The following is a 144179-nucleotide window of genomic DNA, read 5'->3' as shown; positions in this document are numbered from 1 at the left end:
CAAAGGTGGACTCTGCAGAAATTCACCTAGCAGCAATTTCACTATGTATGTCATTTATCTGCAAGTTGAAAAACTTCAATTAGAATTAAGTAAAAAAAAATGCACCACCAATAATATCTTCGCTGACTCAGAGGTCAATCCTTGACTTTTTGTTTTATTCTTACAAGTGGAATTCGTTGCGAAATCGTTTCGAAAACACAAATAAGAAACACGAGAGTCAGCGGTGAGAGCACACCTCACGCAAGAACAGTTTCAACCGCGACCATGAACGAGCATACATCCCGGCAGCTCCGGCAGCGAAACACGTGAAATGGATATGGAAAGCTCGTTCTCTAGCGAAATAACACACGCGCAAAGAGTATGTCACACAAATAAGGCACATACCAAACGTGTTGAATAAATAGTGGCGTACTTACACGGAGAAACTCTCTGCCGGGGAGGTTTCCTTTTTGCATGTGGCCGTGACTTCAAATGCGCGAACACCGATGGCACGGCGTTCGGTTTGAGCTTACGTTTCCCGTCCGCTCGATGAGCTTCGTACGCGTCTGACGTAAAATGATCCTGTCGGTTAAAGGGGTATTCTGTATTATTACAACCAAGACAGATGGAAGCTGGCGTCGTTGCTTACCTCGCAGAGTCGTGCTTGGGTCGACGGCGCGAAGTTTTTACGGTTTATTTTACGCAACCATTCGTTTCTTCGAGCAGCGTCCTGCTTGTTTTGCTTGCCAGATGGTAGCCTAAACAGAAGTTTGCCGTCTTCGTATCGGCCGCTACACCCGACCGCGCAGCACGTTGGCATCGTGCCAACCGCGTTGCGAAACACACCGTCTTCCGTGCAGCCGTCTCGCGCGAATGTACCAAGATGGCAGCCGAGACAGCCCGCGGATGGCCCGCGGTACCTCCGCGAGACGATTTATACCACGTGATGTCCCTTGACCAATCAGATGGCGGCGTTGTCGGCGCTCTGCCACATCAAAGAATGGCGCTACTGTCCCCCGATCCAGTGACTTTACTGGCACCGAAAGCAGCAAGGCGGATTTGGGACGCAAGGTCGCTCCTTGCATTTCATGTAGTCTTCGTTAATAGAGGGAGGCAAAGTGTGCCTCTCGAAGGTCAAAACAATCTGTTGGATGGTTCGTTCCTCACCATCTCATCGGATCGTGCGGCGATTTGCAGCTACAACTTCTTGGGATTTTTTTTCTCGGTACTGCCTATTAAATTATCTTCCGAGATCCCGCCACGGATGATGTTCAATGTTCGATGAGCAGACACTGCCAACTTGAGGTCATGGATCGTTTGGAGATTCATCAAAGCCGTAGCTTGGTATTTCCCGTAAAGCTCCACAAGAAGGCCGCCTGAGAAGAGATTTTTGGCTTCATACTTCGCTTCTAACGTGAATTGAAGCACTTTGGCGACTAGAAACGGAGAAAGTTTTGAGAGTAGTTTTGATACATCGTAAAAGTGGAAAACACAAAATCTTGTAAAATTGTCGTTTGCATTTTGCGGAGAGAAATGTGATTGCACTTAGATGCGGGAGCTTTTAAGGGCCCGATCATGTGTTTTAGTTTTGGAACCCATACATATGAGAAAAACGTCAGTGCCCGGGTGCACCGCCCACCACGGAGCCCAACAAGGGTGTAGAAAATGACTCTTAGCAAGAAAGGCTTGGCTGGCACAATAAATATACCAGTGCTACTCGGTCACTATACCCAAGTGTGGTTGCAGGGACAGGACCTGTTTCCACCCAAGGTTGGTCCTTGCCGCCTAAGAAGAAGAAAAAGGAAGGAAAAGAGTATAGCATAAATAAGAATGATGTTGAATAAAAAATGAAAGAAGCAAGACGAGAGTAGAAGAGGCGATTGACTGAATCATTCTTGTCTGGCCAAGCCAGGAAACCCGTATACGAGAAGCGGCGTCACTACGAACTCCGAGTCATGGTGGTTTCGCCCACCCACGCCTGGCTGAGTGTGACTTAAACCGTGTCCGGTGATCCTCAAATGGTCCAAAGGTACCCCGAGCTCAGCTCAACCACCAGTCTCCCCTTTTTTCGCGGCCATGGCTTAAGTCACGCTCAGCCAGGCGTGGGTGGTCGAAACCAGCATGGCTCGGTGTTCGTAGTGACGCTACTCACCACGCACCTACTAAAGCAAGTGCTCCCTACGTGCGGGTATAGCCCACGTGGCTGTGGTCTGCGGTGAGGCTAGTCCCCAAGCACCTGCTTTTACATATGCCCCCTGCGGGTACGATTGCTGACCAAAATAATAAAATGTTTTGTAGATTAATGAACGTCTTGAGCAAGCCCATAAAAATTGGGCAATTGAAGTGCACAAAAATAGCAAAAAAAAAAATCCTGTGTACATTTTCATATAAAATACTGTCAGAAAGGCATTCCAGATAGATAGTCAGCTTGATATATCTACAGGCACCGAAATTAAGAACAGATACGACATTCTGACGAGCGTGTTTTGAATTCACTCTCAAATAGAATACTCTGCGTAAAAAGAGTTCACCCCACGTAAAACGGCCTTCCCAACGCAGACCAGTGTCTGCTCTGTTTCGTGGGTGCCGGCACGTTTGTTTTTGCCCATGCAATGACAAAGCAGGGGGCTGCGGTTTTGGAAGACTCCGTTTCATTAGAAACCTTCACACATATCGTAGTTCAAGAACGTCAGAACAAGCATAGTCACGAAGCTTCAAGAAAAACATCGATGCAGATAGTGCTGTAACAATCAGAAATGTTGTGGAATGCGTGGCCCCTTCTTTATAAGAGCCTGCGTTTAAGATTATTATACCCATATATTTGTAGTTGGGGGGAAGGATTTCAGACACTGGTCTATACAGGCCGAGTAGTAAATTAGTACTAACGTTTAGCAAGCATAAAATTACTCACTCAGGCTTGAAATTACAATCCTAAGTGATTTGGTATAATAGTAAGCCGATCTGCTATGATGAATATATACAACATTCAGCAAATATTTTAAATATTAGCAATACGTGCCGTATAGGGAGATGCCCAAGGAGTCCAAGTTGGGCGTTCCCATGCTTTGCCCCATTGAAGCTCACATCTCTGCTAACCTTGCCCCCTATAATCGAGGTAGGACGCAGGGGGAATTTCATGGGCACGCCAAGTTGCGCATGCTCCCGTAGAGCTCACTTTTGAAATATCTCTGCCCTCCCCCCCCCCCCCCCCCCCCTTTCGTAGCTGAAGTGGAACCCACGGGTGTCATTGCATTGGCAGTGCAGATAGAACAGGCGCAATCTGCACTGCCAATGGGCATGCCCAAGCGGTGCCCCCCTGAAGCCCGCCTCTGAGCTAAATCTGCCCCTGCATTTTCGATGTGGGACCCATGTGGGCATTTTATGGGCAGCCCAAGTTGAGTATGTCCATGGTGTTCCTTTAGAAGCCCCCGTTTCTGCTAACTCTGCCTCCGCATAACAGAGGTGGGACCCACGGTGGTATTGCACGGGCGGTTCAAGTTGGGCATATGCCCACGCTTTGCCACAGTGGAGCCCACATCATTGCTAACTTGGCCCCTGAACAGCCGTGGTGGGACCGACGGGGGTTTTACTTAGGCCGTCCAAGTTGGGCATGCTACACTTTGCCCCCATAGAGCCCGCACCATTGCTAACGTGGGCTATGCACGGTCCACGTGCGACCCACCGAGTTTTAGCATTGGTAGCCCAAGCAAGTCGGATATGCCCAAGCTTTGCCACTATGGAGCCCCCCCCCCCCCCCCCCCCCATTGCTAACATGGCCTGCGCAGAGACTTTTGTGGGACACACGCGGCTTTTAGTTATGCAGCTCAAGTCGATAATACCCATATACTTTGCCATGTGGAGCCCGCACCATTTCTAACATGATCCACGCACAGTCTAGGTAGGAACCACGACGGTTTTACTTGGGGAGCCCTAGTCGGGGGCACGCCAACGCTTTGCCGCCCTGAAGCCCACACTGTCGCTAATTTGGCGGCCGCAGTGCCGAGGTGGGACCCACAGGGATTTTACAGGCTAGCCCAACTTGGGAACGCCCAAGCTTAGCAGCCATGAGCACACATCATTGCATCATGACCCCGCTTAGCCGAGTTGTGTCCCACGGGGTTTTTATATGGACACTCTAATTTCGGCATGCCCACGCTTCCCCGCCGTGAATCACACTGCATTACTAATTTAGGATCGTAAAGCCGAGGATTGACGCACGGGGGTTTCTGATGTGTAGCCCAAGTCGGGAACGCCCACGTTTTGCCGCCGTTGAGCCAGCATTGTCGCAACTTCGCCCCCACGGAGGCGAGGTGAGGCCTACGGGGTTTTTAAAAGGATAGCCTAAGTAGTGCATGTCCCTCGCTTTGCTGCAATGGAGCCCCCATCGTCGTACATTTGGGCCCTGCAGAGCCGAGGTGTGACCCATTGTGGTTTTAACTGGGTAGCCCAACTGGTCACGTCCGCGCTTCGCCGCTGTGGAGTCCTACTATTGCCTTTAAAAGTTCACTAGCTGGCCTGCACATCTTTGTTACTTCTACCAGGTCACGTGATGCTACGGTATTACGAAGACAACGAATTGATGTCCGAACTTCGCGAAACGTGACGGCGTTGAGTGATGTCAGGTCACATGTCCATGTCGCGTGACGTAAGGTCACGTGACGTAAAGGCGTCTCGTGACCACATCACGTGACGCGAAGGCATTTCACTATATGGTATCACATGACAGACCGACCTGACTACATAATGTTACGTGACGTTTACTGCCTTCTAAACAAATTTAATCGATCGCTCCGATAAGTGCTGCATCCCGCGAATTATGATTTTTAAGATAAGCGTTTCTGAACATTTTACTTTAATCAATTTGCGAATGGTTTTTCCAAGGAGCGTTCGGAATAACCCAGCAGGGAAAGGAAATATCACTTCAGTGACCAGAGATGTCATCTGAAAACTACGAAAAAAAAATCTTGCTAAAAACAAAACAGAAAGGTTATTTCATTGCATTTTGAGCACGAGTATAGCAGGAGCAAAGACAGTTTTCATTATAAATTTAACCGGTGACTGCGCCAGACGAAGAAAATTCAGTTGACAGTGGTAGAAAAAGTAACTGTAGAGGCAACTTCCACCAGCTCCCCTGCTCACTCACCGTATTTTCATTACCAGTTTTCATCGAGAGCCATCCCGCATATTTGCACGAAGCATGTAAGATCATAAATGTAGGCAAATAAACTGTACACAGGCGCAAACATTTTTTCTTATATTCTTTATTAACTCGAAGGTAGATGCCTTCAGCATGTCTTATGGTTCTGTAGACATGTTGTAGAGCTGATAGAAGGTAGATCCCTTCGGGAAGTATACTGGTTCTACAGACACGTTGTAGAACTGTAAGAACCTCGTTACACAATCTTTACGGGCACTGTCCGTAGCACACGTGGCATTCTTGCCATTGTTCCTTTCAGCTTGCATAAATTTCGAAATAAGCGAGTCCACGAAGTGCGAGACCTTCACAAAGAGCGTAGGTCTCTCCGGGTAAAGGCAGTCATCTGGCCCGTCAGAAACCACACCAATAAGAGTCCACCCACCGTTATCTTCGTACATCAAGGGTCCTCCGCTGTCTCCCTGAAAATAAACCATAAGAAATTATTAGACTGAATTTGATGTTTTATACTAAACAGAAAGATTCGAAATATGTGTTTATGACAAGAAAACGTGTTTATGATAAGAAAACGTCAAAGCCTTTCGGGAGAGAAGGAGAATCAATGCTGAATCATTTCCTTCGTAAAGTTCGAGAAAAAATGAATTGGTGTAAAGGTCTCGTGACACATATTTCCGTCCTAAATTTAGCGGGGAAACAAATATTTCCCTGTTAAATTTAGCGGGAAATCTAATTTACCGCAAAGACCGCCTGACAAGTCACGTGATGTAATTTTCTTCTTTAACAAATGCAATATCTTTAAATCGGATTTTAAATCACGGGACATCAATTTTGTTTCCATATTTAACTAAAACATTAAATTGGTGCTCAGGTAACGTGATTCCGATATTCCTGCTCAATTTAGCGCAGGAACCAATTTTTTAACGTGAGAGGACAGGCAAAGTCGATTTCCTCGCTGAACAGCGGTGAAATGATGACACGGACGGACGAACGATCGGCTGGACAAATATTTAGGACTAAAGGATTACACTAAAATGAACTGCAGGCTTTATGAACTTAGATGCAAGAAGAAATAAGATTTATTATATGATATTTGAGTGTTATAGGAAGCACAGTTTAAGGGTTTTCTGTACTCACACGACATGATCCTCCATTTGTGCAAATGATGTAGCCAGGAACTTCGCTTTTCATTTGGGCAGAGCATTGCTCCTGAACCACGAGATCCATTTTTCGTTCCATCAGTGTGTTTGCGCCTCGAAAGAAACCGATTCCTCCTTGTTCCGTTTGTGATTCGACGCTAGTTACTTCACTTGATGTTTTGTTTATGGGTTTCTGAATCTCGTGGTCGTCTATTTCGTCTTCGACTTCAAAATAACCTTCATATTCATCTAGACTGTGATACTCTGGGAGTAAAACAAATATTTATTTGAAATATTAATAAAGGCCATACGAATGATTGTACATTCCGGGTGCTTATTGGTAGGCCAGCATGTGTGAAACACCAACCACAGTCTGATCAACGCATAAGCTATATGTCACAAAACGCAAAATAATTGCTTTTTAATTACCAGTTCAATTTATAAATTACGAAATCCTTCAAGGTTGCGGAGTTGCATTTTATTATGAATCGCGTCTCTAGTAAATATTAAATCAGGCCATTTACCATATATTTGTCCCCAGCCAGCAACATAGGATGCACTGCTTGCAGGGGGATCGGCACAGTTTTCCGGAAGGCAGATTGGCTGAATATATTCAGTATAGTTGACTTTTGTTTTTAATTTTACAACAGCAATGTCTTTCTGCGAAAGTAATAAATAAAAAAGCATGATGCAACACATTTAAAGGTGTTAGGACCGTTGCAATTTACGTACCATGAAAAGGTGACAGTTGTCTTGAATAGGGGTGCAGAAGCTTTCAACTTCAACACAGATCACCTGGATTTCAGCATCCTCATTGTATTCTTCATCTAATTTTGGAGATACTTTCGCAATTCTGGTTTTCTTTTCTTGTATATTAGAATCTTGTGGAGTGTTACATTGAGAAACATTGGTTCTGAGTGTGGTTCCAAGACGAACTGAAAACTCATGAGCCTCTTGGTTTCTTTAATCATAAAGAAAAAGCAGAGACAGTTACTGTTACCGAATTCAGTAAGTTTTATTTATCTATTTATTTATTGATTTTGTTCATACTGCGGACCTTTCGAGGTCCAAGCAGGGTGGGCGGTAAACATAAATACCGCTAGAGAAAACAATGGTTGCACATAACCATTTTTTAGTTTTATATTTAGAAATAATATACCAATTTCATTAATAGACTTGATATAGAACCTGCGTTCTACCCTTTTGACAGGTACGATATCGTTTATTGGCCTCAAGTTAGAAATTCATATTGGAGTTTAAAGGCCAATTTTCTCACCACGTGTAAACGGAATGCCTGACACACGATAATTGTTTAAACTTTAAAGAAAATTTGATTATCGGGTGTCTTGTCTAATTATGTGCCGCCATCAAATGCGAATTTCAGGCTGCAAAAAGCAGAAACGCGTGTGTTGCTTCATGCCTCAAACCGCACTGCACATGGAGTGGCTAAATAACCCATCAAACTAACGAAGAACGGACTGGGAATATGCGAGACAGCAATTAAGTATTATATGAAAAAAAAATAAAAATACATATTTACATTAAATTTGAAAACAAAAATCACTTACCGAAAACAATGTGGTGCCGTTACTACATGTTCCTCGCCAATTAAGACCCCTCCGCATGCAAAGGTATCGTTTGAGTTATAGAATGCGACCATCCAGGGCCAGTGTTCCGGGAGAGCCTCGGTACCGTTGATGATTCTTGCAGAAATATCTTTTACTTTTTGGCGCTTTCCGCACTTATACTGCGTATCACTTTCGTCTGTGCGTGCTAGACTTGCAGATCCTGTAACCATCCAGTTAGCGAGTGCACATTCAAACAAACAATTTGCGTTGGAAATCGTGATTGCAAAAAAGTGAATGTATGCACGACTTTAATATTCGATTTTGGAATGCACAATTTTCTTTTGTACACATAGGCAACATCATTGCAGAGTGTACCCTACCTGAGATATAGCAGGGATGGTTTTGGGTTTACGGCCGTAAAGTGCCAGAATAAAGAAGCAGGGAATCGTTTTCTGTAATGGATTTAAACTCATCGCGAAACAGGGACTGTTCTAGTTTGCGTACCGAAAGAATTCTAACTCTACAGTCTAACGAAAATCTAGTTGTAGCTGCATCTATGGCCATTGCTGCTTTTCCACTAGCTGCTTCACCTCAAATATTCCACGGGCATTAAATTATATGGCCATACAAGTTGAGCAAATCGGGAAAGTGATCATTAGAGAGTTTTAGTAGATCGTTCCGATGACTCCGACAGCAATAACCGATACACCGTCGCCGTTTTTCCCCAAGCATCTTATCGTTATCAGGGGTATTGGAGGTATGAGATCGATCATCGAAAGCTCTCTATTACGACTTTATGTGCCTAGCAGTCAATTCTAGGGACCGTTCCAGCGACATTTTTCGAATAAAGTGGTTTACAGCGCGTGTTCCCGGGTTTGAGAGTACGTCTGTGTTGGCCGACTGCGCTGGGCTGTGAGTTCTTCAAAAAGGAGTAGCAGCCTGCGTAAACGAAACTCCGGACACTGGTTGTGGCTAAATTTATCCGTTTTATTTCATCGTTTGTGTCTTGTGGCGAATACAATCTCTCCATGCTTCAAAAAAAAAAAGCAATGTATAAGTTCTTAAAAAAACAAAACAAATGAAAGCTATTTTTGGTGGCCCTGTACGCGACAGAGCAAAATCAAAAACAGGTGGAATATTTGTAGTATTTTATGCAGATTTTCAAGATGCCCTACACTCAGCCGTGTTAACCTGTAAGGATATCAACTGCCGAAAATATTTTCCACTCAAGAAAACCGAAAGTCATCGGTATTCCTCGGTCACAACATGCCATCCAACAAGTCTCATCAATCGAACAATATGTTGCACGTACCATACGGTGCTGCGTGACCCGCAAAAAGGTTTATTCAAGAAAGATATCAGATAACACGCGGCATATCCAATATATAGTGTTGACGAACGGTCCATTGACGACATTGGGACGGAATGCGGTTTATTTTAAGGAATTTTATGAAAAGTGTTTTTTTTTACATTAAAAAAAAACGGATTTATTTGTTCCGCCATTTACCCTGGACCCAACAGCTATGTTTTGCGACGAAAGCAAACATAGGTGGGAAAACATTTCGAAGATTATCTCTACTGAACCAATCATCAAAGAACATCGAATGGCCCGCGTCGCGAACTGTTTGATGCTCGCTTTCTTCGTCGGCATGCTGCGAAGGCCGAGCCGTCGACGAGAGCTGGTATTCTCTGGTTCTCACAAGGGAAGATAATACCGAAAAGGGCACGCGTCCTGAACAGACAAATAAACCAAAACTTTCAACAACGTCCGGCAAACTCCCAAAGAACAATACAGGTGGGGAGTCGCGCTGACCGGGTTTCAACAGCTTAGAAGGTTCACAGGACTTTCTGGCTGACAGTGGTCGTCCGGGTCGCAAAATGGGGCGGCCGCAGAGCTCTTCCTTGGAAGTGCGTAGTTCCGCGAGCTGCTTGAACGCCGATCGAAGCCGCGCACGAGAACTTTTCACTTCTAATACGCCATGAAAATGATAGGCTATACTCGGGGACGTCTCTCTGTGGCAATGAGAGAAAGCTATCAGGGGGGCGGGGGCAGAACTGACATTTGTTTAACCGCGCCAAGTTGGACCAGACTTCCTTGGTTTTGGTTTCAGTTTGGGTTTTGGCGTGACTGACACGCATCTGCTACTGTTCCTCACTTCGTATGAGAATGGCGGTTGATGTAGCTGAGTTTCGATCGCCAATCGAGTATGCAAGCATAGTGGCGTCTGTTTCCCAATGTTTCATTCGTTTTTAATTTAAAGCCAACGCTTTGACTGACGTGCTCGGACAGTATGACAAGGTAATTTAGACCGTGTTAGATCACGTCGAATTTTATTTGTATTGCTACCGACACAGATATGCGACAATTTAAGTAATGCCTTAAATTTTACCAGGGCTGCACTGCTTTGAGGTCATGACTGGGCAAACTCTTCTGTTGCTGAAAAATCACAGCGCGGGGCGAAATACAAAAATAGGAGCACGCGCAGTCTACGGCGCGAAGTCAAACTCTATTTGGATAGCGTTGAGTTTCCGCTAGGCGCACGAGGGAGGGGGGGGGGGGTGTTAGCGCACCTCAGCTCAGAATACGCATAGCGAAAGCTCTATCAGCAGAACCCAGGGATCGCGGGCGTAATATCCACTCCTTCTCATTTAGGCCGGTGGCCTCGCTGCCGGTATCCGGATGTAATGAAGGGTTTCTCTCTGGCTCACTTACGCGTACACGTTGCCCATCAATTTCTTGGTTTGCTGTGACGACTTTTGGTGGCCACACATTGTGAAAATCCTACGGGCGAACAAAGGAAGAGCTCACAGAAGGCACCGACGATACACAATACAAATGGCACCTAACGACGAACACGAAAAAGACATCGTGTTTGTTTTGCATGGAACTAGAAGACCTCCGGTGAACTTAAATTAAGAAAACCCGAAAGAGCTAAAAAAATAAATGCTATACGTTCGGCTCATCTTGAATAATGTTATTGTTGGATTTTCAAATTTGTGCAAAAATGACAATGATATATACTTTTTGATTTTGTTAGGTTACGCCCAACAAATTATTTACTTAGAACTATATTTAGTCGTGTGGTGAAACGGCGTGCCGCCGCTCTGTAGCTGTTGATTCATTGCTACATTAAGTTGTCCATACAGAAAGGCGGCAACAGGGCTCTCAAGTTCAGAGGATGTGGGGATTCCTCTGGTCTCCCTTCCCCGATGGCTGTGATAACGGCCGCGGGTCGGAACGCTCGGCCTTCTTCGCCGTGAGCTCCGACCTGTTCGTGAGGCGGAGGGCCGCCTGGCTTGGGGGGCTCTCCTCTCACTCTCTCCCGGGGGGACCTCTTTCCGTCCCCCCGCTCGGATGCGAATCACTGCCGACAGGCGAGGAGGTTTCGCCTCTTGTTTTCCCGCTTTCGGGAAAGGGACTCGTCCGGGTGACCGCGAAAGAGATAGGACGTGCTTCGGCGACTTCTCCGACGCTTCCCCGGTCTCGGCTCTCCGGAACCCCGCGTCTGGCCAGGTAAGGACCTTTTCTTACCTTGCCGGCGCGGGGGGCATTTTGGATGGGCACATGTAGTTCATTTTAAGAGTGTTCCAATAAATGCTCTTGGACTCTGTCCTTACTCTGGTACGTGTGTCTTCTCTTCCGCTATATTCGAGAGAGTGAGACAAGGTAGACGATCATTGGCACCGACGGAGGTAATTAATCGAACCGACCCGCGGTAATGTAGCCCTAAACGTTCGTCTACATTTCCGCGGAGATGTGGGGACCGCGGGCTACCAGGTTTGACGTCTCCTTTGAGATATCGCCGCTGTTGAGACAACCCTTTGGTTACTCTATCGGTACCTGTGTTAGTTGGTAGCTAGCAACATCCCACATAAAATGGCGCCCAACGTGGGGCCACGACTTCCTTTATCGTGGTCGTGGCTCCTGGCCTCCGCCCCTTTTGTCCGGCCTTTGCCAGCAATTCCTTGCCTTTGATCGCCCCGTACTACGAGCGTCCTGATCTCGCCACTTATGGTTGAGCGATTAATGCCGAGTCGGCAACCCGCAGTGCCACTCCTTTGAGCGAGCGCAGTGTGATTCGAACGCGCGTTCCTGTTTTGAATTAGCGTGCGTCAAGCAACATTCGTTGTTGCGGGAGACCCTTTGTTCTCCATGCTTGAGGCGAACCTTTCACCTGTGTGTATTTCGGTTCCTTGCGCGCCACCAACAACTTGCCCTGAAGGGAAAATGTATATAGAAGTTTTGATGACGTTTTTGAGTACCGGGTGGACTTTTATGTCCGGCGGGGAGCGAGGCTTGGCAGGAAAGAGTAGCGAAGGATCAGCAGTGCAATCTGGGAATGTAAATATTCGCGTTTTCTTTGACTCGGAGTAGTCGCGGACACTCATTTAGAGTCGGACGGTACGCCTGCCAATAACGTCGATAAGTAGCTGGTACTGCTACTGACGGGCTCCGGGAGCCGGGCCGCGTAACCGTCGGCGTCGAGAAGCAGTTTGCACACTGTTGACGCGCGCGCTGTATTCACTGCTGGTATTGCAGTGGGCGCGGAGGGTTTTCTTCGGGAAAGATTTGTATCTGCCTGATGCCAACGTACTTCTGCAGCCTGTTGTTGTTTTCCAAGAACGACACTAGTTTTGCGTTCATGGTGGTGGCGCTACGCGGTCTGATGCGCACTGTGACAGTATCTGGGTGGACGAGTGACTCTAAGACTTTCGGAGGTTATGTTGCTCTGAAACCCGGGCGCCATGTAGCCAGAGCGCCCTTTGGCGATATCTGTCAGACTCGCGTGATCCAGGTGGAAGAGTGACTCTAAGACTCTTAGCAGTTACGTTGCTCTGAAACCTGGCCTTGCCTCAAAAGAAGGGTCCACACCGTTGTGAGCCCTTGATCAAGCCGTATCGAGTGCAAGACACGTTTTTCTAGCCTCGGTAAGCTAGCTAGCTCAAATAGTTGGCGAAACTAGCAGGTTTGAGCGTGTGATCTGCGGCCCCTTTTGTCTTCCTCCCTGGGGAGCAAGATGGCGGCTATTTTGCGCGGGAACTTGCGTCTTCCCCGCTCGCAGGCGCGCATGCATGGCGGTTTGTTTATATCGCCCCTTCGAAGTCCCCGTATCCGTTTACCTCGACTTCAGAAGACGGGCCAGCTGCAGACTGTTATCTGTTTTTGGCCACTTATAGTCAACGGACTCTTCCGGCAACTATAAAACCGGGTATTGTAGGCAGCCTCTGTGTTAGCTGCCTGCGCAAAGGATTGAGAACTCGGCGTTTTTCCTAGAAGCTCTCTCCCCGGTGCCCACATTAAGCGAACTCAATTAGTTTGCTTGGTATGTGGACGCGTTTCGAACGGAGGGGCCCCCTTTTTATGGCTGCTTCTTCCGGTGTCGAATCGGGTCACTCTGGCATGTTCCTGTCACCGTTGACAAACTGGCCACCTTTTTTTGTGGTTTTGGTTGTCGTTTGCTCCTGCCCGTTTCTGCTGCCTTTGCGGCCCGGCAGGCGAGCGACGGTTGCGCGCGCCCCCTCGTTTGGAGGCAGCGGCGCCCTTTCTTCCCTTTGGGGAGGTCTACGGCCGGCTTTGGGTGTGTTGGCTGCTGGCGCATTACGACTTCGCAGGTCTGCTCCGAGGTCGTCCACCCCCCCTTCACCAGCCCACTGCGGCCGAGATGGCGCCGAACCCCCCGGGCAGCGTGTCTGGGACTTCCCCAGCTGGTCTCCGCTGGTGGGCGGCGGTCGTCGGTCTTTTTTTTTGGTGCTGCCGCCTTCACGACGGCCTGGCTGCCCCCACTGCAGGCCAGCTCGTACCGCGACACCTGGGTCCAGCGGCGTCAGCGCGGTGCCTGTGATGCTCTGCCGTGCTGTGGCGGCGGCTGTCAAGTGCTTGGAACTGGGTCTTCGGTCCTGCGGGCCAGCTGTTGACGGCGGACACTGTGGGGACGCGCGCTGGGTGTCGCGTGTATATGTTTGGGGGTGCACAGAGAGATATATTATTTTATGAGAGCAGGTGGGCCTCCTTTATTCTTTCTTGAGACCCACCTACCGTTTTAAGGAGGGGGGGATGTGGGGATTCCTCTGGTCTCCCTTCCCCGATGGCTGTGATAACGGCCGCGGGTCGGAACGCTCGGCCTTCTTCGCCGTGAGCTCCGACCTGTTCGTGAGGCGGAGGGCCGCCTGGCTTGGGGGGCTCTCCTCTCACTCTCTCCCGGGGGGACCTCTTTCCGTCCCCCCGCTCGGATGCGAATCACTGCCGACAGGCGAGGAGGTTTCGCCTCTTGTTTTCCCGCTTTCGGGAAAGGGACTCGTCCGGGTGACCGCGAAAGAGATCGGACGTGTGTCGGCGACTTCTCCGATGCTTTCCCGGTCTTGGCTCTCCGGAACCCCGCGTCTGGCCAGGTAAGGACCTTTTCTTACCTTGCCGGCGCGGGGGGCATTTTGGATGGGCACATGTAGTTCATTTTAAGAGTGTTCCAATAAATGCTCTTGGACTCTGTCCTTACTCTGGTACGTGTGTCTTCTCTTCCGCTATATTCGAGAGAGTGAGACAAGGTAGACGATCATTGGCACCGACGGAGGTAATTAATCGAACCGACCCGCGGTAATGTAGCCCTAAACGTTCGTCTACATTTCCGCGGAGATGTGGGGACCGCGGGCTACCAGGTTTGACGTCTCCTTTGAGATATCGCCGCTGTTGAGACAACCCTTTGGTTACTCTATCGGTACCTGTGTTAGTTGGTAGCTAGCAACATCCCACAAGGATCAGGTAGTTACATTGGCCATCGCAAATTATTACAGCGGCAGTGTTATATTTACTAAGATATGTATCCCTAGTACCATTCAAAATCAACGTCGCAAAAAGAAAACTTTAGTTTAAAAAATAGTTTTTTTTTTTTTAAATTATTGATTGCTGCGGTTATCACTGAGGTAAATCTGCTTTCAAAAAGGAGGGTATAAAAGTAAAAAAAAAAAAAAATCTACCGAGAGAGGCAGTGATTTGTGTAGCGGGCATTCATGTACATATTTTTGTGAGCTCGGTTTGTGCATGTCATCCCTGTATGTGGATGTTTACGTAATTCGTTAGAAGTAACTAAATTACATCTATTTCATTATATTTATACGTAAGTCTGTAAGGCAATATTTACATATTTTACAGAGGAATTGTAAAGCAATCGCATTAGATATTTAGGTAAGCGAATGGTTTAATCCGTCACATTTCTGTTTTTATTCACGTAAGAAAAAAGTGGGAATATCAACACCAAACAAATTCGTTCATTTTATTTTGTAAGATGAGCATTACCTAAATCACATTATCACTTGCACTTATAAAGCGCAGGGCCTGGCACTGTTCAGAGGCTCAAACCCTTTCTTCAGGTTGCCTAACACCTAGATTCATTTTTTGTTTTGCTATTTTGTTTGCTAGCTGCAGCTTGCTCGCCCACAAGAAAAGAGGAAAGAGAAGTTATATAAAACCTTCGCTCTGGGTTCCAACAATACTCCAAAATCTCCCAATATCGAAAAATTGCCTTCTAAGAAAAAAAAAAAAAAAAAACAGATAAAGAACTGTTTCAGTTTTGGCGAGTTTGTATAGAAGGTCTCTGCGCGTCTGTTATATTATTCACCTCACTCTTTCTTTGCTTTGGAACATAGAGAGAGGAGGATATGTAACGATTGCGCGCCTTCCAAAAGCTCGAGACAATTAACAATGACCTCTTCGCGTATAGTAACTACGAGAGTTAGTATAATGTCACAACAAGAGTGGAAGTGCCGTATTTCGCTAAAATACAGTTCAACACCGAAATTGACTGAAAACGGCCGTAACTGGCAGGCTGCTCAAAATGATGAAAGAGCAGCTTTCATATTTTGGAATTACAAAGGTTTATTTCATTTTGTTCTATTTTCTTACCTATTCTTCTAGAAGCTTCAGGTTGCCCACATTCCTGTCACCCTTTCCGTGCATCCGCTGTTTGTGTCCCAGTCGTTGGTTCACGCAATGGAGGGACGCTGCGGTGCCGTTTCCTCACCAGACATCTAGCTGAAGAACCCTGCGCTGTGGGACGGCCGATCCGTGCTACACTTGTTTTGGACTTCGCGCTGATATTCTATTTTTATTCACCCTACGACGTAAAGTTAAAGTTACTCTGCGAGACTAACCGATTACTCCTTGAAGTAATGGTCACTTACTTCTTCGTAAGAGTAATTATAAGAGCAGTTAGTTACAAATTACAATTTTGCGTTGGGCAAATGTATATGTATTTGCTGACATTTTCTTAGTGGCGTGTACAAGTCTGCATGCGTGTGATGCGTCCAGCCGATTGATCATGTGTGAAGTATTTGTGCAATATAAAGTGGAGGAGATATGGAGCTAACTGCGCGAGCAATGCAAATATATTTGTGTCCTTTGAATTGGGTAATACCTTGCACCACCTAGATTCTTAAGCTAAGTGGCAGCTATATATTTTACACGAGTTCCATTTTGATTCTAAACCAATGTAGTGGTTTCTACTTGGACTTATGGTTGAGACTATTTGCCTTCAGTAAGTTCCTAGGTTAGTGACTGTTATGCCCGCGTCCCACTAGAGCGACAGACAGAGACAAAAGTCAGCGACAAGCCTCAAACCCATGCAGCATGCTCGTGATGGTACCTTTGGCAGGCGTTTAGTCGTTCGGCGCTCGTGAAGTAAGCACGAGCGATTGCAAGCCTGCCAAAGATACCCTCGTGTGCATGATGCTCGTGTTTGAGCATAGCCTCCGTTACTCTGTAAAGCGTCTCAAATCGCGAAAGACTCTGGTTTGAGGCTTGTCTTTGTCTTTTGTTTCTGTATGTCGCTCTAGCGGGACACGGGTATTAAGGAAACACCTGTTACTTGGTGTGGCTAAAGGTCAGTAACATATGTGACAAGCAGTTACGAACAGATAGTTAGTAAGCACTGCGACCTTATTTCTAAGAGTACCTTTTAATTACGCTGGCCGAAAGGATAACGAAAACAGAACCAGCGTTTTTTGCTGACGCAGGCAATTAAGCAGCACGAATGTTTGTCAAGCTGGAACCCCGGATGAAACCTGTGACAATTAAGTGATTGTCATGAGAACATCGCAGTTTTACGACCAACAAAGAGCAAATAATTCGTGCGGTGTCTCGTTTTATAAGTTTGACGCATGCAAAAGATGATGCTTTAATTTACTGAAATCAGTATGAAGGGCCTTTATAAGGGACAACGGCGGAAACTTAAGAACAACTCTAAAGCCAGAGTAATACTGCTCATGCATTATTAAAAAAAAATAGTTTGGAAACACGAGTTACTGCAACGTCCTTGTTTCGAATGCCGCGTGCCAAATGTTTTCTTGAACGCATTGCCATGTGAAATTTGAAGCACGAATCTCGCGGTGACTCGCGTTAGAATATGAATGCAGGCTGCGTTTTGTATCATGTATTAGCAGTGTGAGTGCGGCTTCACGGTACAAACCACGCCGACAGTTGAATCGTATAATTGTCGCGTCTCCTTCAACGAACTTTCACCACGCTCGGTGGAGATGTGTACAGACAGAGATGAGGCAACAGAAAGCCATGCACTTCACTGTTTAGCAAACCTTATTCTCAACGGGAGCGCTGAAAGTGGTGCTCCGAGAAAACTACAGAAGGGCTTTTTAAACCTGGACGTGAACACAAAAAAAATCTTAAGGATTAACGAAATGTTTGTCATTAGTTAACATAGGAACCAACCTTATAAAGCCAGCATTTTGAGCCGTAAACTAAGAGTCTGCTAAAACGAGATCTACTGCGCAGGCGAGCGGTTATACGATCATGGTGAAAAAAACCTTGAGACAAGAAACGAAAGAAGGGAATAACAACACCGTCCCTAAATTACAGACACTCTTGTGGTTGTCCCTAGTTTTCGTTATTTGTCTCCAGGTTTATTCACAATGACGAGTCTGCTATTTCGAATGAAACCTGATTTTAGGATTAACACAAAAATTTCTTTTAAACTTGTATTAAAAATTTTTATGATCTACATACCGTGAAAAGAGCGAAAAAGTATATCACGCCGAAGTAAAGGTATGTGCTAAATTAACTTTAAATAAAACAGATACAACGTTTCTGACGTTCTATAAAACAAAATTTTCTTTCAATGCTGAGTAATTTCAGAAGGTGGCAAAACACAACTGTATATCCATAGAAACGTCAACCTTTATTGGAGCCTCTGATGGGGATTGTTTGATTTGTAAAAAGAGTGGAAAGTTTATTATCATTTTAATCACTGACTGTCCTCTTCAAAATGCAGTTCCCTTGGAGAAGTTGTCTCTCACATGCTTATTACCTTGTAGCGCTTTGTTTTTATACGATCGTTTTCTCAACATACAATGTTGTCAAGATCAACATAAGTCTGTAATGTGCAAGACAGGTATTGGCGGAACAGCCCCTCAAAGTAGAAATATATATTTGATCTGATTTGAGTCTCGATTTGGTTTTGGAACGAGTTAAAGTCAATACAGATCTCTCGAGAAGCAACGGATGCATTATCGTGAGAAAGAATAATGTTAGTTGTGACTGAGTAACTTAGATTATGTTATCAAATGACATGAGACATATGCGCGATCTCTACACGCATGTTGGGTGAGACTCAGCGCAAAGGTAACCACGGAGTCAAAAATTCATGTGTTGTTAATGTTTTTCGCTAAATTTGTTAATTATTATCACTTCGCTAATATTTATGATTTTCTTACTCAACAAGTAGTATATATGAAGTCGTATCTAGGATAATAAACCGTAAATATATTGTTCTTAATATCGGCAGGTTCCTTGCAGGCTGCTCTATTTCAGGTTGAGAAAAATGACCATTCTTACGTAAACATTTCTAAAACTCAAAACGGGAGCTACAAAGAGGAGACAAACACAAGACGTCTCAAGTTGAGCCGTCTTGAGAGAAGACGTCTCAATCAAGACGTCTCGTGTTTGTCCCCTCTTTGTAGCCTCCGTCTTGGGTTTTAGAAATGTTTAAATTTAATCAGCTCGCCTGCCTTATTACGCTATCTTCATGTGCTACGTGTCCGCGTTAAATGAGCTTATGTTGATGTGAGCGGCATAGGATCTGCCTTCTTTCATCCGCAGATACAAACCGCACGTATAATGACATTTGAACAATTAAGTGGTTTTGCCGCTGTGCAGAGGCGTTTTTAGAAGACTTGTTCCCGTTACTTGAAAGGTATAATGGATTACAATTACAAATTACCGAGCCTCCAATCTAATTTATTAGCGTAACAAATTACTTTTACGAAAAAGTAACCAATTACTTTACTCGTTACTTCACAAATTACTTTCCCGTCACTTTTCACGTAAACCTATCAAGAAAACATTAGAAACAATTTTGATGTTTTCAAGAACGTTCCGTAACACTACTTTCCATTTCTCAAACGCCCGCATTATGGTAGTCCTTGTAAAAAATAAAATACTTTATTCAGGAGAAAGAATACGCGGGTCGGATCCATAACGCGGAGGGCGCCCCACTTGCCCACGACTGGCCGCGGCCTTCGCAGCGACCCCCGCGGCGGCGGCCCGTCACCAGCAGGCCCGCCCCTACTGGCGCAAAAATAAGCGCGTGTAAAGATATCGCCTTGCGACGCTCACCAAACGCTTCGTGTTATTTGCTTGCTTATTTTCTGGCCCTGAAGGCTGCGAAAAACACCTAACCCGGTCCCTTATAAGGGACCGGGTTAGGTGTTAAGTATACCAGAAATCTCCCACCTTTATAGCTATAGCTATAAAGGTGGGAGACTTCTGGTATACCTTGAAAGGCATACCAGGGGTCTCCCAAGTCCTGAGTCTTTGAGGAACTTTACTGGGGTTTCGACATCCGCATGGCTACGTCACTTCTACATTAGAGAGATTGAGCGTCATGATTTAAAAGACATCATTTATATATATATTGTGATAATTCAAGGGGCAGTACAGTGTAACTCGGCTCTCCCCCGTGATGATAAGCCACAACTCTTTTCACGCTGGTATTTATCTAACAGCTTGATAGCGACCATCTACGTCGACAATGCCTGGACGTCTGCTTGTCTGCTCTACTTCACCTGCAGGTGTAGGCGAAAATAGAAACTCGTGTTTCATACTCTATGTATAAAGTGTGACGTTCTCAGCCCTAGTGGCGCACTCTCTCTTGAGGTTGAGCTGCATTTGCGAAGCGGCGGCGGATGCTGTTTGCCAGCGAACTGCCTTTTCTGTTATCGCTCCAAATATGTTTGGACTTTCATTGTTTTGGTTTCAGTCTGGGTATGGGCTTTAAGCACACGGCTATGCTACAGTTCATTTTTTCGTATGAGGATCACGGTTGAGGTTTCTGAGTTGTGATTGCCAAGCACGCAAGCGTATTGGCGTCTCTTTTCTAATGCTTTGTTTGTTTTTAAACTCCAGCCGATGCTTTCGCTGAACCACTCGGACAGTATCAAAAGGTAAATTACAATAAAATAAAATACAATAAGATCATCTGATGGGCTATTTGGGTAAACATAATTAAAAAATAGTGCAAGGACGACGGAGGGAAGAACGAGAGACAGGAAAGAGCGCTAACTGACAACTGGCGTTTTATTTACAAAAGAAAAGAAAAGACGAAAAGAAGTGAGGCAATTCAAAGACAAAAAAGGAGAGGGAAAAAGAAGAAGGAAGATAAAAAAGATTGGATAGAGAACAAAAGGATGCTTTTTGTAATTATATACTAAGTATTATGAAGCAAAAATATAAAACGTTAAAAAATAAAAATAATAAAGAATAATATTAAACAAGAATTAAAAAAGGAAAAGAAAAAAGGAAGGAGAAAAACAATACAAGAGAAAGAATAAGAAAAATAATTCAGTGTCAACATAATGTGTAGGAAGGGTCTTCAGGGATGAAGGCTGAGGTAAAACTGTTCTTTTTCCGATAAGGCTACTGAATGAGCACTGACGCAGGCGTCGCCCTTGGATATTATGACGTGTGCTTCGACGAGTTCTCTACTCCTCTGACCAGAAAACCGTTTGAGGACTTTCGTGTGCTCGAAGAGTGGGGTACACAGACAGCCTCTTACATGCACCGCAAGTTGTCCCGCGTTAGATGACCTTAACGCTAAGCCATGTTTCCTTAGCCTGACATTTAGACAACGTCCGGATTTTCCCACATATACCTTTCCATACGAAAACGGTATTTCGTACACTACACCGCTGATGCAGGTGACATATTGGTGTTGATGCTTACAGTACATGTTGCAGTTTGTTCCTGCTTGTTGTTGATTTTTGGGCATAGCCTCCTTAGTTCACCAGGAGCTGACATCACACCCTGTACATGAAACTTGGATGCCGCCCGCTTCAAGTTATGGGAAATGCGGTGTATGTATGGCACTACAGCCGGTCGGCGTCCCTTGAAGTTATTTCTTGTTGGTCTTCCACTTGATGTAATCATGGATTCAGCGACATCGAACAGAATCGAATAAGGATTTCCAGATGCCGTGAGTCTTTGAATTTGGGAATTCAAGCTCTCACCGGCTGTATGTTCACAGGATTTCTTGAGGGACGCACTTAAACGACTCCTTGCGATCCCTCTCTTGAATAGCTTTGAATTGGCAGAGTCGTATTGTAAGAGCATTTTCTTTGATCTTGGAAAGTACATCCAGCACGCTTGCTGGATGTACTTTCCAGCAAGCGATAACCGCAGATCTAGAAACTGAAGAGAGGAGTTCGCCGGCAACTCATGCGTAAACATGAGCCACTGTGCTTGCTCTACGAAGGTGTTTCGTATGCTGTCGGTTACCTCCGTGTCATTCTCATTGGGTTGGTCTTTCAGGAGGACAAGATAATCGTCAACATATCTAAATATGACTGACACCTGGCCGGTGTTAAGTGTGTTAGCAATAGCCCGGTCGCAATGGGACAAAAAAATGTCACATAACGCAGGTGCCGCGCACGATCCTATACATATACCCTTCTTTTGTATATATGTATTGCCATTAAACGTGAATACAGTTGCGGAAAGGTAGAACCTCAGAAGTTCTAAGAAGGACTCCACGTTGATTCCACACTTGTTTTGAAAAGATATGAAACCATTGGTCTCGATACACTCACTTACTGCTGCAAACAGTTTGTTGTGAGGTATAGAATAAAACAAATCTTCCACGTCCAGAGAGAACCCGAAGTGAACCGTCGTAGCATTCTGTTGCAAGTATTGGATTACCGCTTCAGAGTTTGGCACCAGAAAAGGATGGTCCAGTTGGAGGGTAGACAAGTGACGTGGAAGGAATCGTGACATCATACCCCGCCAAGACACTTTTTCCGTCACAACCACTCGAAAGGGACATTCTACCTTATGGGTATTGGCCGTGAAAAACATATCTAAATGGTCCCTTCTGGCAGATGTGATGTGCTTTCGCAGTTGCTCCAGATCAAGCCTATGGCACAATTGAAGCGCCTTAGCATTGAGTGCCTTGGTTTTAAAGCCTTGCAACGCGTTAAAGTTCTTTTCAATGGCCACTGTAGCCTTTTCTAGGTAGTTCACCGTAGATGTCACAAAAAACCCTCCTTCTTTATATGACACAAGCAAATTCAGATCATTCGCTTGAAAATACTCTACAATACGAGGAATCTTCATTGTGCTTTCACTGATAGGACCCTTCCTTAAGAGTACGTCGACGCAATCCTCTATACCGCGGGATCTATCAGCTTCTTGAACCTTAGCCGCAGTGTCGTGAATGTTAGACAATAGATGTACACTTCCCCTCTTCGTCGTAGTGCAATATTTAGGACCCTTTTGAGGAACCTTAGTCACTTCCACAGGCAAGGGAGGAACCCCCAGCAACGTCACGCACTCGCCTCTGTGCTGCTTGCCTAGGGCTCGAAGGCTCTTTAGTTGATGCACGTAGGACGACCAGATAAACTCCGTCAGTTTGCTTGCTGTGTCCAGAAAGGCCCTGTACCTTAGCCCTTGGCCACCACCGGTATCCCCACCGCCAGCAATCACCCAGAGGCATGTCCTATAAAAGCGGACTTGCCGCCACATCTCCGAGCGTACAATCCTGCATATCCTCCTGGAATGCTGTGCAAAAGGCCTTGCCAAGACAAACAACCCACTGAAGTCTTGTGGCACAACTCCATTCCTGATTGCGAAGGAATAGTACCTTGCCTGGTACGTTGACATAGCAATCACATTATTATAAAAAGAAACTGAGTCCAGGTGATACGTACAAGGAAAAGGGCCCAATGTAGAAGAAAGAAAATGCAATAAAATCATCTGATGGGCTAGTTGGGTAAACATAATTAAAAAATAGCGCAAGGACGACGGAGGGAAGAACGAGAGACAGGAAAGAGCTCTAACAGACAACTGGCGTTTTATTTACAAGAGAAAAGAAGACGAAAAGAAGTTAGGCAATTCAAAGACAAAAAAGGAAATGGAAAAAGAAGAAGGAAGATAAAAAAGTTCGAGTAGGGAACAGAAGGATGCTTTTTGTAATTATTTACTAAATGTTATGAAGCAAAAATAAAAAAGGCAAAAAAATAAAAATAATAAAGAATAATAATAAACAAGAATTAAAAAAGAAAAGAAAAAAGGAAGGAGAAAAGCAAGACAAGAAAAGAACAAGAAAAATATTTCAGTGTCAACGTAATGTGTGGGAAGGATTAACGTTTAATGACAATACATATATACAAAAGAAGGGTATATGTATAGGATCGTGCGCGGCACCTGCGTTATGTGACATTTTTTTGTCCCAATGCGACCGAGCCATTGCTAACACACTTAACACCGGCCAGGTGTCAGTCATATTTAGATATGTTGACGATTATCCTGTCCTCCTGAAAGACCGACCCAATGAGAATGACACGGAGGTAACCGACAGCATACGAAACACCTTCGTAGAGCAAGCACAGGGGCTCATGTTTACGCATGAGTTGCCGGCGAACTCCTCTCTTCAGTTTCTAGATCTGCGGTTATCGTTTCTTGATGATCAAGCGTGCTGGATGTACTCTCCAAGATCAAAGAAAATGCTCTTACAATACGACTCTGCCAATTCAAAGCTATTCAAGAGAGGGATCGTAAGGAGTCGTTTAAGTGCGTCCCTCAAGAAATCCTGTGAACATACAGCCGGTGAGAGTTTTAATTCCCAAATTCAAAGACTCACGGCATCTGGATATCCTTATTCGATTCTGTTCGATGGCGCTGAATCCATGATTACATCAAGTGGAAGACCAACAAGAAATAACTTCAAGGGACGCCGACCGGCTGTAGTGCCATACATACACCGCATTTCCCATAACTTGAAGCGGGCGGCATCCAAGTTTCTTGTACAGGGTGTGATGTCAGCTCCTGGTGAACTAAGGAGGCTATGCCCAAAAATCAACAACAAGCAGGAACAAACTGCAACATGTACTGTAAATCATCAACACCAATATGTCACCTGCATCAGCGGTGTACTGTACGAAATACCGTTTTCGTATGGAAAGGTATATCTGGGACAATCCGGACGTTGTCTAAATGTCAGGCTAAGGGAACATGCCTTAGCGTTAAGGTCATCTAACGCGGGACAACTTGCGGTGCATGTAAGAGGCTGTCTGTGTACCCCACTCTTCGAGCACACGAAAGTCCTCAAACGGTTTTCTGGTCAAAGGAGTAGAGAACTCGTCGAAGCACACGTCATAATATCCAAGGGCGACGCCTGCGTCAGTGCTCCTTCAGTAGCCTTATCGGGAAAAGAACAGTTTTACCTCAGCCTTCATCCCTGAAGATCCTTCCTACACATTATGTTGACACTGAATTATTTTTCTTATTTTTTTTCTTGTATTTTTTTCTCCTTCCTTTTTTTTCCTTTTTTAATTCTTGTTTAATATTATTCTTTATTATTTTTATTTTTTAACTTTTTATATTTTTGCTTCATAATATTTAGTATATAATTACAAAAAGCATCCTTTTGTTCTCTATCCGATCTTTTTTATCTTCCTTCTTCTTTTTCCCTCTCCTTTTTTGTCTTTGAATTGCCTCACTTCTTTTCGTCTTTTCTTTTCTTTTGTAAATAAAACGCCAGTTGTCAGTTAGCGCTCTTTCCTGTCTCTCGTTCTTCCCTCCGTCGTCCTTGCGCTATTTTTTAATAAGGTAAATTACACCATGTAAGATCACCTCAAAGTTTGTTTGTCTTGCGACAGACGCAGATATGACACAATGATTTAAGTGGTGGTGTTAATTTCATTAGCGCTGCAGTGCTTTGAGGTTATTGATGCGTAAACTCTTCCGTTGATGAAAAATGATAACGCGGGCGCGATACTCCAGAATGGGAACACGCAGACGCTACGACGCGATGTCAAGTTCTATCTGTATCGTGCTCAGTTAACGCTGGCCCTACAAAAGAGGCGGTGGCGCACCTCAGCTCGGAACACGTAGAGCGAAAGCTCGCGCAGCAGAACCTATCCTATTGGAGAGACCAGTTTGAAAATCTAACTGGTCAAACTGGTATTTGGACTGGTCAGACTGGTCTAAAAAGAAATCAAACTGGTGCAACTGGTAGCCAGACTGGTCTAACTGGTAACCATACTGATCTAACTGGTCACCAGATTGCCTTCTAACTGGTCACCAGATTGGCCTGACTGGTCACCATGTTGGCCTAACTGGTCACCAGATTGGCCGAAGTGGTCACGAGATTGGCCGAACTGGTCAGCAGATTGGCCGAACTGGTCACCAGACGCCGAACTGGTCACCAGACTGGCCAAACTTGTCCAATTGGTAACCAGATCGACCAAGCTGGTCACCAGATTGGCCTACCGGGATTAACTGGTTACCAGTTTGACCCTTCTTTCTCACTTTATTTTTTTTGGCTTTTTCACTTTGATTTATTGGCTTTCAAATAATTACGGCATGAACGAGCGTTTACCTTTTACTAAGATATTCATCCCCTGAGCCCTTCAATATAGTCAGATTTATGGCATTGCTGGAAAAAAGTCAAGATGCTGGAAATATTTTTTATTGCTTCGGCGGTCACCAAGAAATTCCGGACTTTCAAAACGGCCAGTATGAAAGTGGAAAGCGCAGAGCCCGGAAGCAGTTATCGGGCTAGAGTGCGGTTGTATTGATGTTTGCATGTGCCGTGTGTGTGTATGCGCTCAGTGTATGTCCAGCTGATACTTGTAATAGGTGTATTTTGTCTAAATTTGTGTATAGTAAAGATATCCCAAGCGCAGTGGTGGCGTGAACAAATGAAAATATATTTTTTTTGTGGAACCAACGTCACAAGTCAACGAGTGTGATCGGTTCAACCACCATGACCAGTTCAACCATCATGACCCCTCAACCATTATGACGAGTTCAACCGCCATGACCAGTCAACCAGTGTGACCAGTTCGAACCACCAGGTAGGCGGCAGCGGCAGCAGGAGGGAATACGTCGTTTAACGTGTCGGCCCTTCATCTTTCAGTTCCGTAGTTTCCTGTCCTCTGGTATCGCCGGAGGCATTGACCTGCGTTGCTGCAGAAGCTGCGTTGCCGCAGAAGTGTACAAGCAACTATCTTCAGGCTGGGTTTTCTGGGTCGTCCAGCTAGCCTGCCACTACGCACAATCAGCCGCGACGTCATCATCACGAGCCGCGGGCGTGGCTTTGAAAGTACCGGAATCTTACATATACCACTATCAGCAACCGGCTTCAGCATAGGCGGCAGCGGCAGCAGGAGGGAATACGTCGTTTAGCGGTGTCGGCCCTGCATCTTTCAGTTCCGTGGTTTCCTGGCCTGTGGTATCGCCGGACGCATTGACCTGCCTTGCTGCAGAATCTGCCTTGCTGCAGAAGTGGACAAGCAACTATCTTCAGGCTGCGTTTTCTGGATCGTCCAGCTAGCCTGCCACTACGCACAATCAGCTGCGACGTCATCATCACGAGCCGCGAGCGTGGCTTTGAAAGTACCGCAATCTTACATATACCACTATCAGCGACCGGCTTCAGCATAGGCGGCAGAGGCAACAGGAGGGAATACGTCGTTTAACGTGTCGGCCCTGCATCTTTCAGGTTGGTAAACTACTTTATACTATACTTCGACAAGTTTCGTTGCCACTGCTGCCAGTGCTGCCTGTTATTGCTATTGCTGTTTCTTTTTATTGCCGGATTGGTTGAACGATTTTCTAAACGCCCAAAATGACTGATGTTTGTACGAAGTGTCATGAATCTTTACCCGATGACGGAAGCTCCTTGACATGCGTGGTTTGTAATTATCCTTACCACTGGGGGATATGCTACGGAATAATGGAGGCAACTAAGAACACCAAGACGTTCCGTAAAACTTGGCGCTGCCAAACATGTGTAACTGTACAATCGAGAGGTGGCCAAAGCACCCAGTCCAAGAAGGACGACACGGAGGTGGACGTGCTAGGGCTACTCGCGGTTATGAATAAAAAAACTGGACAGCTTTTTAACACTCAAGGAAACCGTAGATGGCATCGAGCGTTCTGTGCAACTAATGTCGGACAACTACGATGAGGTCCTGAAGCGTATCAACCAGCCGGACAGGGTGTCAAGGACCTTAGAAAAAGAGTGGACGTAATGAAAGGGAACATAAATTGCCCGATGATTGGGCAGCTTCAGCGGGATGTCAGCGAACTAGAGTGGCGCAGTAGAAAGCAAAACCAGGAGGTTCACGGTATCCCTGTGACTGAAAATGAAGTACTTTTAACTAAACTGAATGAGATTGCGAACGTGCTCAACGTACCACAGCTAAATACAAACGATGTGATTTCAGTACACCGGCTTCCAGCCAGAGCAGATAAGGTGCCTGGAATCATAGTTCACTTTGCAAGCGAAACAATGCGAAATCGGTGGTTTGAAAATAGGTTGAAACTCAAGAGCAGTCAAGGGAACACATACCTCCAGGAAAACATAACAAAGCACAACAGGGCTCTCCTCTGGGCTGCAAAGCAATGGGCCAAAGATAACGGATTCCAGTACGTTTGGCACAGGAATGGACGGATTATCATACGAAAGAAGGATCGAGAGGGCAACTGTTGTCGAAAGCGAGAATGACTTGCTGAGGATGGTATGAATTGTCGCTTTACGCTGAAGGAATTCATCGCTTCCAATGGCCTGTCGTGTACTTCCACAAAACGTACTGAGTCATCTCGGTTCAGAATGCATGCACGCCACAAACTGTTTTCACTTAAATGCCCAATGTGCAAAAAATAAAGCTATCGAATTGGAAATGTTTTTTTGATCAGTTTGATCTTTTATTTGATGCAGTTATGCTTACTGAAACATGGTATACGAATGAATCTGATGTACTTTGTTTACCCATGTACCGTTCTTTTTTCTTAAATCGCACAACCAAACGGGGAGGAGGGGTGGCTATCTTAATGAAGGAGGATATAATCTGTGACTTGCTGGATGACTACTGTCGCATTACCAGTGATTATGAAATACTATGCTTGCGTAATAAACAAAATATTTTTGCAGTAATTTATCGCCCTCCTGACGGAAATGTCAATTTGTTTTTTTGAGTTCTTTGATGTTTTTTTGGTGTTTATCAATGAAGGTAAATTTAATCTCGTTTGTAGGGGTGACTTTAACATTAATATGGGTGTAGATACAAAGGTTAAAAGGGACATAGATTCGGTTATAAATACGAACGGTTGTAAGAATCGTCTTACTCGACCAACCAGAATTACCTGGCACAGTGAAATTACAGTAGATTTATTTATAGTCAATCACCTAGTCGGCAACATAAAAAGTGGAGTCATTGTTTGTGATCTGAGCGATCATCTCCCAATATTTTTGAGCATAAAGAATATCTCTAAAAACAGAAACAAAACACAACCTACATTATTTCAAAGTATTACTCAGGATCGGTTCGACGCATTTCGACAAGATGTCATTAACACAGACTGGACCGGAGTACTCGGTAAGGACAATGCTGACGGGGTCTATAACGCTTTTTTGGATCTTTTTTCTACTCTATATAAGACCCATTTTCCGTTTAAGTACTTCCGAAATACCAGGCGTATTCGAAAACCATGGATAACGCCGGATTTGCTTTGCAAAATTCGCACGAAAAATACATTGTACAACAAGTTTGTGAAGACTAGAAGACAGGATGCCTTGAAAGTATTTGAATCATATCGCAACAACTTAACACAAGAGATCCGACGCGCAAGAGCTCGCTATTATTATGAGGTTTTTGAGTCTGCAAACGAACGCGTAGACGTAATGTGGGATAGGTTAAGCTCAATTTTACGCCGCGCTCAACTATCAAAAAATACCGAGCAAATAGAGCATGATGGTGCAAAACTCACAGGCTGTCTGTTATCTGAGGCTTTCAATGACCATTTTGTAAGTATAACGAGCACCAAGGACAATTTTAATTATACTTTTTGTGATGCGAGAAACGAGGCCTCACTATTTTTAGAACCAGTTACTGAACATGAGGTAATTTCTCTCACTTTGCAATTAAAAAGTAGCGGGTGCTGCGATGCTGACGGTATACAGATAAAACCAGTGAAGTATGCTGTTGATTTGATAGCTCCATTTCTAAGTCATATTTTTAACCTGGCTCTGGTAACTTCTGTATTTCCAAAACGCATGCAAATAGCTAAAGTTTTGGTCTTCTACAAAAAAGGAGATAGAAACGAAATGGGAAACTACAGACCCATATCCATACTACCGGTATTTTCAAAAGCACTTGAAAAAGTGCTTCATGTCCGTTTGACGAATTTCACGAATAAATACAGACTGATTACGGATTCGCAGTTCGGTTTTAAGAGAGATCATTCAACGGAGACTGTATTACTTGTGCAGAAAATATTTATTCTGCAAAGTTTTGAAGAAAGAAAAAGATTTCGGCAGTGTTTGTAGATTTTAGTAAAGCCTTTGATTTTCTTGACCACAAAATTTTACTAAAAAAACTTAACATTTATGGCATTCGGGGAGACACGTTACAGATCTTTAGGTCTTATTTAGAGCATCGAGCGCAATATGTTTGTCTGAATGGGAATTCTTCCTCTATGAAACCTATTCTTTGCGGTGTTCCTCAGGGCAGTAGATTAGGTCCCCTCCTTTTTAACCTCGGTGTTAATGACGTCGTCAACATTAACCCAAATGTCAAATTTGTAAATTACGCCGACGACACAACGCTACTTATTTCGGCCGAGGATCGCGACGTGCTAGTGGACATTGCAAATCTGACGCTGTCGAGATTAGAAATTTGGAGCAGGGAAAATTCATTAAAAATTAGCATAAACAAAACTAAAGCTGTACTTTTTCGCACGAGAAATAAATCGATTGGAATAATGAGAGATATTACTCTTAACACAACCCCAAATGAGATTGTGGGCAATTTTAAGGTTCTGGGAGAGATCTTTTCTGAGAATGTCCTGAAATAATCACATAAATTTATAATTCCCAAACTGTCACGAATAACTGGATTGATATATCGCAATCGATCAATTTCGCCAACGAATGTGAAATTACTAATCTACAATTTTCTGTTGTATTCGTATTTAAATTATGGCCATCTTGTGTGGGGCTCAACTAGATTATCGAACCTTGAAAAGATATTTTTATTACAAAAAAAAAATACTGAGGTCCATCGGCGGCGCCTCGTTTGACTCCCATTCAGCTGGTCTGTTTAGGGCTTTCCGCGTCATTAATATATACAATTTATACAATTATAGAGTTAGTAATATGTTTAAAGCGGAAAACAATAGAAATACACGTTTCCTTACAAATTTGGCTAATCTATATCTAAAAGAACCGGTTTACCCCACTCGTCATGTACACCTTTGGGAGATGGTGGCTTGGAGAACAAATTACGGCTCCCAGATGGTTCGATATACGTTGCCCAAATTGCTGAACCAGTTAGAAGAGAGTGAACTGGCATTGAATAGAATGTCACCAAAACAACTTAGAGAATATTTCATAGGCTTAGATAGGTAAATTAGCAATGATTTCATCTTTCATGTAATATTTTTTTTAATATTTTTTAATATATATATTTTTATTCCTTCTTTGCTTAGTACGTATTTTCCGCTTGTATAGTGTCCTCTTGTTTTACCTTGAACCATGTTTTGGTATGGAAAATCTTTTTTGTATGTGTTTTTTTTTCTCCTGTGCCTCTGCTATTTCGCTTATGTAGGAGGTCGAGGACCTTGTCAAGCTGTACTTTACAGCTTTTTTCTCGACCTCCGCCATTAGTGTTGATGGGAAATAAACTTACTTACTTACCTTGACCAGTCCAACCATTATGAAACTGGTCAAACTGGAGCAATAACCAAGTTTTAAACTGGTACCAGATTGGACTGGTCTTTCCAATAGGGCAAAGATCACGGCCTCAATACCCACCCCAGCTAACTTACGCCGGCCAACTCGCTAACGAACCGGTGCACAGTAATAAAGGAGAGCCCCGATTTCCTCTCTCTCACTTGTTCGTGCACGTTGCATATCAACTACTGGGTTTGTTTTGACAATTTGTTTGTTGTCAAACTTCGGGAAAAGTCTACGGAGCGAATACAGGGCCAGATCACAAAAGGTACAGACGATAAACTATATTGAAGTGTCCACCGACGCGCACGAAAAAGACGTCATATTTGTTTTGCAGGGAACTAGAAAATCTGCAGATAATTTAAACCAAGAAAACGCGAAAGATCTAAAAAAAAGTGCGGTAATATTGGCTCACTTTGACTAATATATTACTATATTGCAAAATTGAGACTAATATATATATATATATATATATATATATATATGTATATAGTTACACTTAAAACAATATTTTGGTTGAACTATATTCAGCTGCGAATTAGATTCCATAAGGTAAATGTTTCATTTAACAATTTATTGTAAGATCGAGCTCCCATGGCCCTACTTAACATACTCACAAGGGTTTTTGGTCATTTTCAATGAGTAAGAGGAAAACAGCACTTTTTAACTAATAACGTTCCCTGTTGAATGAACCGGAAAACACGTAAGTGGACTCTTTTTAGTAACGTCTAAAAAGGAAGCTATTCATATTGTTTAACGCTCATGTCGTGTCCCAGCAGAACGACCGTTCAGTATCGTTCGGTTCGTGGTCCATCGGGCTTTTGCGGTGTAAACAGGAAGACCTGAGTTTTGGTACATATACTGTAAATGAAATGAGCACGAATGACTGACTCGATGCATTGAAAATAAATGACAAAGTAATTTTATTACTCTGAAATAATTGCAATGTAATTACTTTTAGTCTGCGGTAATTTGTGATGTAATTTATTTACTTTTCGCAGTTTCAGAAACGTATTTACTAAAGTAATTTGGCCATCTCTTATCTCTTCTTTGCTTTTTCTAAGAAAGTCAAGCCCCTGAAAACTCGGTTACGCCAACACATCGCTGCAGGTTCGTAACGTTGAGATAAAAATCGGGGCTAGCCATTTTGAGTCAAATGGTTGCTTGATGATGCCGCAGCGTTGCGCGTTGAGCTGGCACATGGTACTGCACGATCTGTTTTAAGCCGCCATATTTGTCCAATACTCGAATCCCCAATAGGTCGCAGTAGTCACAAATATACACAGAGCCGGAAACATGGGCTGTGAAACTCACAGGAGCAGGTAGTAATATCGACTGGAGCAAATGTTTACAGCGTGAATGGTATGTTAACTAAGAGATTAATCCCTTATTTCATTAATATTCAATGTCGAGAAACGAAATTAGTGGCAAAAAGGCAGGTTGTTTGTAAATTATTTATTGCTAAGGTTGTCACCGGAGAAAAGCCGTGCTTTAAAAAAGGAGGGCATAAAAGTAAGAATAGAAAACGGCGCAGCAAATGATCGGTGTAGTGTGGGATCATGTACGTGTTTATGCGTGCTGCGTTTGTTTACGTGATCCCTGTCTGTAGTGCTTTCAGCCGATATATGGCGTGCGTAATGTTTGCGCAATATAAAGTGTAGATGGTGCAATTATATTCGCGCGAGCAATGCAAATCATTTTTGAGACCTTTGAATTGGCCTATAGCTAGCACCTTCTAGGTTCTTCTGCTAAGTGGGAACTAAGATCTTGTCCAGCCGTTATTATTCACTCTCAACCAACGTAGTGATTTCTGCATGGTCTTGCTGCTGAGACTAGTTCCCTTTAATAAATGTTAAAATATTAACTGTTAAGAGGACGCCTGTTACGCGGTGTAGTTTGTAAGAAGCTAATAACATACGCGACAAGAGCACCTAACCAAAAGTTAGAGAATAGTACGACCTTTTTTCTCAGAGTACCCTCTAATTAATTTGGCCAAATCTATAATAAAAATCATCAGAGAATTTCGCGGACGTTCGGTAGTACGTGTAGCGGCCCGCTAGAGTGAAGTCCTGTAGCGGCCCGCTAGACACGCAACACTCGTCAAGGCGGTACGGCGAAGGAACATATTCTCCAAACACATATTTCTGAATTTGTGATGAGTACAGTACAGCTGTACGATAAGTAAAGACGAAGTACTTTCTGTCGTGTCGCGTTTTACTGGTTCGACAGGTGGAAGGGGTGAGGTTTTAACATACTGATGTGGGTAAGAAGGACAATTATTAAGGGTTAACGGCAGATAGTTCAGAGCGAATCTAACGCTTTAAATGTTAGCATTCACCTCTAACCAATGTAGTCTAACCAACAGTTGAATCGAATGATCATCGCGTCACCTTCGGTATACATTCACTATGCTTACGGCAGATGTGTACGGACAGAGAGAAGGCAACGGAAAGCCATGAGCCTTACTGACTAGCAAACCGTATTCTCCACGGGAGTGAGGAATGGCTTAGTCCTAACACTACGGAAGCGAATTCTAGACTTGGACATGAAAGAGCGAAACAACGAACAATCTTTTGTATTAAAGAAATGTCCGTTACTAGTTATCACGTGTACCAAGAATACCAAGCCTAAATTTTTATGCATAAACTAATAGTCTGCTACTTCGTGCAAAACAATATTCCAGGCTAAACGTAAAACTGATTTATTGGTATACGAAATCCCGGCACTCTTCAGTGAAGATATATGCTGATGAGGCTGAACTTAAGACACAGGGATATTTACAGCGCGTTCATCGTTCTATTAAAATTATAAGTTTATTTCAAGTCGAAGTAATTCCAGAGGGTGGCAAAAGGCAACGAGATACCCCTAGGCACGTCGATTTGTGTCGGAGCCTCTGAGGGGGATTGTGTTATTGGTAAAAAGACAGGGAAGTTCATGATCCTTTTTAATCACTGACTGTACTTTTTGAAATGCAGTTGTCTTGCAGGAGTTCTCTCACACACGCTTATAGACTTGTATTAGTTTATTTTTGTTTTCGAGTATTTCTCAAAATATATTGTTGTAGAGATCAATATCACTCAGCTAAGTTTCAAGACAACTTTTTGAAGGGGACAAGTTAATGTAAATAGACGCCCCCCGACAAGAAACAAAGGCACCAACGTGAGAAATTCTAAGCTTAGTTCTAACTGAGTGACTGCGCATTAGCTTATGTAATCAAGAAATAAAAGACATATGCGCGATCTCTACGCGCATGCTGAGAGAGACGTAGCGCAAAGGTAAGGCTAGAGTCAGAAATACATGTCTTGTCGCCAATACTTTCTGCTTGATTAGTAAACGGATATCACTTAACTAATTAATGGCGCCTTGCTCACTTACCGTATAGCAAGGCAATGGTGTATACGAATATGAGAAAGAGTGAATTCATTGCTCTCAATATCGGCAAGGACCTCCTAGGCTGTATTTTGATTCCAAACTGGGAAAAAACTCAAGTGCTGGGGGTCCGTGTTAAATGCGCTTGTATGCGACTTAAATGCCCTTATGTTGATGCAAGAACTACCGCCTTCATCCTCAAATACAAAGCGCTTGTGTGATGACATTTGAACTAGGAAGTTGTTTTGATGCAGCGAAAATGCGTTTTCAGAGTCTGATGTTAACGCCCACTTCTAAACTATTGAAAGTCACCTTTGAACACGTATTGTGTTATTTTGATACCCCACACCAAACGCTTCGCCATTGAGATGTCCGAGGGGTTTAGAAATTGCTTTGAACGCAAAGATGACGTATCCCCACGACGTCTGGGGTTTTCAAAACACGGTCCGCTGATCACATCCTTCTGGCGGAAACTTTCTCACTTGCACACGGCTGGCCGCGGTCCTTTCAGAAACACCGGGATTACGGCCCATTTCCAGCAGACCCGGGGTGACTGGCGCAAGAATAAGAGCATGCAAAGCAATGGCGTCGCGGCGCTTACCAAACACTTTGAATCCGTGTCTATTCCCACTGAAAGTTGAGACCAATATTTATTGCACCAATGTCACCCCCGGCATCACACTTCTGAGTTCACTCTTTCATATCTGTGTAACTGCGTTAAAATGGAAAATATCGTAAGCGTGCAGGCGGGGCAGGTGGAGGGCTGAGGACAAACAGAAAAACGTACACGAGACAGAAAATAGACAGGACCATGTCTCAAATTTTCTGTCTCTTCATGGTTTTGATGTGTCTTTTCTATCTCAGTGTCAGTGAGACCGGGTTTAGAAGAAAGATCAAAACGTGCGTTTTGATGTGTCTTCTCTACCCCAGTTTCAGGTTGATTTAGCACGGCGTTAAAAGTTTTTTGCTGTCTCATATGTATTGCGCTTAACTCTTTGTGTCACATGTATTCCGTATTACCAAAACCGGTCCTATCATCCTCATTAGTTTTCTGCTTTGTGCAAATAGACCCGAGTTCATATTCGTCATGATTTACGCGTGGTGAATTTTTCTAGCTAAGAATTATTGTATAATGTCATAACTCCCTATTGAAAAAGAGTTTTTATTGGAAGTTTATTTTCAGTAAAAAATTATTTTACTGAATTATGGGGCTCTTGTTCCTTCCAGTAAAGCCAGAATTTACCAAAAATCACTGGATTTGTCGCTATTAAGCGGATCTTATCGTTTTTTTTTTTTAGTACGCCAGCGGAAGGCTTACAGGAGGAAGCCTGTTAATTCTGGGGGATGTATGTTTAACAAATGCTGGACGATTCGCTAACAACATAAAACGCGGCTAGTTCATATAGGCCTGAAATATCCATGTCTTTATTTCACAGGGTCGAGACCAGTGAAACAATTTCCACAGCTGCAGACAAAAGCCATCAGACCAAATAGGAACAACTGAGTTCTTTGCCGCAAAAAATCTCTCTCAAAGTACTCCCAATGTCGCCTCGTAAATTCCTGGATGTACGGTAGTTCAACAAATAAAACCGAGCAGGTGCACCAGAAAGACACACAGCAGCACGCTTAGCGAAAACCACGAACGCGCGGAATGAACATCCACCACCGTTGAGAAAGCAGAGGCACAGACACGGCGTCTCCGGCGTCTTTTTTGCTCACTGGACGCTCCCTTCGTAAAATATTCCTGGCTACGCCACTGCTGAAAACCCTGCGATGATGGTTATGGTCCCACGATGTCCTGATGTGCGTAGCTTAAACCAGTGTCAGGTTCATGAAAAATGCCGCGAGGTGTGATCGTGTTTTGATGAACTTTCAATTTTTTACACTGAGGGCACGATTGCGACCGACGCCTCACACCTGCGTTGATGCCCGGCCACACACAGCGTAATGTGACTAAACGCTGGGGAGTGCGTGTACAAGCATGTGGCAGCGTGTGCAGTGCGTAAAACATAGTGTGTGGGATTTCAGTAGAGATGTATGGTCACCGTGGGCCCATAAAAACGTCGCAACTGATCGTTCTGTTGCTGTCAGGAACGTTGACGTCTTAAAGGGTGAGGATGTTTTAGATGTGGACAGTTTGCCTCTTTGGCTCGAGCGAGAACTGCAAAGTTCTCGCTCGAGTTGAAGAGATCTCTTTTATGTGCATACGAGCTAACGCAACGGCGACGGAGTTGTCTTTGGCCGATACGAATTTTTTGTTTGTTGTTACTTCGGACACGAAGGAAATATGACGTAACTCTCGTAAGCTATGGTTGAAATTGTTAGATTCAAACGTGTATCTCAAAAAGCGTGTAATTCGTCCAAATACAAATTGTCTGCCAGCCAGGAAATGGCCGAAGTGTTTTACAGCAAGACACAGTCCAAGTAGCTCTCTCCAGAATGTACTGTATCTTGTTTCTGCTGGCGAATATAGTTTTCAGAAGAACGTCACTGCACACCCTTGGCCGCCTTCTAACTCTAGCAGAACTTCACCTGCTGCGGTCTCAGATGCGTCAACCATGATAAACGCCAGAGCATCTTGTGAGAGGTTCTGAAGAACGTATATAAAAATGTACGATCTCGAGTAGCTGGCGTGTTCAAATCACGCTCGTACACGGTGGAAGAAATACATTTAAGCGATGACTGTCGCCGCTCTTCCCGTGAAGAGGGATTGACGCGATCGTGTTTGGTGCTAGCCTCGAACCAGGAGTAGTTAATTCCGAGCCGCGTAGGGCGCTGGGGTGTGAGCATCGTGGGTATGAGGTCCCCCTCGTGCCCACGGTGTCGGCGGCGTAGAATGCTCGCCTTTTTCATTGTGTGGTGGTGCCGTACGGCCAGTGGCTGGCCTTGTGTTTGGCTTTGGTGCTGTGTCGATCACAGGTGCCACCATCGCGCACGAAGGTGAGCCTTAACCCAAAGAAGAAGAAGAAGACAGAGAACACAGTTTTACGGACTCTGGCGACTTGGTGGAGGCGAGGCGGCGGTGAAGTAAACGAAAAGTGGTAAGCGAGAGGCTGGGGGAGGGGGGGGGGGGGGAAATCGCTGCTGGAAGCAACAACCAAAGCGGTCTTTTTGGGAGGGATTCCATACTTGGGTGCCATTTATCCCCGTGCGAGTGAAGCGCGCTCTGCGCCGAACTTAATGTGGTCCCAGCGTCGGGCAGAGAGACATTACCTAAATGTATCTTACACCGTGCGTCCGGGTCACCATTTTTCGGTTGCTTAAAAGAGCAAGGAGTCGAACAAACTCAATTATACATGTATTTGAGTACTTCTGAAGAACCACTTCTAAAAATCCCCGATATATTGAAAGGCTACCACATTAACCTTAACAATGCACTGAGTTGTAGCCTTTCAAAATAAATCGGGGATTCTTAGAAGTGGATTTTTAGAATTCCTAAGCTTGTTATCTTTGGAAACATTTATTCACTATGATGAGAAGCGTTACTTGCAAAAACAGGGCAGATGTATCGGGTAGTACATCGCGCCAGTTCTCAGCGATATATTTTAGCACAACTTGATAGCACTCTTAGCAGCCGGTTTTAAGGGTTCAAAGTAAAGGAAGATTTGGATACGTAGCTGATTTCATAGTGTTTACTCGTTCCGATACCAACGATTTTGAAGCACATACTGCGAAAGCCATGACCACTTTTAAGTTATGCCTCTGCACGCTCGACGCCACACATCAGATGCCCGTAGAAATCACTATAGGTTTCCTTTACTTCAGGTTTTTATTTCTCGACGATCACTTCCGCGTGCGCATAAGCCGCTGCATGCTCTTCATTCAGGCAACTCCAAGCTGATCAAAATAAGTATTGTTATCCTCTGTCTTAACAATGCATTCAAACAATCCATTGAGCATTTGGCCTTTGCCGGTTTTGAGCAGCACGCAATGCATTTGGCTGCAGCTCGGTACTCCAAGCACATTCTTGTTGCGGTTGCTGCAGGCCGTCTAGGAAATTGCTGTCTCAAAGGAAAACAATGGAAGTCAGCAGTGGATACAGAAAGAAAAAATTGTTGTTATATCGTATGTTCACCAAGTGTCGCACGATTCGAAGAATATAGCTTTACAGTCAAGTGTAGAGGTCGTGTTTACCGCGCCAATGCGCTCATGAAGTTGTGCAAACTAACAAAGCTTGACGTGCCTGCCAAACACAAATGCGAAAAGAAGCACTGAACAAAATTTGTCGACTGCCACACATTTCATGGTATATCGCAATCCGCTGTCTTGTGGCGTGCAGTATCTCGGGCAGACGGGGCGATGCCTAAATGATGGGTTTCGCGAGCACTGTAACAATATGCAAAAACACAACGATGGGTTTCTTGACATGCACTGCAGGGCATGCGGTTGTGTTTCACTATTTGATGGAAGCGTCAGAATTTAAAAAAAGGCGAGGCTACGATAGCACGCGAAATTGTAGAAGCGAAAAATTACTTATGCAAAACGTGTATCGCTAAGCCTTCAATAGCTCTATCTGAAAACGAACTTGCTTACCTGGGAGCAAGATAATACTGTACCCTGATCATGCTCCGTGATGGTTCTTTGTGTTGTTTTGTGACGAAGTTTGACTACAAATACCACAACGCGTTTCAATAAAAATGAGTTGGAAGTTGTGCCTCGTTTGCGTCCTGTCCTCCTTCGTCCTCGTCTTGGCTGCACACTCCGTGGACTCCCTCGTAGAGAGCCACTGAACCCCCGAAGCCATTCAGTCGTCTGTTAGCAAGGCAAAATCTTTTGCGAATCTTTGTTGTCGAATTTTGTCATCGCTTTATGGCAGAGAGACGATAGAAAATGTCTTCGTGATTAGATATTGCCGCGCGCCAAGTAAGCAGCGCGGTCGTGGCCTAACGGTTATCGCGCTTGCCTCCCACGCGAGAAGTCAGGGTTCGATTCCCAGGATTCACGCGTCCTTTGGTTTATTTTTGCAATTTAGTTTTCTGGTAAATTCGAGAATCGTGTTGTTCGAGGTCCGAATAATTTTACGCGTCGAACATTCTACGCCGATTATTCCAGAAGCTCACGCATGTACATAAGGAACCCCGCGTGGCGAGCCGGAGCCAGTTTTTCGCCTCAGTGTTCGATCATGCTGCTTCGCCGCCTTCCACGCCCGCGACGCTCTATTATTATCTTTCTTTTTCCTTTTATTTTCGGGCACAACTTCGCCCCATTAAACGTTCAGTTTACTCGGTCATTCACCGCTTCGTCACTTGTCATCCGTGACAATATTGACAAGATCAGTGCTTACAAAAAATATCTACTTTTTTATCGGATAATTCCTAACCTCACGTCGAGCCCCTCTGTATCTGTTCGTAAACAATGGCCCTCGCAACGGTCTGTTTAGAGCGGAGCGCCATGTTTTGACGCCATCACTGATGGGGTCGATTAGGTGGATTTAGACCGAATTAGATTTCCTGTAACGGCTCCCTACGAGAGCTAGAGTTGCCTGTCTGCTTTCCACCTGTCTACGCGCCGCTATTCGCCGAGATCCGATCACGTGAGGAGCCGGTTCAAATGCCGTGCAGGAAAGTAGAGGTTGCACGCGCCTCGGCGTATATTCCCCTGATTTTGAGCGTGCGCGTGCCTCGAACGCGCGGCACCTCTGTTCGCCGGATTCAGTCACGTGGAGAGCAGGATCGACATGCCGTGCAGAAAACACGGCACTACGGGACTCTGACTCCCGTAGGGGGGCGTATAGACCCATTTATTTTAGTGGTCACCTTTTCGGCGGATAGATGGCGCTGACGCACTCGGCGCCATTAGGTTGCTTCAATTTGGTTGGTTTCGGTTTTAACGTTAACGCTGCTATGTTGCTGTTTTACGTTGCTTTTGCTTAACTTTGTGCTACGATATTTTGCTTGTTGTACACAACCAACGAAACAGTGGTATTAAGCCACTTTGAGGACAACAAAATGTAACCGTAAATTGCGGGCTTTTTTTACCAGCTCCTTTGATGCATTCGATTATTATTCTGTCCCGAAAAGCTTGACGAATGGACAAGGCAGATTACCATCGTCTACGGCCGTACCCGAATACGCATATCTGCCTCTGTCGCAAGAAAACAAAAATTGAGGTGACCTACCACGGTTTAATTTACATTGTAATACTGTCCATGTGCGTCAGTGAAAGCATCGGCTGGTTCTTGAAAACTAACGAAACATTGGAAAAGAGACGCCAATATGCTTGCGTGGTTTGCGGTCGCCACTCAGCAGCATCAACCGCGATTCTCATACGAAAAGATTAACTGTAGCATAGGCGTGTATATCACGCCAAAACCCAACCTGAAACCGAAGCAATAAAAGTCCAGACCTATTTGGCGCGATAACAAAAGAGGCAATTCGCTCGCGAACCGCATCCGTCGCCGCTTCGCAAGCGCTGCTCAACCTAAAGTGTGAAAGTGCCGTCAGGGTGGAGGACGTCACACCTCATACATCGAGTATAAAAAGCGAGTTTCTCTTTTCACCCACACCTCCAGGTGAAATAGAGCTGGCAAGAAGATGTCCAGGCACTGTCGACGGAGATGGTCGTTATCAAGCTGTTATATAAATAGTCGCCTGAAAAATATCGTCGTGCACAATCACGAGAGCCGAGTTACACTGGATTGCTCTTTAGATTATACAAATATATTTTTTATAAGAACTTTTTTTTTTTAATTATGGCGGTTAATCTCAGTAATGTAGAATTAACGTTTACATGGAAACGTCGAAACCACAGTAAAGTTTCTCAACAACTCAGGACAAATCTTTCGGATTATACCAGAGGTCTCCCAACTTTATAGCTAAGGGACCGGGTTGTGTGTTCGTCGCAGACTCGAGGGCCAGAAAATAAGCGAGTAAATAATACCTAGCGTTTGGTGAACGTCGCGTTGCGATTTATTTACCCGCGCTTATTTTAGCGACAGTAGGAGGGGGCCTCTTAGAAACGGAACGGTGGCCCGGGGGTCACTGAAAGGTCCGCGGCTAGTCGCTGCCACATGGGACGCCCTCCGCGAGCCGGATCGGGCCCCCGTACTGTGTTTTGGAGAACTCCGACTTAAACAGTTATCCCATAAAAGTCATGAGTTTACCTCAGCTTTACGTTCAATAGATAACAGAAAAAATACTCAAACCTTCTGACATCTCAATACCGAAACCTTTAATATAAGGTCAAATTATCACGAGACATTTTGAAGAGTATCTTCCAGTTGTTCGGAAGTGAGCGGTAATACCCGACGCTATGAACACATCTGCGCAGCGGGAAAACCACTTAATAGTTCAAATGTCATTATACCTTCGGTTTGTATCTGCGAAGGAAAGAGGCAGATCCTACGCTGCCAGCATCAACATGAGCTCATTTAACGCGGATCCGTACCACACGAAGATAATGTAATAGGGAGGCGAGCTGATTAAATTTGAACATTTCTAAAACCCAAGGCGGAGGTTACGAAGAGGAGACAAACACAAGACGCCTCCATTGAAACGTCTTCTCTCAACACGGCTCAACTTCAGACGTCTTGTGTTTGTCCACTTTTTGTAGCTTACGTCTTGAGTTTAAGAAATGTTTATGTAGCACTTGACTTTTTCTCCCGAACCTGAAATAGTACACCAGACTCTAACGTACACGCCGATATCGAGAACAATAAATTTACCCTTTATCATCTGGTATACGACTTCATATGTACTACTTGTTAAGTGAGAACACCATATGTAATGAGCGAAGGGATAATAATTTACAAATTTTGACAGAAACATTAGCGAACAAATGAATTTTCAACCCTATGCTTACCTTTGCGCTAAGTCTGTGGGAAAGTTGCCTTACTGCGTGCCCAACGCGGCGGAATAACACGGAGCCAGGATTTCGGAAAACGTGAAACTACATTTATTAGTAAATTGTAAACATGAAGTTAGTATTAACAAGGTCGTTGGTCGACACCGCCGCAGCGTGTACCTTTCGCTCCAGGCCCCGCTTCTCTCTCCTCGGTCGGCGTCCCCGCTGCTGCACTTATGCGTTCTTTCACGGGGGGTAACGCCCCCCACGCTTTCTACAAAGTGGCGCCCCCTATAGCGTCCACAAGTCTCACGCAACACGTGTGAAGAAATTGCAAATATGTCTGTTATTATTTGATTATATAATCTAATACGCAGTTACTCAGTTACAACCAACGTTACTAAAACACTCAGTTGGGAAACTCACCGTCGAAACCTGGGCCGCTGGCGTCCACCGAGACCGAGCTAAATGCGACAACAGCGCCACTCTTTATCGTTTGTCTGTACTATGGTCACCTCGAGTTTTTTGAAAGCCTGTTTTTGCGTAAAAACAAACAGAAAATACTCTTTTTGTATGAAATTTATTGGAGTTTAGTACCAAATGATGGGCGTGTTATGTTTTTATCATTTTTAGTTCGCAAGGTTTTGCGGAACAATTAATATTGTTTTTATACAACCATGCCTCAGCGGGCCTTTAAGATAGCGCGTCCCGACCTAGGTGCGTTTTAACTTCGATATCGAATGAGGCGCGTCCGCCGGGGTTGACGGGGGCGGCACCCCTGTAACCCCTACCGCGGCATCTGTTCTGGAAGCCACATTAGATGTCACGTGCAGTTCTTCGAGTGGCCGCTGCGGGAGAAATGGTGGCGTTGTGTCCGTCATTAGCTCCGTGCTCGGAGACAGATGGGGGCCACTTTTTGGAAGCTGTCTCTATGGGAGTTTCCCAACTGAGTGGTTTAGTAACGTTGGTCACAACTAACAGTAGTATTTCTCACGATGGTGCATTCGTTGCTTGTCGAGATATGTGTATCGAGTTTAACTGGTTCAAAAAGCAAGTCGCGACACAAGTCATATCAAATATATATTTTTGCTCTTATCGACTGCTCCTTTAAAACGCGTCTTGCTCATTAAAGAGACATATTGATCTTGACAATATTGTATGTTGAGAAGATGATCCTTTAAAAATAAAGCACTGCAAGGTAATAAGCGTGTGAGAGACAACTGCATTTTGAAAATAACAGTCAGTGATTGAAAATCATTATAAACTTCCCTGTCCGTTTACTAATAAAACAATCCACCAGAAAATCTAATAGAAATTAACGTTCCTATAAATATCCAGTTGCGTTTTTCCGCACTCCGAGATCGCTTATGCTTGAAAGGATAATTTGTTTGAACAGAACGTGGAAAACGTTATGCATATCTGTTTTCAATAAAGTCTAATTAGCATATACATTTACTTTGGTGTGACATACTTTTTTTGCTCTTTTCATGGTATGTAGACCCTAAGAATTTTTAATACCAATTTGAAAACGTAATTTTTTTGTTAAACCTGAAGTCAGGTTTCGCTCGAAGTAGCAGACTCATCATGGTGAATAAACCTCGAGACAAGGAACGAAAAAAAAGGGGACAAACACAGCACCGTCTCTAGTTTAGGGACGGTCTGGTGGTTGTCTCTTTTCTTGCTTCTGGTCTCGAGGTTATTTTTTCTCTTAACTTTCAACAGCTCGAATGCGCAGTAATACTCATTTTAGCAGTGTCCTAGTTCATGCTTCAAAATGCTGGATTTATAACCTTTGCACATGTGATAAACTGATAACTAGTGACGGACATTTCATTAATCCTTAAGATTGTTGGTTCCTTCTTTCGTTCACATCCAGGTCTAGAAGGCCGTTTCGCAGTTTTAGGAGTACCACTTTCCGCGCTCCCGCTGAGAATATGGTTTACTAATCAGTTAAGTGCGTAGTTTTCCGTTGCCTCATCTCTGTCCGTAAACATCTGCAGCGAGCATGGTGAACGTACATTGAAGGAGACGTGATAATCATTCAAGTCTATTGTCGGCGTAGTTTGTACCGTTAAGCCGGAGTCACACTTCTTATACATGATAACAAACGCAGTCTACATTCCTATTCTAACGCGAGTCATCGAGAAATTCGTGCTTCGAATGCCGGGTAGAAATACGTTCAAGGAAAAACTTGTTGCGCGGCGTTCGCAGGCTTACTTTTGTATGATATATGGGCAGTGTGACCCCGGCGTTAGAGTTGTTCTTAACTTTCTGCCATTGAACCTTATAAAAACCCTTTATACCAACGTCAGTATATTAGGACCTCATCCTTTGCATCTGTAAAGCGTATAAAACACGTCACGGCACTAATTATTTTCTTTTTGTTGATCGTAAAACTGCGATGTTCTCATCAGAAATATTTACTTGGTCAATGGTTTTACTCGGGGTACCAACTTGACGGTTAAATATTCGTGCTGCTTAATGTGCTGAGCCAGCGAAAAACGCTGACTATGTTTGCGTTATCCTTTTGGCCAGCGTAATTAAAATATATTATTAGAAATAAGGTCGTACTACTTAAAGGGGCCCTGCAATAATATTTAAACGTCAACCTTTTTTGCGGTTTCCACGTCTCTTGGGGTTCGGGCAAGCCAGCGGGCACGGAGAGAGTAACTAAATATCAGTGAGTCATATTTTAACCGGACGACGCGGAAACCTCCTCCACCTACGAGAGCGACCAGCGTTGCCGAATGTGCGCAATATGTGACGTCTTTGGTCCTGGGCTTACTACTGGTCAGAGCCGCTAAAAGCTTTTTTTAGTCGAAATAAAAAAAAAATATATACAAGTGTCGCGAACCGTTTCAATTATGTATGAAAGTAGTTTTTGTTCGGTATTTTAGATCAGAAAAGAAACAAATGCAGTTTATAAAGTACGGAAACAAGAAAAGACCCGTCGACAAACCCGCCACCAAGCGGCGGAAAAAACGGCGCATACTAGAAAAGAGTAGTGGGATGATGCTCTGAGCGAACAGCGAGCGTAGAAAGGTCTGGATGTACGCGGCGGCGCTGAGGTCGTATACCGGCTCGAGGATCCGACCGGTTCCGAGCGTTCCGAAGGCTTTTGACGCGGGCTTGGCTGACGATTAAGCCATTTGGCGGTACGGCAGCGCGAAGTGGCTCCGGTTCTGAACTGATCTTTACACCGTGTTTGCGGTCTTTTGTAGCCAATGAAGTGTTAAGCGAAATTACTCTTCTATCGCGCAGCTAATGCAATGCGAGCCGCCCTGGCCGTCCGCTTCATATAGCCTATCCAACACGTGCTTTATTGGCGCCCTCTCGAGCCGTCCACACGGAGTGCGGCTGCCGTGAGTGCTCGATGAGCTCACTACTCCTCCCCTAGTTCCCGGCCACTCAAGCCAGGACCTACGACGTCATGAAAGAGGTTATTTTTCGCTTGTTTTTGTAATTCTAATTTGCATATGCCTTTTAATATAAAGCGAAATTTGAGAAAAGAAAAGTTTCTTTAAGTTACTAGGTTCAGTGCGCTCAGGTTTGGCGCAAATTAAAAACCAGTCAAAAAGTTGTTGCAGGGCCCCTTTAAAGACTTTAGATTCGTGACTGGTTGTCACATAAGGTAGTAACCTCTTACAAACTGCAGCGAGTGAAAGGTGTGCACTTAACATTCACTAACCGAGGAAGTTAGTAAATGTAAATAGTCTCAGCCACGAGACCACGTAGAAACCACTACATTGGCTTAGAATCGAATAGGAACTGCTGTAGAATGTATAGTTGCCACTTAGCTCAAGACGCTTGGTCGTGCAAGGTATTACCCAATTCAGAGGACTCAAAAATATTTTCCTTGCTCGCGCAGTTAGCATCGTATCTCCTTCACTTTATATTGCACAACTATTACACACGTCATCAATCGGCTGAACGCATCACACGCATGCAGGGTAGTAGACGTTACTAAAAACATGCAAGGAATTATATAAACAATAACTCAACGCAAAATTTTAACTATTCGCTCCTACACCTACTCTTCCATAAAAGCAAGTGACCGTCAATTCAAAGAGGAATCTGTTTGTCTCACAGAGTTACTTTAACTTTACATCCTAGGGTAAGCAAAAAATAGAATATCAATACGAAGTCCAAAACGAATGTAGCACGGGTCGGCCGTACCGCGCTGCAGGGTTCTTTAGCTAGATATCAGGTTAGTAAACGGCACCGCGGCGTCTCTTTACTGAGTCAACCAATGACAGCCAAGTGGGGAATGTACTATTTAAGATTCTTATTAAAAAATTTAAAAAAAAGTTGACTTTAACTAATATTTTTCTTTCTTATCAGTTGGATTAAGGAGACTAAAAACAACGCGAAAGATTACTGGTCAAAATACCTATTCTACCGGTGTTGTGCCCTAATACTAAAAGAAAGCCGCAACAAAAATATTACCATTTTTTAGGACCCAAGAAGGCGGACGCACGGCAAGGTTGACAGGAATGCGGGCAACTTTGAGCTTCTAAAAAAAAGGTAAAAAAAATAGTGCAAAATTAATTAAACATTCGTATTTCCAAAATATCGAGTTGTTCAAACATATTTTGAGCAGCCTGCCAATTACTCTCGTTTTCAGTAAGTTTCGGCGTTGAACTGTATTTCAGCGAAATACGGCACTTCCGCTCTTGTTGTGACATTATATAAACTCTCGCAGTTACTTTACCCCAAGAGGTCATTGTTAATTGCCTCGAGCTTTTGGAAGGCGCGGAATCGTTCGATATTATCTTCTCTATGTGTTCGAAAGCAAAGCAATAGTGAAGTCACAAAAATAATAGACGCACACAGACCTTCTCTACAAACTCGCGTGAGCTTAGACAGTTTTTGTTCCTAGAAGTGAACGTTTTGATATTGGAAGATTATTAAGAACTGTTGGCACCGAGAGCCCAGGTTTTATACTACCGCACTTTCCTCCTTTCTTGCGAGCCATCAAGCCGCAGTTTGCAAACAAAATAGCCAAAAAAACAAATCTGTTAGGCGACCTGAATAAAGGTTTCGAGCTCCTGAAGACTGCCATGCTCTGCGCTTTATAAGTGCTAGCGGTAACGTGATTCCGGTAATGCTCATATCACAACACAAAGCTGAACAAATTTTATTCGTGTTTATATTCCCGCTTTTTTCTTGCGTGAAAAAAATGAAAACGTGAAGAATTACAACCATTCCTTTACCTAAATAACTAATGCAATTACTTTACAATTTTTTATAAAATATGTAAATAATACCTTAAACGATTACTTATAAAAGTAATAATTTAAAATTAATTTCCTTGCCTGTAACGGAATACGTACATATTTATATACAGGGATAACATGCACAAACGTGGCGCACGCAACCACGTACATGAATGCAGGCTACACAAATCACTGGCTCCCTCGATTGCTCTTCTTACTTTTATACCGGCCTTTCTGAAAGCACGATTTACCTAAGTCATTATCTCAATAAAACGTTGTTTGTTTGTTCGTTTTTGCACAAACATTTGATTTCTTTTACTAATTTAGTTTCTCGACATGGGCTTTGAATTGTCCAAGAGTTGAATATATTAGTAAACATAACATTCCCGCTGTCATTATTTGCGACGGGGGATATAACTGCCTGCTGCTCTGTGCTTCACAGCGCATGTGACAGCCTCTCTGTTTATACTCGCGGACAATTTTAGGTTGCATTGAAACCAAAGATACATAGCATCATGACGCCATTTTACTACGCAGCTGAATGTAGTTCAACGAAAATAATGTGTTGGGCGTAACTTAACGCATAAAAAATTGTATATATAATATTGTCATTTTAGCCCTAGTTCTAAATCTAACCACAATATTAGTCAGGTTCAGCCAAACGTGTAGCATCTGTTTTGTAGCCCTTTCGGGCTTTCTTGGTTTAAGTTCACCGGAGGTCTTCTAGTTCCGTGCAAAACAAAGATGGTGTCTTTTTCGTGTGAGTCGGGTACCATCGGTATTGCGTATCGTCGGTACCTCCTGTAAGCTCGCCCTTTCTTCACCCCATAGGATTTTCACAATGTTTGGCAGCCAAATGTCGTCAAAACAAACCAAGAAAGTGATGTGCAACACGCATAAGTGATTCAGAGGGAACGGGGACCCTTCACTATGTCCATATACCGGCAGCGAGGTCACCGACGTAGATGAGTAATACTAATAATAATAATTTGTTTATTTAATGGGTCCAAAAACAACCACGCGGGTCTTCACATTGGAACCCACAAGACAAAAAGAAGAAACACACCACACGCAAAGCTTAAAATGTACAAATTAGCATGACTACAAATAGGTCCCACACTTCACCTGGGATCCCTGGTGTCTGCTGGGAGAGCTCTCGCTGTACGCGTTCCGAGCTGAGGTGCGCCGACGCCCCCCTCGTGGGCCTAGAGGTAACCGAACGCGATCCAAATAGAATTCACGCCGTAGCCAGTGCATGCTCATATTTTGGTATACCGCTCCGGCGGTTTGATTTTTCAGCAACAGAAGAGTTTGCCTATTCATGACCTCAAAGCAGTGCAGCGCTGATGAAATTCACGGAATTTCTTAAATTGTTGTCGCATATCTGTGTCGGTCACAAGAGAAATAAAATTCCAGGTGATTTTACACGGTGTAAATTTTATTGTTTTGTTGTCCTAGCACTTCAGTCAAAGCGTTGGTTTTTATTTAAAAACAAATGAAACGTTGGAAAAGGTTCGCCAATATGCCTTCATACTCGGTGATCGCAACTCGGCAACCTCAACCGCATCCTCACGCGGAATGAGGAACAGTAGCAAATGCGTGTCAGTCACGCCAAAACCCGAATTGAAAAAAAAACCAAGAAAGTCTGCACTAGTTGGCAAATTACACAAACGTCAGTTCTTCCCGCGTCCCCCTGATATCTTTCTCGTCATTTCCACAGAGAGACGTTCACGAATATAGCCCATCATATTTCTGATGTTTTAAAGGTGAAGAATTATCGTGCGCGGCTTCAATCGGCGTTGAAGTTGCTCGAGCCACGACGTGCTTTAAAGAAAATCAGCCTTGCGGCTTCCCCATTCTGCGACCCGGACGACCCTTATCAGCCAGAAATTTCTGTCACCCTTCTAAGTTGTGGAAACCTGGTGAGCGCGACTACCAACCACTTAATGTGCATTGGGAGTTTGCCGAACGTTTCTGAAAGTTTTCATCTATTTGTCTGTTAAGGATCCTTACCCGTTTTGTATTATCTTCCGCTGTGAGAACCAGGAAATACCAGGTCTCGTAGCCCGCTCGGATTGGGCGGCAAACCAATAAAAACGCGTGCGTCAAGCAGCTCGCTACGCGGGTCGTTCGACGTTCTTGGACAATTACTTCCGTAGAGGGAAGTTCGAAAAGTATTCGTGGCTATGTTCCCGGTCTTCTAAAAAAATAGCTGTTGGGTCCAGCGTGAAGGACAAAACAAAAATTTCCGTTTTTTTTATTGCTTTAATGCCGAAAAAAACATATTTTTTTCAAAACAATCTCTAAAATACGCCGGATTCCGTCCCATCGTCGTGAAGTGAATGTTGTCGACAATGTATATTGTATATTGTCACAAAGGAACAGGCGATGAAACAAAGATTATGGTGGCGCAATCTACCGCCCATTAGATAGGGTAAAGCTGGTACAGCCACTATCATCTATCTATGGCAGACAGCGTTCTGGCAGTTGTGGTGGCAGCCAGCCACAAAAATAGCCGTTTGTCATATTTCGTGCTTGATTGAAATTGCTCAACGAAACATGATGTTGAAACCCAACGTGCACGGTAGCCTGATCTTTGAGGACCTGGCGAAAGCTTCACAAAATCACTGCACCGAGGAAAACCTGCACAGCTCGGAACGAAAGTCGCTTTGGGAGGTGGTGGGGAGCACACACGCTTTTGCGTATATCCGGCCCCTCTTATGTCTTATGGCAATAGTTCTCCTTCGGCAAAGGGGTCCCCCGTCATCAATAGGCCGTTAAGAATTCACTTTGTTTAAATGAATTTTGTTTAGAACTTCGCAGGTGAATATATGGTATAAAAATATAAAAATCACTCATGGGCACATCTGCACACAAGTTTCCGGAGAGACCCCGGTGTATACATACAGTCGCGGGAATTCCCCAAATGATCGCGAGCACATCCGCGGTGTCTCTTGATCCGTATTCATGGGTTCAGGAGCATAACACTTCACCACCAACGAAATTACACCACCACCTGCCAACAATGTCGAACCGCGGAGGGCCCTCTTCCCGTTAAGGCGTCTGCTTTCGATGCTATCTCCGCTGCTTTCCTCCGGTTCTGCGCTTTCGTAAAACTTTCGCCGGTTCCGCAAAGATAAGGCTACCGTTGAAGCTGGGTTTCAATAATCTGCTTCGTCGAACAACTTTAATCAATCACGAAATATCAACCACGGTATTGGGGAGGAGGACAGACCGTGACGCCCCAAGCGTTTAACTTTACAACTACACGGATGGGGACAACAAATACAATGACTCAGCGCTCGGCCGACATAACTGAACGCGGCGTCAGCGTTCGGCTGGAGTTCGTGTTCTCCGGTGAGGGGGAGGAGGGGCTCTTTTGTTTCCACTGCGACCTGCATAAACAATGCAGCATGCACGGTCTCAGCTCCGCACAAAAGCCGAAGTGGGTCATGATGGCATTCTCTGAGGATAGATCCGGCACTTAACGTCGCTTCGGCGATTGTTAGCGTTTTTTATATTAAACTGTGCCCCTCGCTCTATTGTAGAAGATGACACGGACATGCCCATAAGGCCTGTCGGCATGTGCACAGGCCTTGCGTTGAGTAAACACCGGGCGTGGGGAAAACAAACGGGTCAGAGCGCCCCCTATAGTACGATCTCCTGCCTAATAGTGTACAAGAACCACGGCTATTTGTATGGCACCCTGCTGCCACAACGCTGTCCGCCAAACTACTATAATGTCTAGACACAATATAACTCTACCAAAAAGATGACCGACCATTGTGGCATTCTCGTCCATAGGCGGAGCTAGTTAAACGCCATCTAGCAAATATACATAGAGATCAGTGGGTCGCGGCAGAGCCGTAAATGTAGAGAGTTTGGCCATTCGTTGGGAAGTATAGGAGATAAATGAGGAGGCGCCATTGGCCGAAAGCGGGCTGGGCGTGTTCCAGGGCGTCTTCAGAAATTCGAATGTGACCAACCAGAAGCCGGAAACAATACCCTGGCGGTGGTCGCGAGAAACAAACCTAATAACTGCATTGGAGTAACTCTCAATGGCTGAAAATATGGTACACGTGATGTTTCAATCACGTTAATCCAAAATGATGGTGGAAGAGTGTGACTAGCGGAATGATCGACATGATCCGTACGCCAAGCGCCCAGGGCCGGGAATCTGCCGTCCGAACGTCCTTGCAAAACAGAGTTGCGCGGTGCATTCGTTTCTTACACCTTTCTGCATGATCATGATCAAAACAACACGTGCACCCTATTTTCAACCACGAAGAGTTACTACACTTCACTCTTACGCGTTTATTAAAACCATATACGAACATAGACTTTTGATCAGAACTGTTTGCCGCTATCACCGCTAGGGGATTCTTTTCGGCTTCTGGTTGGTCAAGAGAGCATGCCAAGCCCTGTTTCCGACTCTGCCGCACGCCCTGACTCTGCCCGCGCCTCCCATTGACCAAACTCTCTCAATACACGGCTCTGCCGCGACCCAGAGCCGTGTATTGAGAGAGTTTGGTCAATGGGAGGCGTGGGCAGAGCCAGGGCATGCTCCTGACACGGAAGGGGGCTTGGCATGCTTTCATGACCAACCCGAAGCCGAAAAGAATCCTCTAGCGGTGGTACCGAGAAACAATTCTGATCCAAAGGTATATGTTCGTAAACGGTTTTATTAAGGGCGTCAGAGTAAAGTATCTTAACTGTTCGTGGTGGAAAATTGGGTGCACGTGATGTTTCGATCATGATCATGCAGAAAGATGTAAGAAACGAATGCGCCGCTCAACTCTGTTTTGCTCGGACAGAGTGTGAGCGCTCGGACGGCAGATTCCAGGCCCTCGGCGCTTGGCGTAAGGATTATGTCGATCGTTCCGCTAGTCGCACTCTTCCATCATCATTTTGGATGAGGGTGACTGAAACATCACGTGTACCATACTTCCAGTCACCGAGAATTACTCCGATGCACTTATCAGGTTTGTTTCTCGCGACCACCGCCAGTGTGTTATTTCCGGCTACTGGTTGGTCACATTCGAATTTCTGAAGACGCCCTGGAACACGCCCAGCCCGCTTTCGGCCAATAGTCGAAGACGTCAGCGCTAGTTTGCGTTGGCTCCCTGCTATCTGCTCGGGATGGGCGAGTCCTGACGTCAGCGCTCGCTCGGACGTGTGCCAGATGTCAAGAGCTTATACAAAAAACGGAGGCCCACTCGCGAGAGGCTTTTAGTATCTGCATAACTGTACGTAACTGTAGCCAGAGGTTTCTCTCATTCGTCGATAGATTAGATATAATAAATAACCTTCTTTAAACACCCAAAAACGAAAGCGGCGTGTTATCGTCTTGTAGGTAGGGAATATGATCTCACGCCAACTCGGTTTCATGCTTCTTGTCAGCGCATTTTTCGGTAAGTAAACATTACCTCTCACGATCAATGACCAAAACACTCTAATTCCTCAAAAATATAAATGGAATCTAGAATTGCGAAAAAATAAGAAAGGATTACCCGGGGGCCTTAGTTCATAAACTTCGAGCAAAATGTACCTAGAATAATCTTTGGAATAGTTAAACCTCCCCCAAAGTCAGAAAGATTCAGAATGTTCCGCGAATAATTCAAGGGTCTCTTTCGATGAGTCACTTGCTATTATCTACAACATGGAAAGTACAATCGCTATCCGGTAATCCCTAACTCACAAGACTGAAAATATTACCTTTTGCTAGATTTTACGTTTAGCCCCAACCCAGCCAACACTACGACCCGATGGATCGAGGCGTGCAGCGCCAAATGTGCATTGTCATGGCTCTCGTAGTTTTTGTCTGTTTGAAATCACCGGCGCAAACAAATCACGCAAAAAAGTAAGCGCAGGACGCGCCCCATTCACCGTACGTGATTTATTTAGGCGCTGAAGATGGAAGCGTTGGCGTTTCGGAATGAGAAATCTGCTTCGAGCACGACGGATGTTCTGGAAGACAAGGTTTGCGGCAAATGTGCGGTATTGAAAAGAAAAGAAAAACAAACAAACAAACATTACGCGTAGTTTTAGCACAAAACTAAGATTAAAGCGAAAAGGTCTAAGGGTTGATCCTTTCATATTTGTGCTTGCCCTTCGACATTTAAGTTCGCAACAAACTTCCGTGTTGTTCAATAAAATGTGTACGCTGAAACCTGAAGTTGGCTGCCTAGCAAATGCTTAGCTGCGAAATTACAGGATACACGTTTGTGTATCCTGTAATGAGATCCTCCACCTGCTCCACTTGCAGTACAGAGTAAAGAAAAAGGCGGAGAAAATTAAAAAAAAAAAAAAAAATTCTTTCGACATTCATGTACAAACGCAGAAAGACATAATTCTAAACGTATATTTGTTATGAGTTTCCCCTTCTTCGCTTTAATTCGTATATTCTGCACGTTGCTCATGTGAATGTGCAGTTTGAGTATCAGTTGGAAAGCATAAATAATTGGGTGTCGAAAATCTGACATCAAGTTCTCGGATAACCGTTAGCGTTAATTTTAATGCAAAGTTCCTTCTCGTATACAGATACTGCGTTGAACAACACGACTGAATCTACATACATGTAAAATTAGTGAGGAATGTCAGATATAAAAATAATATGTGTAATGTTTCCCTCATCAATACCGTTAGGCGCGAAAATCACGGAATGGTATGCAGTGTTGTTATTTTAATCATTAAGTGATCTTAAATTCAAAGACTTTGGGCAAACCTGTTTTATATTTTAAGTGGGACCAGGTAATAATTTAAATATTAACCCAATTACTCGTTACCATTTTATCGTTAATTATATGATTACGCTGTTGCGTTGACGACCATGCATATTTCTAAAAAAAGTATAAAAACTAATTTCTACGAAATTACTGTGAGAGGGCAGGCGAGCTTGTGTATTCACCACTGCCCTAGACTTCCTATAGACGCAAAGCTAGGTAACTTAGTCTCTACTACGGTGGTGTGTAGTAACTGTTTCAACACGAGCACCGGCTTTCGACGGTATTTCGTCTACATTCGAACATTTCATTGAAATTTTCAAAAAGCGAAAAATAAAAGACGTGCCCACAAACACATCAAAACGAGAGGTGAAATAAAATAACATGAAATAACCAAAGAAATAAGAAACTGCAATGTCAATCACAAACACCGAAGAATTGCGCTTAAACACACTCTGCGTTTATGACTTTATCCGTAGTATCAATATAAATAAAGCATTTTTTTTTCTGGCGATAACACGGAGGTCGACTGAGCACGTAGACAATTAAAAGGAGGGGCAACCTTGAGAATAATTTGCGCGTTTCTCGGGTTATAGAAGCCACACCTCTCTGCAGTCATATCCGAACGGTTTATGAAGCGGGCCTACCCACAGACAATGAGACAGCAGGTGCCATGCCTAAATTACGTTGAATCCCCTCTACGCCATAATTATTCCAGGACTTCTTCGCCTACATTCTCTAATTCTGTTTTATAATCGAGATCCGTGGGAAGTGAACTAAACTTATGGCAGCTAGGTTTCCCAGGGGAAGTCGTTTGTGTAGGTGGTGAAGGGCCCCTAGAGGGATCACCGCAGAATTAGATTTTTACTCAGCAAGATCTAAGTGACGGGACCATATTTTCGTTAATATAAAAAAAAAAGTAACTTCATCACTTGCTTCTCAGCTTGCCAAAGATTTGCAAAAATAGTTAGTTTCCATCTCGAAATTGGTTCGTGTTCTATTCAAGACTATGCATATTGAAAGTAATTTGAGTGCTGCTCAAAATGCGTTGCGAGTTTGTATCCTGTCCAACTGGGATTTGTGACGCCCGAGTTTCACCAGAGCAACACACATAAACAAACAGCGACAGGCCTCAATTTAGAGTCTTTCGCGATTTGAGAGGCTTTGTAGAATAACGGTAGCTATGCTCAAACACGAGCACCATGCACGTGAGTGTGTCTTTGGAAGGCTTGCATTCACTCGTGCTTACTTCGCGAGCACCGAACGACTAAGCGCCTGCCAAAGGTACCACCGTGAGCATCCTATCTGTGTTTGAGACTTGTCGCTCTCTTTTGTTTCTGTTTTTCGCTCTAGTGGGACTCGGGCATAAGTGAGTCGTACAACGCTCTTACGTTAATTTGAACAGAATCACAGCTCTGAAACAGTGTGCTCATTTGTACCACATTTATTTATTGTGGCCTTTGTTATGGGGCTCCTAAAAACAAAAGGCTGAAATGAAAAAAAAAATATGTATTGAGAGTGCCTAGATGGGCACGTATTACAAAGTAATGTTTCCACGAAGAAAATAGCGCACTTAGAAAGGTCTCAGGAATAGAATACGCACTTGATAACACAGTTTGACCAATCTCTTTTTGTCCACATCTACACTTCCTTACAGGGCTACAGGGCCTTTGAAAAGAAAGAGAAAATGTTTAACAGTCTGGTTCGGACACGCGTGACGACAAATAAACTTCATGAAAAAAATATTTTAGAGCCATATTGACGGAGAGAGATTTATTTAGAATTCTGCGCGCGAAGCCCATGACGTCACGGGTAATTTCGGAATGACCATCTCGGTCATGAAGGCTAAGCCGATCAACCTCTCCTCCACGCGCCCCAAATGCCGCGAGAAAAAAAAAAGTGGAAAGGAGGTGACTGCCGACACAACCGCACCTAGCGCCGTCAATATTACTCTAAAATATCTTTTTTCGCGTAAAATAATTTTTTGACACGCGTGTCCCCTCCAATCTGTTAATTTGTTTCTTTCTTTTCACGGGCTTTTTAAAATAATCTGCTATGAGATATTAATTAATGGTGACACCGCGACAGAAATCTTTCTCTACTGTAAGGTGTTCTTCGTTTATTTCAGAAGACTATAACTTGCTTAAGATTTTGCTGAAGAAAATAATCTCATTCATGATTTATCGCTCTTATCTTTGTTTATTTGTTATATCTCTGCAAACCGCACCTAGATACGTAAATTTTATAATATAAATAAATGTAACAGGAAGGATTTAATAAAAATGTGACTATAGTTCTCAAGAAAGTGATGTCAACCTTTTGGGTGAGTCTCGTGATATTGTTCGGAATTATTTCGTTTAGTCGACGTTTAATTATTTCATTATTCCTGCACAGCTGAATTTCTTTCCAAGCAGTGTAAGTGAAGTGATCCACCTCAGCCCAACAACCTTTCACAAACTATTTTTAAGTAGTTATTAATAATAATTAAAACCGCCTTGATCTCCTCATATAAACACGCTTCTCTTCTACTTGCCATTTACAGCAGGGGTATGCTCAAGATACACAGACAAAGAGAAAGATGATTTAAAGAAGATATGTGGACGACGAGGAGTGCCCGATACCATTTCTGAGCGAATTATTAATGGTACCGAGGCGACTCCTGGCCACTGGCCGTGGATGGTGGGGCTGTATACTGCAGAAGACCAATTCACTTGTGGTGGCGTTTTAATAAGCCGCCAGTTTGTTTTAACTGCTGCTCATTGCTATAGGTGTGTATACATTTACTCCATATCCTTTTTCTCCAAAACAAGGATTAAGTTTCGAGTGCCCCCGTTGAGTTCCGGGATTTTACATTGAGTTACGTCTGTTTATAAAAGTCGAACTGTTCACGAGGTATGTTAATGTCAATAACCGTTAGCGGAAACATAAGTGCGCGTGTTCTCGGGCACTACCAGAACACCCTACCAGTCCATCATGCACACTAAGTATCATTACACCGTTGGTGGTGTAAATGGCTTGTCCTATAACTAAAACCCTTAATGGTTTAGCAAAACACCCTAAGAAAAGGGCATTATTCCTAACACCCCTAGAGGACGGCGTTATTCCACTGTACACCTTTTTATTAGGGTGTTACGACTGCGCAGTACGCCCTTTAGGTTAGGTGTACCACCGCCAGAAATGAAAGTAAAAAAGAGGCGCGATGACCAACGCCCATAAAATAAGGTGTAATAATCCAAAAGACTGCACGAAGAAATCTATGCAAATGAGTTGAAACATGCTGGTTCACTTTTTATTTTTCAATCAAGGTTCTTTCAGGTTTCACTAAAATCTTTATATACGATTGCAAGCAGGTAATTTGGCCGCAGTCATGAATCCGTTTGCGCGGGCAAGTGCGCGCAATTACAAGCTTGTCAAAGGGAAAAGCTAAGTTCACGCGCACGTCATCAAACTTGGCGAAGGCGAGACTGAAAGAAATAGTTCCCTTTTATCCTCGCAACTTCACCACGACCAAGACACTTCTGAACCAGTGGCGTGCGTCCGTGCGTGTAAGGTCATGAGCATTCCAACCGGATATCGTTTCATAACCCCTTTAATTTCTACAACCGAAGGCCCTAGTTAAATCTCCAACTTTACTTTTCTTGTGGCATTTATCCTTTCTAACATTGGTGACGTAAGCCAAACTGACAGGCTTGCAAACACGGAACAAACGAGAGTTGCTTGGGACGCAAGTGGCAGTTCACGCTTGTAAACAGTAAAATGGTCTATTGAGACAGAAGCAGGACTACTATCGCAAGCATGCTTGCAGAGTACTTACAAATAAGATGAATAATCCGATTCGGGCGGCACAAAACAATCCACAAACGCATTGTCGAGGATGAAGGCGGTCGTTCACATTCATCGGAAGTCTCGCGGCTGCCGATGAGCAGCTCTTTGTCGAAACGCGTCGAACAAGCACAGCACAATAATTCCATGGACTCGAACAAAATAAACGACCAATACCGAAAAGTTGGCATGGATTTATTCCGGCTGTTCACGACGAAAACTCACGGCCGCGACTGCAACGCACGAAAAACAGGAGAACACTGACGGACGCTTTTTAGAAACCGGACCTACGTTGCCCCTACAACTCACCATAACTTGGCATACGGCAAAGACTACAGCCCCACTAGCCCATCAGCGCGTTCGAGCGAGTCACGTGACAAAGTTTTGTCCAAGCGTTTTTGTCCTACGGAGAGCGGTCACAGGTTTCGCGCCACCCCTCTGATTTGCTACAAGCGGCATTTGCACTCGCTCAAAGTCAGACGAAGACTCAAAATAAGGTGTGGAGGCTTATAGGAGGACCAGGTCAAAGGGGGTTGGACAAAGCAGCTAACATCCCTACGCTGCTTTGTATTGCCACCTGCACTGCCCATGGGGAGGTCACGAAATGAGACTCGTAAGGACTTGCTTTGCATATTACAACCTTGAGCGTCTCAAACTGCCACAGATGTAGAAGTGCATGCTCTGGTGCGAACCGCGAGATTGCAAAATAAAGACAAAAAACAAAAGTTAAGCGCTGTCGAAGCAGCGGTCGCAGCTAAGACGCTGAGAGCATGAAACAATAAAAGAGACGCGGTTTCAAGCGTACCAAAAGAAGAACCGAAAAAAAAACGAAAAAAAAAACGTCGGGAGGCTAGATATTTTGGTGTCGCCACCCAGAGATAAGAGTTGCGTACCCTAGCGGGGGTCTCATGCATACGGAAACTTCTATTGTCTTGCGACTTCGTTTCTTCATAGCTACACACAATAATAATATCTCAGTGAAGGTGCCAAATGTAGTGCTAGGCCCAGTCAGGTGAGTTTGTAATGCCCGAAATTAGGGCGCCACAGTTTGTTCAAGGCTTCAGCGCAGAAGGCATTTATCAGGTTAAAACTAAACATATTTCGTTTTGCTTAATCTTGTTCTGTTTTTTTTTTTTTAACATCGGATTTTAGGCAGTCAGGAAATAAAAATACCTCGCCGGCAGAGCCGATTCACGCAGGACACTCTTGACACTCAACCGAAAACGGCGCCGCGTTCGGTGCGTCAGGATGGCGCCTGCGGGGCCCATGCCATCTTTCGCAGATATTGGCTGGACCAAAATGGTATCGAAACAATCCGATTTGATTCCATATCGGCGCAATACTGCGTACTGCCTGGATTATAATATTCCTAACGAGCGTGTTGGTAAGATGTACTAGATAACAGAAAGTATAAAACAGAGAGAGGGCGAACTCGTCTGTGTTTCGTCCTCTCTCTGTTTTATACTTTCTGTTATCTAGTGCCTGGATTTTATATTTAAATGTCTTATTTCAGTTTTTTGCGAGCGAAGATGATTTCATTTTTAAAATCAAAGTTGAACTGATGAAATTGATGCACACTCGACACGTAATTTTCGGCTCGTGTCGGAGGGAGAGTTCAGTCGGAGTTGCAATAACTATTCTCTAGCACTTCCTAATTATGCGCGACTTCGTGTGGTGATTAATTACCGTATTTTCCGGGCTATAGTCCGCGGACCATACATGTTTAAAAGTTGAAATTTCTGGCTGTGCGGAGTATCTACGCGTGCGGACTATACAGGAATTATGTTTTTCAATATCGTTGATTATGACGAGGCGGGACGCATTTTGTGAATAAAAGAGTATGTTATTGATAATTTATATATATTATATGCTTTTTTTGTGAGCTAAGAAAACATACATATGTCAAGGTGTGCCGCGTATGAGAAGAATTTCGTGTCGACTAAGCACCAGGTGCGGACTATGCACTGGCTGCGGACTATGCACTGGGTGCGGACTATGCAGCGGGTGCGGACTATCTAAGCAAAAACTTTGATTCTTGACCCCAAATTTGCCTCTGCAGACTATACACGAACTCAACTCTCTAACGTTACGGCGCGGTGGCGGCGCGTCGATCGCACTTCCGGTCTGGGGCTGTGGGCAGAAGTCCCCATGCCAGACGTGTATTCCTGCGTTGTTTTGAAAGGAACCAGACAAAAACCTGCCTTTTCGTCAAGACGCCGCGACTGGGGCCGTTCCAAAAGTGTCGAGAAAGGTATGAAGGTCAGTTTTCACGTGCTCGGTTCGTCCGAGAATCTGGATATGTGCCGTGAAAAGGGAAAAGCAGACGCCGTCGGACAACGATTGCTTGGGCGGGAAGCACTTTGGGTTGAATTCGCGGATCCTTGTGGTCATCAGATTTATTTGTTTTGCTCCAACATGCACGCCAGAAAACCGTCAAGTTGTGCGGACCACGTGTAGACTACGTTCAGTGCGTCTTCAAGTTCAAACAACCGCCTGATCGAACTGTCATCTGCTCTTTCAAACGTTTCTGCTTGTCTTCTGCTCTCTTAGACGACGCCGGCCCGTAGACCAAATGTTGGTCCGGTACTTGCGATAAGAAGTGCAGGCCTCAAAAGACTTAAATTTGAAGGTTGGTAAGCAGGCTCGATGCAAACAGTAGATTCAAGATGTTGATCATTGTTATCACTGACCATCACCGACTTGTTAAGCCTACTTCACTTGGTCCGGTTCTGCTTGCGATTTTCAGTACCGCACTGTTAGCAAGTGCCGTGTATTTGGTGAATATTTGGGGTGAAAAACACGCTATTTACACAAATTACCATAAATTTACACGATGAGTAACGGATAATACGTTCAGATATCATGCGAGGTTGAAAAAAACGTGTTTTGTTTCGGTCATACACGCATAACCGTGTAGCCGACCTCGATAACACGCATCGCCTCCGGCGACGACCGCGGCATTGCCGGCTATCGAAGCACCGGAATGCTTGGGGACACACTTAGAAAGGACCGTCGAGACAAATGCCGCGGAAAGAAACATGTCTCGGAAACAGATATGCACCAAAAGCAATTACGCCATGTCGCGGGACGTTGGCGAAACCCGCGCTTACCGTGGCTCGCCGCCATTTTCTCGTCGATGGCAATGCGGCTTCCCTCATGTCGCCCATGTTTGCATTTAGTTTAGGGCTCTTGATAATAGTTTCTTACACTCCACAAATAAAGTCATGGGTCCAATTATTCGTTCAAAACAGTTAAAATGGATATAAAAAGCGTGTCTTCGATGTGAACACGTGACATTGCAGTTGGTTTCGTTTTTGCTTCAACCTTCAACTGCAAACGATCTGGCCACGGCGCAAGCGCCGATGTATGCTGGAAGGTATATGATCTCTATGGCTGGAAGCAAGAGCCGGTTGGCTTTCGTTCTTTTTGTTTGACCGGAGAAAATCTACGCATGGCGCCGCTATTGTTTTGGGTTGACGGGACGCGAGAAGCTTCGCATAGGGCTTCGCAGTTTGCGAGGACATAGTGAAGACGCGGCCGTAGAAGTGCCCCTGTGTTGTTCCCGGAAGACGAAAAGTACCATTCGTCGTGTGTGCTTTGAAAGCGAAGGGTGTCGCAGGGTCCACGAGTGCGCAACCACAAGCCAAGGTTCACGAGAGCGCCGCGTTGACTTCGGCGATCTCGTTCTGTTTTGGGGCAACACGGCGATGCGAGAAAGAGCCGAAACGTTCGTGGTGTGTGGTGCGGTGCTTGGAGGTAGAAACCCGCACTAACACGGAGCTCAGATTGGTTGTTGTGGGGTTGCGTTTGACGGGTTCAGCCCCGTCGTCGTCAGCTGATCCGGTCCAGCTGGTCCGGGAGGACGTAGCGAGCGTTTTTAAAAGTAAATCTTCCTTCGTTCCGTTTCAAAATGTGGAAGATTACCGACGCATACCGTGAGTAAAATGCTGCGGGCGTTTTCAACAAAATTACGTCGTTTTAATTGAACAAGGGACTTCGGATAGTTTCCCTAAATCTGCCGTTTCTATGCTTCGTGTCGTTAGACTGCATTTGCACAGCGACGTGTTCGCACAGCGACGTACACCGCTCGAGTAGATGATTCGGTCCCGCAAACGACCGGTTATACAGAATTTCAGGGAAACTTAAGTCACCACCGATGTTTTCCTGTAAATCTCGTGTGACTCGTGTGAGTTTTTTGCGCTCATCATGCGGTGTGAATAAACTAGGGCAAGATTTTCTACCTGCCCACAGATGCATGAACTGAGACCAATTTTTTACGTAGAGAACATAGTGGTTTTTCTCTACATTGGGAAGAGGCCCGAATTTGTCTCTTTTCCCTCTGGCACTGCCCCAAGTTTCAAGTTGCAGTTTCAGTAGACATACCTACTAACAGGTACAAACTGCTCTAAAGCAGGTAAAAGACTGGGAAGTCAGGACGGTGTGGACACCGTGTTTTGCGCTTCTCGCAAGGTGACTGATGCTTTTGCGAGGTATGCGGAATATGCAAACGATTTTGTTATGCCCTTCGTTTGCGTCTCCAGAAAAAAGAATAAGATTATTTACAAATTTAGGCGCAATCACAAGCCAAGGTTTACGATAACAGTGCGTTCGCTTCGGTGGTCCGTGTAGTGGTATTATACGCTGCTTTCTGCAACACCGCGTCATGACGAAGAGCTGGAACGGTCACGGTCTGTGCTGGGCTAGCGGTTGACAGAAACCCGCATCGCCCGCATCGGCACCGAGTGCACTTGGGCTGTTGATGCTCGAGCCTTTCATACGCGGCTTGTCGCCAGCTGATCCTGCTGCTCGACGGTGAGGAAGCGGCGAGTGTGACCTCTGAAGTAAATGTAAATCCTCGTTCATCCAGTTATCCAGTGTCAAAGTGTGGAAGATATCCAACGTGTACTGAGGGCGGGAACTACGAGCGTTTTGCCTTGCTTTTATAACCGAAACCAGAGCAGCGAGATAATTGCCTTGCGTACTCCAAAATGACGCAAGCAATAAGTTTCAACAGGTCGAGTACGTCACCGCGGATGTAGGCGAGACTGTGCACTGTTTAAACGCTTGCAGTATCCACGATTGCTACCAGAAAAACGACGTCAACAGAGAAGGAGCTCGCGATTTTAGCATAATGCAGTGCCACGGGCTCGTGAATTTTCAATGTGGCTATATAGAAATATTTAAAAAAAAAAGCAACAAAAAAACGCATCAGCGCCACATTAATGATCACGAATAACACCGGTCACAAACTCCCAAGCCTCACCGCTTCGCTCGACACCAACACGACATACGACAACAATCTGCATCAAAACGCCCCAAAAGTGAAGGCGTCTGCTCCCGTACGCGTACTACAACTAGCGGAAGTGAAGTGTTGGGCGGATGTCCTTCACAATAATATATATAAAAAATGCCTTGCGCAAGTATAATTTCCATTGATTATTGAATACGTACTGATAAAATCCCAATCAATTGTTTTTCTATCTGATTCAAGCGAGTCGGACTGCTCATAACACTGGTCGAGCATGAAAATAACAAAAATTTGAACTTTTGCATGGCCGGTTTAAGATTTATTGTTAGTGCATCGTTGTTTTTCGCAAAGGACTAATTTTACAGATTTTGCCTCCATACTTTTTAAATGCAAACAGTTCTTACATACGGCTGTCCATTGTGCCGTGTTTTGTGTCTTCTTCTATAAATCGGTAACGATCAGCGACCAAAGAGCTCACCCGTACATGTCAAGCATATATACGCCGCGGGGAGAGTCCGTTGTTAGTAGGAAGTGTCGGGCGTAGTGTCGGTGTTGTGTTTGTGTATGTGTCGCTGCTGTGTCCTACGTGGTGCTCGTGTTGTCTGTAATGTATGAGAGTAGCAGTCTACTCGTGATAGTTCCCAGCGTATTAACCGACTCCTGCTTTTTTTTCATTGGTTGCTAGAAATCGCACTAGGTGGCACAAGTTACCGCCCGATTACAAGAGTTTGCTTGAGCTATTTATCCATGTAAATTCAATATTAGTTTTTTTTTTTTTTTTTTGTCTAGCGGTTTTGTCGTAGCTGCCGACGCCACCGACCGCCGACGATGCACGTAGGTACCTTTGCACGTAGCTACGTCCGCCGTTCGGAGACTGTTTACTGTGCATAAAAGACATCGAACGAGAACGAACGCGTCCTGTATGCTTTCAGTTCGGCTGAAAGGCGCGGCTGGCTGGGCTCGTCCCTCGCCTGTTCTCGGCTGCTGGCCGCCATGTTTCATAAGGAACACGTTGAACCGTGCTTCTCGGAAGGCAAACACGGTGTAGCGTGTTAACTTTACACAGCACCTCATGTGTAGACGAAAAACACAGATGGCTCCGTGTAAAACGAACACGTTTCGACGTGTCCGCTATGGGACAACGGTTTACACGTCTGGGCGTGTTATTTTTGCTAACAGTGCGGCGTCGACCATCTCAGCTACGGTTCACGCTTTTGCAGCCTGGGCGGCGTCGCGACTGAAAATTGCGAGCGAAATCTCATCGTGCAAATCAGGCTTTAGCATACTGTACATACTGCAGCGTCCACGCGGAATGAATCGCCACATGTGACATTATTCACGCGAAGTTTTGCGGTGTAACGAGCCTCGGTAATTTCGCTGCCGCCGCTCAAGATAGTCAGACATCGCCAGGAAGACGTAGAATCAACAGTTTTTTTATTTTTTTTTTATTTATTTATTTATTAATACTGTTCACCCATTTTTCAGGGCGGTTACAGGAGTGGAAGAAAATGACATATCAATACATTTCCCAATGTATAAGAAAGTATACAGTACAACCACGCGGATACAAGCACACAAGTTTTGACACACTTTCTGAAAATGTTTGAAATATAACTAAAAGACACAATCAGAGCACCAAAAAGCTTCGCTTCTCCAGCGTTTTCTCAAAGGCAACAATACTTTCTGTATTTACAGTATCTTCTGGTAGATCGTTTCATTGTTTAACAGTTCTAACAAAAAACGAATACTTAAAAATGTCATTGTTTACCCGTTGTATTTCAAAGGCCTTGTTATGCACACCCCGCAATGGCCGAGTCGAGCGTGCACGTAGCAAGTATACGGGAGGTGTCGATGTTCAGCTCGTTTCGAGAGAGCTTAAAAAGAAGTTTAAGTCTGGTGATTTCTCTGCGACTTGACAATAAAAAGAGGCTTAGTTCTTTGAGCATTGAAGTCACCGAGTCAGTTCGACCATACCTCGAACAGATAAAGCGGGCTGCCAATCTTTGTATTTTTTCTAACTTATCAATTTGGTTCTTCCTATACGGATCTCACACAGCACAGGCGTATTCCAGGGTTGGTCTTACCAGGGTTGTGTATGCGGATAATTTTACATTAAACGGAGCATGCCTTAGATTGCGCTTCAAGAACCACTACTTTTTAATAGCCTTACGGTACAAACTATCTACGTGCAGTTTCCATCTTAAATCTGAGGCTATCGTTACCCCTAAGTACTTTAAATGATCAGCTACTTTTAAAGACACATCTCCTATTTTATAATTGTAACTAAGAATGTTTTTTTTGCTTGTTATTCTGAGAATACAGTCTTTTCCGGGTTCAGCTTCATTCCCCATTTTTGACACCAATTATCTACTGAGGCGAGCGACAAGTTTAAGTTTTCTCGGTCTCCAGGGCTACGAACTTTAGTGTAGAGCAGGCAGTTGTCTGCGAATAACCTAAGTGTAATATTGGAGCTTACTGTTTCCGCCAAATCGTTGACGTAGCATAAAAATAACACTGGTCCCAGTACTGACCCTTGGGGGACTCCCGACGGCACCCTACAGACAGATGACGCAACACCATCAATAACTACGAACTGTCTCCTATTTCTAAGGTAAGCGCTAATCCATTGAGTGACGTGATCATTAACGTTGTAAATAGTTAGTTTTCTTATAAGTCCTTCATGAGATACCCGATCGAATGCTTTTGATAAGTCCAGACAAATCGCGTCTATTTGCCCTCTTTCGTTTGACGAGCACGAAAAATCATAAAACGTCTCAAGCAACTGCGTTACTCTGGACAACCCTCGTCGAAATCTATGTTGGTTTTATAAAAAAACTTTTGAACTTTCAAAATAGTCGTAAAGACTTCTGGAAATTATAGGCTAAAAAGGCTTACAGGAAGTGCATGTTAATGAAATAGGTCTGTAGTTTGTTACATTATGCTTATCTCCCGATTTGTGAACTGGAACAACCCTGGCACACAACCAATCCCTGGGAACGCTATGCTGTTCTAAAGAGACCCGAAAAATAATTGTCAAGTATTTAGAAATCCACTCTGCATATCGTTTTAAAAATTCATTAAGAATATTGTCTGGTCCAGGTGACTTTTTGGAATCAATATTTAGTAATTGCCTGGAGTTTTGTTTGGTTAGCCTTATTTTCTTTCACGTCATCGCTCATTTGCTTTTGACTTTCAAGTAGTTCTTTCATCATTTTTTCGAGATCGGGGCCGGGGTTGGTCTCCACATCCCCAGAAAGTATTAGCAACAACAATTTTTGAAAATAGTACACAACAGAGCAAGACACTTTGGGGCAAAGCAGCAAGAATAGAAACCTGTTGTCGCTTCTATAGCAGCTACCATATTCTCGGCTACTAACCTGCTCGATGAAAAAGAAGAGCGGCATTTCAGTCGACTTGCTCCCAGCGCGGCTGGGAAATCCCATGGTTCCAAGCTCCCGATCTTTCCATTGGTTACGTTCGACGGTAGGCCATGACGGGAATCCTTGCCTGCCGTGGCCGTGACGAAGATTGTTGAAGTCCCGGTGTTTGCTTGGCCGTAGATTGCTGACGAGCTCAAGCCAAATGCGTGCGTCAGCAATACCTGCTCGATGAAAAACAAGAGCGGCATTTCAGTCGACTTGCTCCCAGCGTGGCTGCTGTGCCCACTGAAGGACGGCGTTGCTGGATCCTTTTTCGAACGCGAAAAAGGGCAGGGGGACTCACACCGACGCCGACAGCATCGCATTTCAATGGTTTGTTTATGGGCGACGGCGAGCTTCTTGCCCACACCCCCATCGCGCATGCGCGACGCCGGTGGCGTCCGTTAGGGGTGCTTCGGTTTCTTTGTAAACATGAGTTGGTGTATACACCAGGTGCGGACTATAGTCCGGAAAATACGGTACAGTCGATGTTTGTACCACAATACATCAGCAATAGTTTCATCAAAGCAATAAACGTGAACGGCTGTGAAATCATGGGTGTATTTGACAGCATCAACATTACGCCCCTTTTCCACCATGTGGATGAAGGGCGTCAAATTCGCCCATACAGCCTTTTTACACGATTTCAGACACTCGCTATAAGTGGGGCGTAAAAAGGGCGTGTAAGGGGTGTAAAACATCAGCACACCCTTTTTACATGCACCGATATTCAGAAATCATGTAAAAAGGGTGTAAAAAGGGTGTTTTTCTTAACTTACACCTTGCTTACACCCTTTTTAGATGATTATGGGTTCTACGATGTTTAGTGTGTGCAACTGCAGACTGTCCGAATAACTACATTCCAGCCTTGCCATGCCGAACGCTTTGATAGCGTCTGATGACACGCGTACCCCGTTCCCAGTACCTGCGATTAAGACTGTACACAGACGAGGCAGACAAGATTTGGGGCTGCGATTAACTAATCCTTTACAGAACACTTCTCAATTTTAATGTCTGTAAAAACTAAAAAATAACTAGTTTTCGTAACTGCACTCTTAAGCCAATATATAATTGGATAAGTGGTCACTCTTTCTTTTAAAAGGAAGTGGCAATTGTTGTGTATATGTCGCAACTTTATAGAAGTCGCACCCCCTTTAAGGCTGCGGTCCCACGGCGGCCATGACATATGACGCTTTCAGCACGTTTTCGAAATGCGATCGTGGCGTGTTCAAGCTTGCTAAAATTATGTGTTATATATCATCTTGTAGTGTACAACATTATCTTTTATCTGATGTAGGATTTGTTTTCCTAGTGCAAAAAGCTAATTCAGAGGGCACCCGCGAACATTGACCTTTTCGGCAAAACATGGTTTCGTAGTACAGTGGTACAGGGTGCACTATTGGAGCAATTTCTTTCTAATTTTAGAATGTTATAGAAGAAGAGTGTGTTCATTGTCAACGGAGGCCCTTTTTTCGTTTTTTATTTTATTTTGACAGATATTTACTTTAGAAAAATTGACTTTGCGGAAGCACTTCAGTCGCGAAGTTTTGGGCGCCTACTCGGTCATTTTATTTGAAACTTTTTACATCAGTTTGTAATTATGGTCGAAAGAGTTACGCTAAATTTTATTGTAATATGGCTTAAACTTTTTTCGGAATGCTCACGTGAAAAGTGACAAAAACCGTTAATTTTGGGCAAACTTCATTTGGTAGTACAGTGGGACAGCGCTTAGGGATTGGCACACATGAATAAAATTGTAGGCCCGCAAAGAAAAACATATTCTGCTTTGCAGCGCGAGGCCCTTTTTCTAAATTTCAGTTTTGATTTTCCATAAAAAAAGTTTGAATATAGGTGAAATCACGTATTTTTTGATAGTCAAAAACGAGTATTTTGACCCCTTTTGGCAGACATTTAGACCGATATTTTTAGTATTAAATGGAGATTACTGTTCCAGGTCCTGATTATTAGCCCACATTTTCACTAATCGAGCCTATTTATTAAAAAGAATCATAAAACACACAGAAAACACAAATTGGATGTCTGGTTGCGCCCTCTATGTGGCGGTAACTGAAATGTGACTACGCGAGGTTCAGGAAACTGCCGAGGATGGCGCTGATTCCAGCTGTGGTTGCCAGCTTCGGAAACTGGTTGTACTCTTGGCTCCTTCCGTTTCTTGCAAAATAACGTGCTGGAAAACTTGGTCGAAACTCGTGAGGTCCTTTATAACACGGTACTTTCTGCTAATATAGCTTTCAGGAAGAATTTCAGTCGCTTTCATATTGTTAAACGATTTTTTTTTTATGCGAGGCTCCACCGGTTCAGTTTGCTGAATAAATTGTTCCCGGAATCGATATCGAAGTTTCAAATTACCGAAATGCCAAAATCGCCAGTTCTGCGTAGATACGCAGCGTGACGCACGTGCTTCTGGTGCGTGTGCACGTACGTGTTTGCTGCGTAGTTCTTCGGTTGCTGCGAGTTTTCGCGTATTTGTTGTGCACTGGTTACCTCCGTCTGCGCACGCATCTCATCCTTGTAACTACCCCTGCTCTGTTTGCCTAGAGTGAAGTTTGTGTCTGTGTTTTCGTTCGCTGACTAAGCTCGTGTCGGTGTCCTTCCTACTGGCTGCTGTTCGTGTTTGCGTACCGTGTGTGTCGCTTTGATTACTCGGTCCCCTGCTTATGGGGTGGAGCAAGCGGTGGGCGTCGCGCCAGGGGTGGGTCGTGATTGGGGAAACAGCTTAGCAGCCGACGCCGACTTCGGCGCGTTTCTTCTGCGCACGCGCGTACTGTCATTGATATCGCTACTTCGCGCCGTGACGATGCGCTGATCTACAGGCCGGTCGGCGCTCGCGTGATATTGTTGAAAATTCTCGAGCGTGTATTTACGTTTCGAAAGCCATAATAGAATTAAAGTGGACATTTGGCCGGCAGCCGGCATACCGTGGCTCTGAAAACAGATTGCTAGGGGTGCCCTCTCATTCGCTGGTTCCACGCTGGGTGCGCGCAGTCCGTGCTTCTGGCCTCCCCGGCCGCCCAAATGCGTTTTTCTGATGCTTGTTTTGTTTTCAGTAAACAGACAATAGATTCCTGCTGATATTCTCCTTTATAATCTTCACTCTTGACAACTCTTTAGTGTTGGAAGGAACTCCGTCAAATTTGACGATAATGCATGTGTAAGTACAACTGGAACCTCATAGTTGCAAGAATACTTTTCCTGGATTGTCTGCATTAGAGCGCCTCCATGTGCGCTTCGCGCACATGAAGGCTCCCTAGTCTGCACCTTTCTGATAATATGATCGGTCTCCATAAATTGCACTTCCCCGCTTCGGGAGCACGGCCAGCGGTGGTTCTCTGTCGGTCATCGAACCTCACACACGTGAAGCGTTGTCAAAGCTGTGATATACCGGGCGTTTAATTATTATTCTGTTTTGTTTTTTTTTTTTTTTTTTTTTTGCTGAAAGAAATTATACTTTTGGTATTCCCGGGGATAACATTATCGGCTGCGGCGGACGTAAAGGAACGAGCGTAAATTGACAGTTAGTGGCCTAACAAACTAATATTTGCCATTTGCGAACGCTGGAGAGGGGGCGACCTCCTCTCCCCCGTTCGCTCCGCTGAAGTGGAACAGGGTGGGAGGAGCTCCCACTTCGTTCCTGACCTGTCACCGACTACAGTTGCGAATTCCACTTGTCATTTTGGAGCGATGACGAGATAGAGCTGAGTCATGTATTGCGTTCTCTGAGATGAAGAACGCAATGCGCGCGGAGTTGCTCCACGTATGCACCAGTCACCAGTAAAAACGACCTGTCCTCCGAGGAGGTCGAGCGAGACGCCGGCTGACATGGGGGTCGGTCACCTCACCGTCACCACCGTCTACCGTGCCTTCAAAAACACGGGGCGCAATATGTTTCTGCAGTATAACAAAAAATTGAACAAACAAGGTGCAAACTTTCATTTTTTTCCTAAGTGTGGTTTGCAGGGCTGAACCGAATACAAAAACGATACGCCGTGCTGGGATGACGTCGACTACAATGGTACACGATCATAACAAGAGCACAAATCCTGCCACGTTATTTTGCTACAGTGATAAGAGCATATATATCTTTGTCCGCGATGCGGAAACAGAGACATTATTTCCAAATTAGAGTTCGAAGTTAGCCTTCGATGCTAGCACTGACCAACTCACTTCACTCACAGGGTGAAAACGTGAAACTTTGTATCATTCGGACAGAGATCGAAAAATAACACGCACCGCTTCAACTTGGACACTCCAAAATAATTAACTGTAGTGGATCGCACGCAAAAGCTTCGCGTAGGCAATAAAATTGCCGGTCAGAAGTACGGTTCCGCAAACAAAATCAACATATGAGTCATCAAATTATGAAGAAAAACCAGGTGTGAGCGTGCCAAAAATATTCGACAATTATTGTTGTCAATATTTGTTTTTCTATCCACGTGCTTATGTCGCAGTGGAAAGCCGTGAAACTCCCTATAAAATTATTTTGGGCAGTGTTTCCGACGGTGCTCGCTCGATCGTAAAATGTCGCTTTGTTGCTACTTTGGCGAATCCAACAAGGAAGCCACGTTCACCTACAATGCCCTGTCCACAAGAAAGGAAATCGAAATTTTCGCTTCGTTTTCTTTTCTTTTTTTATATTCTTCTCTTCTGCACAATATAGGGTATGAATTATTATCCTTCCCTGCACTCTCGCTGCGACGAACAGTCCGATAAACGAGTCACCCTATGACAAAGATGGGGGTCCCGAAAATCTCCTAAAATCGTGTTTGTTCTCAGAGACACATCCGTGTGTAAGAAAAACCGCGGCCCTCTCCACGAAGTACGGACATATTTGATAAATAGCGTTGACTTGAGGTTGAACTTTTCATTTGCTTTGTAAACACAAGCGTGACGTCACGTGCGCATCCCACGCGACCCGACTGAAGTCTGAACTGGTCTACTATGTGTGGACAATAGGGCATTATTTTGACTTCCCGGCCGCGACGACCTTGGCGAGGGAGGACAGATGGGGGTCCCGAAAATCCTAGAATCGTGGTTTGTTCGCAGGGACACACACGTCCGTGTGTAACAAAAAACGCGGCCCTCTCCACGAAGCTTACACAGGCATTGTTGTGTGACTACTGAAGATGCCTCCCGCAAGGGAGGCGAAACTGGTCAGAACTTCAGCTTGGGCGAGTTGGTTATTCATGATTCATGGAGGCGTTTATTCATGGAGGCGTTTATTCAAGGAGGCGAAACGTCTAGTGAAATTGTTTTTTCCTGTTCTGTGAAGTCGGTGCTTTTATTTTAATTATGTTACCAGTCGGCCTGTGTGACCAGTGCTTATTTGAAGAATCGCCTTTGTCTTTTTCGAACCCTAACAAAAACACCCTCATAACATTTTTTTTTACTGTTCGGCTACGTTGGCATAGCCTATAATCGACATAATTTTTGCGAAAGCCTACTTTTATTTTATAATTATCTGTAACCATTTCTAATTGAAGAAGTGACAAGTATAATAATTATATTATGATTTCATATCAAAATTCGACGAACCGGGAGATGCAAAATTCGGTGAAACAGCTTTTCAAAAAAATATCCGGTGCCCGAAACTTGCTTATATTAAAATGTCTAACATGTGTATGTGTTCTAATACAGAAGATGAGTGCAATGTGGAAACTGAATGGCCTCACAAACAATTGTCAACGAGTTGGAATTTTTGATGAATTACCCTTTGTCGAGTCATCCTACTACCGATTGGCCTCTTCAATCAATTGCCCGTCGACAAATATTGTTGTTGGTTTATTTGCCATCTGCTGTAAGGGGAGAGTGTGGGGCTCGTCAAGCCGACATCTGCCAGCATTTTCATCACGCCTCCAGCGCCTGTACCGACTGACGCCGACGAGTTGGCCTAGAAATAAATACCCACGGACTCTACGCAAACATGATTTGTTTTCAAAGGGGCACCCGCCTGTCGGTGCTTCTTTGAATTATACATACGTCACGGTCAAAACGTTCCGCAGCTAATGAGTGAAGGCCGACCAACCTATTTTGTCCAAATGTCCGTGTATGGGAGATGAGAATGCCACTGCGTCAAAGGCAAGACGTGTGCGAGCGTCGCTAAAAATAGAGACCACTATCGATGTTTTAGTATACATGGTTTCATTCTTAGTCAGAGCGCAAACAGAGGTTAGATGTCACGAAAACACATACACAAAGACAAAAAGCACTTTATCACGGCGCATTGTATGAGTTGTTATATTAGTGGGTGGAATCACCCAAACAAAGATAGTGAACGCCGTGGCGTTTAGGTGTTGAGCTGTTGGTGATGCTTGATCGGCACAATGTGTCAGTCGAGCTCCAACTGAGGGTGATATGAGGCGGGGCAGCTCTGTGGTTTTACTTGTTGTGTTGCATAGTTAGTTTCGGCCGTCAGCAAATAGTGAAAAATATCTATCTACCTATCTCTCTCTCTCTCTATATATATATATATATATATATATACAAAGGCAAAAATGCGTACTGTCAGAGTTACTAATTCGAAGTTTACTACGACGTTTCGAGCGGGGACCACTCTTCATCACCTAATGAAGAACGGTCCCCGCTCGAAACGTCGGAATAAACTTCGAATTAATAACTCCGACAGTACGCATTTTTGACTTTATATATATATATATATATATATATATGGGTGGTTTCATCTCAAATCGTGCAGGCAAAAAGGGTCGAATTTTTAATTTTGACGAAAAAAATATATGTTATGGCGCCGTTTCTAAAACCGCAGTCGACACAAACCGCAAGTTCGTCGGATTTTTTGTTCTCGACTTATGAATTTTTAAAGAGGCCGCGGCGAAAAGCAATGTTTTTCACACTTGTCGTGGGTCGGATGTTTCGCTTGATCTCCCGCTATGGATTTTCAGTCCACATTATATTATCTTTTTTGAAGCACTCTGTGGACACATTTAAAAGGCTCCAATACCATGAAATAATTTTAGGCCTTTTGCTTTTTTTCTGTAAAAATGTCAAAAACGCCTCCTCGGTCAATTGTTGACGAACTTTGACAATTAATTACTGGAGATCTATTTGGGTTACACCGATATTTTTTATGGGAGAGCCCAAAACACGCTCTTTATATTTATTATAAAATGCCTTGGCTGTATAAAATATCCTTTGCGGTACGCTTACGTTAATATTATGCAAAAACCAAAAAGTACCATTTTTGAAATTGATTTTCTCAAAAAACCCATTTTTTATTATTTTTTATTTTTTGTTCAAATGTAGATATGATAGTTGTCTACACGAAAATCAAGCCTAGAAAGTGTATATTTTGTTTGCATGTTTTATATTTAGGCCTCAATATCGGAAAAAGACGTCTCTGTTTTGCAAGACCTAAGTCAGACATAGCGACCCATGCGTCTCTATGAATTGTGAAAAAGTTTTCTTGAATTTTCTTCTGCATTTTGTAATCAATTATAAACAGATTTTGTGGTATTGAATATTTATGTATGTTTTGATAAGAGCGGGAACCATGAGATATATATCTAACCAAATCAGCAGGCCTAGTAGACTTTCAATAACCAAAAGGCACAGACGTTGTATTGTTTCGATTTATAAACCTTTCAAAGTAAACTAGCACGACTAGCTATTAGCTGTCATATTACTAAGACAAAGAAAGTCACCACATTGTCGATACATTATATAAATTCTTTACGAAACCAAACACTGGGGCTTGTTCACAGCACATCGCACAGGTCACCAGGGAATGTCCTTTCACTTCGGTAATACACAAAAGTGGTGACACAGAAACGGTCCGAAACACACAGAGAGTGTGTCATGGAGAGGGGTAGGAAATAAAAATAAATAAATAGGAAATAAATTGCCCAACTCCGATCTTAACGAAAACTGCGTTAAAAAAAAAATAAAGTATTTAGGTTCGAGCGGTGGCAAGGCGATAGGTCCACGCCTGGTGGAGAGTCAGACAAAGAAGTCGACGGCACGTAAAGGTAAAAAAAAAAAAAAAAAAAAAATCAATACTTTAATAAAGACGGGAAAACTCAGTCGCACATGGCAAGAACAAAAACCAACTCCCCCGGGCATTCCCTAAACGGGACGCAACCAAATGCGTGCGAACACGCTCTCTACATCACCGCCAGGCCGCTACGCCATGACGAAATAAACCCAACAACCGAACAGTGCTAACAAACAGTTAGTAAGAAAACATTGAAAAAAAAAAAAAAAAACGTTCAGAAAAAACCGCACCCGAGAAACAAAGTTCAGCGGGGCGAAGAAACACGCACGAGTCGGTCCCACGACATTGAAGTCTGGCAGGATGACGGCGTCCAGATGCTCTAATCTGTTCCTCCCTCTATTGCGGACATCCACGACGGCTATGCGGAACAGTGGCTGTACGAAAGAAATTGAAGAATAGATTCGAGCAGGTGATGCGCGAGAAGGTAACCGAGACTATGCTTCAAGCTTCATATCGGGAGAGGAGCTTTCGAGGTAGTTTCTGCAGTTACTCAAACTTTCTCTGTCCCCTTCCCTTTTTCAAAAGAACACGTCAGCCGGCGCTAACGTTTCATCTCGGGGGAAGCCCACTCTTCACAAACGGTTATAGTTGACAAGGAGGCTGACTTCGACCCAACTAGTCTCCGGGCAGAATACAAACACAAGTATATTTACCAACACGCTCGTTTTGATGTCAGTCTCCGGGCTTTGCTGTTTCCAAGAGAGATAACCCTTTATAAGGACAGAACGAGCGGGTTGGTGGGGATAATTAAACTTAAACACTCCCTTTTCGTTTTCTTCCTCAAGTTTAATAGATAACCCTTCGGTGCTATCGGATCTCCCCGGAGAGAGAGAGAGAGCACGGCCGTTTTAAGGTAAGGATAGGGCGCTCGAAGCTAGGGCAAACAGGCGGTATCGTTTCACGCATGCACGGATGGCTGGTTTCAAATTCCCCCACATCCCTAACGAAACCGGCCCATCTTCGTGTGTCCGTCTGCGGGATTTCTGTCCCGCGCCGCCGGTTTTAGCGCGCACGCGGCGTTGTTTTGGCTGGCAGAACAGTTGTTGACCGTCGACATTGTAAGGCCGTGGTGTCCTCATCCTTTCAGGCAACGATTCCTTTGCTTTCCCTTGTGCAATACTCTGACAGACTCCTCCTGGGTGGCTGTCACTGTTCGCCGCATCAACGACAGAATCGTACCATTTCACTCCTCGTGACACAGGGTGCGCTGCTCGCTTTACTGTCACGGGCCGTCCCATCTAACACAACGAGCGCGAAAGGTCGTGGTCATCTGCTGGCTCCGAAAGGGCGGGACGTTCATGCAGGCCAATGAGGGCCCCGAATCAATACGACGTCTGCCGACTCCTACACGTTAAAAATTTACGACACCTGCTGGTCTGTTAATAAGTGTTGCTTTCTCTTTTTGGAACTCCTCCGATGTAGCTTGCCGCCTATAATAAAATTTAAATAATCAATAAATATATCTGGGTGGAAATACTGTATTTAATTTTTATGTGGGAACGTTGAAAAAAAGAAAAAACTATTTCCAAGCTTGTGAAGACGCGCAATTCGCAAGTCCATTTCGAGCCGTAAAAACACGTTTTTGTACGATATTGATGCTTAAATGTAGAACATACAAACAAAATATACACTTTCTAGGCTTAATTTTCGTGTAGACAACTGTCATATCTACATTTGAACAAAAAATAAAAAAAATAAAAAATGGGTTTTTTGAGAAAATCAATTTCAAAAATGGTACTTTTTGGTTTTTGCATAATATTAACGTAGACGTACCGCAAAGGATATTTTATACAGCCAAGGCATTTTATAATAAATATAAAGAGCATGTTTTGGGCTCTCCGTGGACATAAAAAATATCGGTGTAACCCAAGTAGATCTCCAGTAATTAATTGTCAAAGTTCGTCAACAATTGACCGAGGAGGCGTTTTTGACATTTTTACAGAAAAAAAAGCAAAAGGCCTAAAATTATTTCATGGTATTGGAGCCTTTTAAATGTGTCCAAAGAGTGCTTCAAAAAAGATAATCAAATGTGGACTGAAAATCCATGGCGGGAGATCAAGCGAAACATCCGACCCACGACGGGTGTGAAAAACACTGCTTTTCGCCGCGGCCTCTTTAAAAATTCATAAGTCGAGAACGAAAAATCCGACGAACTTGCGGTTTGTGTCGACTGCGGTTTTAGAAACGGCGCCATAACATATATTTTTTTCATCGAAATTAAAAATTCGACCCTTTTTGCGTGCACGATTTGAGATGAAACCACCCATATATACATATATATATACATTTTACTAATACGTCTGGACATTTACACTTACCAAGTAACCATTTTCAGCTATGATTTGAGACTGTGTTGCGCTTATCCCGCTCTTATTTATTTATGTTTTGTTTCTTTTGTTTTGGGCCTTTTTAGTATAGGCTTCCACCAGCTCGCTTGCACGTGAACTCTAATTTCAAGTGAAACAAGTTTGTAAATTAGGGCGACACTATATAGGTTTGAAATCCTATACCAATTTTATTGCCATTTGGTGAGCCACGTACGAATTTTGAAATATATCTTTTCATCCAAATAATCGATTGGTAAATCGAATAGCGATTCGGACGAATTTACTACGGCGGGAAGAACGAATTTGCAAATCTCATGGCAATTAGGAAATTTCAGCCATCCTTGGTTTCCGATTGGTCGCGCTCAGTAGCGGCTCCCTCCGCACAGAGTAGCCTCGAGTCAGAATTCGCGGAGTCTCTACTGACCGGCCAAAAAAGTGCGGCGCTTCAACTGCTCCCGCCCAGACGACTTGATGTATTTGTATACGCCCATGACATCGGCCGCGATCGGCGATTGAGGTTCCGTTAGCCGACGCAAGCGTCAGCGGACGTCTCATATTTCCATACTCTCATTTAACTACAGAAACAAAAACAACAACAAAAAAATCATCCAGTTCATGCTCACTATGTTCACCACTGACAAGATAGTCGGTAGTTTACGAGTTTCCGTGCAAAGCCGATCAAAACGAGGCACCAGATCAACTTTTACGGCTGCCATTAGGAAAGATCTGGCTTGTCGCGTTCCCTCAACGTCACTCCGAATATTGTTTGTGCCCCACGCACCATCCTCTTGTAGCAATATTTTTATTGTCCCCATGTGATTTCTTTTTTATGTTCTTACTGGTGTTTGATCATAATTCGGTCATTGAAATAGTTTTTGCTGCCGACCCTACCATTATTTTGACCCTCTGGCAGCAAAGGAATATTATGCCGGCATTACACACGAAATAAGAATGTAGGCACTCCGTCCCATATCTCAAATTACATCACAACGTGTTTACACAACTGTAGTGCAGAGGTACGATGAGCAGGGTCTGAGAAAATATTAGTTTCAGTATTTTCAAAAGAGCGACGAAACAAAATAAAGAAATGACCGCCAATCGGCAGCGCGTGCAAGCAGAGGCAGTAGTGACAGGAAGCGCGAGGTGTGTCTTTCGTACGGCCGGCATCAACTCACGCACTGTCCGAAGATGTACTCTGTTTTACTCGTAGGATTGCAACGCTGCGGAATGTAGGCGTGTGATTTCAGAAAGCGCGTCCTACCATTTCTACGCGCGAGTGCTCCTGCAACCCAAGCATTGTATACAGTTACGTCCTCGCGCCCGTGCCTTGGCCAGCCCCGTACACAACTTATGCAGTATCGAAAAGGCATAGTTCAAAATTGACGGTCCCACTTTTCCATACCACTTCAAAACCCCATCTCGCTCAAATCACTTGGCAGCCGGACAATTTTGGCAGGGGGCCTCAAGTTGGGGATTATCCGGTACATTGTCCTCCCAACAATGAACGTGGGCGCGACGCGCCAGAGGGTGAACACGTGAAAGGAGGGGCGCAAGAGTGGAGAAGGAAACTCAAGGTCGCAAGCGACGGGAAAAAGGGTTTCGAAATTGGCGCGCAGGTTTCGCAGCATTTGCTCTTACGGACAGCCAACGCCGCCCTGGTGGTTCAACTAATGTTTTGTTCAAGATGGCCGCCGTGGTACCGCAGACCCCACTCCCCCCCCCTCCATAAACGGACTGGTTTTCTAAAAAAGTTGGTGCATATCTAAGTTGCACTTTAATTTGTGTACCCTAACTCGCGACCTTGGCGTCTCGCCTTAGGTATTGGCAGGGCGCATGCGCAGAGCTCTACTTCGCGCGAATCCGGTTTCTGCGCTGGCGTGGTGCCAACACCTCGTGCGGGAACTGCGCCTGTGCCCACTCTTGGTCGGGGCTTCTTTGCAAGGGCCTCGTTGGCCTATAGTGTGATTCCACGCCAGACGGTCCAGGCCTAAATTTGAACCTCACGGATCGGTTTAAAATAAGAAAATAGACTTGTATGTGCTACTGGTAGGATTTTGTATTTTCGGAGTTTATTTTTCCTGAACTTCGGAGGGTGTTTTTCGCCCTTTATTATTAGCTGAAAATTCGGAGTTTACCAAAGTTTATTTTTGTTTTATTTCCATTTCTCTAAAAGTCACAATTTAATTTCGCGGTGATTCCCATTAAACATAAATAAATACCCAAGTAATATTTGGGTGTAAACGTATGCTAGGTAAAAAAATAAAAAATAAACAAAACACTCTAGTATGAAATAATACCTAAGAGTTAAAAACAGCGCGAATACACGAGGACTAGACGAAGAAGTAACACGAACGCAGTGCTGACTTACACATGAGTTTATTGGTCGCAATACTGCAATATATATTTGCGTTTTCACGAACAAAAGAAAAGAAACTTAAGGAAGAGTTTTGCCCACCGGATGCCATCACCGACAAAAAAATAAAAAGACGCTATTTCACAGCAGGACTGAGCACGTGTTAAAAAAACAAGCCAGAGAACTAGAAAATTCTTTGCCGGATAGGGCCACAGATGGACCGCTTACACGTGCAGCGTCCAACCTCGCTATCTCAGCAGCCTCCAGATTTTCCCGATTAAGCTGGTCCCTGTGGCGCTTAACAACCTCACACCGTTCAAAGTCGTGTACGCAACCACAGTCGCGGCAATGAAGGCCCACATGACCAGACGCGGTTGTGGAGACACTGTAAGCGCGCTCTCATAACCTGTGATTGAGACAGCGTCTGGCGCTTGCCACACGTTACAGGGAGAGAATAAACCACCCCCTCAGAACAGGCGACGAAGCGATCCCGATGCCTCATGTTGCAAGCCTCTTTCGAAGAGGGGTTAACAGCTCCGCACAACCTGGACAACTTGTCCGGAGAATAAAACGTCGACTTCGCACCTGCCCGCAATGCGTTTTAGGTTGTGGGCCAAGCCGTGAATATGGGGAATGAGGACGAACCTTCTTCTTTCCCTTTCATCTGTTGACCTCTTTTTCACTTGTCACTGCCATTGATATCTTTGAGCAGAGACTCGGCGACCGCTGTTAACACGTGGGAGGGGAATCCAGGAACTGCGAGGTGTTCAGTTTTCCTGTCACAGCTATGTTTGATTTTGGGATAACAAGACCTCCGCAGCGCATGAGTATAGCAAGTCCTCGCAATTGGCCGCTTAACAATGTTTGAGTGAGCGGACTCGAAGGAAAACAGCGGCTTTCCAGCACGCGGTTCATAGCCCCCACAAACATGGCCTCAACAAATAGTTAAAATCAATCCAAGAATCGGAAGCATCCTGCCTCAGGCACCTCATGAGTCAAAACAAGTGGCGAAAGACAATCACTAAAAATGCCTAAAACTTGAGTCATTGCCGAAAAAAAGGACAAGGCACCGGCATCTAACAAAACCAGGAAATCGTCTATACATGCCGGAAGACATTTGCCAGCTAATATATTCTCAGCTGAATTTAGCGCTCGTGCCACGGCTCTTACTAATTCGTACAACGACAAGAGTTGCACACAAGTGTTGCTTTGATAAACCTCGATACCTTAAAGGCAATAAACTACTGGAAGTCGTAGCTGACAAGCTCGCATTCATCCCACCCTATTCCATCAACCTACCTCGTGGCCGACCATGGTGAAGTGATAAAGTATGTAAAAGAGAAATTTCAACTGCCATTTTTGCCCATTTTGGGCAATCTCTATTGTGCACGGGAATCAATGTTACAAAAGCACCCCCCCCCCCCCCCACCTCTCCTTCCTCTAAAACAAAGATATGATGCCCCAAACTAAAAACCAAAACAGTGGCTTTTGACGCGAACTAAAAGTACAAGGACATGTTATCCTGAATGAACCTTGAAGATGTAATCCGAAATACTGCTGTTTACAATGGTGCGAGATTAGCAAGTTGACTGTGGTGGCCTTTTCCCAGGACCATTGATCATGTGTGCTGATCAAGCCTAATTGTAAAATACGTTGTTATTTTGCGTGGGGGCACTGGCATATTTATGTTTGGTGTTTACCGTAAAGAAATCTGAATTGACCTAAATTTACTGGCGGGAGGTTTTCGTAATTTTTCGAATTTATCCTAAAGCTCAGAACCCTAGTTGATATTGGCGATGTAAACATATTGTTCCCAAGATATTTTGGCACATTTCATTTTACGACACTTTGAATGTTATGAAAAAAAGGCCCAAACGGAGTAAAAGCCGTATTTGGTTACAGAAAGCTTCAAACGAGAGTGCAAAATAAATACCGCGTTAGTAGGTCTATATATTCTACTAAATTATCCAGCGTGTTTTGTCACGCATATTCAAGTGTTCTTACGGAAGCAGATTCGTTCAAAACAGCCCAAAATGTTGATATTCACCTGTTATATTAAACAACACGCCAATATATCAAAACAAAACTGATCTGTGCTCGTAGTAAGGAAAGCAAGGCATAATTTAAAAAAGTATGTTCATATAATACTTCTTACTGTTTATTTATTTATTTATTTCAATACCTTCAAAGACACACGGCATTACAGAAGGGAGTTGGGGAAAAACAAAAGCACAAAAAATAGAATTCAAGACATATTAGTTAACATAATAGTTTTCAATGGCAGACTTGAATGCAGGAGCGCCTGTGATTGTGGCGATGGAAGTGGGCAGGTGGTTTCAGACAGTAGTAGTTCTTGGGATAAAAAAATCAAAAAAGAGCTTCGTGCGACTGAAAGGAACGTTGACTTTATGGTGATGATCATTTCGATGGGATACATACGATGGTTCAGAAAAAAACTCTTCACCTAGATGATGGTTGTGATGATAAATTTTGGGAAATAATGACAAAAGAGATTATTTTTTACGCAATGAAAGATTCGGAAGATGTAAAGTTAGTTTCATGGATGATACACTGGAAAAACGCGAGAAATTAGACAAAATAAAACGTGCGCCACGATTTTCTACGGATTTAATTTGGTGAATTAGAAATAACTAGGCTAATTAATTAATTAATAATTAATTAATAGTTAAATATTTAATTTCTAAATAAATGCAAAAAAGTGAACATATAGAAAAAAACTCATTTATAAAAAATAGAAATCATAAGGTGGGTCTAAAGATTTATCCTCAAGGGTAACAGACGCTTTATATACGCGCCAGATTACAGCCGCCATTGCTGACCTTTCCTTGTCTTAAAGGGGCACTGACACATCAAAATCATATTTTATTTTACTATCCGAAACGATTGAAAACGATGCCTGGACATTACCCTCAAAATTTGAAACTTGGGAATTCAGTATTTCTGAATTAAAAAAACAATTTCAAAATGCCAAATTTGAAGTTCCCGCGCGATCCGCGCCAGTGCAGTGAGTCAAATTTTGCGGTCTCCTGCGACTTGACCTTCTTTCGGACCTCCGCTCCACGCTGTGAAGCTAAGCGCCGTTGCTACCGCGGCCCGAAGCGAGGAGGAGGCGAGCAGGCGGGATAGAAGGGTGCCGGCGCGGGAAAAAAACCAGTTTCGTCCCCGACTCGCCGATAATCCTCTGCTCGAGCGCCGCCAAGTTTTCCGAGGGAGCATACAAATCCAGGAAGCGACATCACACCGAAACCTTATTTTCGGTATTTCAAAAAGAAAGGCCATAGTGCGTTCGCAATTGCGTTAAAAAACATGTTTTACGATTGTCGTTATTAAATGTTATAGAAAGGTCGCCTACAAAGCTTCTAAATTTCCTGATTTTTGACGTCACCGATCAAAAGAAGCAAGGAGGTGAGCGCGGGAAATATAAACGGCAAAAATAAAAAGGTGCGCGCGCGCGCGGGAAAATTTTTTTTCGCGATGCGGTTTTTTTGCGTGTTTATGACTACAACTTGCATCGTTTTAGACAATAAAAAAGAATACGACCTTAGGGGTGTCAGTGCCCCTTTAACGAGATTCCGGGTCACTGAAACCGTCGTTGACGAGCCTCCACAAGGGCGAATGCTGGGGAGAAGGACACAGTAGAATATAAAATGACAATTACCTCACCTGCGTTGTTGCGCGCCCCACGCAAAGCGCCACACAACGCACAAATCTATGTCTAACTTATAGCATAAACCATCCTAATGTAAATAATGTCTTGAGACGACATTATAACATTCTGGAACAAAGCGAGCGCCTTAAACGCGCGTTTCCATCCGCCCCGGGGGTAGTCCACAGACGATCGCGTAACCTCAAAGACGCGCTAGTAAACTCTCGGATAAATTCATCGCCCCCACCTATCGAATGTAGGCCTTGCAGGCACCCAGGATGTCTAATCTGTAAACAGATGCAGCACACAAGCACGGCCAGCAGCACGCACTCGCAGTTCTCGATCAAAATTAAAGGGAACTTAACATGTGCCTCGTCGAATGTCATTTACTTATTCGAGTGTACGGTATGTAAAATGCAATACATAGGGCAGACTAGAACGGCATTTAGACTGCGCTTTAATAATCACAAATCTCACGCCATAAATCTTCCGGCACTGCCTTTATCCAAACATCTCGCTCTCCCAAAACATTCTTTTGATAAATTGTCAGTGACGCTCCTAGAATCTGGATTTCAATCAAATCGCGAACGTGAACAGCGTGAATCCTACCTAATTTACCGATTTAACACTATTAAACAAGGAATAAATGAAAGCCCCGGTACTCTGGCATCGATTAAAATGCTAACAGACGAATAGCAACAGCAATCCAAAAACCTTTTTTTTTTTTTTTTGTAGATTTTGTTGTTCACAGTGGTACTGTGTTTGGGGCCGGAACTGGACCATCAACTTTTCTTTTATTTCCAGGTTCTGATATCCATTGTATTCCTTTTTACTTCTAGGTTTAACATTGTTCCCTTCCAGGTTTGACTCATGCATGCCTGCATGCACACAAGTGACAATTGAAAACGAGCGTGTTGGTTAATAGATACAAAACTTGAAAGTATAAAACAGAGAGGACGAGGACGAGAACAGGACATCTTTCATTTAGCAACAACATAGAATGGCACAACGATAAAAAACCGCCCCCAAGGGTCTCAGCGTTCTCAAAGAGGGAAAGGAGATACTAGTTATGAAGGAAAGGGAATCAAGGCCAAGATTCCGAGACATTCGGGCTAGTTTCAAAACTTCCCACCACGTGGCGCTCAAAGACCAACCTGCAGAATATTTTTCAACCAGAAAAAAGTTCCCCTCGCCACACTTCCCATTTCCTCCTCTCCCACAGTTGACTTGACGGCGGGGAGACTCCTTTTGTTGCTGCATCTCGGGGCCAGATAAGCCAAGCTAAGCGCATAATGGGCGATTTGCGGCGGGAGGCACAGCGACCCCTTTCCTCCGGCGATACCAGAGAAGCGCCCGAAACCGAACTCTCCTTTCTGCAGCGTTTCAGAGCCCAGCCTCTCTGTTTTCTCTCTGAATTTTTGTTTTGTTTTGCGATAAGCATGCTTGGCCACTCCGAGCATTTGACTGCTTCTGCCGTCCATGTAAAGTGACCCAAGGCCATGTGAGGATGGGCATAGGCCAAGGGCCATCGTCCAAGAACCCTAGAGTTCGAAGGAACTACCGCATTTTCCGGACTATAGCCCGGACCCGGTGCATAGTCCGCAGGGAAATATTTTGCGTCAAAAATAAAAGTACTTGCTTAGATAGTCCGCACCCGGTACACAAACGGCACCCAGTGCAAAGCCCGCACTTAGCACCTAGTCCGAACGTAAAAAGTATCATACTCAGCAGACCTTGACAAACGCCTACTGTATTAGCTCACGATGAAGCTTTATCGTACGTAAATCAACATTAGTATAGTCCGTTACTCATAAAATCCTTCACGATTGTCATAGTGAAGGATCTAGAAAAATTAAATCATTGTATTGTCCGCACCTGTAGATAGTCCGCATCGGGTGAATTTTCAACTTTTAAACTTATATAGTCCGGAAAATACGGTACTACAGAGTGTATTGTGACCCTGGGTACTTAAGAGGAAGCGGCGAGCCTTACAAAAAGTGTTTACGGGACGAGAACTCTTGCCAGCGTGCGTACTCTAACATGTCCGGTGCTTTTACCCCAACCCACCTGGTGTTGCCTAAATGGGACACACGTTGAAATAAACAGTGCTGGGGGCTGTCAGACCGTTGTTTTTGTTCTGAAATTTGACCGAAACTCCAAATATTGAGATCTGCAAAAATCCACAATACGAAGCAGAGCCTTTTTTTTTTTTTTTCCGGTTCCTTGCATTTTTATATTGCGTTTTGAGATCCTACTAGTGACCAGTGCCGCGTTTAGACGTCATATTGCACGTGGTCACACCGGTGACTAGAACTCCACCTTTCCGTAAACAAAAGTTTAAAGTACAAGTTCACCCGTCAAATTTTGGGAGTGTGATTACAATATTGCGTTAATTTTTCTCAACTCATTATCTCTTCTCGAAATGGTTAATCCCTTTAGTACAGTCGCCCTCTTGAGATTTCTAGGCGAGAGATGGCAAAAGCATTTTCCAAAACTAACTGTTTTACATTACCGATTCCTTTCTTAAAAATCACTAAAATTTAATTATATCACAATACCAATTACTGATTACTAAAACTATGGGCATTCTCTTCGTATTACATTTAATTTTTGCAGGTAGAGTTTGCTTGTCGATAATGAAATATCAGTCTGCTGTTGCAAACAGTGCAATGTAGGCGCAATATAATATATTACTGTCATGCCGCAACCTTGTTCAGGAAGCCGCCGATGACAACGAGGTTTTACGATGCGCTAGTAACTCCAAAGTATCTGAATCAGTGGTGTCGCCATGCTGTACTACAGCGCAACATATGAGATGAGACCATAACCGTGCTCTCGCAAGCTCGTTTTTAATAAAAAAAGAAGATAATATTTTTTTCTTTAATTCTCTACTTGTGCTTGTAAGTTGCAACACAGCAAGAGCTACTCAAGTCTATTGTAATGTATCACTGATATCCGATAAGCTGAGGTGGCGTAACCTGTGCAGCATAAAATGCTTTGACGGAATCGTTTGTTCTTAGGTTCACGCGTGAGGTGCGAGCTAACCTAACCTATACCTACAGCCAAGAATAAAGGCTCCGAGCATTAATTGGAATGCGACGGAAGCACTTCAACTTTCCGGACTGCCGTGACTATATCTGGAATGACTTCTCTAATTGAGGTGAACACACGCACACATATACCGGAGGCACTGTTGAAGTCTCAGGGGCTCGGGTTTGCGTATAGATTATCATTTGCGCCGATACCCGGTTTTCGCTTTGCTAAAATATTTCAACAACTGCCAGTCTTGAGCGGGTCAACAAAAGAACTGATCGTTTTCACGTAGTTGGGTTAAAACTATGTGGTTAGGCTACTGTATGGGTGCACTACTAAAACCAATTATAATGACATCTAAAGCGACAATCACTTTCCTGTGTACTTTATCTTGTAAATAACACTTTTGCGATTGACATGTACTTTTGCGCGCGTGCACCGTCGGCAAAAGTCGCACCATTAAATGATCTCCCTTCTTTTTCTTTTCTTTTTTTCTGAGCGAGAAAAAAAAAGGGGGGGGGGAGAGAGAAGGTTGTTGAGGGTAAAAAATGTTGGAGATATGTGCTCTGATTGCCATGATTGTGCATTTTTGATCACCTAACCTTTACAGCTCCCACATGAACGCAACGTCCCATGATGTCAACCGCAGAAACAGTTTGATCACTACTCGTACATCAGCCACTGCATTCGGCTTCCAGGTTATTGTGTACCTTCGTGCGTGTGTGCGTGCGTGTAACTTTGATATTTGTATCTGATGTTTAGGAGTGCATATCTCGTAATATTTTCTAGATATAGCGTCGAATTTTTTTTTGTATATTCTTTCCGGAACGGTAAATCATCTAAAAATATTTTTTTACTCGAGTTTTATAACTGAAAATATTTACAACGCTTCAAACGTGCTTCAATGTGAAAAGCTCCCCAACTTCAGCGTGCAATTAAAAAAAAACTTCGTTTTTCTTTTTTTTTCTCGAGGAAAATATTTTACACTATATCGCGTGGTGTTCCATTAACATGTTGCATTATTTTGTCTCCGTGCAAAATGCAGCGCTTCGAAATACACGAACTAGGCAACTTTGACATTTTTACCCAATATTTGTGATTTGGTATCTGGCAATGTCTTCAAGATATAGCTTTGAGCTATATCTGATATGTTCTTCCCAAGAGGGCCTATCACCTACATAAAAATCATTACACTCACTAATAACTGGACAAATTTACAGTGCGGCAAACAGCTTCCAGGGCCGAACTCGGCCCCAAGCAATAACAAAAGTTACAAGTAAAAAAAGAAAAACGATACCGACATTTTCAGGAGCTCTTATTTCTACGCCACATAGTTTTATTGTGTCCAGAGTTTGCGAGCTCAGGCTGAACTCAAGCAAGATTTACCAATGAACCACTCTAAGCGATCCATTATTCGCAAACACAAAGCAGCGTACTCTGTTACGATCCGTTCTACCTTAAAATGGACCGCAGCGGACGCTACCAGCCATCGGAGGTAAATCAGTTCTGAGTGTGTGACACGTGACATGCGCTGAGTGTGGCACGAGGCCAAATGAAGCGCTCGCAGCGCTGCATTGGCTGGAACGACTTGCAGCGTCCGGTGTGGTCCATCCCTGGGTATACAGAACATAATCTTGTACCAAAGCAGTATGCCTGACTTCTCGGATTACCCCGAAGACATCTCCAAGCAGCTCACAAAAGTGTCATTGTATATTGTCAGAATGTCGAACCGGACAAAACCATTATCACGGAGTACCTTCCGCACAGGACAAGGCGAGGGGTTAAGTGCTCGTTCAAGCGTTGTGAGAGCCAGTCCTTTGAAGACAAGATATAAAGCTACGACCCTCGTGAGCCAATCGGGGCATCGGAGCAAAGCACTTGACGATGTGCCATAGAAACACGATCCTCCCACGGAGAGCTGTCTCGTGCGTCGCTCCCTTGCTCTGATTGGCCAACGGGGATCGTAGCTTTCGCCGTTTACCAAGTTATGGTGAAACGGAGATACACTCAGTCCGTGTAGCTTTTCTATCTGATCGTTTTTTCTGTTCCACGTATTTTTAAAGTTCAATGTCACGGTTTGAGCGGAGAACGTAACGTGGCTTTTCGAAGCTACTGGAGAATTCAGTGTATGTCTGTTATCTGTTTCAACGGTCGTTTACTTACAAAAGCAAACCGGGTCTTCCTGACAGAATAAAGTGCTCCTCGCCGACATTTACGATTCCGCCCCATTCCATGGTTAGTTTAAGAAATAATCCAAATCCGAAAGCCCCGTTTCCATACCCCTGCCGCAAACCCCCGCGTTTTGTCACACATCTTCAAGATCCCCGGCTTTTAAAAACCAACGCCCGCTTAACAATTTTCCAAGCTTCTCCCCTTATATTGCTATCAACGCGTTTCTTCCTACGCATTGTATACATGATTAAGCAAGGGATGGAGTTGACAACGCGACCACAATTACTACTTTTGTGTACTTGTTTATCGAATGCGCTCTCGTGGCCCGAAGTCGTTATAGAGCGGAAGGTAAATACACTGCCAAAATAGTCTGTACATCTGTAACAAATAATTACTAATAATAAAGAAACAAAGAAGCAGGTCACGGGCCACCGCAAAAACGTCACTGATGGCATTTATAATAAAGTTAGGTCATTGATATGAGCAACCAACCAGATGAGGTGGTTTTATCCGTGGACTGAGCAAGGTAAGAAAGATTAACTCGTATTTCAAATTAATGCTGGTGATTGGGTCCGGACATTTCATCGAACGTCGTCTCATCGAAGCCATTTAATCGAACGTTATTGAATCAAACGCCATTTGATCAAAGCCGTTTAATTGAATGCTTTAAAATAGTATTTGGAGATCGTTTCTCGTTTTCGGAAATAGTTCCTTTTGCATCGAAGGACAACTATATTCTATGCCATATTTTCAATTAAATGTCAGGACCAAGAAAATAACTGCTTTTCTCCGGCAATATAATGGTAGTCGCATGAGGACAAGCACGGGTACACTATGCAGTGCTGACTACCCCGCGATAACCAGAAAGTTTCTGGCTCAGTGACTTGGTGTGCGCCGCCTATTTGTGTCACACTTGTGCTACTAAGCTTGTCTAAAGTAGGGAACATCCAAGCTCACAATTGTTTTAAAGATGTCATTTACGCACGAGAAAACCAGAAAGTTTTAGATGAGGCGATGAAAGGGATAAAAAAAGGGTGCAAATATTTTCGGACATTTCATTATGCACGTAGCTCGTAGCTCAGGCTCAAATCAATCACGATTTGCACAAGAAGCTGTCTGGTTTTCGAAGCTTTCTCCCAAGCCTCCCCGTTATTTACAGACTTGGGCTTGAAAAATTGAACCCAAACACAAGAAAGAACGCAGTGGAGACTCCTTTCCCCCCCCTTCCCCCTCGAGCGCCTCGATACCATGAGACATCGGAGGTGACTCAGTGCTGGGAAAAGTGACACGTGGCATTCGGATTTGGTGCAGCGATGCGCGCCAAGGAGCGAGAAGTCATATGAAACCCTCACAGCAGTGCATCGGCTGGAACAGCTTGTAGCGTCCGGATGTCCTACTTCCATCAAGCCCCACCTCAGCGACCCTAAGGAATTCCCCAAGCAGGCTTTAAAGCGACCATTGTGCGTTTCGAAAACCTTGAACGGGGCAATAACGTTATCACAGAGTTCCTGGTATACTGAACAAAGAAGAATGATAAGTGCACCCCCCCCCCCCCCCCCCTCCTCGCTTTCAGCATGAATCACACACACCCCGTTCCAGTATTGCTTCTTTCTTTTTTTAATTCAATATTTCCAAGCGGGGGAAGCATGGGGTAGTGCGAGAGCGCCCTGTTTCAACGACTGCTCTTGTGAAAGATTGCATAAGTTTTGTTTTTATATATTATTATGAAGCCGCCAGTCGCTGCAGTTATGGCTTAAAGGAGCTGTGCAACGATATTCAGTTGGAATGTTTTTCACTTTACACGAGCTTACCTGCACTAGTGGGGCTCAAGGATACTCGCACGCAACTCCGCTGGCCAAAAAACTCCTTTGTTGCGGTGTAATTTCAAGGACAAAAGCGATAATTTTCATTCAATCTCTCCTTTGCAAAATTTCTTGACGTAACGTGGGGATCGCAGAACACCCAAGTGACGATATTTGAATGCTGTTCATAGATTGAACCCGAGCATTGCGTGGGCACTCGATTTGGGCTCGTGATAATTACTAGATCGAGAAGCATTCGGGTAGTGGCCCGTGTCCAATCGCTGCAACGATGACAATAGCCGAGCCATAACAATGTCTGGAACTCAGCGCGTGCCCTGTGCTTTGCCAACCCCAGCGCGTGGCTATGATCTACATTGGCGGCATATAGTCGGCTCCAGATCATGTGGCCGCTTGTTCTGGCTGCGAGTTGAGGGAGCGAACGCTGCTCGTTTTTCTTAAATTTTTTTCTGGGACTTCTATTGCGTGGGGTGAAAAACGAACGCGTGTTTCATAGGTCATTAATGTCAGGGATCCGTTCGAAGCGGTATTTGCGCAAAGTACAAAAATTGTTGCATCGGTCCTTTAAATCTCTGATGAACCCGGATACTTGGCGTTTTACAAATTTAGAAAAATACAAGGAGAGTCAAATGGATCTGTCTTTATTTTCAAGGTTGTTGGATTCTTCAGACTGGGGATCTGAACAATTCAGTGTAGGACGTTTCGGTGCAGGTCGTTTCGGTGCCGATATTTCGGAGCACGGACTTTTCGGTGCGAGGACTTTTTGCTGCATGGATATTTTTGTGTAAATACACGTTTGGAAGTTCAAATAGCTGAGCTTTCCAGCAGGCATTGCGGACATTTGAATGTTCAAATATTGTGGTGGCAGTGGCGCATAAAATATAAGATGTAATTATCGAGCTGTCTTATTTGACTATGTTTTTCCCCCTAATGAAAATATACGATAGGTGTAATCAAGCAATTATTGGCCTGTGTGATCCCGTGAGGACATGTTCATAGAAGACGAAAGGTACACGGATATTTCGGTGTAAACGGCCCGTCATTTCTGGCAATAGCATGCTTTAATATTCTAAAGGTTAGAATATACGTCTAGGACATCTTTATTAAGATTTGTCATAATTATGTCTGGATGATAGGTATGTAACGTGCATAAGCATACGCATATGAAGTTATTCGTATGTGTGGCTTGATAATAATGTATTCCGGAAAGAATGCCAGTTTCTAGCCCTCCCAAATACTATAACGGCCACGTATCACAAGTGAGTCGTCGTATACGTAATAAAGTCTGAGGCCAGCTGCCTTCAAAAGAAATAATCATGCACAAAGGGTAATGTGGGCCCCTTTTATTTACAAAACGCGTGTGCTCACTGCTCTGTGACCTAATCGGCGTTGCTAGCAACGCCCCTGAGGAATTGTCGAGCACCATTGCAGTCCCTGATCCCGGCTTTCCAAAAGACGCTACACGGGGGTGCAAGTTTATTCATTGTGGTCGGAGGCGAGAAACACATGCTCTAACCCCCGTGGGGCGGTGGTGTCTGCTAAAAAGTCGAGCAGAAAGAGAAGATGATATTTTTTTATGAAGTTCGGGCAAAAAATAATCGTAAAATAAGGACAAAAGCGACTCTTTGCGTCGCTTTGTGTTCCACGACCATGCAACAAAAACTCCGCACACCAAATATTTCGAGCACCGAAATGTCCTAGACTCTTCAGACTGCTAGATAAAGCCTAAAACAAACCATTGTACTATACATGGGCTGCACCTACGCCACAGAAGGACGTCGCACGCCGGTTTCGACCATGCTGGTGGTTGAGACGACCGCGATTTGCAGCGGAGCTATGGAACACGGTGGTGCGTTTGGCTGCAGCAAGCGCTCGCGCAACAAAAAAGAAGCGGAAACTACACGGCCAGCTTCTACCGTACTCCGGCGATCGCAACATCGGTGTGCACTGCGACGGAGATGCTGTCCAGAAAAAGAAGGCACGAATGGCATGCAGAGCCGGCTCAGGACAGACGTCGATGATGCGGCCGCTCATTACTGAGTTTGCGGGGCGCATTTATTTGTTAGCGGTGTGTGACGCACTTTCATAACGTGTTTGTGAATGCTGTGAGGGCCAATACGACACCGACGCGCTAAAGTTAGTGGCCCAAGTGATGACTTTCCACTACACCACAAGTTTGTGTGGTAGAAAGAAACAGTCTAGTGAGGTGCACCTTGTGTTGTTGAGCAGCGCTTCGCAAACATGGAACTCAGAAAATGTGGTTATGGTTGAGTTGGAAGTCACTTCCTAATGTACACAACTTCACCATTCGAAATAACATTCAAACTCGGCTCCTGCACCCAGCCGATCGATCGTCAAGTGGTTCTGTGTGCTTTAAAGTGTTTGCGTACAATAAAGCTTCTTTTTCGGACAAGGTAATCAATCTCGTGACATGCGCTCTACTGGCCATGCGCTCTTGTGACGTGCACTCTAATGGCAAGCGCGATCCTATCGCAGCGCTCTCGAGTCGCGCGTTCTAACGTCGGCGCTCTAGTTACAGTGAACTAGAATATAGGGGCAGTGGAAAAAATGTCGGCGGCGTCCCATCGGCCGTGTGAAGCCAGAAGTGCAGACTGCCGCGAGTGGCGCTGTTGTCGAAATCCGGAGGACATGGCTACTGTAACATGGGATACGGCGTCGCGTACGTTCTCGGATGGTTTCTGTAGTGTCTATGGTCGTTTTTGCAATTTGTTTTTGTGAATATCAAGTGCTTGGCACGGTGATTACATAGGTTCGAGTTTTGTCGCTATGCAATGAAAACGAAGAGAAAGAAGACAGATGCGCAGCGCTACGCGCCAGCATGCAAGACTGGTTACCCCGGTTTTCACTAAATTGTGGAAGTAAGCTTTAACCAATTTATTCATACACGTTGAAACACCCATGAAGCATTAAAAGGCCACACTAATGAACCGCTAATATCAAAAACAGCTACGCTTGGCGCGAGCTTCGCTGGCAGGAGTGCTCCGGAATCGAACACCAGCGCCACCTGGCAGGTTCTACACGAAGCGCCTCACCTGGAGGCCGGCTAGTGTCGTGCGCTCGAAAGGGCCTCTCCCGTTTGAGTCCACCTTTGGAAAGCGATAACTAAATAAATTCTGGGCCGCTTCAAAAGCACTCGGGCATACGCGTCATACACCCAGAGGAGATTCCTTATAATGAGTTACAGACTGCTGAGTGTCGCCATTGATGGTACAATTGACGGCGCGTATGCCCGAATTTGTGGGAAACGCCCCCTTTTTGGCCGATTTTGACGTCTGAGGCAACCTTTGGAGAGCGATAACTAAATAAATTCTGGGCCGCTTCAAAGGCACTCGGGCATACGCGTCATAGACCTAGAGGAGATTCTTTATAATGAATTACAGACTGCTGAGAGTCGCCATTGATGGTACAATTGACGGCGCGTATGCCCCAATTTGTGGGAAACGCCCCCTTTTTGGCCGATTTTGACGTCTGAGTTCACCTTTGGAGAGCGATAACTAAATAAATTCTGGGCCGCTTCAAAAGCACTCGGGCATACGCGCCATAGACCTAGAGGAGATTCCTTATAATGAATTCCAGGCTGCTGAGTGTCGCCATTGATGGTACACTTGACGGCGCGTATGCCCGAATTTGTGGGAAACGCCCCCTTTTTGGCCGATTTTGACGTCTGAGGCAACCTTTGGAGAGCGATAACTAAATAAATTCAGGGCCGCTTCAAAAGCACTCGGGCATACGCGTCATAGACCTAGAGGAGATTCCTTATAATGAATTACAGACTGCTGAGTGTCGCCATTGATGGTACAATTGACGGCGCGTATGCCCGAATTTGTGGGAAACGCCCCCTTTTTGGCCGATTTTGACGTCTGAGTCCACTTTGGAGAGCGATAACTAAATAAATTCTGGGCCGCTTCAAAAGCACTCGGGCATACGCGTCATAGACCTAGAGGAGATTCCTTATAATGAATTACAGACTGCTGAGTGTCGCCATTGATGGTACAATCGACGGCGCGTATGCCCGAATTTGTGGGAAACGCCCCCTTCTTGGCCGATTTTGACGTCTGAGTCCACCTTTGGAGAGCGATAACTAAATAAATTCTGGGCCGCTTCAAAAGCACTCGGGCATACGCGTCATAGACCTAGAAGAGATTCCTTATAATGAATTACAGACTGCTGAGTGTCGCCATTGATGGTACAATTGACGGCGCGTATGCCCGAATTTGTGGGAAACGCCCCCTTTTTGGCCGATTTTGACGTCTGAGGCAACCTTTGGAGAGCGATAACTAAATAAATTCTGGGCCGCTTCAAACGCACTCGGGCATACGCGTCATAGACCTAGAGGAGATTCCTTATAATGAATTACAGACTGCTGAGTGTCGCCATTGATGGTACAATTGACGGCGCGTATGCCCGAATTTGTGGGAAACGCCCCCTTTTTGGCCGATTTTGACGTCTGAGGCAACCTTTGGAGAGCGATAACTAAATAAATTCTGGGCCGCTTCAAAAGCACTCGGGCATACGCGTCATAGAGCTAGAGGAGATTCCTTATAATGAATTACAGACTGCTGAGTGTCACCATTGATGGTACAATTGACGGCGCGTATGCCCGAATTTGTGGGAAACGCCCCCTTTTTGGCCGATTTTGACGTCTAAGTCCACCTTTGGAGAGCGATAACTAAATAAATTCTGGGCCGCTTCAAAAGCACTCGGGCATACGCGTCATAGACCTAGAGGGGATTCCTTATAATGAATTACAGACTGCTGAGTGTCGCCATTGATGGTACAATTGACGGCGCGTATGCCCGAATTTGTGGGAAACGCCCCCTTTTTGGCCGATTTTGACGTCTAAGTCCACCTTTGGAGAGCGATAACTAAAGAAATTCTGGGCCGCTTCAAAGGCACTCGGGCATACGCGTCATAGACCTAGAGGAGATTCCTTATAATGAATTACAGACTGCTGAGTGTCGCCATTGATGGTACAATTGACGGCGCGTATGCCCGAATTTGTGGGAAACGCCCCCTTTTTGGCCGATTTTGACGTCTGAGTCCACCTTTGGAGAGCGATAACTAAATAAATTCTGGGCCGCTTCAAAAGCACTCGGGCATACGCGTCATAGACCTAGAGGAGATTCCTTATAATGAATTACAGACTGCTGAGTGTCGCCATTGATGGTACAATTGACGGCGCGTATGCCCGAATTTGTGGGAAACGCCCCCTTTTTGTCTGATTTTGACGTCTGAGTCCACCTTTGGAGAGCGATAACTAAATAAATTCCGGGCCGCTTCAAAAGCACTCGAGCATACGCGTCATAGACCTAGAGGAGATTCCTTATAATGAATTACAGACTGCTGAGTGTCGCCATTGATGGTACAATTGACGGCGCGTATGCCCGAATTTGTGGGAAACGCCCCCTTTTTGGCCGATTTTGACGTCTGAGGCAACCTTTGGAGAGCGATAACTAAATAAATTCTGGGCCGCTTCAAAAGCACTCGGGCATACGCGTCATAGACCTAGAGGAGATTCCTTATAATGAATTACAGACTGCTGAGTGTCGCCATTGATGGTACAATTGACGGCGCGTATGCCCGAATTTGTGGGAAACGCCCCCTTTTTGGCCGATTTTGACGTCTGAGGCAACCTTTGGAGAGCGATAACTAAATAAATTCAGGGCCGCTTCAAAAGCACTCGGGCATACGCGTCATAGACCTAGAGGAGATTCCTTATAATGAATTACAGACTGCTGAGTGTCGCCATTGATGGTACAATTGACGGCGCGTATGCCCGAATTTGTGGGAAACGCCCCCATTTTGGCCGATTTTGACGTCTGAGGCAACCTTTGGAGAGCGATAACTAAATAAATTCTAAGCCGCTTCAAAAGCACTCGGGCATACGCGTTATAGACCTAGAGGAGATTCCTTATAATGAATTACAGACCGCTGAGTGTCGCTATTGATGGTACAATTGACGGCGCGTATGCCCGAATTTGTGGGAAACGCCCCCTTTTTGGCCGATTTTGACGTCTGAGGCAACCTTTGGAGAGCGATAACTAAATAAATTCAGGGCCGCTTCAAAAGCACTCGGGCATACGCGTCATAGACCTAGAGGAGATTCCTTATAATGAATTACAGACTGCTGAGTGTCGCCATTGATGGTACAATTGACGGCGCGTATGCCCGAATTTGTGGGACACGCCCCCTTTTTGGCCGATTTTGACGTCTGAGTCCACCTTTGGAGAGTGATAACTAAATAAATTCTGGGCCGCTTCAAAAGCACTCGGGCATACGCGTCATAGACCTAGAGGAGATTCCTTATAATGAATTACAGACTGCTGAGTGTCGCCATTGATGGTACAATTGACGGCGCGTATGCCCGAATTGGTGGGAAACGCCCCCTTTTTGGCCGATTTTGACGTCTGAGGCAACATTTGGAGAGCGATAACTAAATAAATTCTGGGCCGCTTCAAAAGCACTCGGGTATACGCGTCATAGACCCAGAGGAGATTCCTTATAATGAATTACAGACTGCTGAGTGTCGCCATTGATGGTACAATTGACGGCGCGTATGCCCGAATTTGTGGGCAACGCCCCCTTTTTGGTCGATTTTGACGTCTGAGGCAACCTTTGGAGAGCGATAACTAAATAAATTCTGAGCCGCTTCAAAAGCACTCGGGCATACGCGTCATAGACCTAGAGGAGATTCCTTATAATGAATTACAGACTGCTGAGTGTCGCCATTGATGGTACAATTGACGGCGCGTATGCCCGAATTTGTGGGAAACGCCCCCATTTTGGCCGATTTTGACGTCTGAGGCAACCTTTGGAGAGCGATAACTAAATAAATTCTAAGCCGCTTCAAAAGCACTCGGGCATACGCGTTATAGACCTAGAGGAGATTCCTTATAATGAATTACAGACCGCTGAGTGTCGCCATTGATGGTACAATTGACGGCGCGTATGCCCGAATTTGTGGGAAACGCCCCCTTTTTGGCCGATTTTGACGTCTGAGGCAACCTTTGGAGAACGATAACTAAATAAATTCTGGGCCGCTTCAAAAGCACTCGGGCATACGCGTCATAGACCTAGAGGAGATTCCTTATAATGAATTACAGACTGCTGAGTATCGCCATTGATGGTACAATTGACGGCGCGTATGCCCGAATTTGTGGGAAACGCCCCCTTTTTGGCCGATTTTGACGTCTGAGTCCACCTTTGGAGAGCGATAACTAAATAAATTCTGGGCCGCTTCAAAAGCACTCGGGCGTACGCGTCATAGACCTAGAGGAGATTCCTTATAATGAATTACAGACTGCTGAGTGTCGCCATTGATGGTACAATCGACGGCGCGCATGCCCGAATTTGTGGGAAACGTCCCCTTTTTGGTCGATTTTGACGTCTGAGGCAACCTTTGGAGAGCGATAACTAAATAAATACTGGGCCGCTTCAAAAGCACTCGGGCATACGCGTCATAGACCTAGAGGAGATTCCTTATAATGAATTACAGACTGCTGAGTGTCGCCATTGATGGTACAATTGACGGCGCGTACGCCCGAATTTTTGGGAAACGCCCCTTTTTTGCCTGATTTTGACGTCTGAGGTTGTGATGACTTAAAAGATACTGGGCCGTTTCAAAAGCTCTTGGGCGCACGCGCAGCAAACCTACATAAGATTGATTAATTAGCAGTAACAGCGTGCTAAATGTCGCCATAAATGGTACTCTTCATGTCGCGTTTGCCAAAGTGTCTGGACCACGCCCACTCATTTTGGCATTTTTATTTTTAATACCATTCTTGGAAGTGGAATAGCTGGTGAAATGAAATTTGGACACTTTGTAAAAGATTGTTCTGATCAAAAAACGCTTTGACTCCTTAATTATTCAGCGCTTTAAGTATAATGTATTTGAGCTAATTACGCGATGAGAACAAAAAAAAAAAAAGACAAAAAACCTGCATTTAGGCTTTGTGTTTATCAATTAAGAAAATATTCAGTGTAGTTGCCGTTTTGTTATACATTACATATGTTGCTAAGACATGTATTTAGGAACGCAACAACGTCACTGAATCCTCGAGTTTCCTCACTAATGCGGATTCTTTTTGGTATTTAAAGCCCTGGGGAACCACTTTAAATTTAAGTAATTTGAAAATAAAAACTGTTTCTATGGAGCTAGAGACATTGGCTATATATATAACAAAATGCAACTAAATTGATCGTGTGGTTTTCTTAGGGTTTGCATCGAATGTTGAAAAGATGTATGATTTTTCTGCGGTTCGCCATAGGAACCAATGAGTAAAAGTTTGGTTGCATTTTGGCCAGACTTAATATAAACCCAGGACCACGAAAAGTCTCGTGGAGGTTGAGGGCAACGTATTAAAACGTGACACAAAAGTGCAAAGGGATTAAGTGATTAGTTTTCTTTGTATAAAAAAAGATCGCTTTGGTCCATTGAGCTACGGGCGCCGGCGCAACGGCGGCCGATAGATGGCGTAAGTAGTAATGGCGCTCGCCTGTCCGAGAATCTTGGGGTTGACACTAAAAGAAAAGTTTGAAAAGCGCATCAGTAATCAAGTTATCTTCGATTAGTTAGAATTAACCTCGGTCATTGTCAGAGAAAATGCAGAATTATTCTTGTTTGCAGTCCAAAAAGGGAATTGTACTATAAATATAAGAGTCTAAAAATCTGTAGCGTCACGAGGAGGTGTCAATATTCTAGTTATCTCTGGTGTTAAGAATTCGACCTCTGTCTTTGTCAATGATAATGACGGTGCAGAAATGTTGTTGTTAACAGTCCCCATGGCAAATGACTCGATGATTTCTCTCCCAAATCTGTTGTTGTGCCCTCCCAGTATCTTAGTATTAGAAAAATGAGGAGTACAGTCATCGCATGTGCGGCTGTGAACGACAATGGGGTGATACGATTCGGTTGAAGCCTTTGATGCTTCCAAGTTATGTTCTCTGAGTCGGTGGTTGACGCATCTCCCAGTCTGTCCAATGTACTGACTGCCACAACTTAGTGGAATCGAATACACCTTCCTTTCTTCGCATTCTACGAACTTTTTTGCATGTTTTACATTGCACCCTCGGGGACTGTCGCTCCCATTAACCTTTTTGCACATCTGTTTGAGGCGCATACGACAAGAAAAAACCACACTCGTGTCGAACTTGGACGCAATAGACCTTAGACGGTGCGCGGAATTGTGCATGTAGGGAATCACAGCGAAACGACCTTTCTTTTTTAAAAAAGCAAACTGCAAAGACTCACAAGTATGGAGTTCCCTTCAGGAGCATAATTTCAGAAATTGGGTGTTGGCAAAAGCCCCTGGGTCGTTATCTACAAAAACATTTGTCTAATATCATCCTCCCTCAGCCTTTCATAGTCCAAAACTCCCTTGAATTAATCCCCCACTTCGATTCGCTTCATTTTTGTTCCATCCCGCACTCAGTTATGTCCTTCGACATTGAAGATATGTATTACAGCCTAGAACCAAAACTCATCTTAGATTCTGTGACTAATGCAATCCATGAACACAGAATTTGCGACTTTCAAAATTCCTCCGGTATTTCGGTTGAGGGCTTCATCGACCTGATAGATATTTATTTACAGTCCACTTTGGTAGAATACGAAGGAAATATTTACAGACAAAAGAAAGGAGTTTGTATAGGCTCTTGCCTCGCACCTGTTCTTAGCGAAATATTTCTTCTTTTTGTTGACAGGGCTATCAACGATCAGATAAAAAAGTCCTTCCAGGGTTGCCTAGTTTTTAGGTATGTTGACGATTACTTGGTCATTTATCCAGATGCTGCGTCCGCTGACAGCATCTTTGAAGTTTTCAAAGACTGTGCGGCAGGGCTTACTTTTACCCGGGAAAATCCTTCAGTGGAAGGATTACAATTTCTGGATTTACGATTGCATCCTCATTCCTCAGGTGTTTGTTGGGCCTTCCAGCAGAGGTCGGAGAAGCCAGTCCTCCCTTTCACCAGTGCTCACTCCAAGTCCGTTAAGCATGGAATAGTAAGGTCACTTTTCAAGTCCTCATTCTCCAAGTCATGCACGCATTTCTCCGAAAGTAGCCTCAAGTTGCAGCAGCAGAGGTTAGAAAAAGCAGGCTTTCCTGCTGACCTACTTCGCTCCACCCTTGAGAGGTTCATTATCAAACCACAACTTCCGCAAGTTGTTTTAAAAAAGAAAGGTCGTTTCGCTGTGATTCCCTACATGCACAATTCCGCGCACCGTCTAAGGTCTATTGCGTCCAAGTTCGACACGAGTGTGGTTTTTTCTTGTCGTATGCGCCTCAAACAGATGTGCAAAAAGGTTAATGGGAGCGACAGTCCCCGAGGGTGCAATGTAAAACATGCAAAAAAGTTCGTAGAATGCGAAGAAAGGAAGGTGTATTCGATTCCACTAAGTTGTGGCAGTCAGTACATTGGACAGACTGGGAGATGCGTCAACCACCGACTCAGAGAACATAACTTGGAAGCATCAAAGGCTTCAACCGAATCGTATCACCCCATTGTCATTCACAGCCGCACATGCGATGACTGTACTCCTCATTTTTCTAATACTAAGATACTGGGAGGGCACAACAACAGATTTGGGAGAGAAATCATCGAGTCATTTGCCATGGGGACTGTTAACAACAACATTTCTGCACCGTCATTATCATTGACAAAGACAGAGGTCGAATTCTTAACACCAGAGATAACTAGAATATTGACACCTCGTCGTGACGCTACAGATTTTTAGACTCTTATATTTATAGTACAATTCCCTTTTTGGACTGCAAACAAGAATAATTCTGCATTTTCTCTGACAATGACCGAGGTTAATTCTAACTAATCGAAGATAACTTGATTACTGATGCGCTTTTCAAACTTTTCTTTTAGTGTATTCCCTTTCCTTCATAACTAGTATCTCCTTTCCCTCTTTGAGAACGCTGAGACCCTTGGGGGCGGTTTTTTATCGTTGTGCCATTCTATGTTGTTGCTAAATGAAAGATGTCCTGTTCTCGTCCTCGTCCTCTCTGTTTTATACTTTCAAGTTTTGTACACAAGTGACCGTGCCGCCCTTTCTTTTTTTTTTTTTTTTTTGAGACAGGACTTTAGTTTGCGCGTGTAACTTTCGTCTATTGTACGCTATCGTCTATATAGGTCACCGCTGCCGGCCCGGACACAAAGTCACCCTGCGCCCCCTCTCAAGAAGCTACAACCGTCATCCCGCCGTCCTTGAAACTTGGCACCGACCGTCAAGCTTCTTCACCCGGATAAGAACTGCCCAACGCTTCCCTCTCTCGAAAGCTTCAACCGTCACCCCTCCGAAATTTGGACTCGACCGTAGCATTGTATAAATACCACCCGCGTTCATCTGTAAAAGTTCTTCCTGACGAAGGCCGGACTCCGGCCGAAACGTCGAAGATTAAATCGTCCGTTGTTGCTGTTTTTCACTAAGGGTTTTTTTCTTCTCAGTTTTATACCCACGCCTTCGGCCTCCCGCCACCATGCCCGTTGTTTCCAGACCGGCCCCCGACGCACCCAAGGTGGAGCAGCTAACACGGATGTACCCCAAGCACCTGCCGACCTCCGCTGTCATCGGGAACTCTCAGACCCGATATCTCCACCAGCACTTCGACCCCTACGATACAGCCGCACCCGCCTTCATCACCATCCGTGGCGCATCCACGTTCGACATCGAGAAGGAGCTCGCCAACCTCCCACGTTCTGTCACGACGCTCGTCTTTCACGTAGGGACGACCGAGCTGGAACGATACGGCACCGACGAGACGCTACGACGGTGCTGTCGCCTGGTCAACAACACGCTGCGAGCACGTCCGGAACTCCACAGGCGTATTGTGTGGGTGTAGGCCCGTTTGTCATGTGCGCATTCGTCATAGGCCAACCTGTAATAGGCCCGTTCGTCACAGCGGAACATTCGTCATAGGGGAATTTGTCCCTAGGAACGTTTGTCACTGTGCGAACCGGATATTTAAATTTGCCCAACATATATTCACCTGGCTGTGCAAGCAATAAAGATTAGTACGGTATATTTAATTTTACTAAAGAGAGGGAACATCCAAACAAGTCATCGTTGTACTTAGAAAACAACAGATTTATTGAGCGAAATAAAAAAAAAATTAAAAAGTGATATTCTGAGCTGCCACCCTCAGGGTTTCTAGACGATTGCGACCATTGTAGCGGCTCACAATGATTTGAAGACGCCGTTTGCTGTCGTCGTGCTTCTTGGACACCGTCGAAGATGTCGTGCCGCCCTCTGCTTGAGCCAGCTTCATCTCTGTCAAGGATAAAAAGAAAAAGAACACACATACTCGTGGAGAAAGCTTTTTGAGTGGGCACCGTACTGAAATTTTGAGCCGCAAATGCAAAAATGTACTACAGAAAGCGTCCAAGTTCTCAGAGGATTGGGTCAGTTCTTACGTGCAGTCTCCGGAGCCACGCTTCGATGCTGTTGTTCGTCCTTGTTGGCCTTTCTGCTAGTGTTGATTCTATGACTGACCAAACCAGAGGAGGGGAGGTGGCCAACGACAAGCCGTTTCGACGGGGTCTCCCGATATACACGTCTTCGAAGTAGTCCGCCACGAGTAAGGCATTGGCGGGGAAAATCTCGAGAAGTTCCTTGAAGGCCTCGGGAATGTCGGCGATTGGCAAGAAGGCCAATGCTGGACGCGTTCCAATTTGAAAATCAACAAGAAATAAAGTAACCAATTGGCTTATCTGAAGACAACAATAAGACGTATAGATAGAATGCCGCATACCAGAACAGCAAACTCGTCATCTGAATTGTCTGAACTGAAAAAAAAACATCCCTGTATCGTTGACGGCCGCTATCTTGAAGTCCGTGTAAGCCACCTCAAGGCAGTTGGCACCCCATGTGACTCAGAAGGACGTCGAAAAACCTTAAAACGAGCGAACATATTTTGAAGTGTTTAAACACATCCAATAATAGGACCACCGAGCGTTTCGTTTTATACGTTTATCAGAGCTCTTGAATGCTCACCTTTTGTAGGTAGCTTCAGAATTGTTGGGCAGCAAGCAGTAAACCATTGGCTTTACCACGCCGTTTACTGTGGCATGCTCAGTGTACAGTTAGTAGAACTGTGCCGGGGTCACTTTCAAGGTCCCGTCCGCGAACCACGTAGTCGCGTGAGCCAGACAGCTCAAATTGCGCTCGGTAGCAAAGATCAGGATTCTTTCGCCGTCGCCCTCTCCGCTATCGTGGAGGAGAAAGGAGTCTTTTTTTGGCTGTCGTCTGCATGCAAATAAGACAGTCATTATTTTCATAATATGTCGCGCACTGTGATTTTTCGCTGCAATACACTTTACTTTGAACTCTGTGGGCATTCGATCGTATGTCGGCTCTGCAAGACGATACGCTGTACTCGAAATTCGGCCGCTGCCTTTGCTTGCGGATGGTGCGCCGGAGTGTTGGCGGTGCGGGAATCTGCAAAGAAGTGTCGTCACTGACACAGGCAACCGCAGCCAGAAGCATTTGGTGTGGTGATAGACGGCCTACCACTGGAATAAAGGACATTAATGACCTTGTTTTGGGAATACAAGAGCAGGAACAGATTTTGGTACATACCAGCTTTTTCCTTCATCTCATGACGAACCCAAGCACGTTTATCTTGGTGTTGTAAATGCATGCGTATGGTCTCCTGAATAAGAGATTACACGAGTCTTGGCGTGATCGGTGACTATTTTAGTTTTACAAACTGCTGTTCGCCGGCAGGCCCAATACAACGTAGTTTCGTAAACCTTAATGAATGTCCTTCGTGAAGAAGCATATCGCCACCTCTCTTAGTAGTAACTACCTCCATTTATTAATCAAGACTCGTGATATTTTTGTAATCGGAGGGCAACCGGCATAATAAGCCCTGAAACAGGGCACAAAAAAAAAAAAAAAAAAGAATCGCGTTCGGTGGGTTTTTTTTTATTGTAAACTTTATGTTCTCCAAGGTCTTTTGTAAGAAAGGTGACCCCGATAAGACAACATGCAGGCTAAAGGCTGCATGCTGGCTTAACTTGGGGTCATTGGGACATGCTTTTGTTTCCCGTAGTCAACCTCACTGGCCTTGTACGGATTTAATTAAGTGGCCCCCTTTCGTAACTTTCCTAAGAAAACAAGATAGAAAAAAAAACGTTTAACAATCTTGAAGTCGTTGTGTGACGAACTGCCAGCGTGACGAATCACCCTATGACCAATGTTCCGCTGTGACGAACGGGCCTGTTACCAGTTGCCCTATGACGAATCGACATGTGACGAATGGGCCGTATCCCTATTGTGTCCCTCGTGTTGCCTCGGCACACCAATCGACGCCTGGATCAGTCGAACCACCGCTTCGTCCACTGGTTCAACACCGAAGCCCGGAAGTTCAACAACACTGTCAAGGGCTGACTGCAGGAAACCAGGCAAGGTGACCTTCGTGGACCACGACTTCACGTCGCTGCCGCCTCTTCGAGTCCTGGCGGCTGACGGGCTGCACCCGAGCTTCACGGGAGTCGCCCTCCTCGCGGCAAACCTGAAGTCTATCTTGCAACGTGGAGCAAGTACGACGTCGCCAGGGTGGTCATCGGAGATCCCCACCGCCAACTGCACCAGGAGAGCCGCATCAGAGGAACCCAGGCGCCCCGAGAGTCCCAGGTCCCACAACGCCAGTCCAGAGAGCCCAGCTGCCCCTGTGGGGATCGCGGGAGCACCGTGCCCGGCAGCCAGCGAGAGCATCGAGAGCCCAGCTGCCCCTGTGGGGACCCCGCGAGCACCGTGCCGGGCAGCCAGCGAGAGCGTCAACTACGTCGATGAGTACCCGACACCTGCCGAGAGTGTGGCACCAATGCAACGCCCGCAGCAGCCGAGAAGTACCCCAAGACAGCGCTACAACCTGCGAAAGCCCGCCGTGGAGAGCTCCCCGCACCCGAAGAAAGACGAATGACGACAGTTCGGTGAGTCCAGTTCCTCCTCTCCAAACTACAGTACAACTTTTCTTAAAGTACGAAAGCTCTCAGATAAACGCATTAGGCACGAACTCCATAAATCAACCTTGCTAGTGTACATTAACGCAGGCATTACCCCGAAGGGCATGTCGCTTTCCCTTCCTCCCGCCTGCACAAACCTCGACCAACATGACCGATCGGAATGGCAACAAGTTCTCCTTGAAGGTTCCCTTAAACTGGTCCAAATAGCGATTCAGCATAGTGACAAACAAGTGAAACAGTTAACGACCGCGACCGCTACACTTCTCCGTTCAAATGGCCCCTTATCGACATCCGAAATTAGCGCCCTATCTGAATTTGATAAAAAGAAACACCATGACCTCGCAACAATCAAGCTACGTAAGCTACAGCGCGATAAGGTTCCTAAACCTGTTTTACCTCAGCTCACAACATCATTTAACTATAACGAACATACTCAACCGGCCATTAGCATAACAGACGATAGGTCAAGCACTAGTGCCCCTTGTGGCACTACAATTGTTAATCTATCTGGCGTGACTATATCAAGAGAAGAGGAAAGACTCCTTTCGAGGGGATTAAATTTCTGTCCCGCCACAGGTTTTGTTGACGAATTTCAATTACTACGCGACCTCGACAACTTTGCTCGAAATTTAAGATTGCGGGAATACTTCTTGGACAAAACTCCTAGCTCCAACACCTCTCAGCAGCGTGCAACGAGCGACTGGACGCCAAAAGCTAACCGTGATGATTGTCTTGACTTATACATAGCCGCTGTGCAAAAAGACATAATGCGGGAATATCGCAGGCAGGCGGGAAGACGGGATAACCTCACTAAATCCGAACGGGCTAGCTTAAAAACCCTGAGCAATAGGACAGTCATAACAATAAAACCAGCCGATAAAGGAGGAGCAATTGTGATTCTTAGCACTTCTGAATACATCCGAGAAGGAAACCGCCAACTAAATGACTCAAAGTTTTATGAACCTCTCGCGGACGACCCTACGGTGCACCACACTCAGATTGTGACCTCGGTTCTTAAGGATCTCCTAGACGAGGGCATAATAACTGCTAACGAACATAAATTAATGAAACCGGTACAGCCTTCTCCGGGCCGCTTCTACATGCTCCCTAAGATTCACAAACCTGGTAACCCAGGGCGTCCAATCATATCCGGAATAGGCACAGTAACCGAACCCATATCAGGATATGTAGACAGTTTAATTAAACATATACCTACAATTCTTGATTCGTACATTAAAGACACAACTCACTTCTTAAGAGAAATATCAAATTTATGCATACCAAAAGAATCATATCTCGTTACACTCGATGCGTCATCGCTGTATACGAATATTCCACATGATGATGGAATACTCTCTTTAATTGACATGTACGAACTCCACAAACAACCGGATACCCCAGATGGACACGCCGTCGCTACTCTAGCGAGGCTTGTCTTAGAACTAAACACGTTCGAATTTAACAATAAATACTTTAGGCAGGTTAGCGGAACCGCGATGGGCACCAAAATGGCCCCGAACTATGCCAACATATTCATGGGAAAATTAGAATCTCAGTTCCTTTCTGAATGTCGCGTAAAGCCGCTAATATACAAAAGGTTTATAGATGATATATTTATTGTATGGTCGAACACTGAGGAGGAGCTGGTGGACTTCATAGGTCGATACAATGCTGCTCATCCGAACATCCGCTTTACACATTCGTACTCTCAAACCGAAATAAACTTCCTAGACGTCAACGTTAAGATAGACGAAAGTAAACTCGCCACGAGCCTGTACCGTAAGCCCACAGATCGGCAGCAATACCTTCATTATCAAAGCGACCAGCCACACCATTGCAAGAACAGCATTCCCTATAGCCAAGCTCATCGTTTCAAACGAATTTGTTCAAAAGAGACAGATTTTGATGCGAGCAGTCAAAATTTAAAGTCAGTGCTAGAGAAACAAAAGTATCCACCCCGTATAATCGACGATGCAATCAGAAAAGCCAAACAACTGAACCGCGCAGACCTCATCAGCCCGCGCCCCACGCAAAGCGCCACACAACGCACAAATCTATGTCTAACTTATAGCATAAACCATCCTAATGTAAATAATGTCTTGAGACGACATTATAACATTCTCGAATAAAGCGAGCGCCTTAAACGCGCGTTTCCATCCGCCCCGGGGGTAGTCTACAGACGATCGCGTAACTTCAAAGACGCGCTAGTAAACTCTCGGATAAATTCATCGCCACCACCTAACGAATGTAGGCCTTGCAGGCACCCAGGATGTCTAATCTGTAAACAGATGCAGCACACAAGCACGGCCAGCAGCACGCACTCGCAGTTCTCGATCAAAATTAAAGGGAACTTAACATGTGCCTCGTCGAATGTCATTTACTTATTCGAGCGTACGGTATGCAAAATGCATTACATAGAGCAGACTAAAACGGCATTTAGACTGCGCTTTAATAATCACAAATCTCACGCCATAAATCTTCCGGCACTGCCTTTATCCAAACATCTCGCTCTCCCAAAACATTCTTTTGATAAATTGTCAGTGACGCTCCTAGAATCTGGATTTCAATCAAATCGCGAACGTGAACAGCGTGAATCCTACCTAATTTACCGATTTAACACTATTAAACAAGGAATAAATGAAAGCCCCGGTACTCTGGCATCGATTAAAATGCTAACAGAGGAATAGCAACAGCAATCCAAAAGCCTTTTCTTTTTTTTTTTTTTTTGTAGATTTTGTTGTAACAGTGGTACTGTGTTTGGGTCCGGAACTGGACCATCAACTTTTCTTTTATTTCCAGGTTCTGATATCCATTGTATTTATTTTTACTTCTAGGTTTAACATTGTTCCCTTCCAGGTTTGACTCATGCATGCCTGCATGCACACAAGTGACCGTGCCGCCCTTTCTTTTTTTTTTTTTTTTTTTTGAGACAGCACTTTAGTTTGCGCGTGTAACTTTCGTCTATTGTACGCTATCGTCTATATAGGTCACCGCTGCCGGCCCGGACACAAAGTCACCCTGCGCCCCCTCTCAAGAAGCTACAACCGTCATCCCGCTGTCCTTGAAACTTGGCACCGACCGTCAAGCTTCTTCACCCGGATAAGAACTGCCCTACGCTTCCCTCTCTCGAAAGCTTCAACCGTCACCCCTCCGAAATTTGGACTCGACCGTAGCATTGTATAAATACCACCCGCGTTCATCTGTAAAAGTTCTTCCTGACGAAGGCCGGACTCCGGCCGAAACGTCGAAGATTAAATCGTCCGTTGTTGCTGTTTTCACTAAGGGTGTTTTCTTCTCAGTTATATACCCACGCCTTCGGCCTCCCGCCATTATGCCCGTGGTATATATATATATATATATATATATATATATATATATATATATATATATATATATATATATATATATATATATATATATATATATATATATATATATATATATATATATATATATGTGTATATATATATATATACTTTTTTAACATTGCCCCAGTGCAACCCCATTGCGCCTACTCTCTCAAAGGCCTTTAGTCATAAGAAGCATTACTCAAGAGGGTCTTCTTGAACAAAAAATATGTTTAATAAAATAAACTTGGATTGAGCGCGTTGGTAATAAATTCAAAAATATACGAAAGAGTCAGACGAAGAGGACGGACAGGACAAACATCGAAAGATGTTTGTCCTATTCGTCTTCTTCGTCTGACTCTTCCGTATATTTTTGAATTTAATAAAATCTCTCTGAAAACGAAATGCAACACTAATGCTCGAGAGCTTTTCTTTTGCCCAATTTCAGATGAATCGAATATTAATATAAAAATAACTATTTAATTTTGATAAAAGTATAGGAGGATAAGGTAAAAGGCGTCTAGAAAAGCTCCATCCTCTTCAGGGTTGGCTCTGTGATTTTGCTTATTAAACGTACAAAGATATAACCAAAATGGCCGAAAACATAACTTGAGACTCCTGGGCAAGACAGTACCCGTTTCCAAGGATGAAGGAAGGTTACCTGAAAACTACATTCACACAAAATAACGGAGAGGGTGTGAAAGGGTACATAAGAAACGCAGACGGCTGCATTGCTACCTGATATTACCATCTCCATTCTACATCTGACTCGATGGTCATGGACAAGCTAAGAACGGCAGGGAGGAGCTTCAGTTGTGCCAGCTCCAGCTTCCTAGCCCCGATGCGCGTAGGCGTCACGTGCACCTCGATCACGCGTGCCAAAGCACGGCGGAGTTCGGGTGTTTGAAACAAAACGCCCTACTGTTTTCTTTACGTCAGTTTCGATAGGGCTGTCCGCCTCTACAGGGTGTCACAAAAAAAATTACACTTTCTTTTTTACCGCAAACATAAACTAGGCATCGCCGAACGCTCATTCTCCTCCCAAAGGTGGCGATAGAGGTCGCTACCAGATGCCAAAGTTTCAGTGTGATCCGATAACTTAATAAAAAATTATAAGTGATTTTCTGAAAATTTCAGTGGGAAAAAGGGGGCCGACAGAGTTTTTGACTACATGGGGCTCTATGGGCAGCAGAAACCAAAAACGGGAGAAATGGGCTCCATTTTCCCATCGAAAGTTTCAGAAAATCACTTATAACTTTTGAATAAGGTATCGGATCAAGCTGAAACTTTGGCATCTGGTTGTGACCTCTAGCGCTACCTTTGGGCGGAACATGTGCGTTCGGCGATGCCTAGTTTTTTTTTTTTCGAATATGTAATTTCTTTTTTGTGGTACCCTGTAGTTTCGCCGCGCATACAAAGCGCGACTCCTCTTCCTGGCGAGGCGCGCCGAAACAAGTTAATTAAGGGCACGCTGAGCAGACGACGCGGGAGTATGGTGCTCTTCTCGTGCTGGCCTGGCGCTTCGTAATGTATACCGAAGGCAAAAGGGCAGGCGTGTACTGGGTATTGTTGCGTGCAGTGTTATGCCACAGGGTCGTATTAAACAAAAATATGTGTTTGCCCAAAACTGTTATTCGTTTCCTGGGAAGCGATTCAAGAGTGATCGCCAGGAGCATGGATCGCGAGCTGTGTTGCGGAATGGGCACCCCCATTCCATTCCAATTTCATTCCGAGGAATTAGAGTTTTCGATAATTCCATTCCTTTCAACTACTCGGAATCGGGACAGTGGGCCCATTCCCACTCCTGGAATGGCTGAATCGTTCCATATTCCTCTAATTCCTAAACGTTAAAAGTGTCATTTGACAGCTGCATTACGTTGCAGGGTTGGGCAGAAATATTATAAAATGTATTTGGAAATGCAAATACTGGGATAGATGAAAATAGCTGCTAAGATACTGATACTCAAGTCTCAAAATATATCTGTAAAAACGTATCGCGATACGTATCGAAAATACGTTTTAAAAAAGAGGCAAAAAGTCTTTAGAAATACAAATACAAGAATACATTTTAGGGAGGGCCGAAATATGAATACTGATAATGCAATACATTTTTCAAATTTTTCAGACGCCAACTGAGATGAGACCAGGGATGGGCAAAATACATGCAAATATGTATCGAAATACAAATACAAAATACCTCGTCAAAAATGTATTTAATTACGAATCTAATTACATTTCCAAAAGAGCATTTAAGTACAAGATACAAATACAACCAAATGTATTTGCACTCCTCCAAATACTTTTCCAAATACATTCCTCCATATTTGCGTCAGCGACTTTAGGGCACCTGCAACGGGTTTCTGGGTATCTCATTTTAATTTTGCATCGCACACTCGGGAGTTAGTGTGCGAGGCTCTAGTAACGTAATAGAAATATAATCACAAAAAAATGTAATCAGCTTGAACGTAATAGGTTAAAAAAGTACAGAGCTTCAAGAAGCTTTTTTTGTCAATTACATTTTGGTATAGACCAAGAAAGAACCGAGACGACCAAGACGCGCAGCACTAGCTAGAGATTTTTTTATTGTTGCAACCCGCACCAGTTACCAAACATCTCGGCGACCCGCGCATTTAGAATGTTGCAGGCAAAAATATGGATGGAAATCAGACTGGAAAGCATCACAAGTTGTCACAGGCACTTATTTAGCCAGTCTGCCTGTGAACGTCGATTTCTTTACTATGCTTGCCCTGGACTAGCACCGTAATCACAAAGTCGCAAAACGCTTGTACTTGATTGAGAGACACTGCTTTCGGTGCAGAACGTAGTTTTCTTCCTGCTCTGGACAGTGCCTTTAAAATAAAGATGAGGAGAAAAAGAAAAAAGCCCCATGGCCGAATAAAGGATGGAGACTATATTTTGCAAACAAGTGTATAAAAACAAGAATTGTAACTTCGGCAATAACATTTATTTAACGTAATAGAGCCAAGTGCAATGTTAAAGAGGAGATCTCAGTACAGTGTAATTTCGGTGCGTGCTGATCTGTGAAGTTTCGACTAATACGACTTCAGCGGCAGAAGCTTTTCGAACAACGTGTCGCTAAGACGACCCCTGTTGGGGCACAGAATAATGCTGCCAAGGGAAAATACGCTCTCTACGGGGGCAGGCGAACATAAGTTCGTATTGTAATTTAGAAAGACGCGCTTCACAGCAGGGACAAGTCTTAGGATGAGCAAAATGAGTCGTGACAATAAATTTGAGGGATGTATTTTCGGCCACAAAATTGTGCTTAATTATAATTGTATTTGAATACCCACGGTTTAGTATTTAAATACACACGTTAAATACATTACCCAATTTTTAATTAAATACAAATGCAAAATACACGAAGTATTTGAAATACGTATTTCAAATACTTGAATTTGAAATACTGCCCGTCCCTGGATGAGACTTTAAGTTTAAAGCGGAACTTTTTTTTTTTTTTTTGGTACCGAAATTACTTTTCCGCAGGCTTGTGGCACTTCGCCTTGAAGGTAGTGGTTCCGGACGAAGAGTCCTCAATGGGTTTAAAAAACGTTCCATCAAGGATTGACCGCGGTCCCTTCCCTGGCATCCTGTCTGACGGACCAGTGATGCGAAAAGACTTCGACCTCTAAATAAATTCCATCAAAACATCACCACTTCCCTGTCCTGGACAGGGGATGTCCAATGAGGACATCCCCTGTCAGCACTGATCACATGACGGCACGGTGGGATGAACTAGTATTCTTAAGTCTGTAGGTGCTGCCTTGAACATGAAACTTTACCCACGCTGCTGTATGAAAGGACAAAACGTACTTTCGTTGTAGGTGACCTCGTTGAAGACCATGCAGGTAGTTGCATTTGGAATTTACGAGAAAAGTGGACCACCTGAAGCATCCTGAAGCACATGTCTTATCATCTGTTACAGTTGAAAAATCGATACGGTGGCATCCCTGTTGTGACGGTCCTTCCTGCCGACTCTCCGCCTCCAACGCATGAATAGCAGTCTTCAAGTTTCGCTTAGCATCATTCAAACAGAGAGCTCGCGGATTGCGACCTGAGATGGCCGGCACAGGTGCGAGCTCTCCGAGAAACAGCGCGCTCGAGACGAGTCGCAGGTGTACAAAGTCTGGGTCCGCACAGCGAGGCCACGTCTGGCCGCCTTCCTGGGTATCGGATCACCAGAGCAGCGGGTCACGTTCACGTCGGCTACACCGACGTCGACGTACTCTTGAGCCGTGCAATATTACAGGCGCAGACGCATTCGAATACGTGTTGAACTTCACTGGTGAAAGGCACCACCGCCGCCCCTCCCCTCCCCCTCCCCCCTGCTTTGACGCTTGTTTTTTGTATTGCATTTGTTTTTGCGTATAAGTCTGTTAGGGCCTTACGCGGGTTCGCAGTTCCCTGCTCGTTTTATTTCTGAACAACCGACTCCCTGACTGGCTCGGTATAGCTGAACGTAAAAAAAAAAAAAAAAATGTAAAGAACCGGGCCCCATTCCATTCCCATTCCATTCCGGGCAGAAGGCATCTAATCCCATTCCCATTGCGTTCCCCTCAACGTTTCCGCCATTCCATTCCCATTCCATTCCGGGGTCGCGAAAATGCGGAATGATTCCGGAATCATTCCAGCTCCGGAGTGGCAACTACGCAACACTGGCGGACGGCAGGGTGGATTATCGTTTTTCTAGCTTGTCGCCTACTTCAGTAGTGCCTCTACGATTGTTCTCCTTGGCTGCCGACAATAGAAATGTGAATGTGCAGTTACCATTTTTCAACAACTTAAACCTTGAGAACCAATCTCTCTTTGCTTACTTGCGAATTTAATTTTGTTGCCTGATGCTTATATGAGAAAGTAAGTAAGCGACAAAAGACGCAACAGGTAAAATGAGTCAGATAATCGTATTCCGTATTGTGCACTAATTTGATCGAATATTTGGGAAAGAAATTCATATTGACGGCTAGCCGTTCTCTATTTTCATATGATTAAAATGACTAAGTTGACCTACAACTGAGACACTTACCTTCCAAGGAACTCTAAAAATAGTCACTATACTTGTTTCCACCAAAAGGAAAAGATGATATTTGCGCATTGCTCATATGCCGCGAGCAGTAGTTCTTACAATACTTCGCTGTTTGAGAAAAAAGCGACGTTTTTGGCGTTTGAAACAAGATAACAGATATATCATCTAAAGTGCACCTGCATATATGTTACTTCTCCACATAAATGGGGATATTAGTAATGCTCTGCGAAGAGTCGGACTTCTTTACTACGGTTCTTGAGGTAGAAACGAGTACAGTAGGGCAATTAGAGCGTGTTGGAAATGTTAGATATATGAAAGAAAGGCAACAAGAAGAAGACCAGGACCGGATACGTCAGAAACTAAAATACCCCAAAATAATGGCTCAAATTTAAAGTAATTACATGTTTCCAAGATACAAAGAAGTAAAAGTGACGTGATTTTCCTGAGGCAGGGGTGTAGTATGTTAAATAACGTTTTTGAGACACCTTAGACGGCCAGAAGAAATCGGTCCCTCAACATATCGGGCTTCAATAGGCCTTATGAGAAATTGCTTGGTGGTCTCGCAACACTGAGAGCGTCGCCATGTTCGTTGTGGCAAGTCGGCGACAGCGAAGCGTGCGAAGCAATGAGCGAACGGTGGAGTTTTCCGTATTTTGACCACGTAATGTGGCGTAATAACCTGGAAGACTTACCACGGGTCTCTGAGGGCGCGTTAGAAGCCTTGTGCGCTTCGGAAACGCCATCGTCACGGCGGCGGAGCAAGTCATACGCCTTTGCCACCGAAGCGTACACCCTGCCTTCGTCAGTGATGACGAACGTCTGCGACTCGAGGTACGTGAATACCGTTCCGTAACTTGCGTTCCTTTGTAAGCATTGTGAAAAAAAAAGCTTTACTTGCTACGCTTGTTCACGTCGTCCCTTTGTTGGTCTAGTCGTAGCAACGCCGGAGTCGTATCTGCTACGCAACCGGGCAAAGCAGTTCTTACCAAAGCGGCGCTCTTGCGTTCGCGTTGAACTCTTGGGAATTCAACGATTTAATTAGTGCTTGGTGGTATGCTGAAACATTGCTTAAATTAAACGAGGTGGTTTTGACGAGCCAGCCTAGCTTTTGTTACCGATCGGAGGCTTTACTTGTATGCGATCACGGAGCGAGCTTGTTGGGCTCACGGCGGGATCCGACTACGCTGCGTCTGAAATGGGCCTTAGCTTTCGCCGCGTATTTACTTCACAGAATGAAAGGAGACGAATTTAATAATAACAAAGTGCGGGCGTAGCTTCCCGATGATATAGCCCGCAAGTGTGCAAATGTATAAACGGTCAACGTATTCCTTCTTATCTAGTTCGCAATGCCAACTTACCATGACGTAGCACGCATGCTACAACACAGCAACTGTAAAAACACCTACACTGAAACTTTGGCAAGCGAGAATATAGTAGGAGACTAGGGCACTATAACTTAGTTGAGTAGTTCATTTTTTTTCTATATGAGCACTAGCCCAGAGAAGATTCCGTATGCATCTCCCACCTCACGCTTTCTTATGAGCGACTTTTTTGGTTACTGGATGTGCCTTTTTCTTTACTGCCCTTAAGGTGCTTACCAGCAGGAAACAAAACAAAAAACAAACAAACAAGGCATTTAGCGAAGCTCACATATTCTTCCGTGTTATCCCAACAGGCTTGGTGTCGTCTATGCGAAAGCTACATGCTTCAGGAGCCAGAAGAAGACTGGAGTGCCATATAAAATTCAAGTCGCATTGAGGCTTGACACTGGTGGAGTGATGGGTGCAACTTTTGAGTGCCCTGTTGGAGCAAGCGGTGCGTGCAGCCACATTCTCGCCACTCTTCGGTTGATTATCTTGTTGAGGACAAAAGGCTACAAGGAGACACCGCCACAGTTGTCGTGCACCGAGCTCCCACAACAGTGGCGGCGCCCTCGACGACAAGGCATCAGGCCAATAAGTGTCCAAGACGTGGATTGGAGGAGTCCCCGTGATGGCGGCATGCCCACACCAATGCCAGTGCGGCTGTCTGATGCCTGCGCCAAGAAGCAAGACGAGCAACGGCAGCTGGAGTTGCTGCATGAACTGGGCAGAACACTCCAGAGCCTTGGGAACCAGGACTTTGGCGCAGTACTACTGGCTGCCCGAGGGGCACTGACGGACACAAAACTGGGGCCTGCACCTGCTGGTTCACCGCTGTCTTATCAGCTGGCAATGCTACCCTCCGGCTACAAGACGTGGACTTCGGCAAACATTTCTGCAGGAATCGGCCTTGCAACTTCAGTACCGGAGCTCTCTCTCTTCGATGGGTCTCGACAACACACATTCTCTGGCACGTTCAGTGCGGAGGAATGGCAAATATTGACGGTAAGTGCTGCTTACGGCAACCGTGGCAGACAGTACAATACATTGTTAGGCTGGTTGATATGACCGTAAGACATAACGCATAGCACAAACTAGGTCACCAAGCAAGGAAGTACAAAAAAGACGAGCGCTGACTCGTAACTGTTTATTGCACGCACCTTATAAAGGTAATACCCGCTGGGTATTGGTCAGAGTGCGCCACCATCGATTGATCGCCAGTGCGGCTCGCATTGGCGACGCTGCTGCCGCCTATGTTTATGCATGCGAGATGCCGCCTGTAAGCCCGTTTCACATGCTGCGATTCCTGTCTCTATTCAACTAAAATTGCAGTGGCACTGTCGCAGCGGCTCTTCGACAGACTTCCACCCAGCTGGAATCCTGTAGCCGCGTCTGCTGTGTGCCACGTGACCAGGAGAGAGCGTTTCATGCACGTTGCAAGGCCACAACTAAAATCCCTCGTCTTGTATTAGCAATGTAAAAATGTGAACATCTCGGTTAGTTCATGTAAATGTGATATGTTCATGTATATGAAGGCGTATACATTGTATTGTAAGCAAAAACATACATGTGGTGCTGTGACAGACGCTGCGACGGTTGCCAGAACATGTGAATCCAACCGTTGCAATGACTCAGTGTGCCTGCTGTTGCACCAGTTTTACTCTTACAGTCGCAGTATGTGAATCAAGCATTCCACGTCTTGCGGAAATTGTCAATCCCTGACGGTGTTGTTCTTCCTGCAGCCTCGATGGTAATCTGGCTCCTTTCCTGCTAAGCCTTCAAACCTTCACGCCTTCGAATAGCTGCCCATAAGTGAAGTCATCTGGAATTGCACGGGACAATCGATAGCATTGCGACTGCTGTAACCATACGCAAGCAAAGACTACTTAAGTCAGCACCGACGAAGTGGAAAGAGAGACTCCACAGTACTGCACACTAACAACAACAAACATGGCGAAAGGGCTACCTCGACGTTGCAGATATTTGGGGTTAGGTTGTGCTTCGTGTCAGGCAAAACTTGACTGCCCTGCAGGTTTATGCATTAGGCATAACATCCTGCATTATCATTTCCAGTCAAGCAGAAAAGAAAAACTGTTTGCACAATCACTTTTTAGCAAGGCAGGTGGGCCAGGAGAAATGCGGTAATCTAGAGCTGTCACCGATGTGTTGTGTTCATATGCTATAACGACTTTTATTGTTTGTCGCAGGGGATCGAAGTGTCGCCGGAAAGTGCAAGGGAGCTCGAACTGAACTCCAGACAGCAAGGACGGAGTGCACACTGGCGAGACGCGCGGCGCCACCGATTAACCGCTTCAAGTTTTGGTCGTGGATCCAAGCGAGAACAGTGGACCGAGACGGACTTGCGGAACCTCATCGAGCCAAAAGACACCTCGCATGTTCGCGCAGTTCAGTACGGGCTAAGAAATGAAAGTTTGGCTGCGGACCGCTATACAGCTGTTATGACTAACTTCAAGCACAATGTGTCGTTCCAGCACTGCGGCTTAGTAGTAAACCCTGGATTCCCGTGGCTTGGTGCCACACCTGACAGGCTGGTATATGATCCAGAGGAGCTCTCGTATGGAGTCCTTGAAATCAAATGTCCGTATTCACTCAAGGACACTGAACCAGATTATGCCAGGATGCAGAACTTCTACATAACATTCAATGAAAATGATGAGCCACATCTTGACCGGCACCATGACCACTATGCCCAGGTGCTTGGCCAAATGGCTCTGACCGGATGTCGCTGGGGAGGCTTCGTTGTCTGCTCAGAAAAGTGGATAGTCGTTGAACGCATTCGCTTTAATTTTCAAGACTGGGTGGAAATGCGTCAAAAGCTTGACGATTTTTACTTTCGGCACATGTTGCCCTATGTTGCCCTATGTTGCCCGCAAGTAAACCAGCTCAAACTGAGTAGTTAGGGCTAAATAAAGAATAAAGATGTCTCTGGCTGGGTGAACTGTTGTGTTTCAATCAAGTTTGTCACCCCTCCCCTCGGCACATTAGCACTTACGGTTCATCACGCCGGCAGACATCTCTGCCTTTTCAACAGAATGCTCCCTCTCATAAGCGAGTAGGAAACAAAAAGGGACCACACAAGCAGTACATTCATGACAGGTTTCTTTCGTGAAGGTCAGCACACATACAAGACTCGCAACGCTCCGACACACAATGCAAAGTAAAATTAGCATATCGGGAAACTACAGAGCATGTGCCCATGTTGCAAACAGGCACGCACCCTCTATTTAAAGGCACACACATTAAGCAAGGTCCCTCGCAAGTCTGTCCTGCTTTTTCGTTCCCAAACCTAGAAAGTGCCCGAACCCCTTTCTCATGATTGTGTCTTTACATCGAGTGGGCACTCAATCAATATTTTATGGGAAACGCAAAGGTTACATGTACTTGTCATAAATATGCACGTTAGGTTTCAGCCTGCCATCGTAACTGCGCTTCCTGTGCGATCTATGAGACGGGACTGAAAATTCGTGAGTATAGCTGCCACTGTTCTAATCTGATTAGCTACAGGGGCATGGGTCAGCGGTTTCGGCCGATCGAATATATATGCCTTAATCTTTGCATTCTACGTTCTACATGAATTCTTAGAGATGCGATTTCTTTGGTTTCTTGCACTTGTCCATCTGTGAATGTGCGGCCTCTCAAGAAAGGGGGCAGATTCAGCTTTACGCCTTTTCTCTCAAGGAAATCCTCAATGAGGAAACCCTTATCTGCCATCACAGAATCGTTCTCTTCAAATGTCAAATCTAAAAAGCCGCTCCTTATGACAGTTTCTCTGTCTGATGTCGATCCTCTGTAAAGCTCGGACACGAAGGCCAGAAGCCCATTAGGCAGTACACCGACAAGCCCTTTAAAGGTGTTTGCTGATTTGTACATTGAGTATGTGCTTGACTGAAGCGACGGAGAGGTCGGCACCTCGCACTGTACCTCTGTTGCATCCAGAGTTACCCTCGTTGATGCATATTTCTTAACAAAATCACCTGGCATCATTGCATCTGTTGTTTCCCTTGGTGCCCACAGGGGAAATGAGCTCAACTTTGCATACAGGAAATTCAACCAGGACATGCAAATCCTTGACACTGTGGATTTCGCAATGGAAAACCTGTGTGCCAAGTCTGCTTCGAAGAGACCAAGACGTAGTCTCACAAGAACTAAAAAGAGTTCATTCTCTGTGGTTAGTTTTCGCTTACGGCCCCTCAAAGAATTCTCCCCACTGCTACTTTCTGTCCGCAAGACATTGCAGCCATCTTTCCCAGTGTCCAGAAAACGCAGCAATGCTGTGAAGTGATGATATCCCGGAAGACTAGTGTAAAACATTAAGTCTTCATCGCAGTCTTTGAAGCGCTCGATGCAAAAGGAAGCTGATTTTCTCTGCTCTTGCGAAACCTGGCACTCGAGGCGGATTTTTTCTGCATGAAGCTCATGTAGTGCACCCCTTGCGTTTTCCAGTTGCTGACTCAGCTGTTCACATTCATCACGAAGCCGTGCTATTTCTCTCTTCTGCTGGTCAACTACACTTGCAAGATGCTCGGCTTCTGCAGCACGTGAAGAGCAGTCGTGAACCTGTTCCACTGGGCTTGCAACAGCGGCATCCACTCCATCACTGCTGCCCATCACTGCGTCTTGGTGCACGACTTCACTCGCTTGAGCTGTCGGTGCCACTGACTGCAGGGGGTGGTCATTTTTCTTTACCAGTGGTGGTGCACGTCGTTTTGGGGGCTTCCGAACTTTGCTTTGCGGTTTGAAGGCGAACACTGATGGTACTGCAGTGTCCCTAAGGAGGTTGTGCCCGCTAGCCACGCCAGGTATAAAGTCACATGTACGGAAGTGCTTAGAGCACACTTTCGTCGATTTCATGTTTACGCAGAAGTTAGCACCTTTGTCTCTTTTCATTGCGATAATCCATTTCTTGTAGAGGGTGGGATCTCACGGAAAGCGATGAAAGGATACCTAAAACAAAAAAAGGAACACTGAATAAAGATTTCAGAAGCGCCGTTGGTACGCGCAGCATTTAATATTTAAATAATTTCACCGGGGCTCAGTAGCAAAACTGGGATTACCAAACAAACATATCAAATCTTTCTTCTTTTTTTTTCGGCACGCTAACGAGCAGAAGACAACGTAGTAAATGGCGGAAGCAAGCGGGTGTTGCTACCTCCGCCCAAACGGCAGAGATAGTTGAACGATTCCGGTCGGACAGAATCATATAGATAGGGCGGCAGTGTGAGTCCGCGCTGCCGCCCTATGGTACGAACAGTTAAGGGAAGTCTCGCGGTCACGCTACCAACCAGATACTACGCCATCGGCTCAAAGTTGAAAGATCAAAGCACCCCGTCAAAGGAGATCCCCCATGCGGTGCTGCTACGTACCTAATTCCCGTCGCTGTCGCTGATGCCGCGCTGCTTGCACTGCGGAACGCAGCAATGCACCGTCATCTTGCCAGCGTCGAAAAACCTATTCACTGCTACACGGGCTACACGCGTGTACACAATTGCAGAACACCGAGGGTACGCCGCGCATACGAGCCCGCGCGCAAAGCCCCCCGGCCGTTCGTCGCCACTACAAAGATGGCGAACGTGGTTCCTCTCCCGTTCACTGGATGGCGCTGACAATTTCGGATATCGCCTATTGATTACAGAAGGGCAAAAAAGAGATAAAAGTTTACAGTTGGGGAAACAAAAAAACTTATCTGGTTGAAGAAAAGAAAACAAAACAGATTACTTTTTTTGTGCAATCTACGCCGCTAATTCGGAGGCGATGCGCGTATAGGAATAGGTGCTGCCAACAGATGGCGCGCGCTGCTTCAGGGACGGCCGGACGATTGGTGTTATGATAGAAGACCAGCCCGCAAATGAACCGGAATCGGCCGACGCTCCCTCGACGTGGCGTAAGCCATCTCTTGGCAGCACTTATCCCTACACCTGCATCCTCTTCGAAGTTTCGGCGTAGATTGCCCAGAACAGGTATCTCTCTTTTTTTTTCTTCTTTTGAACGAGGTGACTGCATTCCTTTAGTTTTCGAGCGCAGTTCTTAGGCGACCGCTTCCGGTTTGAGCGCCGTCACCGTCGGCGTCGTCGTCGCCGTCGGCGAAACCCGCGTTACATTACGGAACTTTTCCCGTAATGACATCACACGTGGCGTCACGTGTGACTTCACGAGGGTCATTTGTGACGTCACTCGTGGCGTCACCGTGCGTTGCATTATGGGTAAATTCCCCCACTAACTTTAGCGGAAATCTTTACGCGCTAAATTTAGCAGAAACAATTCCCAACTAAATTTAACGAAACAAACCCCCTTCTATATTTAGCGGAAAATAATTCCCGCTAAATTTAACGTACAAAAATTGCCCGCTCAGTTTAGCGGGGAAATGTTCCCCCGGTAAATTAGCGGGACATTAGGGAGTTGTAGTAGATCGTTTTTCTCCTCCGCTACGGTATCCCCGAAGACAACGCCGCAGCTGCGCATGCGCGCCGCCAGCCTTCTCTGCATAGCTCAAGGTCTTGTGGCGGATTACGGAGCGCTATCCGGGTGCTTAGCGAGCTGCGGAAACGGTCTACTACAATTCCCTATTCAGCGCGAAAATTTCCGGCTAAACGGGAGGGGAGCAGGCGAGGAGGAGGGATGGGTACGGATGCGGAGGAGGGGCTTTTTACCCTCTCCGTACCTTCTCCTCCTCCGCCTCAAGAGCTGCGCTCTTATTCGGCTTTACAGGAGATATTGTAAACCTCTTTTATTTATCTTTTTTTACTGTTAACATCCTCCTCCTGCTTGTACCTCTGTTTTAAATTGCAGCGTGAGATATTGAGAAGCCTATTTTGCGGGCAGAGTAAAGGGCCTTTAAATAGTTTACACGCGGTACATATGCCAAGTAACTGCGCATAAAGAGAAAGAAAAACAACCACGCAAAAGAAAAAAAATCTTATTTGGAGACACCCGCAACAATGTTCAAATTTATCATCGTGGGAAAGGGTCAGATTAAAAAAAAAAAAAGAAAGCTACAGTATTGGCGCAGATGTAAGTCGACCGGCGATCACTCTTTTTAATCAAAAAAGTAAAAGAGGGTTACTGCCGCATGTGAGTGAATCACGATTCAACCGCTTTGACGGCTGCCTTACAGGTGCGAAAGCCCAAGGTGTCGCGGTGTCTAGTAAAAGTTATTGATTTTGTTATTCTACCTGTTCAAAATACCTGCTAACAGATGAGCGGTGACCGATTTCGCGACCCCCTTCGGCTTTAGAGCGATAGGTTTAAAAAGCTCGTGTCGCAGAAAATCCGGTCTCGGTGGGACCAGAAAATCGGGAACGGTCAATTAGTAATTCAATCCCCTCAAAGGAAAAAAAAAAAGGATTGAATAATTTCAGGCGGAGCGGGATCAAACCACGACCCGTCGGTTGTGAGCCAGACACAATATCAACTATGCGTTTTTCTTTGTCTTTTTTTACTTTTTATGAAAGCAGTCTGCGTTTGGTACATACCAGTCAGATGGCCAAGTCATTGGCTGTACAGACTACTTAGCCATCCGCACAAATAAAAGAAACCACGAAATCTTTCGACCATACAAAGAGAAAAACATCATAATACTTTGACCCACCCGTATTCTAACATATCTTGTTCCAGAAAGCTTTTCGTTGCGGGCCGCGACGATTTTTTTTAATTGCTGCTTTATATTGATCCAGACGTTGTGGACATCATATGGTGCTGTGCTAACTGCGCTCAGTGTTCACTCTGCTCTCTCCCGAAACAGCTGCCACGCGGTTTTCCGCACACGCGCTGCCGTCTCATGCAGTGTCCGGCCACAGCGCGTGGAGAGCCGTCGCAACCAACGACTCAAACACCGCTCCCAGTTCCTCAGGAAAGTAGTAACACTTGAGAGATTCCCAGCGTGGCTCAACGTTACATTAGAAAATATATCGAAAATCAGCCCAGAAACAGAAGGCACCATTACAGTCCAGAAATACACGAGGAAGAGTCTCTTGGTCACCACAGAAACTGCAGTTGGTTCCGATCGGAAGGTAAAAGCCCTGGGTTTCCAACCAAGTGTTTACTGGCAGGGTTTTTGTGTGAAACCTGTTAAAGAAGATATTGGTTTTTGAGGAGACAGGGAGGATGCGCAATCTCATAAGAACATCTTTTCCTCCGGATGATTCGGAACCGTTTCTGCAAAAAAGAGCTGGACATATGCTGCTGACTGTGTCCCTCGAGTTTTTCCTGTTTCACTTGCTGGCAATTGTTCCCACGAGTACCTTCACTGGAAGCATTCGATCGATTTGGCAATTTCCTTATATACTCGTAGGCACTTAGCTGCTTTCGGTTGCTCCGATATACAAACCACCCACTGGCTATGGTGCGCGCCCCCAAGGCTCTTGAATGGCCACCGCGTAATTTCATTATTCCTTTAGTTCAGAGTCCTGAACAAAAAGAAAGGAAATTGTGCTCCTCGTTTTTTTCCCCTGGTGACTGCCAAACAAACGTTGCGAAGAGCCGATGTTCCTTCAACACTGTGATGGCGTCGATTGGGATACCCTAGGCCGCGTGCATCAAACGAGGAGAGGGAACAGCCTTACACACAAAGCTTCGCTGGATAAGAAGAATTCGTTGTGTGCACCATGGTAGGAGCGACGCTCTCATCTTCTGAAGTTTGACCGACCACGTTTTACGTCTCGGGTGCATCAACGTGAGCGGTATGCCAAGGTGCTTTTACAGCGAGGGCGATCATTTCATCCCTAACACGCTTGAAGGCGTGCAGGCCCAGTGACCCATCCACGTACATGTAAATTTGTCTAGATTAAGAGACGCTCCGATAGGAAACAAAATGCTTAAATTATGTCCATTGCCCTCAAAAGCTCCTTCTTTTCAGAAAATATAACGAAAACATTATCCGCGAACGCTGAGTTTCAGCTGTTTAGTTAGCAGTTGAAGCCCTCTGATTCCTTCATCAATTTGGATAGCCTTGCACAGTGGCTGTAAGTAGAGCGCAAATTGCAGTTGGTACAACGGGCACACTTTTCCGACTGACAATTGCTACACGTTTTCGTTTTTTTTTTTTTTTTTTTTTACTAATATTTTGGTAGATATGTTATTGTAGCACAAGCATACCCAATCGAAAAGAACCTTGCCTACGTTGATGCGTTTTAGGATCTCGAACAAGAATTCATGGTCCACTCAATCGAAAGCACAACAAAAATCAATTTGAAGGACCGCGAGCGGCGGGTTGAACGCTTTGCTGATCTTCCTCCAATGTTGTTTGCGAAAGTTTATACATATATATATATATATATATATATAAAACACATTTTAATAAAGTGCTTCAAATATTGATTTGGATAACATGAAACGCTTGAGCTCCCAAAGCACGGACCTTGAGGAAGGCACATTTGAATAATAGCGACCTGAACATATGCGTGAAAATCAATACCGGAGTAGATAACGTTAACAAATCATCCTATATTTTGCACATTTTCTAGAATACATTTGTGGCGACGGTTATCAGGTAAAAATGTAAGTTGCGAAAAATTAGATTCAAAGCCAGACGACCATTTCAGACGCAAATGCTAGACGCAAAAGCGTTTTTGGCGGAGCGTTGGGGTGGAAGAAATTTTTACATATTGGTTTAAAGAAAGAAAAAAAAAAAAAGAAAACTCATATTTAGAGTAATTTGTTCGATGTAGGTGAGTTAAGCGACCAGGGGGACATAATGTTCGAGGCTAAGCCTCACGAAAAGTTGAGTAATTAACTAAAATATGTCAAATAAATTTGTAAATAGTGAAAGGAAACATATAGTTCCAATGAGAAGCTTGATGAGCGTCATCAAAAACATCAAGTGATTAAATGTGATCAAGATTGAGAGCACCTGAAAAACGCGATGGTGCGTTAAGGTTACAGCTCGTGCAACCAGCTCAACCCTATCCGCGACTGAAAGCACGTGTTTTCAGGCCCTCTCGGAACAGCTTCGTGCATTCACCACCACGCGACCAACAATCCCGTTGCATAAACTTTAATTTGCGCTAGACCGTCAATGGATAGGCTCGAATATGGAACGCTAGGCGCCGTTTGTTCAGTTGGAGTCGCGAATAGTACCGCGAAAACGAGGGTATATATAACGACAACGTGGCGCACCTAATTCACACCCGGGCTTTCCAATAACTCAAAATCCTTCTAAAAGTTGATGAATAAATGGTTCTCGATAACGCTTAGCAAGTTTATAATTGAAACCATATGTTTATTTTCACTAATTATCAAGTTCGTTCACAAATTGTATTTAAATTTTTTTTACATGTCGTGACGATTAGTGTGATATGTTTGTCTCCCTGGTCGTTCGACTCACGTGGAAAAACTGCGTCAGTGCGGTTTTCACTGCATGCTTTAAGCAAAACTCTTAATACTAAAAACAATAACAGTTTAAATATGCGATGTGACCGCGACCTTTATTATCGATAATGATTGCCGTTCTGTTGGAAGTTGCTGTATTAGTATCAATTGATTAATGATTCTTTCGAGAGTAACTGACCCCCTAAAAACACAATTTCTACGTGTGAGGAGTTTACTTGTTATCAACGTACTGCCGCAGTTTTTTCCTCCGTCTTAGAAGAAACGCTCGGTAAATTACTATAGTACATGTTTCTTCTATTCTGTAGTTATCAGGACTGAAATAAATGTCGTCGTGAACTCACTAACCGTTTTTTTTTTTTTACGCACCATTTGAAATGGTGGAGGCATTTTATGTTTTGACATTGACTTCAGCAATTCAACATCAAATACATATTTTGCCATTCTTCTTCCATTTTCCTAATGCTTCAAGGAACAAGGACACTCCAGGCTATCTCTCACTTCTCCTGGGAAGTACGAAAAGAACCAATTCTACCGTACATTGTCAACGAAACACAGGCAAAGATGTCCATCTGGAAAGAAGTGACGCAACAGTCATCCATGAGGATCTGGAAGAAAAGATCATTTGCATGGAAGTGGATTACGTCTGTGTACCCCTTCAGGACAACTGTACCCTTTTTATGGTATGTATTCTTGTTAAAAAAAAAAAACTGAATTTGTATTTGTTAAAACTAACTCATTTATTTTACAGAAAGACTTTGCACTATTGAAATTAAAAGAACCGGTAAATTTTACAAGGTATATTCAGCCCATCTGCCTTCCTGAACACTGCGAAGAACCGCCATCAAATGCCAGTGGTGTGGGCTGGGGCCGAGTTTATCGTAAGTGATATTTTCGCCTCATTCTGTTTTACATGCCAATTATCGTAAACAAATAAGAAAGAAAGACACATATATAAAATAATATAAAATTCAAGCCTCTCAATAAAACAGTTTCCTGCAGTACGCGTCAGATTCCTGTCATTGAAAGTCCGAGGATGCTTAAATGCTAACAAAATGGAACCAAATGCGGGCGATTCCATATGGTTCGTAAAACTATTTCTTTAGAACGGCGTGCAGCACATGCTACTTTTTGAAATATCTGATACAAAGTCGATGTTTTTTTGCATGTTGGCGTTTATTGATCGGGAATGTGGGTAGGCCAACCTTGAAAAATAGGAACTAGCAATAAAACAAATATCCTTATTGGCACATACACTATATCTATCAGCCGGCTCTCCGCTGATAAGAAAGTCAGTCCGACACTGCTGGCTTCGTGAACGCAACAACAACCAAGGTTTATTTGGCATCGTTTATATAGCCGAAAAAAGGGGGGCGGTACCGTCGGCATGACTCAGTGCTATAAATGACATAGCATAAGCAGCATGATCAGATTGGCATGTGGTACGATATCAGCATGATACACCATATTAGTTCTTACATGGATGTATGTAATATCGAGTTAATATTTTATATTATGTATATTCCAAACCAATCAAATGAAATGCCTCTATACACACAAAATATCTCAAGAGACACGGCAGCACACTCGTGCATTTCATAATAAAGGCTATGAATGTTATCGACTGACCTAACTCTTAACACAGACGTCGCCGACAAAGTTTTAGAGCGCAGCTCTTAGGGGCCCGTTCCCGACTTGAGCGGCGTCGCCGTCGCCGTTGCCATCGCCGGCGGCGTCGGCGTAACCAAGGTCACCCCAAGGTCACGTGACCCCCAAGGTCATCCCAAGGTCACGTGACTCCCAAGATCAGCGCAAGGTCACGTGACCCCCAAGGTCACCCAAGGTAACGTGAACCCCAATGTCATGTGACCCCAGAGGTCACGTGACCCCTCCCCAAAGGGGCACGTGGCCCGCAAGGTCACGTGACACCCAAAGTCACGTGACTCCCCAAGTCACGTGACCCCCCGAGGTCAAGTGACCCCCATCGAGGTCACGTGACCACCCCAAGGTCACGTGACCACTCCGAGGTCACGTGACCCCCCTCCCCCCGCCGAGGTCACGTGACCTCCCCGATGACGTCATCGTCACTGATGACGTCACCGGCATCCGCATCGTCATCGTCATCATCACTGATGACCTTACCGGCATCCGCATCGTCATCATCACTGATAACGTCATCAGTGACGTCACTGATGACCTCACAGGCATCCGCATCGTCATCGTCATCATCACGGATGACGTCATCAGTGACGTCACTGATGACGTCACCGACATCCGCATCGTCATCGTCATAATCGCTGATAACGTCATCGGAGTCCGCATCGTCATCGTCACTGATGACGTCATCAGTGACGTCACTGGTGACATCATCGGCATCGTCACGTGACCCACAAGATCACGTGACCCCCCCAGGTCCCTTCACCCCCCCAGTAATCTTCCCTCCTCCTCCTCAAAAGCTGCGCTCTAATTCGGTGTTACAGGGAGTTGTAAACGGCTTTCAATTTTTTTTTAAACTGATAATTGACCAAAATTTAACCTTTTTGTATGAAATTTACGTGCATGATCATATAGTCACTGCGAAATTCAGCATCAAGAAAGTTAACATTGACGTGATTCTGGTTCCCCGAGTACAGGACGTTTATCGCAGCACAACTCGCAGTTTCAAAGGTGTTCGCCGTGTGTTTGATACGTAACTAAATTATTTGTGCAGCTAGAGCAATCAAATGAATGCAAATTGCCAAAACAACTTAATATCACGTGCTTTTGTTATTCAGTATAATCTTTGGAAAGAATTAGTGATGCACGATTAAGTATGACAATGGACCTTTTTTTCAGTAATGAGCGCCGTTCTGCGGAGTAGTCTTCAAACTCCAAATGAAGGGCAGCCCAACTTGCCTCTGCCCGTCAAATTACATTGGCATCGTTCCGTTGTATTAATCTTCGTTGGCGTTTGTCCCCCAAACTGGCGTATATATAAACAAAAATAATTAAAAAAAGACGAAATGAGCGCAAATATCGCTGCTGGATGTGTTGGTCGAACGGAACTTTGCCCTGCAAAAAGTGCGACAGCTGGAAGCAAGGCCAGGGGAGGGGGTGTACGCATGCGCAGATTAATTTTAAAAAGGTCCACTGGTATCAATGTTGTGTTTAAAACCTTGTTCTGTAGCTGAATTTTTCTATGATTTTATTGCATCCGAAGTAGGTGGCAGCCGGACATCCGTAAAACATAAATTGTATTAAAGCAGCAGCCTTATAGGCCCAATACCTCTTGACGCCTCGCAACGTGTGACGCTGAACTGCTCGTGGCTGAGGCGATGGTGGCTGAAGCTTCAGCTCTTGTCGGCTAAGCTCCGGTCATGCTAATTTCGGTCGCGTGTTCTCGTAAGCGCCGGTCGCCTAAGTTAACGTGACCTGATGTCGTCGACGTAATGCTAGAGGTTGTCATTGAGGTCGCCTTGAGGCAGTCATAGAAGTTGTCTTAGACGTCGTTCTTAACGTCGTCTACTAGGACGTCGTCCTAAACGTCCTCTCTTGACGTCGTGCTCAGTGCATGTACGGGGTATTAAAACTACGATTTCATTACCATACAACTTATTTTCTTAATTGTTTTCACTAATAATGTTCCTGGAAAGCTGCCATATTTCATCGCGTTTGGTAGAATGAAAAAAGCTGCATCAATTTTGTAACACTGAAGGTTTTTATGGGCTGGATTGTATGAAATTGTGTAACTCCTTCAACCCTTTCAAACGAAGATTTACAATGGAAATAACCTCAAACCATGCGACCTTTAATCCAACGTCTTTTTTTCGGCGCCGCATGTAGGAGATGAAAAAAAGCACAAGCAAGGGAACTGTATGACTTGCCGCTAACCCTTGTCAGCGGTAGCACGCGATTGTCCGCGGCGAGGGATGCTTAGTTAAGCATACTTGGTTATGCATACTTTGCCTTCAGGTGATATGCGAGGCGAGTTTTATCTTGTCAAACATTCACACTCCGCATTCAACCGTCGGCACAGTCACATTTTGTCCAGCATACTTATGCCGCAGTATGGAGACGCTGCCGAATTATACTTCATCTAGCATACTTGGTTGCCAGGCCGTCGCCCGCGAGCCACATTAAGTAAAAAATATTTCGTCCGCATACGACCTTCGGCTGCAGGTCATACTTAAACGGGCAGTGCAACGATTTTCAGACTTTGGCCATTTAACTGCTGAAATGAATCTGCGTCACCTATGGAACGAAAAACCGTAAACCGCATTTTATTGCCGAGCGCTGGTTCTTATTTAAAAAAAAAATGAAAAAAATCGAACGTCGAAGTGCCTCTCAACTCTCCACGCCGACTTACTCTGGGGGTTTACGTGGTTTAATTCCCCTTGGTCCCTCTCTTCAGAGACTCCAGCCGCTTCCTCCGCGATTATCGACTTTGAAAGGATTAGCCTCGTCGAATTCACGGCGAGTGATGGACACAAAGGACGGTTCTCCACAGGGCTGACGTCGAATGTAGCAGCGGAGGGGGACAGGGTTTGTTGACTTCCACGTACCCCCAGAGACGCCGTAACTTTAGTTCCCGTAGCCGCCACAGGCGGCTGCAGATCGGCAAATAATTCCTTTTTGCCTTGCGATTACGCAGCAGAATAGCAGTTTTTCGGGGAGAGGTGACGCGTTGTTGGTCACTTGGGTTTGTATCAACGATATGAAAAGTGCAAACTGCCAATTCTTTCAACATTAAAACCGTTGCACAGCCCCTTCAACCCAGCATTCTTAGCCCGCAAGCGACCGTTGTACTTAGTCCGCGGGCGACAGGCGGAGGTGGGTTAAACCTAGTCCAGAGTACTTCGTTCACCGGCGACCGTCGGGAGCGAACAACACTAAGTCCATAATACCTATTCCACAGGTGACTGTCGGCGGAAAGTCATACTTTGTCCAGCATATTTATTCTGTAGGCAACGTTTTGTGGCCACTCAAACTTAGTTTAGTGAACTAAGTATGTAAGCAGCCGTCGGAGGCGAGTTAACTTGGTCCAGCATGATAGCCGAAGACGACCGTTGTTCCCGATTCATATCTTATTCAGCATACTTAGCCCGTAACGCAAAGTAGCCGGTATGTTATACGTAGTCCAGCATACTGAGCGTACGGACGATCGTTGGCGGTGAGGCATGCTTAGTAAAGCAAAATTTGTTCGCAGGCAACCGTCGGAGGGGAATCGTGCTTCGTCCAGCATACTTAGATTGTGAGAGGTTGTGGCGTCATGCTTAGTTCATTATGCTTACCTTACTCCGCAGATGGTCGTCGGCAGCCAGTCAGACTTATTCCAATCTAATTATACTTAAATTAGCGAGTAGCTGAGACGACGATTCAGTGAAGCCAGTCAAGCAGTATAAACAGTGCGAAACCACGGTGATCGTTTTCTTAGTGAGGTTGCTTTCATATGGCTATGCTAGTCCCGCGTCCAACATTCCGGGACAATCCGTGGAATGAAAAGTTTTCAAGAAAATACCACAAATTTAATTTCTACTTTTAACTCACAAATTTCCTGTGTCTTTCTGAGAGAGAGAGGGGAGAGGGGAAAAAATGACTGCTGTTGCTTGACAGAGTTTCTCATCCCCACCAGCAAGAAGATGAACTATTTTCCAGACTCGTGTGATCCGTAGAGCAAAGTTTACATAGAAGCAAAACACAACATTAAACCAAAAAATACATGAGATGCATTACAAGCATTTCTTAAAGGTCAAAGGTCCAGTCATAATAGGCACAGAAAAAGGAAGATGTGGGAACTTCAGAGTACTACGGCATCGGCAATCGAACTCTTTAATTACGCGCTCACCAGAGCGTGAGCACGTGACGCGGTGCTCGCGCTCAAAAAAAAAGTAAAACCAAATTTAAAAGAAAATTTTTAGTCATGATAGCGCGGGCCACTACATTAGAGAATAAAAAAAAAAACGAATATCCCTTCTGCTCAACATCATGAAATCCGTTCCAAATGCGTGCGTACATAATCATGACATTAGGCAACGAGAACTGCAGCATCTGGAGGCCATAGTCTCCTCTTGAGCGAGGCGCTGACCATGTATCAACGCAACGGCTTGCATTTGTACCCGTCCTCCACTTGATATTGGTAATTGATAAAAAAAGTTTATTTTCCGTTACAGACGTTTGACATATTTGAAGAAGTTTATAATGGTACTGCTCTTTAATTAGAGCTATTTGAAGGTTTTTGAAATGTTGTAATGTTGGAGCGTTACTTCTGGAGCATATGCAGTGATGCATATTTGTAGTTGTGCTACCCTAAACAATAAAGCAGTAATTATAGCAAGAGTAAAACAGGACGTCATAAAGAAGAACTAAGACCGAAAGGGGTAATATATAAGTCGCCATTCATAAATAATGGGAACACGTTTTGAAAGTCTGCGATCTATAGATTGCACTTTCGCGACCCTGCTCATGTACTCATTATATATTACACCGAGAACGTTCACATTTGTTCAAAGCAAATATTTCCTCGTGAGAGGGAAAGCCGTTCAGTAAATGAACACACCACTTATGAATAGAAAAAGTGTTTCAATCGTCTCATTTGTATTAATGACTAGACAGTTTGAGATTTTCCAGGAACTTATCTTCTGCAGAAAGCTATTTGCCGAACATTAAACCTGGTGGGCACATTCACACGAAAAAAATAAACCGGTGTCGTCTGCGTAAATTATAAAGCCTAGACTGTCGTCAATATTTACTGAGCTATATTTATGTACAACTTAAAAAGAAGGAGTCCTAGGAAGCTCACCTGCGGCACCACTGACCCGAGTTTTCTTAAGCTAGATTGCTGACTATCTATCACGACATACTGATGCCGATACTTTAAGAAAAATACTCTCAGTCATCGTTGGGGCTACTCCTTGCATCCCGCATGCATTAATTTTCGAAGCAGATTCAATGGTTTAGGTTGTTGAAAGACTTTCAAAATCAATGAAGACCCCAAAGTAATCAATTACTTGTCGACATTGTTTAGAATTAGTTGTTTTTGTTTTCATATCGCGATTTCCGCCGAATTCTCTTTTTTAAAACCAAATGGCAAGATGTTAGGACAGAGTTCTTTTCATCAAATGTGTATCATCTAGCGTGTATATTTTTCTGTAGAAATTTTTAAAACACTTTCAGCACAGGAAGGGGTCTGCAATTTAATTGGTTGTTTTTATTTTAAGACCCTACACCGGCCCATTAAAAAACGGATGCACAGGAAAACTTATCGTTAAACCGTGCATGTAAAGAGCTCTACTCTTGAAGAAGTTTAAACTTGTCGTAATTATTCTGATCAATCCGAAGATCACAGGTGTATGTTGAGTGCGCAGTGCATCCGAAACCAGCCAAAGCTCCCCGCAACCAGCAGAGACATTCATGGCGCACGCACGACTCTCGTTAGACGCATTCTGTGTTTACCGGGTTTTCTCAGAATGATCAAAGCAAGTTTAACGCTGTTTTTGACCAAACATATTATTCTGAAAACTAAAAGCCTAAACGTATTCTTTTTACTATTTTTTTTAAAAGCCCGTTTGCATTTCATACATTTTTTACGAACCTGTAGCTCTTTCCTAAAGGATGTATTCTTTTTGCATGGCTAAACCTATATACCAATCTCAAATTTTTTTTTAAATGTATAGTTTTATATTTTTATTTTGGGTACATACGTTCACTTATATGAACCTCCGCGTTATAAATATTAAACGATTACAAATCGGATATAGGCCACCCAAAGAACGGTGAAAAATTGTTCATCGGTGCACATTCCTAATAAGAATCTTCGGTTTTACAATTTTTTTTTCAGATTATTATGATATGGATGAATCATTAAACGAAACTAACGAAGACGTCAAAGATACCGTAGATTATGAGAGTTCAGCAGAAGAAACGAAAGATGCGTCATCATCGGAACTGGAGCGCTTTTTAATACGTTCTCACCCAGAAACCTTGATGGAAAGGAATATATCCTTAATTACTAACGAACAGTGCGAACGGCAACTTGCCACAACTGTTCCAAATTACATTCTATGCTCCAATGGGGGAACATGTTATGTAAGTATGAATTATTGTATTATTCTCTGAGGATAAAATGTATTTCGTCGTCAACTGCACGGAATATTAAATGGCTCCTCGTACCATGAGACGCGCGCATGCAATTGAAACTGAATTGAACTATGGCTTTTTCGATTGAACTTTCACCCGTATTTTTGCATGTAAAAAAATTAAGAACCCGACAAAGCTCGGAAAACCTACATATTGGTTCAGCTTCCCGCTAAAAGAAAGTTTGTTAATGGGAACTGGGTATTAAAAACGAGGCATCGCAAATTCTGTTAAAATTCTTTGAAACTGTATTGGACTGATCCCTTCTAAAACAAGCTGAAAACGCTATGGTTGTTTTCGTACTTTTATCCAGTAGATGTTCTGCAATTGGCAAGTTAACATTGCGACATACCTGGCACCAGACTTTGAGAATGGATCAAGTGTAAAGAAATCTAAAGAATTGCACAGGGCTCATCTTGTGTTACAGCTGCTGGCCAAAACAGTTGAAGTCTTTATTGAAGACTAGTATTAAACCATAGAATAAAAACGTCCCATAGAAAAACAAGAAAAAAAAGGGCTATCGGCCCAGATCAATGGACTCTTCATCGTAGAAAGCTGGAACTCAGTGTGAGAACATGACGCTAGTTGTGCGATAATGCATAATGTTAAAAGCAGGACGTCACTTTCATAAAATACTTCCAAGAAATGAACAACAAATATGGGCTGACGTCCACCTAAGCTTAATATTTATAAAAGCAAAAATTAACATCTTAAATACCTGTAGCATTAGTTTTAGTATTAAAAAAAATAAGATTGCCAGCAAAGAAAGCAAACAAAAACAGCAAACGTTGCTTTATTTTATGGAGAAATCAACTCAGGAAACACATACAACGAAGAGGAACATACAGTAAAGGACAATGCTGTATGTTGTGTATGTTCCGCTTCGTAGTCTGTGTTTTCTGAACTGTATTCCCCATCATGAATGAAGCCAACCAACTGGCCATATTTACCACCTTATTATTGTTTTACTTGTTCACAATTCTTAAATAAATTCAACAAACACCCACAGTGCCATTTTCTTGAATTTACGAATATTTGGCTTAGGTGGGCGTCGGCTCACAAACAAATTTATTTTTTCTCTCGTTTCTTTTGATGAAGGTAATGCGATCTCAAAATTTCAGGTTTTGTCATTAGCACTAGCGTTGCATTGTCATGAAGTTTAAACTTTCGGCGATGCCTAGTTTATTTGCACAAACCCTAAAACTGTGTGCCGCTTTTCTCAATTGAACCCGGTAGGATAGTGATACGAGTCTTATAGAGCGAGGGTGAGCGCCCTTAGCTGCCAATTGCTTCCTATATATTTTGGCAAGAAGAAACCGAGCAGAAACTCACAACATGATCGATGCGAACGGAAATGATAAATGTAAGCAAGGCTGTGCCTCTGAATTCAGCTTTCGTGAACGTTTCAGTGAAGTATTCACGATCGGTTGTTGCAACCACTAGAGCTGCACAAAGCGAACATTTGTGATCGTCGAAACAAAGAAACGAATATATTTGTTTTAAAACTCGTCAAATATAAAGCGTTATCAATGGAGACACCTCCCGTGCCTCTATTAAAACGAACAATAATTTACTGTACATCAGCAGATAGGGTAGAAGTAGATAGAGCATTATACATGTTGTTTGATTTTGATACAAATATACTTGTATTAAAAATAGAACGACAGTCGAACGAGTACTGTCTTCCCCATTTAATTATCAGGCTTGGCGGGCTTCAGATAAGGGAGAAACCGTCACGGCAAGTTAGCTAATTCACTAAAAACTAATATTTCACTTTTAAATATTTGTTTTATGGATGTTGGAATCACAGTACCGGCGGTAAGTAATATAGGAGGCCACACACATTTAACAGAAATTGCGACAGGATAATGGCCTTTTAGGCGTCGATCACTCTTCCATTTCGGTTCCTGTATATATTTTTTTTTTTGGGAGGGGGAGGAGGAATGGAGGGGCAGTTTTGAATGTACGCGAAAAAATGACGCCGCAAACGTCCACAATGACGCTTAGGAGAACGTACGTGTTCATTTCAGTCACGTCGTTACTAGTTCAGCAGCACATCCACGATGAATGCGCCGTCGACACAGTGCCGTAAGAGTGACAGGACTGGAAAGCCAACGTCACTTTTCTAGGCGGCATTGTGAGCAGGGCTTCGGGGCTCTATAAAAGTTCAGTTTTAAAATCTGGCAAAAAAAGGAAACTGAAAAAAAAAAAAAAAAAATTATCAGTGGATTTCTCGAAATCCCTTTCATTTTTTTAAATGCATTAAATTAAAAGAGAATTATTCCAGTACAGATTATATCGTTACATACTGTGTAAAACATCTTCTTACAATTTGACCTATAATGGATAATTAGCCGCATTATTGTGGCGTTTATTTCATCCTATGTCCACTCAGCTTGACAAGTTAAAGCCCAAGACAACAGCCGTGTAACTCTCGCCTTTTTAGAAAAATCTGTTCAAGTATAATTTAAACCACCTGTGGGAGAAAACAGGAATTCACCAGAGTTCAGCCAGAAAGGCCACTGCACGGATTTTCACGTGCTTCTTCCTGCTTGGAGAGGTTGTTGTCGGATAGCACTCGCAAAAAAGGATTCTGTTGTCGTTTTGAACCCTTGGTAAAAACAGCACAGACGTGCGCTTTGGAGTAGAATTGTAGTCCTTTTCACCCCTCCTAAAGGGTTCGAGAAACTGAAAGTCACATGGTGACATGTCCGGAATGTAATCTGGACAGAGGAAACCTCCCACCCTATCTGAGCTAATGCATCCAGAGCAATGGTCGAAACATGATAACCAGCGTTATCGAGTAACAAAACCATATCAGAAGAGAGCCTGAAGCGTCTCTTATTCCCAATGGCTCTATGCAGCGTGCGCAACGGGCCCCTAAATGTAGCGTTTAGCACATGAATTTTAAGGCGGGCACTTTGAATTTTGTCAGAAGAAGCACTTCATGATCAGGCCCACCTTAAACGGACACCAAATCGCACCTACCATGTTATCAATGGAGTCCACTATAAACCAGAATTGCGGAGAGGTTGAATGCTTTCTCTCTTGTACGTTTGTCTGTACTCATCGCGATAAGTTCAACCTCATCGGTCTCCTCCTTCACCTGTGCAAGTGACGCGACATAAACAGGTTTCGTTTATTCACGTCTTAGAAATAATTTAATACACTTCGTTTTGAATTTTATAAAACGGTAGAGAGTACGTTCGGACTGTTTCATGGTGGTATTGCCGTATACCCCAGAAAGCATGCTATCTCGGAATCATCATTCATCTAAAAAAAGATACAATTGATGTACAATCTTCTTCGCATGCAGATTACTAATTGGTGTCCCGAGCGTTTTTACTTCAGCTACTGTTTTTTTTTGTTTTTTTTTCACCAGAACGTAGGGGTTAAGAACGTGTACAAATATTGCAAAAAAAAAATGTTCCGAAAAAGTGAAGGCAGTTAGTATGCCGTGATTCACCAATTTGCTGCCCTGAATCAGCTGGAGGAATTTGTTTCAATGATATCTCCGCTTTATTTATGTAAGTTTTCCGAAAAAAGTTCAATATCAAAACGTTCTTTGTTGTTTTTTTGTTTTTTTTCAGGGAGACAGCGGGGGACCTTTGATGTACTAAAAAGAAGGACAATGGTTTCTTGCTGCTATTAATTCTGTAGTCGATGATTGCTACAACCCTCTTGGACCATCACTGCATGTTAGGGTGTCACATTTTGTTGGAGGGTTTATTTTACCCCTCTTGCAAAAATATCAGGACTCGGAATCAACGACACAAAATTTATGTATGAAGGACGAGGCTCGAAAGAAATGTGTAACTACATTTTTTAACTCGTACAACGTGTCAATGATTTCGTAGTAGACGACGAAACTCGTGAATTGAAACGGTAACAGGTTATCATATACTCTTGTCATATATCTTCAATTCACTTCTAATAATGAACCTTTTCAGCAAGCGTTTGGGAACAAATTGACACTCGTGCCAAGTACAACACTAAACGTCAAAGTTTACTCAAGGGTTGCTGTTGCTATAGTTGGAACGTTCTTTGTTGCCCTGTTATATAATATAATATATCTGTATGTATACCATACACACATATAATGCACCATTGTCTTCTGCATCGGTGCGGGCCTAAGGATCCGCCATTGCCGTCACGGCGGTGTGGGTGGGTGTTGGTCCCAGCGCCTTTTGCTGCTGCAAAGTCGTCCGCCGGGGCCGCCGTCGTCGTAGACGAACTCCGCCAGCTTTGTCCACAGCAGGAAGACGATCGCCCTGTCACGACTGGTGGGCAGAATCCAATCGACGTACGTCGGCGGACGGATCTCCTCTGGGAGTTCCTCCAGTTTCGTTTTCCGAAGGCGAGCATGACGCTTGCACTCCCAGACAACAAGGGCAGCCGTCGCGGTCCTGCGGCACCGGCGACACGCGCCCTCGTGGGGGTCGTCGCTGAAGAACTTATGGCGCAGCGCCGGGGAGAGGACAGTGTTGGTCGCGAGGCGACGGACGAGGGTCTGAGTGCTCCTCGGTAGGTAGGTCATTCGGCATCGGAGGAACGGGACGCGACTGCTCGTCCGGGCGGTCCTCCCGTTCCTCACGTGGGTGCCGCAGGGTTCTCCGCCTTCGCTGTTTAGCACTTTCCTTGACGGCAGACGGGTCGGCCGGGCCGGCTGCCTCGCCGGCTGAGTTGTGGAATGCGTTCGGCGCGGATGGCATCTGGCGAACTGCTGCTCGCGCCTCGCTTTGGGCCCACTAGTTGCCGCCGATGCCCGCATGGGCAGGCAGCCAGGAAATAGTAGCTTAGATGCTGAGCTTGTTTCGAAGTTCTTGGAACGCGGCGAGAGACTCGCCGACTATTGCCGTGTACGTTGAGGGGCTCCCGCACGCTCGTCTGCAAGTTTCGTACGCGCGGGTCGAGTCGGTGAACAGTAGGAGTGTGTGCTTGGTGTCTGTTGGTGCAAACGTTTGAAGAACCCAGTTGGATGCTCGGAGGAGTGCCACGAGCTCCGCTTGCGAAGTGTCGACGTCTTCAGTGGTCGAAAGTGCAGCCGCGTTCGGAATGCCATGGGAGGTGTCGACCCACGCGACCGCCTAGACGTGATTGGGGGTTCTGTCGTCGCCGGCAGTCGAGAGCAAGGTTTCCGCCATGTCAGTGTAGATTATGTCGTGCGTAGGCGGACCGGGGCTCCCGCACGCTCGTCTGCAAGTTTCGTACGCGCGGGCCGAGTCGGTGAACAGTAGGAGCGTGTGCTTGGTGTCTGTTGGTGCAAACGTTTGAAGAACCCAGTTGGATGCTCGGAGGAGTGCCACGAGCTCCGCTTGCGAAGTGTCGACGTCTTCAGTGGTCGAAACTGCAGCCGCGTTCGGAATGCCATGGGAGGTGTCGACCCACGCGACCGCCTAGACGTGATTGGGGGTTCTGTCGTCGCCGGCAGTCGAGAGCAAGGTTTCCGCCATGTCAGTGTAGATTATGTCGTGCGTAGGCGGACCGAGGCCTGGACCCCTCAGTCCAAGCAAATGCGATACAGCTTCGCCAATACTGGAAACTCCTACGAAAACACATAGCAGCGGCGGCGAACGTGACAGTGGCGCCTCTAGCGGACTCGGAGTCTACGGAAGCAGTCGTCGCAATGGAAAAGTATAGGCTCCACGACGTCCTCGAGCATTACGAGCCCCGTTTTGTCACCCTAACAGCAGAAACAATTTATTACGGTCAGTCCGCTGGCAAAGCGGAATCCACTGATCGCAACTGCAACGACAATCGAATAACAACGCGCGCATAAACAAAGATAGAGCAGTTTATTTAGCGGTCTCAAACGCCTCTCAGGGGATCACACGCGTTTGAAACGCGTCTGGGAAGCGGAAAAAAGGCGTTTAGCTACTCGAACTACGTCGTAATCGTTAAAACATGCAAAAACGACATGTTAATATTACCAGAGCAAGCGCACGAGCTGCTGGAGCATAAAAACAAAACAAAAAGTAAGGATAAAAATGAACGTGCAAATACCTACCGAACTTTGCAGAAAAAATGGTGTCGCCATTCCCGACGAAAATAAGAAGAAACGGGAAAGAGAAGCGAACAACGGCGAATAAAACAAAGAAGCTAGCAAAAAACTATTTCAACGAGGACGATCGTTGCGGCGCTTATAGAAAAAAAAGAAAGAAAAATGGAAAGCAGCAAATGAATAGCTGGTGTTCGCCACCGGTGTTGAGTTCACGACAAACAAAGCGGAAGCAACAGACGAAACTGATGAAAAAAGAAGAAAGCGACCCTTTTTTTTTCCAGCTGCTTGTTGTACATTTCTTTATTTGCTGTCGCGGCGTAGGTACGAACTAAAAACAAAACAGGGGATATAAATAACGTAGTGCAGCTCACACTGCCCGGTAAAAAAAGAGTCGCAGAAATGTTTTGGTCGCAGGCAGCTATCTTCTATATGTGCTAGCAGTGAGTAACCTTTTTTTGCTTTCGAATTTCTTTTTCCAGTGACTTTGGCGGGTTGTTCGTTCGCTCGCTTGACGAAGCAGTTTATAAGTGCATTCAAGTACTTGTTGACGTAGGTGTCCGTAGGTTGACGTAGGAAGCAGAAGAAAGATTTTACACCACCTCGCACAAACTTGTTCTTGCAATGGTAGGCACGACATCGCACAAACTTCTTCTTGAATGCGGCCGGTTGATCAACAAACGATGACCCGCAGCAGACGTGCCGGCCGGAGTACACAAATAAAATTCGAATAAAAATGGGTAACGAGCTTGCACTTCTTAATATATTTAATAAATATCGAAAAGCACGTATGACGATTTTGGATTAGAAACTCAATCGAAGGCGAAAATAGGAGGTTATCGCAGACGACAGTGGAAGAAAACAACAACAGCAAAGTCGCAGACGGCCCTCAAAATGCCCGGGCCTAGCGCAAACGAACAGGGGGTGGAAAGCGCCGAAGCGAAGGAAAGGGAGGAAAAACTAAGTCAAACAAAGCAAGGATACGCGATTGTTTACACGTCGTCGGGCAAAAAAAAAAAAAAAAGGCAAAAAGAAAACAAAAATATACACAGCAACATATAGACCTTTGTCCGGAAGTGCTCTTTTTAGCCTCGACCGCAAGGAGCAAAAGCGAACAATAATCTCGAACCCAGACGCTCACGGGGAGGGGGGGGCTGCGTGGCTGCGTCCGGTCTAATAACGTTGGCTGCGTCGGCCTGTGCCGCCGGTTCCCGTTGAGGGCTTCTTCGCTGGTGTGCCGACTGCCGTTTCGCCGGCATCGGTCCTGTTTACAGCGGTATGTGAGTATAGTGCCCGTAATGTGAGAGCCGTGTGTCCATACGCCACTTTGCCGTTGTTGGTTTTCATCTAGCCGAGCCAGAAAACATCTCGCGACGAGTTGACCGCGCCGCGAGTGACGAAGAAGAAGCAAACATGGCGACGGTTTGTGCGATAGAATCGATTCGCCCAACCAGGGGGCGCTTCGAAATTGCGATGGTAGCGCCACCGCAGTACAACAGATGGTCGTGTCGCGTTGGTCGTGTTCGTAGCGTTGCATTGGCGTCGCAGGTGTTTCGAGCGTGCAGTGAAGATTTAGAAAAGGATAAAATGCGTGCGAGAATTATTTCTCATGGTGAGTCAAGAAGCGATGGAGAAGCTTCAATAACACGCATCTTCCACCGAGAAAGCGGTTGATTTCCCCGCCAACGAGTCGGGTCCGCCTCGCAAGTACGGCCGTGCCGGCCGTGCGGCGTCTACGAGATAACGTTACAGGTGAGCGTCCCTTGTTTAAATTTTGAGCTGTAATAACATCGTGCCTTTAAAATTACTAATCACAATGAACCACTGTTCTCGTGAGTCCTGTTAGACGACGTCGGAATACTATTTTTCGGGCGCTGAACCTCCGGCAGACTACGTTCTCGCACTGGAGGCTACGAGTGGGATAGCTTTTCGGGCTCACCCACGTCGACGAAATGTTAACGTGTCGGGGATCGTGCGGGCATAGGGTGATAATTCCGGGAAGAGGTAAGTCCCCCGCTTACAAGACCTCGCTGGGCTGGAGTCGCGGACCGGTGCGACCATTGTGCCGACGCTCGTAATTTTATTAGTATTGTTGAAAACTCTTCCCCTGCCTCAGCAGTAGGGAACTAAACCGCCAGGTCACGACCTGAACAAAGGCCTCGTAGATTTATTACCAGGTATTTTTGTCCCACTTCACTGAGGCAGTAGGTTGCAGTTACTGGGACCTGCTTCTGCTGATTAATGGTACTTTTTCTGCGACAGTTGAAAACGAGCGTGTTGGTTAATAGATACAAAACTTGAAAGTATAAAACAGAGATGACGAGGACGGGAACAGGACATCTTTCTTCGAAGGATGTCCTGTTCCCGTCCTCGTCCTCTCTGTTTTATACTTTCAAGTTTTGTATTTTTCTGCGAGTTTGAACAATAATGTGCCGCAAGATTCTGTCAGAAAGGGGCAAAACAGTTGAAAACCAAGAGGCTAGCCTAGACCAAATCTCCAGCATAAATGTCTGCTATGCATATGACTGCACATAATTTTAGTGAAATTGTCATGACAATGTTCAGTTGGATGGATTTATAAAAAAACTTAATTTCTCTTTCAGGTTCAAGTTGTCCAGTCCACATGCAAGATTTTCAAATATTGGGTGGGGGCTTGATTCATACTTTACTGTGTGGGACATTTTTGGAGGAAAATGTTGCGTAGCAAAGAAAACACCAGTGACACATGATAGGTTGTCATATAGTAGAGCAATTTTTATTTTGTGGGAAAATAACCTATGCCTGTCAGTGTTTATTTGCTGCTTCACTAATTAAAGTTTCTTTCGTGGCATGTTGGCATGTTTTCGAGCGTTTCCAGGAATGTACCATATTTTCCAGGCTATACTTTTAAAAGTTGAAATTTTAGGCTGTGCGGACTATGCGAAATTTTTGTTTTTCAATATCGTTTATTATGACGAGAGGAGACGGATTTTGTGAATGAAAGAGTATGTTAATGATAATTTATGTATAATACCAGCTTCTTTGTGAGCTAAGAAAGCAGACATCCTTCAAGGTGTGCTGTCTACGAGAGGATATTCGTGACGACTAAGCACCAGGTGCGGACACCGTATGTGTACAATCTAAGCAAAATCTATTTTTTTACTCCAAATTTGCCCCTGTGGACTATAGTCTGGAAAATATGGTACTGCAGCATAATGCAACGCTTTCAGAAATGTTTTGTTGACAGTGAAAAATCTTTTTATTGAGTTTTGTCACAACTACAAGTAGGTAAACACACAACCTTGTGACAATATAAAAATTCTTCTCATGCTCTTAACACGGTGACATTGGCGCAGACTCAAAGTATGTCCGGCTGGACACTTGCAGATGATGTACACATCTCGAGAAGCAAGGACTGTCCAATAAATTGTAGGGCCGAGAACCCCGACTATTTCAGGGACCTTGCACGGCAGATCAGCTGCTCATATTCTAGATCTCACGAAAGATGTCTCCCAGCTCGTGAGAAAGCAGTTGTCATCTAAGCTTATCCATCTTTAGCCAAGCTATATTGAATCTTGGGGTACAGACTAAACCAAAACGTGCAACCCGAAGACGAAGGAGACTACAGAAGTTGCCAATTAACTAACGATACTTTTAACTGGCTAAGAACCGGGCACATAAAAATAAAACTTGATTTCATTTGATATAGAGAATGCAAAATAGATGAGGAAAGGTCACCTGCATCTTCGAGCGAGGGAGTGAAAATTAATTTAAATTACTTAAGAATCTTTCACGAGCAATTACAGGGTCGGTAGGTTCCCTGCAATTAGTCTTTATTAAACACCTCAGCTGGCATCTCGTCTAGTGACTTGTTGCAGGATGAGCCTCAGCGTTGTCCTTGCAGGTGTTCACGAAGTGCACGCTGCAGATCCTCGCTGATGTTGGCGGAATCAAAACTGAACCGCCCCCACTGAAAAATAAATCAATAATATAAGATCTCTGGTGCGATCAGCAGAAAATCGACACAAAATAATATAAACTATTTTTGTCTCTAGCAAGTAAAAACATAATCAGGCTTTCATTTTATTTTAAAAAAAGGGGGGGGGGGGGGGGCTGGCTGGTTGAGGCAGTTTGGAAGTGCATTCCTTGTGTGTGTTGTTTGGGAGGGGGGGGATGCATGTGCATATTATAGCGTCGTACATGATGGCTATAAACAGCTAAAAACACGGGAACAGCACGATTAAGAAACACACACGGCAGAAGAAAGCTGCACTCACAACACCCAAAAGCCCCTCCCCTAGCTAGAAGTATGCTGACGATGTCAGAAAGGCAGGCAGGGCGTCTCTTGTGAACGGCCGAGCTCCCGCACGTCTTCGTTGCCCTCCGCTGCGATGTGGCTGCACGCGAACGCTCGACGGTCGCGAGATAGAAACCCTGTCGAAGGTTGGAAGCTAGTGCTGGAGGAACTGAAGCTTCTCCCTGCCGTTCTCACCCTGCCGGTGATTATAGTTGAAATATTCGTGCCAAAGGGATCCAACATCGCGACCGAAGCCTCGTCAAACACCTCGAGGGAAGCGACAGATGCGCACGAAAATCAAATATTCCGTCACGCAGGCACTGCCAACTGACTTTCCCGCGTTCGGCAGTCATTCTGTTTCTATTCTTAAACCAATTCCATTTAGTTTTTCCCGCGTATTTAGCAAAACTGATCTTCCAACGAACGAGAAACTTACTTTTGGCGGAGCACCGACGCGTAGTCCAGGCTTGGCGCCGTTCGAGTCTCGCACGGCTTTTCAGGGGAGCGGTAGAATTTTAAGGATTGACGAAAACAATATCGGAGGTTGTTGCTGCGATCAACAACGAAATATTTGTGCCAGCCGGGCTTTTATATCGTCTCTATCGTAATGAATGTTATATCCGACCGCCTTCGACGGAGAAGCGAGGCGAAAAAGAACGAG

General features: G+C 44.6%; 1 protein-coding gene and 1 pseudogene across 1 annotated transcript; one reads left to right on the top strand and one right to left on the bottom strand.

Annotated features, from left to right (window-relative positions):
• Positions 1-5274: 5274 nt before the first annotated feature.
• LOC115328051 (enteropeptidase-like) lies at positions 5275-34493 on the bottom strand. The gene is made up of 6 exons (XM_029989131.2): positions 34445-34493; positions 7839-8058; positions 7003-7231; positions 6795-6930; positions 6269-6534; positions 5275-5595 (listed from the first exon to the last, which is right to left on the bottom strand). Exons 1-6 carry the CDS (start codon positions 34491-34493, stop codon positions 5275-5277), a joined length of 1221 nt encoding a protein of 406 aa, XP_029844991.2.
• An 18305-nt stretch (positions 34494-52798) lies between these two features.
• LOC120836673 lies at positions 52799-137101 on the top strand (annotated as a pseudogene).
• The last annotated feature ends 7078 nt before the right edge of the window (positions 137102-144179 follow it).

Source organism: Ixodes scapularis, unplaced genomic scaffold (genome assembly GCF_016920785.2).
Source record: "Ixodes scapularis isolate PalLabHiFi unplaced genomic scaffold, ASM1692078v2 PGA_scaffold1__304_contigs__length_218370807, whole genome shotgun sequence".
NCBI lineage: Eukaryota > Metazoa > Arthropoda > Arachnida > Ixodida > Ixodidae > Ixodes > Ixodes scapularis.
Note: the sequence above shows the minus strand (reverse complement) of the source record. Positions and strands in the feature narration are given on the sequence as shown.

Bases quoted from the DNA above. Each gene is read 5' to 3' on its own strand.
- LOC115328051 (XM_029989131.2), bottom strand. From the start codon at position 34,493: ATGAATTCACTCTTTCTCATATTCGTATACACCATTGCCTTGCTATAC. The intron at 6,931-7,002 runs GTACGTAAATTG...TTACTTTCGCAG, and splicing joins ACAACTGTCACCTTTTCATG to AAAGACATTGCTGTTGTAAA. The intron at 6,535-6,794 runs GTAAATGGCCTG...TTTTACTCCCAG, and splicing joins TGGCTGGGGACAAATATATG to AGTATCACAGTCTAGATGAA.